General features: G+C 41.3%; 1 protein-coding gene across 2 annotated transcripts; it reads right to left on the reverse strand.

Moving 5' to 3' along the window:
- Positions 1-48451: 48451 nt before the first annotated feature.
- On the reverse strand, positions 48452-121584 carry PTN (pleiotrophin). Of its 2 annotated transcripts, XM_082308568.1 has the most exons (6): positions 121469-121584; positions 66728-66837; positions 65120-65293; positions 63912-64073; positions 48759-48830; positions 48452-48487 (listed from the first exon to the last, which is right to left on the reverse strand). In XM_082308568.1, exons 2-5 carry the CDS (start codon positions 66834-66836, stop codon positions 48778-48780), a joined length of 498 nt encoding a protein of 165 aa, XP_082164694.1. In that variant the 5' UTR covers position 66837; positions 121469-121584; the 3' UTR covers positions 48452-48487; positions 48759-48777. The 2 variants fall into 2 exon arrangements, with proteins under 2 accessions (XP_082164694.1, XP_082164693.1); XM_082308567.1 differs by having other exon boundaries at positions 48480-48830.
- Positions 121585-141613: the final 20029 nt, after the last annotated feature.

Genomic DNA, 141613 nt, shown 5'->3' on the forward strand with positions numbered 1-141613 from the left:
CCTCAAACAGCTTTTTTCAAGCTTTCACAGAAAACAGGGGGTGGCTTAGGGAGAAATGTGATGGATTTTTAGTAGGAATACGAGTACAGGTCTCCCTCCATTTAAAGCAACTCTTGGCTGCTGTTTCTAAGCATTATATAAATTACTGGGCAGACTGAGCTAAGAAGAGGGGTGGAATCCAGCATGGCAGTAGTTCATTTCCTCCAGCAATGCTCTCCTGATCACTAGAATATGTGGGACTAGATTAATATCAAACAGGAACTGCATTTTGAGAAAATACGTGAAGCTTTGCCACTATTTTCCTTCTGCATTGGATTAAAATCCAGACCTCTTTGAGATGTTTGGTTAAATCAGACATATTGTGCTCAAAGATCGAAGCAGGATGGAGAGTGCCCAAGTTCAAGTCCCTGCTGCTCTGGAATTTTCTTCATCCCAAGCACAAGCCCCCCACAGCATGCTATAACATTAGTCCCCATGGGGTTATCCATTTGGCAATGCTGCACATTCTTTGCACATGCAACAAATAATTTTTGATTAAAAGAGAACATGAACCAGACAGGTTCTGTCACTCTCACATGTTGACATTAGCTGAGAATCAAGAGAGTTCAAGCAACCCACCCCAAGCAACAGTAGGGATGAAAAGAATTTTTTGTTTGAAACTGTAATGCAATGACTAAATAAGTAAATAGTATTTCATACATATCCTGTCACACAGAGATATAAAGGATATGCAGCCAACAATTACACTTGTAAAGGAAAATGAAAACTGCATATGATATGAAGGACTATACAAATAAACTGTAAAGATTATTTCAAAATAAATTAACTTACAAAGTCAGGAAATCTTACCCAAGTTACCTAAATTCATTTGCTAAACTCACGGAGGTATTTTTAAAGTATCAATAGATGAGAACCTCTACACGAGCACAGGCTTAACAGAAGGAGAGCACCTTCTCCATGATGGTCTTTCTTTCCTTTTAGATATTGACATAACATGATCTCATTATATACCTTATATAAGGTGGGTAAATATTACAATACTGCTTTGTCTTAATCTAAGTAATTTATGAAATAAGTTTATCAGCTGCTTTGTGATGAGACCAAGCTCTTCTGACCTGTGTCTCTAAAGTTTCCCAGTTATCTAACTTCCTAATATACTAACTTAAGTTAAACTAGCATGAGCTGCCTCTGTTGTTACTGATTTATACAAAATTACTATTCCCATTTTTATCTTGTTCCACCCCTAATGGTTTCCATATACTATTTCCTACACTGTCTTATACAAAATCTTACACTTAGACCTACAAAAAGACTTAGGATTGAATGATAGCTCTACTAATGCACGTGTGCACTTTGACCAGAAGTCCATTCAGTCTGATGTGCCATCTTGGCAAATCTGCAGTATCCTACAAAAACGAAAAAAAAAATCTCTGTTATGGAAGGAATATCTTGAATAACATTTATTCCTAGAAATTTGTAAATGATTAAAATAACGTTCTCTGTTCTGCTCTAATCAGGCTTTGAATCTTTAAGTAAAAGAAAAACACAAAAAGAAATAGCACAAACTTTTTAAAACAAATTACTAACTTAATGAATGCTTCTAATCCAGCAGCTAGGCCATTTCACTTTGAATTAGTTAGCACAAAGGATCCAAGACGTGTCCCCTCTACGATCCCTCAGGGCTTTTATTGTCCTAAACACAATCAAAGAACAAAACTGGGTGCCTCCAAGTCATCTAAAAATCATTTCAGGGACAACCTGTGATTTTGCTTTTCATGCAGAGTGCACCGCTGCATTAATTGTGAATGGAAATTTATGCATATTTGAATCCCAAATAGCCGACAGGCTTTGGCTGGCTTTTCTTTGGTCTCTTCCATTAAGCAATCATGAAAATTTTAGCAGCTCAGTTTTGCATAAGAAGTCAGCTCTTTATTGATTAATGAACTGATAGTGAATCACCAAGGTACATATGTTAACCCCCTGAAGAGAACATGCCCTTACATCATCATGGGCTAGATCCCCAGTTAATTCAGTGCAAGGGCAGAGAAGGGTTTAACTTCCAGTTTCCTCCAGCACACAGAACAAGGACTCATTTCCCTGAAAGAAGGAGTTGCTCATCTCTGTGTTACACTCAACTTGCACTTAAGTCCGTATATTAGGTAGATGTAATTACTGCTGTGTCTAAGTAGGGTCATTTTTGCATCCCTTTTGAACTGCTGTAAACAAATGATGCTTCAAGACAAAAACATTAGCCCAAAGAGACAGATTTTACTTGCATGGGAGCATGGGACGATTAATCCCAGGGTCATGGGCCCTGTCCCACGCTGGGCACCACAAAGGACTGTTGTGTGATAACCCCGGTTGGCAGCTCAGCACCACACAGCTGCTCGCTCACTCCCCCAGTGAAAAAATGGGGAAGAAAATCAGAAGGGTAAAGGTGAGAAAATTTGTGGGTTGAGATAAAGAAAGACAGTTTAATAGGTAAAGCAAAAGTTGCACACACAAGCAGAGCAAAATAAGGAATACATTCACTTCTTCCCATCGGCAGGCAGATGTTTAGTCATTTCCAGGACAGCAGGGCTCCATCACGCATACCAGTTATTTGGGAAGACAAACACCATAAGTCCAAATGTCCCCCTTCCTCCTTCTTCCCCCAGCTTTTATGACTGAGCCCAACATCATACAGTATGGAATATGCCTTTGGTCCATTGGGGTCAGCTGTCCCAGCTGTGTCCTGTCTCAACTTCTTGTGCACTCCGAGCCTACTCGCTGGCGGAGCAGCATGAGAAACAGGAAAGGCTTTGACTCTGTCCCTGTGTTCTCAATACTGTTTTCATCGCAAATCCAAAACTTAGCATGGTACGAGCTACTATGAAGAAAATTACCTCTCTCTACATCTTTTCAAGCCTACTATCTCAGAGATTGAGAAACTGAGATTATAAACATGAACTATTTTCCATTGGAATTGCAGGCATGTCTTAGGAAAGCATCGTGAGCAGATAGCTTTCTGAAGCCAAGAATTATGCAAGTGTGAGCTGCTCAAACTACCCTCCACAATTCCTTCGTCTCGGTCCTCTCCATTTTCAGCTGCCCCAGTACAAGACAGAGACCATCGGATGGGCTGGGCTGGCTGATTACGCTTCAACTCATCTACTCTGTGAACACTGAGGCTGACGGAATTGATAATTCCTCTGCAGGTTTTAACGAGGAAGATTGGAACCACCACCACCACCTCCTCCCTACCTTTCTTTTTTCCTTTACCAGTGATATCAGGGAGAAACTGAATATTGCTCTTTACACATGGAGAGTCACTAATTAAATGCAGTCACCTCCCTTTATGTATGCCCACAGTCTTCTAATACTTTTACAAGATGTCACACAAAACAAATATTAGCCCTAGGCAATAGAAGACAGCAAAATAAAGTTTAGCAAAATAAATACACTTATGCTCATGGGTCTCAAAGAATTGGTCATAGCTTATTACAGGGTCCAGCAAAAATGAAACTTCAAGAGGATTTTAGAAAACAATCACCATGCTGTTACTCTGTGGATAGTCTCAAAAGTATGGGGCTAACAGAGAAAGCACTTGAAAAGAAAATAAGAGATCTCTTTTAAATTGAGTGTACTACATGTCACAAAGCTAGTAGGAGTACTTTATTCCCACCAAATGCAGGAAGGATGGGAAACAGATTTTTCCTGATAAACAACCCTGGTTCTCAAGCAAGTGAGATAATTACAGGTACACTTGTCTTGGGGATGGCATGTGCCACAGGGAAAAAGAAAGGCATTCAAAAGTCCCAGCTCGTTCCCACCTCTCTTCTACATTCCTGGAGATCATAAATTACAGGAACCTACTGGGAAAGGGCTTGCTAAGCTCTTCCTCACTTTCTCTCTCTCTTTAGGGAATTGCCAAGTCCATATAGTGCAATAACGCCCTTTTTAATCCTCTGTCAAGGTTAATAAGTTGCCCCTAATACTGACGTGATAAATGTATGAGGCTAACACTTGGCTAATTGTTCTTCCCTGTGTGGATATTAAGTTCTGAAGGTGAGAAAGTAATAAGCTTTTGTACATTTATGGTTACAGTGGAACAGAAAAACCTTTGCTTCATCTTACATGCACTTGGGGGTATGTGCATGTGTGCCAATATATATTGTGTATGTATGCATAGATGTGGACACAAGCTGATGCCTGTGTAAGTGTGTGAGCGTGCATCTCTTTTTGTGGCTTACTTTTCCAGCAGAATATCTGGTGGCATCTGATAGTTTATGTATGTTTATTTGTTGTGCACTAAAACTTTCAGTCATACACAGTCCTTCAAAGGCTCCCATGGTCCTGTCCGGGGTGTTTTTGGCAGGCAAAGAGTTGCTGCCCATAGGAATGTTGCAAGGGAAAGGGAGAGCTTGTTTCCAATGTCAGTTTATCTGCAGTAAAACCACATTCACTGCCTCACCAGAGAAATAAATCAGGAACTCGTAGCTACTCTACAGGTTATTCTGAAATAGGTCAGTGAAACGTTGACAAATGAACTGTATCCATTCTTGCCCGCTGCTAGAGCTGCAGGGAACTTCAACTTCCTTGAGAGATGCATGAAATAATAAGGTGGAATTATTTGAATATTATCAGGTAAAAACATACAATGTGCCTGAAATTCATCTTCACCCTCACAGTCTCCTTGCATCACCTCTGAATTATGCCAATTCCCTGTCAGTTTAGAGAAGAATTTTCTCAGTGTGGAAACTAGAGATCAGCAGGTACCACTCTATCAGGATACAACGAGGATAACATTTGAGAAGCATCTTTGACTTGTTACAGTCTTTCCTCACCAGTGCTGTAGTATAGCTGTTTCAGGAAGTAGACTTCCAAAGACGGAGACAGACAGACGTCTTTTAAGATGTTGTGACACATCCCACAGTAACTCTAAGTGCACTTTCAGTGTAATGATATGACACAATGCCTTGTAAAAGATCACAATCAGTGAGTCCAACAATTGTGCCAAGACTAAGAGAATTTATGAAATCAGAAATGTGAAGTCAATGCAGAGATTAATTTAAACTAGAAGAATTCTAAAAAAAGCTAGACCGATATAGATCACGGATAGCTAGCTTTTGCTCTCTTTCTCTCTTATAGTTTCTTGCTCTTTCTTTCTCCTTCTGTGTCTTAGTGAAAGTCTAGTTCAAATCACTGAAAAGGGTGTTTGTTCAACAGAATCCTCAAAATATTCTCTTGAATTTCTTGGTAATTCAAATTTTTCACCTGTTGGGGGGGAGGAAAAAGTTGTAGGTGGGTGAGAAAAAAGAATGAATATACGTGGCCGCTAATTTATTGATGCAGCCCATCAGAGATAGAAATATTCACAGTGAATTTTTGCTTTCCTCCACAATATTGAAAATTTGAAAAACAAACAAAACACAAACCCAGCAATAATTTCTAGCAAAAGCAAATTTTCCAGCTCCCTGAGAAAGGTCATCTGGGGAGGCAAAAATAATGTAATGTGAATATGTGTCCTGCTTTCTTTTCACTAAAGGAGACATTACATAAAACAGCATCATCATTGGTTTAGTCATAGCATTTTTCACTTTGAGGTTTCAGAACATTGCCAGTATTTATTTTTCCACTGGGCTCATCCTCAAGCTCTTTCTGAATATGTATAAATAAATTCCTGCCATATATATTCACTTTTAACAGCAACAGTTTAATTGCTCTCGTCATAAGAGCCTATAAATTAACATTAACAAAGAAGCTCTGCTTTCATTGCGATCATTCCTCAAACAAAAATACTCGAAGCATTCAAGAGAACTGGCCCAGGCAAAACTTTGGGGTATAGGAAAGAACAGAAGGGTTTCACAGATCCATCTGAGTGGTCAAACATAAAAAGCCAAATTTTAGACCATCCTGGATGCACTTTGCAGTAATTTAAAAGCAAGAAACTTCTCTGCAGTCTACATAAGCATTCACGTATCAGCAAAGGGGTTGTGTGCTTCCTTGCTCACAGCCAGAGCAGGGAAGAGCTGGTTGCAGGGTACTGGCTCTTCTCCTCAAACTGCAGCAGGTGAGGGAGCAGGACCAACACTGTGGATTTTGCACCATTTCAGTTTGTTTCTGGTGTCAGGAAGAGAATTTGAAGCTACCTAACACTGCACTTTCCTTCCTAGCCCTTGCTCTGCTTGCAGCCTAGCCCTCGCTTCCCTCAGCAGTTGCTTTATTTGGAGAACAGAGGAACAAAGCACTTCCCCAAAGCTGAAAGAGCAGCAAAAGTATTCCCTTATCCTTTAAATAAGATGTGAGTGCTGCCGTTGTCTGTGCCTGTGATTTGCTCAGATGCCAAGGCTTCCAGCACAGTGAGCATCAAGAGGCACCCATTACCCAAAATACCTAACAGGCTGGGATAGCCCTTGCCTACAACTTTCTGGTTTTCTCCTCTACTCTTCCGGCTTGCAGCTCAACAGCTGCATGAAGAAATGAAGACAAATGTTTTCCCACTTTTCCCCCACAAATTGGTAATTATCATTTCTTTTTAGTGCACAGTTACTGAGAAAAAAATTGAGTTGAAACAAAGCCAGTAATCAATGAAAAATTCTTGAACAAAAATAAGTAAGTAAGTGACTGATTTTTCAGTAAGCAGTGCCTCAGAGATACACCCATAAATAATCCCAGGGTACCACTGTGACAGTGTAGTCTGGCCAACAGCAGAACATAGGTCATGTGACTTTCAAGAGTAAATTATTTCTGTTTGGACAAGTGTATCCTCTATGGAAGAATGACCATTTTTTAATGTCACAGTTTTCAAGAATGAAGAATCCATCACAATTCAATAGAAATTATTCCAGGCTTGACTACATCTACGGCTAAAACTGTGCTTCACATTTTAAGGAATTGTCTCTTGGGAACGTCATTTAAAATGTTCAGGTTCCTAGATGGCTTCAAGTTCAGAAAACATCCAAATAAGCTTTCTGCAGGACAGAAGATATTGCTTTCCTAGAATACTTTATTACTTTGGTTTTTAAGTGTTTGCAAAATATAACTCTCGAACCAACACATCTGCCTGACCTTCAGTCTATCTATTTGAGGTGGCTTGTAGAAGCATATGGGGCCTTTGCATTTCCTTTAGTCTTTGCACCACTTGGAACTGATAACGACATATGTATGCTGGCTAACACTCCTCTGAAGGAACCTGGAGTGATGGGAATGTTTACCTCACTGGACAAGCTTCCTGTAAAAGCTTATTCTTCTTGCAATAAGGCACCTACCCTTGTTTGACCCTGCATTTGATGTCAAGATAATATGTTTCTATGGATGTCACAAGCTCAGCATAATTTTCCTTCAGTAGAAGCTCAAATGCAGTCAAAGGAGGAGATGGGTTCAGAGAAGGCAAGATCCAATTTAATTGCAAATATCTATAAAATTAGTGAGAGATAAATTGGTTTATGACTTATGAATAAAAAGGAGCTAAGATTTCAATTTCTAGTGTGGCCCTTGATCCTACGGTCTGGCACAGACATACACTTTTGCACTCCTTATGTGTGTAATAAGTTAATGTAACAACACAACACCAGCCCTATCCATCTATTTTAGAAGGAACTAGCATACTTACATGTCCTACATTCGTATACTCTGGAACAAGTACACTAGATTTAATCAGTGGCAATACTTCTGTTGAATTTTCTATTCACTGAAAAATGTGAATCAACAGCTACGACACTTTTTATGTATTTCAGGTAAAATTCAAAGAAAAAAAAGACAATTATTATTTTCATATTTTACTTTCCAAACTAAGGAGAAAATCCCACATTTTTTCCATTGCAAGTTGTTTCTCTTCCAGTTTAAGGCTTATGCCTTCAAAAGTCCCTTTAATGGGAAGTTTTGGCATGTTTCTTCACCAACTACAAAAAATCATTTTTTTTCCAATATGAAAAAAATGTGGAAAATAATTTTTTTGTAAATATTTTAAGTACAAAAGAAATAGCTTCAGCTGTGGCAATGCTAAATAGCTTTAGCATTTGCAAGACAATTGCACTAATTAGACTTACCTTTCCCAACACCTTCTAATACTAAAAAATTGACCCATGCCAGTGATCCAAACCCTAAGGTATTGACACCATGTAACTTCAAAGAGATAAGAGAACTAACTGGTTGTTGCTGAGCTCTGGTTCAGCGGAGGATCCTGTGAGAAAGTGTCTCCAACTCAAGTGTAACTGAGTGCTGAGATTTTTGCCTGGGCAGTGTCATGCAGGATCCAGAGCAATTAATTTCCTTTGAGCAAAATGACAAATTCATTACAGAAGAAGAAAAATATAAAGTACTAGTAATTGTTTGGAAACCCTTCAGACAGGAGATAGGAATTTTTTGCAAGCAGAGTGAATTTGGTGTAAATCAAACTGATGCTTTTCCTCTGCCACCTCCCACTGTCATTGACAATTGTTATTAATGACAATGAAATCATCCATCACAGATGCTCTATTGCTTTAAACCCTCAGAGCTAAAATGCTACCCCATGTACTTAGAACATTTTTACATCACTGACATCATTTACAACACTCTTAATGGCACAGCACAGGGCATTTCTCCATATGCGCACAAGTCAGACAGGAAGCTCACAGGTGTATTTGCTCACTGTCACCCTTTATGTAAAGTAAGTGTAAAATGTCAGCAAATGGTAGAGTGGTGACTACCAATGACTACAAATAGCCTTAGATCAGACCAAAACATGCACTAGAAGCCTTCACCAGGGATCATGTTAAAGACAATTCTAAGAGAAAATATAGCATACTTTTAAGATAGTTTCCAAAGATGCTGTGCTAAAGCCCAATGTTGCCCAAATCATGCCTCATTTTCTGAACCGTCCTCTTATACTCTTCCATGGTCTTTAGGTAAACTGTCAAAGCTCCTTGTACAGTTGAATGTCATGAGAAGATTACCCTTACATAAAGGAATCCTCCAAAGGATAAAATAGTCACAGAAGAACTCAAGACTGGACTAAAGTTTTATTTCACCTCCTAAGAGACTGCTTCTTTCATCATTTTTTCTCAGTATATATAATTGGCTCTTCTTCTTCCCTAAATGAGATATTTTCTCTGCATCGTGCCTTTTGCTACTATGAAAGTTAATCTCTGTTCTTCTTTCCTGCCTTTGTTCATTCATTTCTTCAAATCATAGGCCACCTGCAGTGTTGATTAAGTCTAGAGGATTTTAGGACAATACAGAACAAGGATACCACTTTGAAGGTATGAAAGGTTTATCACTTAAGTCCGTGTGCCATGAGATGCTAAAAGGGCACAAATGCCTAAGACTGCGACAGTTTACATGGCACGTAAGACAATTCATAACAAATTATAGCCTGTTTCTAAGGATGAACTCATTTAGCTCAGATGGCTGTGACTTTCAAAACAATTATAAATAAAAAATAAACTGACATATTGTACAGCCAAAACAGAAATTGAGTAGGGAACAAAGTAGGACCACATTGCCTGCAATTCCAGCAACTTTCTGAATTGCCTTGAGGTTACTTTTTTCTAACGGACACCAATTCACTTCTTTTTTCCTTTTGGAAGTGAAATCAGTTCTCTTTGCCTGAAGTTTCTTGTCTTCCCTCCTTACTTTTCCCTAGTCTTGTAACAGCATGGAAATGCATTGCTACTAGACAGCCATGCAAAAACTGTGCTGAAGAGCATAGGCCAAGAAGCAGACGAGGTATTTCCCTGTATTGGGAGTGCTGTGCCGGAGCCAGGTACACAGGCAGGAAGAGTCAGCACTGCTGACCGATGAGGTGAATGGGCAGAGCTGGGACAGACAGACAGCACTTCTGGCAGCATGGGAATGTAGCTGGAAGGTCTCTGACTCTCTGTCAAAAAAAGTGGACCAGCCTACGGGCCTGCACCAGCTCTGGCTCCAGCTCTGTTTTTTCCATGTCATATTCTTTTACATTGCAAAAGATTTATCCCCCTTCTAAATAGACTAAATCAAACCCTGAAAGAGAGAAATTATCTTAAAAAAAGTGAATCCTGCTCTGTCCCCTAAAAGCAAGACTTAGTAAAACCAACAAGACTTATAAAACCAAACCAAGCCACTACACAAAATTCCGTAATGTTGTATTAATAAATTATATTTATATTGATTTAGCCAAAGTCTACATTAGTAGCTACAAATTGTCGAAAGCAGCTTCATAAATTTTCTGTTGGCCTTGGTTTAGCAAGCTTGCCTGTCAGTTCTGATGCGTTTGCTCTTTGGATGTATAAGCATCAAGCATCTGTTATCTATAGGTAAAAGTGTCAGGCACCTTTGCTGCACTGATGCAAGCCAGGTAGAAGAGCATACAGTTATTATGTGACCAGTGTCGGACAGCAAAGGACTTCTTTTAGAATATTCTAGTATGCCAGAGGGTTTTCCAGGGTTGCCACACCTCTAGGAATGAAACGACCAGTGACAAATCAAATTACTCAGCCTGTTTTATCACTTCATTTGAATGACGACAAGATATTTCTCTTAAAGCATGGCTGTAATAAAATGGAAATGTTAACAAATATAAAACAACAGAACAATCTATTGCAATGCTACTTTGCAATATATGTGCTTCTTCAGCATCTCAGTTAACTTTCACCTCAGTCTCTCCTATTCTCTTGTGCTAAACTAGAATATCTCCATCTGTTAAAATGCAGTATCTCTTGTTTTGTGGTCTTTGCTGCCTCCTTCTCTCTTGCCCTCAGAAGAAGGGGAGAGCTCCTCTTCATTAATACTAAGTTCATAGTTTTCTTACTAGAGTCATTCCTCCTTCTCTTTCTGTAAGTATCACATAAAGGCCAACACCAAAAAGGTAAAATTGGGAAAGAGGACTCCAGTCCACATCTATACTGTTGATTTCTGAGTGGTTACTCTCCCAGGCACGATCATTTCCTAACATACAGTTCTTATATTTTTCCGAAGCTTCCATTAATTGGACTTTCTTATTCTGGTGCACATGTAAAAATAGATTCTGACAGCTTTACTGCATAAGTAACTCCATCACTGACACTGGCTCCTCTCCGAGTAAGTTACCTTTTAGTGTGAGTAGGAGTACCACAGGTGTAATTATTGCTGGTAGAAAAGGTAAAATATAGATCTTTGGATAAGAATTTTTTGAATGAAGGTGGAGCGATAGAGACACCACACTGGAAAGCAAGGAGAGAGCATATTGTGCAGGGAAATGTTGGCTTAAGAAAGGTGTGCCATTACAGCACTTCTGCAAATAGCAGAGAGACCCAAGGAGGGTAAGTCCACAGATATCCCCTCTGGAGGAGTATCTCCTTCCCTACTGTTGTCTTTGGAGACAGCGCTTCTCAGGCAAAGGTTGGTCTGGAATATTTCCTTGAAACTTCCAGTTTGACCCTGCAAAGTCATGTTCAGGTGGGGATTACTTTCCTGTTTTGGCTGGATAAGACATCACAGTCATCAGACCAGCAATTCAGATTTCAGAGATTTCAGGTCATGATAAAGAAGAAGAACATACAACAAACCTCTTTCTTTAAAGCCTTAGTGCGTCCTGAAATGCTGATACCTCAGGGATCATGGACCCCACTAGGATATGGCCTCATGGTTTCAAAACAATAGAATTTCCAGTTTGGAAAGCCCCTATGTGTCTGCACAGTACCTCAATGGATCGCTGCAGGTATTTATTCTGCCCCAGCGGTGACGCAAGCCCTTCTATGTTTGCCAAGCCTCTAATGTCAACGATGGCTTCCATTAGCTATGGAAAGGTTGCTATCACTAATCCTACTAATAACAGCAACTTGCCAGGCCTCAGTTGCTTAATGGACTTGCAAAATGCATACAGCTACTGATTTCCTTCATTTGCTGTCAAAGCTGAGGTCAAAAATAATCTCAAGAGACTCCAAACTTGGCCTTTTCAAAATTTTATGCTTGTCAAATTTTAGTGAAGAAGATGAATTATCAATGCAAGTGCTAGGAGAGCAGCAGTTTGATGTGTGCAATGCCTCAGACTGATTCAGATATATGGACGTTTGTGTGTCAGCAGAATCAGAAACAGGATGATCCGTCAGTGGTGCTCACGATAGACGCGTCTAGCTCCTGTCCAAAATGGACCCATTACCATTAGCATATCCCTGAATTCATTCTTCACTTTCTATGTGCAAGAGCAATCAGGCAAACAGTAAAGTAATGCCATCCGTATTGCCTCCCACTCCTCTACAATTAGCTTTCCTTTTAAAAGCCTACTACAGGCTATATTCACTGTGGGAAAGAATTGCGAATTGTGCAGGAAACCTATTTCCCCTCAGGGAAGGAGTGGGCCATAATTTTATTCCTTAACATTATAAATCATGCTTTTCTTTGCTTTAAAGGTTAGAAAATGCAGTGAAGATTAATAACATGACTGTTATTAATTATGACCCACCAAAATACAAGTTTCCACAATAAGGAGGGAGTATTCTCAGTGGGAGACTATTCTGCTGGTGAAGAGAAATGACTTAGGAAATAGCCATGCCTGAGTCAATTGACAGAAAGCAATTAGAGCTTCTCTCCAGCACTTAGAAAACAGGCAATAGTATAATTGACTCATTGTACGTTTTGAAATAAACCAGTCAGACAATGCACAGAAAACATAACCATGATACCTTGTGTCAAGCTGGAGTCACAAATCCTGTGGAACAAAATGGTAGCAAAGAAATATAGCAAGACTGAGGGCAGTAAGAAGACCCTGACATACGTAGCAGATTAGATAGCTAGACTGGCAGACCACTTGTAAATAATGATGCAACTGTACTTAATATAGCATATGAAAGTATTTCACTTTATGAACCTCCCCTCAGGTGTTACATATCCCTTTTACTCTGTGCACGTACATGGATGAGGGAAGGGACAAAGATAATTTATGAACAGGCTGTACGCACAGTCCATGTGATAGAAGCAACAAGCCTGCAGAAGAGATGATAGAATATAATTTCCAAAAAGAGTTAGCTGCTGGATCTAAAAAGAAGCTTACATCCTAGAGCACTGAGCATCATAGACATCTATAGGGAGAAGCTGTCGGGTGCTGAGGATCTTTGTACAGTTCACAGACAGTCTGGAACCCACAATGCATATTTTGAGTGTACATTCATAGAGCTAGCCAAATAGGGAATGCAAATTAAGGGATTATGACACCAGTTTTTGTCGGCAGGCCAGTGGGATCTGCCCTGGAAAGTCAGAAGGTGAGTACAGGCTTTAATCTGGAAATGGTGGTGGTCAAACCAGCATCCCTTCCCTTACTACAACCAGAAAGGAATTTCTGCCTATGCTCAACCAGAAAGGAAAAAAAAAAAAAAGTAAAAGGAAAAAAAAAAAAGGTAAAGGAAAAAAAAAGTGTGACTCAGTTTACAGCCACTGCAGTAACAACTAAGTGTATCCTTTGTGGTTTGTAGCATTTAATTATGTTTCTAGGGCTTTGATGGTCATTTTTTTCAACAATAATGTAATTAAATTAAATTTTATAGCTCTACTGACTGATCTGTGCTTCTTGTATTTTAGGTTTCCTGCAAAGTTTTTGGGTCAAAATAAAAGTGCATTTGTTGTCACTAGTTGAAATAAGTGACATTAAATACTATCTGGAGCTGGAGACCAGTGATTTTCAATTAACATTAAATAGGAAACTGATTAATACCAATTGTTATTAAATTGGCACATTAGCATTAAATTAATGCTAAATAGCATAGACAAACTTTTCCATTAAGCAAGCCAGTATTAAGTGTATTCAATCTTTTGCAGTATGCACTATTCAGTCTCAGGTTTCCTGAGCTGAAAGATGCTTCTTGATAAATGGGCATTTATCCCATTTATGTCCCTTTAGCTACCAGCTCCATCTGATCTCCATTATAAATGTGTAAGACATTCTTGTAAATTTTGCTGTGCATTAATTCTATGGCTCCTGCCAACTAATTGTCCTTTTCTTTGAACCTTTTCTTTGAGCTTCATCTCACATGTACCGTTAACTATTTTTTGCTGTTCCACAGGATGAATTCATAGTGTTTGATGCTTCTCCAATTTAAATGAGGGCCAACTCCTGATATCAATAAAACAGTACTGCATAGGGAAGACAGAAAAAGGCTTGATATTATTAAAAAGACAACCAGTCCCTTAACATACTCCTCACTTATAGGAACTGGCAGATTCTAAGATTCAGGAATCATTTTTAAAAATGAGCACTGTGTGAATCAAAAAATGGTCATATCAGGATTTTTGTTCACTGGAAAACCTTGCTACTGGCTGAATGATAAATAGATGTTGAGTTGAATGGGGTGGGGAGGGTACCTGCGATGAGTTTTACTCAAACGGAAAACCTAAGAAGACTATATGTATTGGATCATATCTGAAACCTATGTGTTCGGAGAGTCTTGATGAGAGAGTACCAGACTCCTCTGTACCTCTGAGATCCTGAAGCTGCTCTGAAACCTTGTTTGTTGGGTATGTTAGGATACAGCTTGAAATCTGAATTATTCATAATCAAAGAAGCCTTGTTTTTTTTAGTCACCAGATGGGCCTAAAGCCATAGAGTGGACAACACTTCTTGGATCTCTGAGTCCCATCTCATGTTCTCACAGAGATCATGTTCTTAAACTATTTGAACAAATTTATCAAACTAACTTAAAAGTTAGCATGGGAGTCTCTCAAAACAGGCAGCTATGTCTGGCATCTTGAGTTTGGAATTGAAATATCTTCCCAGAAGGGAACCAAAGACATAGGTAGTGTATTGACGAAATCACAGTATAAATGTACTTATATTTTAAAAGGAACTTTTCATTTTTCTCATCTAAAGATGGGGAGTTCAATAGCCTAAAAATGTATTTTTCAGTGAGTTTGTGAAAGCCTCAGCCTGCATGTTCTCATATAGATGACCTGTTTCAGTTGGAATAAGAAGCAATTCTTGCAGTCTGCAAACATTTAGTCTTACTGAATTGTCTTCAGAGAGAAAACAAAATAGCATTATACAGGAATTCTGTGCAAAATGGCTTGTCCTCTGTTTCTGAAGTGGCAGCATGTTAGAAAACTGGTGCGACAGTTTGATGGGTTTCCATGGAAACTGCTAGACTTGAATGCATGGGTGCACAAGCAAACTTGCCAGGTGCCGTTATTGGTTTGGAGGAAGGAAAAAAATACATTTTCATGACAGGTATAGATTAGCTGAGCAAGTCTCTTTCCAAAGTGATATACTTGCAAAAATAGATAAGCACCGACCAGACTAAAATTTGCGCTTTCTACAGCAAGCTGCGTAATTTGATCTCCCCTTGAAAATGTCCAGATTGCAGTTTCTCCCCATTGACTGTTTCACCCAAGATACTAAGGTCTTCTGCTGCAAGGTGATTTTTGGAAAAATCTCATAACGCAGCAGGTCGGATGAAGAAACCAAAATTGAAATGGGAGAGATTCCCTCAAAGAGAACCACACAAGCATTTTGGACACCAGTGAGAGATGTAATAGAATGAACCACAAATATGGCTTATTTGACAATCCTTTACATTCACTACACTTGTCTGCTGGGCTATTTTTAAAAATCTGAACATAGCCAGGTCCTCAGCTAGTGTAAATAGCCATTGCTTTGATGAAATCAGTGTGGTACTGAAAGCTTCTCTAAACTGGAGATTTAGCACAGTATTCTTCAATGGGCAGATATAAGATTAGGAACAAGGGACAGGCTGAATTGTACCTAGTGCCTCATGTATGCTTTCTCAGTGTGAGTCTGTTGTCTTCTTCATTAACTCTTTGAGTACCACTGACATTTGAATAAGCAATGCAAATACCAGAATGACACAGTCACACCAAGTGAGAAAGGGAGTGAACAGTTCAGGAGGTAATGACAAGGAGGTTTAGACCTCTGAAAAACTGTATAGGAATATGATTAGGGTAACTGCTTCTTATTGGAGACTTATTTACTTTGGGATCCAACAGATAAGAAGTCTTTTCAGAGGCCACTTTAAAAATGCTAGGGGTACGTGAACAAAATTTCACATAAGTCAATTCACCAGTTTGACAAGGAATTTGGTTTTATACACTGGGGAATACTCAAGGAGGAGAAAAATGGGCTGTACAGAAGACATGCATAGGAGGAATTATAGAGATCCTGAAGCACCTGGCCTAAGTCCAAAGAACACAGTGCAAGGGTAGAAACTCATATGTTTCATTGTTTTGTCTAGGTCCATGAGTCTTTCCCACAGTTGGAAATTAAAACTTTGTCAGTATGTAAGACTATTCTAATAGTCAGAGTTTCTGGGAAAACCAACTTTTAAACAGATTGCCTACAAGTATTATGCTCTGGGAAACAGCAAACAACTGGTGAACCTTGTGTGTTCACATCCGTGTAGGACGTAATTGCATCCCATGAGCTTAGCTTGCTTGTCTGAAGGGAGTCTACACCCAGGGCATTTACAAGAGACATCAAAGAAGAGAACGCTGTAACTTACCGAGACCAAAGAAACCTCATAAGTACTTAGGCTTATTCCTATACAAGCCAGAACAGCCTAGTAAGTCACCAAATATGAGAGGTCCATTAAGGAGTCACTGAACAAGAGCTGAGGACTTTCGTGAACGGACCCTCTGAGCTCTGTCATTGCCCAGAAGGGCTATTCTTGCACAACTGTTAGCCCAGATGGTGAGCTCAGATTTTGGATCACTCTGACTATTAATTAAAGCCTCACTATAACAAGTCCAACAATTCAGGAACAATTTTTTTATGGATCTTTAGACATATATTTAAAATGGCTTTGTACCCCCCCTCAACTTCAGTGAAGACTATTCACTTAGATTATTTATTCCACTCAAATTCAGAAATCTGGAGCACTACCTGTATGTATTTACGTGTGGCCTAGATGTCTGAACTCCTAACATAGTCGCTGGAGATCTAGGGCTCATTCATTTGTTTGCATATAGGTCCTTAGTGTTGTTTCAGTTATCTTATGGTATCTTTCACGACTTTCATTTATGTGCAGAAGAGAACAGGATTCCCTTGTGTCCTGTGTCATATTTGCCAGTGCAAATATGATATGTCAGGTACCTTAAAGGAATTTCTGTTGGTTAGATATTTACAAAAAGACAGCTAAATAAAACACTGATTCTCCTCTGATTAGAATGGGTACTTATGCACCCAGCTCGCAGGGAGATACCTCTTTCAGATTCCTAATGTAGGTGTCTACAATGTGGAGCTGAATATCACCCTCACTCCCAGCCTCTCTTTCTAAACCATGCATACTTGCTTATGGGTCTCTATGCTTAGCCATACACCAAATGGTATCTCTAGCATCAAGTATTCATGTCAATAACAAGTGATTATTTAAAAAAAGCTGTATTTCACATAGCAGTCTCCTAATTATATATGCATATGGCTTTATATTAATTCAATGATACCCTTTTAAGAAGACCAGCAGCTCCGCAGAGATTAACAGCAATACTCAATGGAAGCCTAGGCCCAAACAGTTTTTTACTTTCTTGCTGTTTCACGAATGATTCCTTTTCAAAACACACATTGTGTCTCTCTTAAAGACGTGGGTTACTGCATCTACTTTAAATGTTGATCTAAATCTTTCTGAAGGGTCCAGCTATGAGTCCTTCTGAGGGGTAGCTACTGAGACACACAACTGTTGCAGATGTTATTTCTTTTCCTACTACTTCTGTTGCAGATGGGCAACTTGTGTTATAACAGTAGAGGAGGCGGGAATGAGCATTATCACTGCACAGAGGGCAGCTGGCAGAGGTACAAAACAGTCTCTGAGCCCCATACATTGTCCACTGGGCTGAAAACAGGACAATGTAACAGCTTTGGAAAAGGCGCAAATGAGTGTTTTGTACACACATCCATTATAGCATGCGGTACTTTTCCATTCTTTCGTTTGACTAAATCACAGCTTCAGGATAAAATGATGAGACAAAAAGAACCTTGTACAAATGTATTTAGTATAATGGCTGAATGAGCTGACTCTGGAGAATCTTGCATGTTCGAGCAATTTTTTCTTTCTGTTTTTTCTTGACACTAATTCTGTCTCTGGCTTCCTATAATACATAATTGATATGGAAATTAAAGCATGAGTGAAGATCAAACAAAAAGTCACAGTCCTCGAACTTTGTTATTCTTCCTTTCCTGGACAAAGTAATTTGTATTACAGTAATGCAAACTCAGTTACACTAAGCAAATATCAATGTCTGAAACCAAAGACTGGACAACAAGATGCTGGCTGAAGGATTTGCAGAAGATTTTTGGGTTAATAAAACATATCACTTTACATATTTCTGAAGCCAAAGTTCAAATCAAGAAGCCCTTTAACCTCAAAGTACTGTATTTTGAAAGCAGATAAAAGGCAAGAGCTGTCAGCAGAATCCCATAACTTCCCTTTGTGTTACATGCAGGTAACGTTTATTATAGTTCTTATCTCTCTACTGATAAGAAGCCTTTATCAAATGGGAGATTCACTAACTTACCTATTCTTAGCTGCAAATGACATCTTGCAACCCTTTCAAGCCTATCAGAAAGCATTGGTCATATAATGGGGCTTGAATGCAGCAAAGGGTTGTTCTACACTGGATATAACCACCATCTCCATGGAATAAGAGTACCAGAAAAGTACATGAAAAAAAAAATTATGAAAACAAGAAGAGAAACACAAAACAATTCTGAAAAAATACATTGAACTTTCCAATGGGCATCTGAGTTTTAAGAGGTTTAAACTCACATAGCCATACACTCTTACAGATATGCATATCTTCCAAATGTTGCAGTGAAATGAGAATGTCTCAACATATAATGCCTTCCCCTCGAGCTTTGTACAGGGTTACTCAAAAAAGAGCCTTAGCGAAGGTTTCCACAGGCCTGAAACACACTTTGAATTCAGGCTCTACCGTTTTCACTCATACTGACACAAGGTACTGTGAAAAAAATATCTTTGGCTGTGTGACAGCAAATTAATCAGTTCTATGAATAATGAATTGACCAGAGTGATAACATTCTTGTCTTCAGTGCAACAAGGCAAGAATCTGATGAAACACTAAAGAATGTCATGGACTTCTTGCAAGTCCTACTTTACTTTTAAAAATGCCCCTCAGCTGTCTTGGGTGGATTTTGCAAGGGACAGCAAACACTCTTGCTGAAATAGTTATTGCTTCTGCAGATGTTGAGGGGGTTTCCTTCTGGGAAGGACTGCGCTCATGAGGACATGGGAGCAGCTTGTGTTTTCATGGAAGTTTCACTTGGAAGGCAGATATGCTATTTTGTGAATGAGTAACCTGAATATGGGACACAGATGTGCACAATGTAAAATGTACATTCAGTTTGTCTGACTTAATTCTTCAGAGTTAGCCACAGCTGAGGTACCTCAGGAACAGAACAACCACCAGGAGCCAGCTAAGGACTTGCAAATGCTTTGATTCATCAAAGAATTATGCACGTACTTTTGGACTTTAACCAAACAACAGATAGATGCAAAGGCTTAAAACAAAGTCCATACTTAAACGTTGGCATGTACTACAAGTCTTCCAGCACTGGGGCACAAGCCAGTAAGGAAAGTTGCCCTATGTTAAACTCATCTGGGAGTCATGTACTCTGTTGCAGCTTTATAACACATGAAGCACGATTTGGGAGAATACTTTCCCCATTGTACATGAAGATACAGTTCACTTCTCAGTAACACTTCATAACTATAGGCTGTTCAATTAAAGTTTGACTGCACCAGGATTCTTCTAGATTGGCTTACTGCATCCCTCAAATTCATACAATCATTGGAGTGTTGGCTGGAAGGGATCTCTGGATGCCTCTGGTCCTGCCTCCCGTAAGAAGCAGGGCTGTTGCCAATACTAGATCAGATCAACAGTTGCTTTGCCTGGGCCTCAGAACTTCCAAGGACAGAGTGTCCCTGACCTCTCTGGGTAACCTGTTCCAGTGCTGCACCACCCTCTCAGTGAAGAAGTTTTTCCTAATGTCTAACCTGAACCTCCAAAGCTGCAACATATGACTGGTGCTCCTTGTTATACCATCTGCCACTGTTAAGAAGAGTTTGTCTCAGGCATCTCTGTAGCTCCCCACCAAGTAGCTGTACGCTACTGTTAGTTTGACCAATAGTCTCTTTACCAAGCTAGGCTAGCCCAGTTCCCCAACCTCTCCTTGTAGGTCTGTGCTCCAAGCCCCTGATCATCCTATTAGTCCTCTACTTGACCCTCTCCAGTCTCTCCCCTTCTCTCTTGGGCTGCAGAGTCCATGAACCTGAGACTATTTGAAGTGCAGCTTCACCAGTGTCAAATTACCACCTCCCCTCGGACTGCTGACCACACTGGTCCTGACATTGCCCGCTATGCAGTTTGTGTTGTTTGCAACGCAAGTGCACTGCTAACTCACAGTTTGGCGTCCACTGTAACTCCCAGGCCCTTTTCAGCCAGTCTGTTCCCAGCCTGCGCTGATGCCGGTGTTATTCCTCCCCAGGTGCAGAGCTTTGCACTCCCCTTCCTGCACTTCATGACGTTCCTTTTGGCCCAATACTCAAGTTTCTTTGGATTATAACTCTGCTATTCAGCATGTTAAGCATTCCCCCAACTTGGCATCATCTGCAAATTTGTTAAGGGTATGTTCCGTCCCCAAAGTTGAGTAATTAATGTTAATACAAGCTACAGGAATTAGTACTGATTAGATGTTATTCTGTGGTGCTCCCAAAGCTCATGTGAGAAAAATGAAACATCCCAGTCAGGATTTCTAGTTGTCAAGAAACAACCAAGTGTGGAATGCCAGAGTCCACAAAGCAGAAACATCTGCTGAATAGTTCTTGCTTGTTGCAGCACAGTGTACTCAGGATGAGTGCAAAATGAAGAGAGAAAAAGACATGCTTAAAAAGAATTAATGAGAGCAGAACAGATAAACTGGCTAATAAAATGTGGATGAGAACTGGCAGGGTGCACAGTATTTGCCATTTTTATTTTGTCTATAGCATTTGTATTCAACTGAGTTCTTCACTGTGAATTTATCCTCCCCAATGAACAACATACCTTTGAGGTGCCTCAGGAGTAGAAATTGAAAACAAAACTTTGCAGACTCTACTGTTTTAGCCATAGGTTCCTCCATACATGTGAGGAATCAGTTTTTCTCTACCAGGAGAATATTTCCCCAGGTGAGTGAGAGCTGATGACATCATATGGGAGAAAGTGTATTTTTCCATGAGCCAGGCTCTATCTGCATGCAGAAGAAAAAGAAAGCAAACCACCTCTTTTGCTGCACACTGACCAATGTTTTCTTAAAGCAGCTTTCCTGATTCACTCTTCTCTTCTTCTCCAGAAAAGGTATCAAGCAGGCTATTTTCACTTAGCACAAGGCATTGCATTTCATTAGGTTAGAAGAGATCTCCATTTTGCTTGACTCTACCTTTCACATATCATCTTTCCTCGGGGCAAGAAAGCTTCAGCATCCAGTATCACATCATATATTTGTTGCAGATTGGTCATGGCAAGGGAAAGGAACATTTGAGACCCACAGAAGGGCAGTTTCTTTTGATGGAGTTGAGAACTTACATCTGTCCCAAAACAAACTCATACATTTTTCTCGTGAAAGAGGGAAGAAAAACTTATGAAACAGGTGCTTCAAGCCTGAATGAGAACTACGTGAGCGACCAGTTTTTTCAGGGAACATGTTGATCCTGACTCCATTTTAGACACAGCAAGCCTATTCTGTGCCAGAGTAACTGTCAGAAGATACACTTACACGGTTTTACCACCAAGAGGCTCCCATGCATCCCTTAACAACTCCTACGACTTGAAAATCATTTTGCTTCATACTACATGTTAGCCCATATCTCTGAAGGACCACTGAGGAAGGACTGTCTGTTCCTCTGGTGACACGACACTGCACCTTTTCCAACGTTTTACTGTTTGCATGGGGCCATCAACATCTACACTGCATTTGCATGCTCAAAGCAGTGGCATAGTCAGCCCTCCCTGCACTAATAAACAGTTAATCCACAAAAGTGGAGCAGCTACAGCCAGTTTTCTTGAGACTGTATCTCTATTCAAATGATCTGATGCATGCAGAAAAACAGTTCAATCTCTGCTCTCAATCAAGCTGATTTAGGCTCACACATATTAGTGTTATAAATCACCTGGCAATGATTTGCAGAGAAAAGCACTTTTTTTCCTTACAACTGTTTTTGGTTGATTACCGGAGAAAAACCTGAGACACATTTTGTGAAGCATCTCACTCGGACTGTGCTAAAAGGTCCAGTGAGCACTTGGAGAGACAAGAAGCATGAAGTGATCAAGACTCCTTTTCATTTGAAGTTTAATGCAGACTGAGGCATGACAGTAACTTAGCCTTTTATGGTAAAATACAAAGCATTGACTAGCCTAGGGCCTTACACATCCTCCATCAGAAACAGAACTGCAAAAGCATTTTACCACAAAGAGCAACCCCAGCAAGAAGTAGCTCTCCTCAAGATGATGTTTTGCCCTGAAATGCTGAGTCAAGGAGAATCTGAGAAACTCTCCTTTGGCCCCAGGAATACACTGCTACTTGCTTTCACCACATACAGTATCTTCCCTCATTTTTCTTCACCTCCTCCCTCAACCTGGTGCTAAACTGTTCAATCCTTCCTCGCAGTGAAGAACATTTACTCAGAAGGGAATCACACATGCAAGGGAGACCTCACTACCAAAAGCAGCTGTTGCAAAGGGTTGGCTTACATTTGGTTTGGATCTAGTCTCAGCTGGAAGAGCAGGGCACCTTGTGGACTCTGACTGAAGTGCATGGGGAAGTCACCTACCTCCTCTAGGCCTGTCCCTCACTAGCTGCTGTCATAGGAGGCTTCTTTTGTTTGATTTGGCTTTTGCCATGCAATTTGTACAAATTATTCCTAAGCTAAGTCTATACAATACATTAGCTCAGGGGTTCATTTCCTTGCAGGTGTGTGCTCAGCAGAGATCTATCTATAAAAGCTGCCATCAGCTATTGTCAAATCAGAAATAAGAAATGTTATTAGTAAGAATTGTGATTCTTTTTTCCACTGGCTATGAATCAGTGCTCTACTGCTTGTTTATTGAGTTACAGAATATTGGCAAAATGATGCCATTATGCCCAAGGAAAGTTCTTTTAAATTTTTTATAATGACACTGCACCCACTGTAATTGTGTAACTGCACTTCCTCTGGATTGAGACAACCAGCACTGTGGGACATCTCACAATTTAAGAACTAAAGTGGTGAGAGTGTTTCAATTGAAGACAATGGCCAGGCAGAAGGCAGCAAGAAGACATAAATTGCCTAGAGCTATTTGCTCTAGTGTGCTCTTCCTTGGCGTTCCCATCCTCATCGTAGTGTATGCCTGGCCCAAAACGCCTCCTCAAAGCACCAGCTGCCCTCCCTGCCCTTGCAGTTTCTCCTGGCAGGCTCCTTTTAGCCACTGCTCCCACCAAGCTCAGGCTCCTTCCCTGAAGAGCAGCAGCCCTGGTCAGCCAGGCTCAGCTCTCTCTGCCTCCGCTCAGTGCTCCCCCAGGGAGGTACCAGGAGCAGGGAGCCACTTTGCTGCAGCTCAGCATAAGGCAGCGGTTAGCGCAATCTTCTCTGAACACACGCTTACATTTCTCCCAACCTATGAGGTTAACACAGGAGGTTATGACTATGATCTTGAATAAAGATTAACGATGACTGTATGAAATGCAGGGCTAGCACTGAAGAATATACTATAGATATATTCAATCCCTTAAAACCAGTATCTAGACTAGAAGAGAGGCTGACTTTCTCTCACCTAATTGCAACTGTCTACAACATGCATATCTGGAGATGAGCTAGGTACGTCAGGCTCACTCTGCAGCCAATCGAGAAAGCATAGGCACTTCCAGAGTAGCAGTCTTCTGAACCATTTCAGTGCCTCCTTTTGGATGAGGTACAGTGTACTCAAAGCCTCCCACTGCTCCTCAGTTTGCAAACGGGACCCAGGGTGACGCTGCTGCAGATCACTATATGTCAAATTGTTCTTTCAGCTAAGAGCTCTGTTATTCAAAGGTGAATGGTGCAAATGGAAAGAGAGGAAAGGCTTTCTGAAGAGCCTGAAATGATGATCTTTCTGGCATATTCAGCTTGCAGGAGCTGGATGGCTGCCAGGAGTAATGTTCCTTGCTCTGGGAAACTGATGGAAGAAGTGTTTCTTCCGCACATCCTGCCCTGCCACCAGCAGCTCCAGAAGCTCTGAGCTCCTGGCAAATGAAAACCAGAGCTCAGGACCTGGGGACAAGCATACTGAATGTAAAACAAAGGGAAGGTGGTGTCCATCTGGGAAGACAAACCTGGAGGAGAAGAACCTGTAGCTGATGAAGAGTCATAACCAATGCCCCTGATGGCTGCTCATCCAGTGACATAAAGGTTGGGTACATATTTGTCAGAAAAATGCAAAGGATCTCTGGACCAAGATGGTTCCTGAGTAAATTCCTGCCTCCTGAAAGACAGTGAGTCCGGTATAACTTAGGAGAAAGAGGAGCTCCTAGAGCAGCTTCTGATTAAGAAATAAGTCTTGATGACTACTGAAGAGAAACTTCGCTCCTATCTGCCATCTGGAAAGGTAACAACTGAGAAAAAAGACAAGGAGAGAGATATTTTTCCAGCTGTAAACTCAATTGGTGTTCCAGATGGCGGCAGAAGAAAGTCACAATATAATCACAGAGTGTTTGCATCCCTGTGTATTCTGATGATTAAATACTACTTACAAATTTCTTCCTTCTGCAAAAACAAAAGGTGTCACAATCAAAGAGGCAAATAAGCTGAAACTTTGCTGTTACAAAAGCAGATTGCTTTCTGCAGAACTCACTTTTCATCATGTCTCTGCTTCCCACCCCGCTCATGTAACCCATAAAATATTCTCTTTCTTCCTAAATATGCCAACAATTACAATTGCACCTGGCAAGAAACTAGAGACCTGCACTAGAAAGTAACAAATCAGGAATGCCTCTCCAATTCTCTTCAATAAGAGTTGTCTAAACAATATGAAAGGGTAAAGTAAGAAGAAGGCACTGTCCTGGCCTAGTGCTGTCATCATGCAGTGAATGCCAGAATGACGCCACTGGTTTAAAGAGGTCCTGATCTGTTGCTGAACACTGACCTACCAGACTTTCCAGCTACCAGGGTTTTGCATATTGCATGGCAGAAGAGAGAAGCTCCCTTCACTTCACTAACTCCGCAATGCGAGTTTTTAGACTCAAAACAATATTTTTGTCTTAGGAATATAGCAGTCTTTTCCACTGCTTGTTTACCAGGCAGATCCAAGCAGACAATGTAGAGGAGCAGGCTAACTGGAGCCATGGTATTAATAGCTGTGAAGAAAAGAACATTATCATGTCTAATACAGTTATGGACAGATGGCCTGCTTGTAGCACAGTAATCCTTCAATCCAGTTTCAGTCTGTAAAATAAGTCCTCTGCCTCAAAATAAAACATACCAAATAATGACTCAGGACCCTCTGCTTCCTTTCCAGGGGCAAGTCTCATTACAGAATTAAATTTCTACTTTTTCTGGCTGTTTAAATCAGCAGCTTTTCTTATGTTGAAGCAGAAGATTTATCATCATATTTTTCTATTCCTGCATCCATTGCTTTCCTGTTGAATCTGACTCCCTCTGCTCCATTTTAGCTGCCCTCCTTCAATCCCAAGGTGTCTGCAAGAGCCCCTGCAGAATGCAGTAGCTTGCAGCAAAGCCCTTATAGGAACAATTCCCCCATTCCCTCCCACGACCATTCCCCCAGTGTCTGTGAAATCTCAGCAGTTAGGACTTGTCAGGCTGCACTAGAGCTTTGCATAGCTCAGTTTGAAAGAAGCCAGACAAGGTGAAAAGGCGAGGAATTTTTTCCAGCTCCTCTCGTTTTTGACAAGTTGACGGTTTTATATGGGAAAAGATGAGAACATGATGATTTAAAAAAAAAGAAGTAATAATTAGAGGGAATGAATGAGAGGGGGGTTAATCATGTGAGAGCTGAGAGGCAGTGAATCACTGCTGGCCTGTGTCATGACAGCATCTTTGGACTGTGCTAAAATGTCTTGCATTAAGAAGCCCTGTGTAACCCCCCCTCCCCGCGTTGCTTGGTGATGTGCTGGGCACACTGGACATTCTGAGGCAGGGATGAGGGCAGCTTGAATGTTTTTATTCTGCCTTTAAATCTCATTGGCTTCCCAGCAAGTGTTTACATCCACTAGAGTTTTAAATATGACCTTGAAAGGGCAAAGTGTAAGGCACACTGTGGCAGGGTGCCCTCCTAGACTGTCACAGCTCCAAGTTCCTCCATGAGCTCAAATCTAACAAGCCAGATCCTGAGTTCCCTGTCTTCCCTGCTCCATCTCTATGATGATTAATAATAGCACAAGCTTCTGTGCTGTCATCTCTTTTCTCACTCCTACAGTCTTTTATTTAGATTGTTGCTAACAGCTGTGGCTGCTGTTTCTCCAGCATCATAGAAATCTTTGCAGTATCCAAAACTCACATTGTCCTTTCTGTTCCTACTACCAAATCCCTTTATTACTGCTTTTCTTGGCTGATACTGCACTGTGATTCAGTCATCTACCATTTAGGACACACCTACACTAGTATGGACTATAACATATCTCAGATGACCTCTAAACCATCTAGCCCAGGTACTGGCAGCAGTCTAGCTATTATAAACTGAGACACATGGTAAATTAATCCATGCAGGTGTGCAGATGAAAAACTGTATGATTCTGTGGCCAGTCCATGAGATACAATGATTAAAAATGCCTCAGATATATCCATATAATATTTGCAAAGTGCAAAGTGAACCTGCTGGAGCGAGTCCAGAGGAGGGTCATGAAGATGATCAGTAGGCTGGAGCACCTCTCCTATGAGGTCAGGCTGAGAGAGTTGGGATTGTTCAGCCTGGAGAAGAGAAGGCTCCAGGGAGACCTTATAGCAGCCTTCCAGTACCAGAAGGGGGCCCACAAGAAAGCTAGAGACGGACTTTTTACAAGGTCATGCAGGACAAGGGGTAATGGCTTTAAACTGAAAGAGGGTACATTTAGATTAGCTATAAGGAAGAAATTCTTTACTGTGAGGGTGGTGAGGCACTGGAACAGGTTGCTCAGAGAAGTTGTGGATGCCCCATCCCTGGAAGTGTTCAAGGCCAAGTTGGATGGAGCCTTGAGCAACCTGGTCTAGTGGAAGGTGTCCCTGCCCATGGCAGGGGGGTTGGAACCAGATGATCTTTAAGATCCCTTCCAACCCAAACCATTCTATGATCCTATGATGATAACCATAGTTTACTGAGGAGCACCACACACATACACACACACACACACACTCACTCCTTCCTATGCACCTTACGTGGAAATAAAACAACAATTCAGTACAATGTTAGAGATGAAGAGCTAAAAGTGTTAAACTGGAAACAGAAGATACTCATCCCTCAGCAAGTTGTGTTTGTCTATAAAGCAAAATATAGATTTTTTTGTCATGAAAAATATATGGGACTAAACTCTGTGGTAAAGGGACTCTCATTTTCCTCTTCCCACCACTTCCTGCCATGTTTTGAAGTTGTGGTTAACTTCACACTAGTGTGGGGATTGTAATTTCAATGTCTTAATTTTGTGACTTCCACTCATTTAAATTCTCATCTGTGAAGTTGCATGCAACTTCACCACAAAAAGGTCCTCAAGTTGAAAACACAGCCCTTGCACACTGCCACTCAAAGCAGCCAAACAGCAGAATGACAGCAGCTTGAATGAAAAGCAATAGCAAAACAATAAGGATCAGCCTAGCCCTGTCAAACTGCCATGCTCAGCCAGGCTGCTGCTAACAGGGCTCTGAAAGGGCTCACTGGAGCTGTGACTAGAAGGCAGTTCTGTCTCCTGATAAAGAAAGCGGACGTGCTGCATTTCCTTGTAATCTGTGATGCTGGATTTCCCATCTTTCATGATTCAATCAATTTTTTGTTGTAGAGAATAGAGGGTGGAGAACAGGAGGGAAGAGCCCAGATAAAAAACTCTTTCGTTCTTCCCTTCTTCGGACAGTCTGGTTTGGTTTATTTTATCTTGACTGTTGGAAGGATAAAATAGCCTGCCTTAGGACTTGTGTAAACATTATTAGCAGAAAAGGTTTTGTTTGCTCTTCCCTTCATGATTGAAAGCTACAAGCTATTAACATCAGCTGTCATTTTTAAAAAGGCAGAGTATCAACTAATCTCTTGACTGTGCATTTTAGATACAGCTGTACCTAACAGTTGTCACTGTTCAAAAAGCCAGGCACCAACATCAGCCTGGCAAAAGAAGTGTGGAAGCCTAACACTAAGCAGCAAATAAAATATTGCTGCAGTAACAGCACCCACACCACCCTCTTTCCTCCCTCCTCTCAGTCCATGGAATTCATAGTATTGCTGTCAAAACACAGACTTCCTAGTTTTGTTACTTTTAAAGTATTTTCAAAATTCACTTCTTAATGACACACAGCTTTATAATAGAAAAGTCCTACAGTATTTGCTGACCCAAATACGCTCAGCTCCTGCAAGCCTGCTCAGTTCTCTTGACTCTCATGAAGTGATGCCAGCATAAAACACCACAAAACTGGCCCACACTGCAGCTTTCCACAGCTCTGCTATCCTCCTCTCCCTTAACACGGCTCAGCGAGCGAGCTCTGACAGCGTTGGAGCTGGACGCTTTGCTGGTCCTGCACAGAGAGCTCCTCTTCAAACCAAGTTCATTCACGTACCCACGGCACCATGCGGCCTTCAGAGCTCATCTGCTGTGATGGGAGCCACCACCCCTTCTGCTCTGTTTGTCCCAGCTGGACCCAGGCTCATTTCTGTGCTCTCCGTGGTAGCACTGAGTATCCCTTCCTCCCTAACAGATCCCCAATTCCTCTCCCTGCTGGGACCTCTGAGCTTCACTTTTAATTGCCACTGTGTGCTCTTTTCCAGCAAGTGGGACACAGATCTGCTTGATGCTGCTCATGATTGCTTGGCTATGAATGCTGCAAGCTCTGTTTCTGCCCCCATCTAAAAATTACATGAACAGAGCTGGAAACAGAGATAGAGCATTAGAATTATTCCAGAATAATTCCACTGATTGATAGAGTATTTCTGGAGCATCACTTTGATCCCAGAATATTTACTCTTTGACCCAAGGAGATTTTTCTGAAATTGGTTTGTGCATATGTAAACCTCTTCTCTATTCTGGAATAGTTATTGCGCAAATGCTTTTTGCTCAATAGCTAGTCTTTCAATCACCCCACACTACCATGAGATAGAAGAAAGAGAAGAAAATTCACAGCATGAGGGAACTGTGGTCAGACCATTCCTAAGGGAAGCTGGATTAATGAAGAGAGCCTGCTCCAGTTTATTTTTTCTTTGCTATCCTTCAGAGAAAACTTCCAAATCAGAAAGTGTTTGCTGGATGGCTTTCATTGCCTTGCTGCCAAGCTAGTAACTGATTCTACCACCTCATTAGCTAATCCACTCCCAAATTAAATATGGACTGGATTCAGCAGGCACATACACAGGAAGGGGTAAAGTAGACGAGTGTAATGGAAGTGTAATTGGTTTTGATGTGATGTAATGTCACTAAATGCTCTGCATTAATTAGCGTTCCAGGGCAATCTGTCTGGTCTCCTACCTAACTGCCCATAGACGATGTTAGCTTATGGAAGCATATATACAGAGAAAGCTTTTTGGTTATTCCCCCGGGTGTAAATGTCAGAATCAAATGACATTGGGATGGGAAAAGGATGTTGAATAAACCAAAGTGCCTAGGATGGTAGTGTGCTTTCTCTACTTAGACTATAAGGTAAATTTGCCCCTCACTTACCTAAGGTTTTATAAGCACAATACAATGACTTGCAGTCATGTTTTTTGCCTAACACTGTTTCAGTCCTCACTTGATATTCCAGTAAAGATGGTAAGGGACAAGACTGTGTCAGGAGCAAAAATGGGTTGGGAGGATCCACATTACCTGATGGCAAGTCCTACTGGGAATTCCTGGAGGTGGCCAAGCAGCAAGAGATTGGCCACAAATGCTGACAGATCAGGGAGCACTGGAAGGGACAAAAGCAAGCATGTAGGGGTACCAGCCAGAGATTGTCTTGAGCAGTGACCCTGCAAAGCACTGCACCATGTGCCAGAGCCCCTTTGGAAAAAAAAATAAAGGTCTTGTGCCTGCACAACCGGCACAGCCTGGCTGGCACCAAAATATCTTATCTAGCCCACCTAGCAGATGATGTTTTTTTAATCTATTCCTTGTGGGGAGGAGATGATGGTTTTACTGAGAGAGCTCATCAGCCCTTGGGCTCCCTGCTGGAAGCCTAGGAAATCACAGCAGACTGACTTGGTGTCAGTGTGTTTGCAGAAGGAGGCCATCTCAAATGGCAGAGATGGCTAAATGCTGAAAAGGGGTTTTCACAGCTATGACAGTGAGAGGAGATAGATTCATGGAGTGCACTCTGCCTTGAAAATTACATGACACTGTAAAGAAAGGGAGTAATGAAAAAAAAAAATCAGTAATAATGTATTCAAGGCAGAAATAGGTGCAGACCAAATAATTTCACTATAAGCTAATGATGTGTCTTTCAATCAAATTCACTTGCATGATAGGCTAGCTATATTTTTTTAGCAATGACTGAAGAGAAATGCTTCAAGTTATTACTAGTCCCACCGAACCTCCTGGATTTTTCCACTTTCCCGGAAAGCTCATGTTCTTTTCAGCAATATATGAACACAGTAGTAAAATTTTATTGTTTGCTCATGGGGTCACAGAACATGCCAGGCCCTGTCAGCAATGCCTGGTTTGCATTCAGAGTATACGCCACTACTTTATAAAATCAGCACAAGTTCAAATTGTAACTATGTTACAGGAAAAAAAAAATAGAAAAGCACATTCCCTAGGCAGAAGGACAACCTTCCAGTTTATATTTCAGAGTAGGCAAAATAATTAACTATACAGGGGTGTCCACCTGTTACTGAAACTTCCCAGCTTACTAGAACTGAAATAAAGCATTTCATAACTGATGAAAATGAGGGCATGATGGTTCAATTCTTCTGCTTGTCAGGCTCCCGTGTAGCTCGGTGGAAATTTAGCCAAAAGCAAAAAGTCAGGGAGCCACAGATAAAACCAAAAACTCTCAGTAAATCAAGTGTAAAATGTCTTCCACTAATACTAATTCAGATTATAAATGGGTTCACTCTGAATGCACAGATGCCCTTTTTCTGTTTGCTTTCTGGAAAGAATCCAGCTGTGTGGTTTGCTGGCAAAAAATAGCTCATTTATGTCAATTTTTGAATCTGAAAGTGTTATAATTCCTGCCAGTGAGGCAATTCTAATAGTTTTGCAGACTCACTTAGGGACAGAGACACGGCCCATGCCATACTGCGTGTGTTCAGCTAAAAAACAACCAATGCAGCACAAGATTTCACATAGAAAATCCCTGCAGGAAGATGCTTGCAATTAACTTCCAATAATGAACCCTTCCCATGTAGAAGAGCGTGTAGGAGCTGTTCAAGGACAACAGAGGTACAGAAGAGTGGAACCAAAAGAAAAAATTAAGTGAGAATTATTTGCTCATTTTAAAAATATTAGTGAATGTGGGATAAATATGACAGCTTAAGAACACTAACATAGGGCTGATATGTGACATCTTGGGCTTTACCCAAGCCTGTGGCAAGGCTCTCCCTCATGCCGAGAGGAGAGGAGGGCAGAAGATGTGAAAGGGTAGCAGCAGCCCTCACCTTTGTGCTCTGCAGCAGCAGGACATACTGGCAGGCTCCCCAGGCATGTCTCCGGGCACAGGTCCCTCTGGGCTTTCTGCTCTCTTTCCTCTCCTTGAGCTCTGTTTCACTGTGCTCACTGACACCAGATTGCTGTGGCAGGGAAAAAGGAGGAAAGCTTGTTTAATAAAGGTTGCAGTAAGGGACTCAATGGGCTTATAGTTAAACATTGGAAACATTACAGAAAGCATGAGGAGAGACAACCACATAAGAACTAAATTCCAGCTAGCTCTGTGTGCTGCCTCCACTTGGCCAAAATGCTTTGTGCTCTCTTCCCTTTCTCTTCTTTTGGTTATTGCTCCTTGATACATTTGGTTTATCTGCTATTTTTTGCTTTTTATTTGCCCAGTGGGGATGGTACTGTAAAGTACTTTCAGAGGTCAAGCATCAGCCCAGCCCTAAGAGTTGTCAATACGGACAGTGGCCAGTGGCAGCAGGGGATAGAATAAGGTCAGGGCAAGTAAGACAATCTCTCAACTCCTCATTCATGTCTACTGCCAACTCAACAGCTGCATCTTGGAGACTTCCTAAATTATAGGTAACTTTCCATTTAGCAGTCCTGAATGGATTTTTTTGTCCTATGAAGTTGTCCAATCACTCTTTGAACCTGTTTAAATTTCTAGCTATCCTAACAACCCACCAGAAACAGTTCCACAACTTAGGCACACACTAAGTTTTCAAGAGAGAACCCACAAAATGCACATATAGGCTATGTAAAAATATATTTAGATATAGGCTATATATCAAAATCTATATATGTATATATGCCTTCTATATATACATATTTATATGTTTACACATATACGTACATAACCAAGTTGGTCTTAGACCATTTCAGTATGTCTTGTACAGTACAAGTCTTAGCATGTTGGCTAGGTTGTAGGACAGAAGACTCAGCTGTTCTATGACACTCCTACTACTCAGACATTAACCTCTGTCCTGGGTAAACCCGCTTGTCGCTGTTCCCCTTCTCACTTAGATTTTTGTCTCCTGCTTCTATGTACACAAAAGCAGCACCGATGATTCATGTTGCACTCCTCTACTGTGTTCTAGGTTTTTCCCGTACGTGTACCGCACAGCTTCCTTGGCTGGAGCTACTAAGGTATGTTTCCAGCTGGTCTAGGTGGCAGTTGCATGTACTGGGCATTTTTGGAAACTAATAATAGTATTCTACATTTTGTATATTATGAAAAATATATGGCCTGCATAAACATTACATAAAAGTCATCTCCAGTGCATTCTCCACCTGTGCCAGATAGCAAATGGACTCTGCAGGATATCATTAACATAAACAGCTGATAAAGAAATAAAGCAGGCTGAAAACATCAGCTGTATTTCTCTTCACCATGTCAATTCATTTCTTTACAATCCACTCTTGGAGAGAAATGGAGAGAAAAGCTGTGCCAAATGATACTTGTAAACACAATGTCCCTTGCAGAGTGTCCTGCCTCTGGGATGCTGCAGTTAGGTAAAGGAATACCCAGGATTAGGCCGAACTCAGGCATTTCCTAGATGGCCAAGAATCATTATGAGGAAAGTTATCTGAAGTAGGGCTCAGGGCTCTTCCAGACCAGCTTTTTGAAAAAGCAAATGGTGTTAGCTCTTCATTCAGGGGCCATGTTTTCTTTCAGTTGCATGGGAAAAAATGCAGAATTCCTTCTAAAATTTTTCAACATGCAAGCAGTTAAAAGGGAGTATGGAAGGTTTTAACGTAACAAGTCACACAGAGAGAGCCATTGAGTAGAGAAAAGCCTTTAGCTCCATCCCATGACTATTGCATATGTTTCATGGAGCGGTCGCTTCTGACAAGGTGAAGACTAGAAAGCAAGTAGCCCGAAGAGGCATAACGTGTTATGACAGAGAGCAGAGTATCTGAGCAGAGGTATCTCACCAAAGAACAGCGAGTTAAACTCCCTAAGCTCTTGGTCTGCTATGAGCCTGGCATGCTCAAGTCTTGCTGGATGTTTACAGGGATAAATGATGCTAAGGAAGCAGAGTTTATTTCAGATTTTCGTTCCAAGCCAAAAGGTACCTGTAATCCATTCTCTTCCCCATTAAAATCTCTTGATGCAGAGGTGTTAACTGTTTTAAGCAGTAGTCTGTCTAATTTTATGAGTGCTGTTTTGCAAGCGTACCTGGCAAACTATGAAAACAAACTTCGCAGGAAAAGATGCTTTCTCTGGCAGAAGGCCAGGGTGTGCACTGCAAGCACTAGATACATGTAGGAAGAAAACATATCCTGTCATCTCTACAACTTGCCAGGTGAAACCTCCTCGAAACTGTGGACCAAGCTTGCAAGTTTAGTTTTCTTTTGGCTCATTTTCTTTGTGCTCTTCACTGTGAATCTGTCACCTTTCTCATCCAATGTTTATTCAGAATTTCTCATTTTGTCCTTTCCTCACACAATTCAAGCTGACTTTCTGGTGTAGATGGTTATCCCTTCTGTCACTGGGGTGGAATGACTGCAAATGACCAACCACATCTACAAATTGCCCAACTCTATTACCACAACATGGCTGCGGTACAATGCCTTTTTTTTGCAAATAGAAAGCTGTGACTTCTAGGAATGTCTGTTTAGCATTTCCAAAATTACATGGTTGGCATTATAAAAATTCAGATTCTTACACACATTCTTTTTCCTTGTATATGTATAAAGTGTATCTTCAGGTTTAAAGGCAGTGTTATCTTCTGCTGTACCCGTTTCTGGTGGGAATTCGTGCGTGTTGTCTTTTTCCTACCCCTTTTTCCATCTCCCACCTCCCTGAAAATCTGGACCATCTGGTCCTGTCAAGAGATCCGCAGGACCTGTTGATTTCATAGGTCAGAGTCCAGGCCAGTTTTGCACAGCTGAGGAGGAGAAGGCTCAAATTCAGATATCTCAGAGGAATGAAAGCCAAAGCCAAAATGGATGACATTTTTCTTGCACTGTGTACAAAAATATTAGCACCAAGACTAGAATGGCAGGAATACAAGAGACTGCAGGAATGTTATATAGGGTATAAAGTATAAGAAGCTTATTAACAGCCTTGATTTGTTGTTGTTGCTTTCCAGGTGGAAATCCCTCACTGAGGGAACAGTGACCTTATAAAAGTACGTTTATTTGGTGGGCTAGTTGTCAGGCCTGTAGCCTCTGAGGAGAACAGCTCTGAAAGCCAATGACCATGTTACTATGGTGCTCAGGAGCATTCGGATTGTGATGACAAAATTGCTTGAATAAATCTGTGTATGTAATTTGGTTTCCACTTTCCTGCTCACATGTACATAAAGTAAGCTCTACGCCTACCACTCCTGCTACTGCCTTTAAGGACGCAGCGTGTTCTTGTTTTCCTCAGTTCTTTCCCACCACAGTTTGAAGGCTTCAGCTATGCTCACTAACAAACTTATTCCATCGCTGATTGAGCCAGACCAACTTACATATGCTGAAAATTGGGTGCTTTTTCCAAAACACATTACTGTGATGGAAGACGTGTTTGCTTTATGATTTCCCATTTCCTTTTGGCTTAACCTCTGCATCTCACCTCTCATGTTTTATATTTCAATGAGGCATTTGCTTGCAGAATCTCCATTTCACAGTTTCTGGAAAGTCTCATCTGATTTCACTCAGAAAATCTCTCCACAGGTGAAAGTGCTGTATCAGAAAAGCAAAAGCTGCACCAGCAGAGATTATAGGACTGCATGAGAATTAGTGATAGCAGGACTAGTAATTCACACTGGAGAACTGAAACATTTTCCCCTTAGCCCATTTCAAAGTGAGCTACCTTTAAAGGCACAAAGGAAGAAAAATGAAGGGCGTGCTTATCAGAAGGTTTGCCAAATGCACAGACCTCCCCACTTCTGCCAATAGGTCACATCCTTTGGAAACTACTGCCTGAGGTGGCCTGCTCTTGTCCCAGTCACCATAATCATTACATCAAATACCATATCACGCTCAATCAACTGACTACAGAACTTTAAATTCATACTATTGGAAAGATCATCTCTCTTCAGCTTCTTGACCACCACATCTCAGAAGTTTCAAGCACTTTTTGCACTAGCTGACAATGATCTTGGCAGCCAAATGGTCTGATTCTCTCTAGCTCAGTTCTCAAATACCTGCAAAGCAAAACGCTGGAGAAGTTTCTTTAACTGGGAAGGGAGAGTTTTGTATCGTCAGGTGCATCTGATCCATAAAAAAAACCAAGTCTGTTCTGATTTCCAAGTTTTGGCTTAGATCCTCAAAGGTACTTTTAGTAATCTAATTAAAGTCTTGCAATGTTTCAGCAGGTGATTCAGGAAAAAAAAATACAGTGACTAGTAACCTCACATCATCCTCAGCAGAAGTTAGATCTAGGAAACAGTAAGCCCAGAAGTTTATCATCTGAGCTTCTCCCCACTCTGAAGGTGCAGGCTGCTCAGGACTTTGTATTAAGGGTCCGTCTCATCTGGACTAGTTCCTTCTTAAGGTCCCAAACCCCATATTCCCGTCAGTTTGCTCTACACCTCCAGAAGAGGCCAGCCAGTAGGGAACAGTGATCTCGGGGACACAGGGAGAGTTAAGGCTATCCGGACATAGTCCTGGGTGCTTTAACACACCTGGGGGACAGGTGCCTTAACACAGCACATACTTTAGCTCCAATGGCTGGAGGTTCAGTCCCTAGAGGCAGTAATTATCACAGCCCAGCCTACTGTATCTGCTGCAGAAAATAGTAGAGGATAGGGTTTTTATTTTCCTAGATTGCTAAAACCATACTCAAAACCTTAAATTTCAAAGCCTTTCTTTTCAGAGATGACATGATTTGGCTTTGGGGCAAAACCAGCACCAACTTGAAATGTGTCAGGCAGTATGGGGTGAATTCAGCACCCCAACTCATCAGCTCTAACTCATGTGCTTAATTCTGTTTTTCTGAAGCTCCCTGACAGTGGCTGGCCCGCTGGATCAACAGCACAGCCTGCCAGCCACAGCTTCAGGCCTCCTTTCTTTGACGTTCACATCTCCCACCTGGCACTGAAAGCATAGATCTAAATATGTGGTTTTGTCCTGGCAGAGGCTCCCGCGTGCCAGGCATTTGGCTTAGAGCTCTTGTCATTGCAGCCGCTGATATGGATGCAGGGGAAAGAGCGTCAGGCTGGTGAGAACTCGCCTGTGCCAAAGAGAGAGCAAGCAAGGAACTGGGATGTGAATAAGAGGGGCCTGTGGGTACTATGATAATTTTTTTTAAGTTTATGTAGCCCCTTTCAATGGAAAAATTCAGAGATATTTTTTTGCCAGGCCAGCTTTTGACAGAGAAAAGTAGTTAAGATACCAGTTTTAGGTCTCTCAGGAGATGCTGAACGCCTCGTGGGATGAAGCCCTAAATCTGTCAACAGGCAATGCTAGATAAGGAGTGGTCCTGCAGAGCTATTCCCAAACTATCCCCATTCTTGCTCTGCGGCCCCTTCCTGCGCTCGCTTGTTTCCAGGAATTACTGGCCTGCTGTTGAGAAATGCGGCTTCGCTCTGGTTCCCAGCACGGCCATGAAAGAAGCGGGGCCATCCGCATCCACATGCGCATTCATCCGGGGAGAGGAGCTTCCCCTCACACCTGCTGTGTGGCACAAAGGACCCGGAGCCTGGCGGGGGCCATAGCCCCTCGCCCGGCCTCCCTCCCGCCCTCGGCTGAGGCAAACAAGCGAACAAAAGCAAGGACTTTCTCTCCCCTCTGCCTCAATACCGATGTAAGGGCCAAGGAGGAGGCAGCAAGTTCTCCTTTCACCTCTCTCCCGCTCTCTGGTCCCGCTCTCTGGTCCCGCTCGGAGCTATGCTATGTGGGCAGTCCTCCCTCCCCTCTGACAAGAAAGATTTGTGCTGGGACTACTGCCACAATCTAGGGCCTTAGCCCACTTGCCTTTTACTTTTATGGCCCCTGTCATCAAAGCTGTTAAGACCCCTTACTTTTAAAATTCCTAAATACCTTTGAAGTGCTGGCCTTCAGTGTTGCAGCTTGCTATCTTAATGGGAGGGCAAAATACCAGGCGAAACTCAGGTCAGCCTAATACACTTCACTTCCCTAAGCTCCCTCCACAGCTAGCGAGGAGAGAGGCCCTTCATGACATCTTTCAGATTTGCTAAATTAGCCCTCTACTCTGAATCACCTTCTGAATAGACTTGTCATGCTCCATTGACTACAGAGGGAGCCTAAGGACAACCTCTGAGATTAACCTTCCACCTCACATACAGGGATGGTGGGTACTTAGCACTGACAAACTGCATAGAAGTTTTTGAATCAAAGGTGTTAACTGAGAGTGTATTACTAAACTACAGTACAAAGCAGCTAATGGCTGTTAAATTGGTGCTGTCATTGCTACTAATAACAATAGCAAATAAAGTATATTTATGGGTTTAAGATTAGAGTGTTTTTCATCTCCCTTGATGCAATCCATCTACTCCAGGGACCCATGGCATAAATGCTGCAAAGTAGGAAGGTGGCTACCTTTTCCATTGTTTTTTCTTCCTCTAAGAGCTTGTCGTTCTGCCTTTATTGTACCACTTTATTGTTACCCTTAAGTTAAGGTTACAGAGCACTTACTTACTCTTTTGCGTACACACTGCACTGAAAGAAAATTTACTGGCCTTTTTTTCTTCCCATGCTGGTAGATAGAGCAGTGGCTTATTTAGGGAGCTTTCCTGATAAGACAGCAAGTAGCAGTGATGATACACAGGCCCAGTTCAAATTCAGCTACTTACAAAACAGTCTTTATCACAGGGAGCATATGTTTTGTCTTTGTGACACTCAGTTGTGCAGGAGGCTTGATAGACCTCTGTCATCAAAGAAGGACAACAGCAAAGAGAACTAATGTTGTACTTCACTCCCAGCTAAGGATAAATGGAGACCTGGTCCTGCCGCTCCTTGGGATTTTGCACTGGGAAGTGTCCTGTTGAATCAGTAGGGCTATCTGCAGGACATAAAGCGCAGCACTAGTGTAAATTGTTACAGGACTGAGATATTATATTTTTTAGGATCTTTATACATTATATCATGAGTCTCAAGACATTTCTCCAGGCTGAAAACGGGCCACTTCACATTCAGCATATATCCAAAATCAGGTCCTGAATTCAACATAAATCTTTTTTAGCCTATATCTTGTCAGAAGACAAGAGGAGAAATCTCTGGCTTTCCTTGCAGCCAGTTCCATCAACTCCCAGGTAATCTTGTTTTTAGGATGGGACCCTTCAGCACCTCAGCCTGGGCCCTTTTTTATGTCTTTCCCTGACATGGGTACCTAGTCTTTTGTTGTGTTGATCTTTATATCAGGGATTCTATTCCCACCTTCCAAAATCACCTCTCCTCCTCAATATTTCTTCCCAAAACTCCCAGCCCCATAGAAGGTTGAAGACTATTTACAACAGTGACTCCATGCAATTGCAGACATCATGGACACGTCCCTTCCCAGGTAATCACTTACCTCCCAAGTTGCAGGTCAGCAGTATGTGGCCTAAGTCCAAGCAGAGAGTGGAAGAAAGGAAGAAAGCAAGCAAGCAAGGAAGAAAGAGAGGGAGAAAGGCCAATAGGGATGATATTGCCCTGTGTGACTTCTCTTTGACCACTACCTCCACCATAAATGCTTTGAGGAGAAAGTGGAAGGCAGTCCATTCTTGCAGCTGGAGATTCCCTTTGCATCAAGCACTACCCCAGGCAGCCACTTCGTCAGACTGAGGCCCACTGTGCACCCTGGAGCGACACCAATTGCCCTTGATGGACGCCAAGTATCTAGGTCCCATGAGCATCTGTAGTGCTATGTAATGAATAATAGAAATACAAGAATTAATGTAATAAAAAAGCTAAAGTTTTTCAGACAGAAAAAAAAATATAATTACTTGGGTGCAGAATTCTTTTATTATGAACAGTAGGTTTTCGAAGTTGTGTATCAGGGTAAAAAACAAAACAAAACAACAGCCCATATTTCAAAATGCAATGGTATGCAAATTAATTATCATTGTTATGGAAAGCTCTTCTCCTTTCCTCCATCCCCAGCATACTACATTTTTCTTTTACTCTGCCTCCAGAACCTCCAGTAACAAACACTTAGTAACTGCTAAATAGCTAACAATTAACTGAAAACATTTATCATTTTATATATATATATATATATAATTTTTTTTTAAAAAAGAAAGATTCTTTCTAGTGTTCTGGCCTTGAGAGGCTTTATCTACTGAACAGGACAAAAAATAGTGACTGACCTTTTCAGATCCAAGCTCTCATCTTTTGGTCCTTGCGTAGAAATGGAGGGAAGCAGCAAATTAAAAGGATTACAGTATAACTAAGAAAGCAGAGCCTGAATAAATACAAATAAAAAATATCCTTTGCCAATGGAGACAATTGTTTCAATGGTGATTGTGTAGCAATGGAGCCTTCTATAACTCTGGGTACCTGGAAAGGATGAAGGTATTTTTCTGTAAAAGACACTCTGTGTGCGTACACACGTTTGTGTGTGTGCATGTGTATTTATATTTAATGTCAAATCTCATTTGACCACAAGTCAAATGTAATGGTCTTTCTCTAAGAAATGCTCTCAGTAAAGTGAAGAATTTATAAGAGGCTCGTGTTTTACTGTAAGATTACAGGGTTTTGTCTTCCATTTGGGTTTATCTAGAGACGATTAGTACAGGTTAAGTAAGATAAACCAAGAGAGGACCTCTGTGTAGGTGACTTCCCACATCACCATACAAGATGACAATGGACAAAGACTTGTATTATTACTTTGTGGGAATGCTTCATCTTGAACATGAACAGTTGATTGTGCAAATTCTCTGTTCTCAGTGAAAATCAGGTGTTCTTCTGTCATCTACAAGGCAAGGGATGAAGTGAGTGTGTCTCTGTGTGCATCTGCGACTATCACGCATTTGAGTATTAATTACAATTCTACCCTGTGCAAGGCCAGAGGGATGAAGTACAAACAGGTTTTTAACTTCAGCTGTAGTACTGCATAGGTTGAGCTCTGGGGTTTTACAGTTCTCAAAGTGGCCTTCACACTGCTAGCGGTTACTTTTGCATGGACATCTCGTCCCACTCACCACTGGCGGTCCTCCTTGCATCCATGGACACACTTACTTAGTGAACCACCACTCCCAGAAGTTTGGAGCACAGAGTGGTAGCAGAACTTGGGTCTCTTCTCCACGAAGTCCTCTCCATTCATATACTCCATATATAACAAAAAGAGGCTACGTAAAGACAGAGATGGCCTTCTAAAACCCTATTCCATGAAGGCAACCCACCAGAAAAGAACTGATCTAAAAGCTCTTTACCAGGCCTGTTTATAGCTTAGTCAGCATTTGGGGACAGAGGTGGGAAGGTCAGGAGAAATGAGACCTGTGTGCCCTGCATGATGGAGCTTTGGGAAGCTAAGCATGACTTGAGACAATCTTAAAGCAGTTCAGGCTTACTGATGAGATCAGATATCTCCCATGGAAGAACAAGAGCATCTTAAAACTCTCATTACTTGGTAACCTAAAAATGTGAGTAACTGCTAAGCAACATATTAAAAAGGAATTCAAATTTTTCTTTTGTAATTAAACAATAGTGAGTAGTTGGTCTCCTTTCCAATTACAGAATTTAGGTTGCCTGAGTCCATCAGTGGTGTGAAGAATGCACTGTCAGTTTTCATACCTTATAATACTTCACTTTCTTCCAAACAATTTCAGAAACCTCTATAAATCTCCTAGTCCAGCAAACAGTGTGAAGCATCTCCCTCTTTTGGCAGTGAGTGATGGAATGGCTTGTATGGAATTATTAATTATTCTAACATTTTAACTAATAGTTGGACACAGAAACAAAACCAGGAAAAGTATTTGGAAAAGAACGTAGAATTAGGGAAAAAGGATAATGAAAGAACAAAAAGAAAGGAGAAGAAATTAATATACAGTGAGGATTACCTGAATTTCTGCATAATTCTATTTAGTCCATTAATGTAATTTAACTTCTTTGCTCTACTCTTGAGGCTTAATCATCTCTCACCAAACACACACACTCATTAAAGTCACCGTTAAAGTAAAACAGCTGAGCATGATAGGGCTTGGAATAAGGTTTTCCCACTGCTTAGCTGATAGCTTAATTTAACAAAAAAAAAGAAATTAAACTCCTCATCTGTAACCCATCATTGTGTCAATATTATACAGGTAGCAATAACTGTATACTGAAAGAAGCTGCTTTACAGAACTGGTAAGTGTCAGGAATTTGGGGCAGACAGGCTTCTGTATGCACAAAGCAAAGAGCTGTTTTCTGCTAGAATAATTTTCTGGCAGATTTCTTTCTACAGACTAGAACTTTTTCTGAATTTACAAAGAAGTGTTTCTGTGACAAGCAACACCTATAGCTGATGGGAAATTAGTACAATAAAGAAAGACCACTAAGAATACTTATAATTAATTTAAGAAACAGTTTCCACAACCAAATGAGAACACCACACTTCTGTGTATTAGTTTATTTAATTCTTTATCGCCACTAAGAGCAAGTAAATTATGTTGATACAATTGGTAAACATATACATTCGCTAGAGCCTCCCACAATCCCACAGAGCTAAGGGAAACATTAAGGGATGTTACAGGATTAATGCTTTCATTCTACAATATGGATATATGGCTTTCATACAAGTTTAAAAAAATCGAAAACGTAACACACTGCTAGCTTACAAAATCAATATACAAACTGAAAAAAAAAGGAAACGGAACAGGAAAAAGAGTAACCCATGAGAAGATATCATATAGCACTGGTTTAATAGATATATACAGAATTAGAAATCCATTGAACACGATATTCAGGCTTTAATTTGTTATTTTGACTCATTCCTTCTTTCTGTTTAACACTCAAACTACAAATATCAAGATGATTTCTGTTTTGTTTTTCCCATCTTTTTTCCCATTTTCCTCACTTTTTATTGGCAGAGAAAAAGCCTTTTTCTGCCTGGGTTTCTACGTTCACACCTAACTGAAGCAGTTTGTCCACTTTGAAGCTTTAAACAAAGCCCTTCCATGTACTTGGTGTGACAGAAGAGAACATCACTCTGATACTGAGTTCTATCGGCCATTTCATTGGCATGTGTTTTGCATTTTCCTTGGACACAGCTATCCTTAAATTGATATGCTGGGGAGTAAAAAGAAACCTAGCTCTTCATCCTATATACTACTCTTGTATCCTTGTGTAAGTAACAACACAGAACAAAAAGCTCTCTCACTTCTACTTCAGCTTGAAAACATGGCAGCACTAGTTACGAGACACATTTTGAGTTATGGATGCCCTTTTTTATAGTTTTGCTTCCCCATATATGGGGATATATGCAGTATGTATACATGTATATTTAGAGATCTGCTGTGTCTGATGCTGGCATCCTCATTAGGTCGTTTCTAGCTCCAAGCTGCAGCAGTACTAAACTGCCTCTGCTTCAGGTCCCCTCAGCAACCACAACACACTCTGGATTATCAGAGCCATTTCCTTCAGCTGTAAAAATCTAGATGAACTACATCATTATAATATGGGAAGTGTAATGAATGACCTAATGAGAAAAGTTAAATAATGCCTTGTTGCCAGGCAGATTAGGGTGAGGGCATTCAAACAGTGCAATTAATTGAATGAAAGTGGGTACAGGTAAGCCAGCCCTGCAGAGGTTATCCATTTTCCTAGCTTTACATCACAGAATTCAGGGCTAAAGTTTTTTTACAGCCTTTAACTTTGAATGACCTTCTGAAATGGGAATACTTGGGAGCCTCTGTTTTATCTCATCAGTACATTCATACATTGGACACATGCTTTCAGTTTTGTTGTGGGTTTTGTTTGTTATTGTGTTTTTTTTTTTTAAGAAAGGAATAAGAACAGTAGGTACAGTTCTTTCATAGAGGACTCACTCAAAGCTGAGCGATTCAAAGGCCAGGAGACACTAGGCTCTCTCCATGCTCTACTTTGCTCAGGCAAGTCTTCCACTATCTCTGAAGCTCTATGTGCCATGTCTCTTCCCTTTAATTTGATGATAAAAGAGGACAGAATGGGAAAGTATGCAGCTTCTTGCCACTGTTTATCCAGCTAAGGTGTTTTTCTGTCTGAGGGCAGACACTCTTTCATCATTGTCTCTAATTTTCCATCAAATATGATGCATTTCTCTCCCCTAGGAAGCTTCACCCAGGTTGAGCTATGACAAAGGTTTTACCAGCAAGCCACCCTCCCAATGAATCCAGGGAATCTCTTTGCTCATTCTCATACGTCCTTGTTCATTGTCATCTTCTGATTAACAAGTTGCTACTGTGTCTTTAAATCTTAGAAGGACACAGTGACAGGTACCTGATGGTAGGGGTTTGCTGGGGCTGTTTTGCAACAATCCAGCAAGAAATGGAGAATGCAGCCTCAAGCATGAGGAAGGATCAACAACATCCAAAAACGTTTGGCTGAGAGGTAGAGTGCCTCAGCAGAATTGACAGAAAACCTACAAATACTATCAAAAGTAGGGATGAGTGGGGGAAGGCAGACAACAGGTATAATCTGTCCCTGCAAAGGAGATAACGCAGTCAGAAGTTCACAGAAGATGCTGTCCTAGAGAGTTTAAAAAGATTGAATATGAGATACCTACCCCCATTGACATACTGCTTTCCCTTCCTATAGGAATTTGGGAGATGTGAAAGACTACTGTGTCATGTCAAAATGGTGTACCTCACCAATATTTTGCATTAGGGAAGTGGCAGGTTTTCACTGTTAACGTTGTTGCAGTTCCTAGACTGAGGGAAAGTCAGGCTGGCTTTTGTCCCACTTTCATTATTGACATTAGACTAAGAAAGCTCAGATAAAGTTCATCATGTGTTAAGGGATTTCATTAAATAAATGGGAATGCTACACAATGTTTATCTTCAGACACTCCCTGCTAGCAGCATGGTTAGTTTCAGGGGTTTTATAGGCCTGTTTCCATAAACAGTCTCTGTAAGTATTCACTTCCCCTTAGTTCATCCTAATGCTCCATTGTTTTACTTGAATTGTCCATTGCCACGTGACAGGTGGTGAAGGATATACACCAAAGTTAAAGAAATATGTTTTCTCCTATCAACATCATAACTTGCACTCCTAAACCAGAAAAGACAGACATACTATTGTCTCCTTTTGACACTGCCTCCTGTTGGACACGTTTTTTTGAGGCTGGAGTGGGACTTTACTTCTCTGTAACATTCTACATTTGATTAGTTTTCATTAAGGCACAAATCAAGCAAAGCATAAAAACAAATGTGAGCCAGTAATCCTGCCTTCCCTACTCAAGGAGCATGCAAAAGAAGTGTGTATAAAATGCTCCTGACTTCACACCTGTCTCTTCTTGACAAAGTCCCCAATACTGTCTGTTGATATGTTTTATAATTATTATTCTTTCATTTCTTCTAATTTTTCTCCTTTGAAAACCAGTACAGTCCACAATGTCATTACAGAATTAGAAGATGAGAATCAGTAAGCTACAACTTTGTATCTACCTGCATGTACAACAAATGTTTTCCCTTCCTGGAGCCTTGCCCTATAGTTTTGCTTAATGGTCTGTTAAATATGCCAGGCTGACAAGTAACGATTCTCTTTCAATATGGGCACTTCGGTCGGGAGACATGTCAAAGTCAGAAAATGCCCGAATGCTCAAATATTGTTTTGAATCAAGACAGGCCTAATTGCTTAGAAGCATGGCTCAGGCTACTTAGAGGAAGGGAAGAGAGCTATACTCAAATTCCCCTAATTTAAAACTTGCTAGAATCCAGAGTCTGGATGCAGATTCATTCTTAGCATGTTCAGTAACTCACCCCTCTCTTCTCTAAGAGATCTGAGTGCTCAGAAAAAGGCTGTCATTTGGGGGATTTCTATCATCTCCCCATACCATATTACAGCTGTAGCAAATGAAGATGGAAACCACACCTCAAGAGGGCCACTTGTCAAACAATCTTTAGTCGGTTAAAGTAGCTAAGCAAGACATTTATGCTATGTCATTTTCCATTGTAACAGGACAGCACCAAGAAGGTAAAACATATATCATCTGAAGTAGCCGCCCCCACAGCATGGTCAGACAAGCCTGCCCTCCCAAAGGAGGGAGGGTAGAAGATCAGAAAGCAAATAAGGAGAAATTTCAGAATGATTCAAGTGGAAACTGAGCAAGATAAGATGGGAAGAGGTTTTGTTCAGATACTTGCCGCTTGCTTTCTTGATAATATCACCAGTGAAGCAACTGCTCCTGTTAGGTACCAGGTACCTCCTTTCAGAGCTGACCTGACTGACCTATTCTATTCAGTCTTCCTCTGTGTTCTGCCATGAATTACTTCTATCATCTCCTTCATAGCCAGAATTTCCACAGAGTGTTTTCTGCTGGTTTCTCGGACATTTTCTTCATTATTTACAAACTATGACAGATACAACTCCAATTACTGTCAACAATAAGATACCACCATAGATCCAAACATATGCGGCTGAGTAGTACAGAGGAAGTGTTCTCCTATTTCACACCCTTTGCTACCGGGACTGCTGCCTTCCTTCTGGTCCTAACATTGTATTTTTTTGTTTGTTTCTTTGTTTTCTGTAAACTTTCTCCATGGAGGCCCTACACCACCATAGGAACTTGACTGGCCTCCTTCAAAAAGCATTCAAAAATGATTAGGAATGTTCCTTTAACAAGCCAGATAGGCAGTTAATCATAAGGGCCATAAGGTGTCAGAGGAAACACAGGGGAATTTTTCTTCTTACTCACAGAGGTGGAAATCAGAAGTCACATTTAAGGTTTACTAAAGGATACTCAAACTGTTGGTCTCAACATCATTCCCAACTCCTGCCAGCTCCCTATGAGACATGGACTAGATTAACCAGTGTAAGACAATGGTGCAACAGTGTTTGCACTCAAAGCTGAACCACTTTAAGTGAACTGATGCAGCATTTAGACAGACAAACCTTTGGTGAGTGAAAAAGCTTCTTTCTCCCTTTGCTTTCAATCAGACCTACCAATCCGTTAGTTTAAGTCTGAGGCACAAGCACAGGTAGACCTGATTAGACCATGAACAAACCAAATAGCACCCAGAACCACCCAAATATGAGCCTTTATGATTTTGGATTTGGTCATTGCACATCCACCACATGTTGGGGGCATTTTAAACTATACCACTGGCTCAGGTATGTCTAACAGCATAGTCAAAATAACAAGGACATCGACACAGACTGCAAAACACACCCAAGGAATCTGGGAAATAACTGTGTGGCTAAGTCTATCTTGAGCTATGTGCAGCCTTCGCTAGCTGGCTTCAAAAGGGTTTGGGAACGTCTACAGAAGGACTTGCCTCACTGTGAGTTCAGATCAGCCATACCCTCCATGTGAGAAAAAAGAGGGCAAGCTCTGCAATTGTTATAAATTTTTTTACATAAAAAAGGGGAGTGATGTTAGTCTGGAAAAAGACTCTCTGCTCGTCTACCAGCTAACCCCAAGAGAGCAACGTGATTTACTCAGATGAACACACCCTGCTACAGCTTCGCTGAAGTCAGTGGGTACCCGCAGCAGTACAAGGGAGACTATTGCTCTTGACTAGCAGGCAAGCCTGAAGCCTACACAAATGGCAAAGCTTGTTTCTTGCTGTTGAATTTTAAGATTTAGAATTTAAAAGCAATGATTTTGAAATTAATTTGGGCACTGAAATCCCTTATGTTTCCTCTAAAAAGTCTGGTCTGCTCGTTGGTTAGTTTGTTAAACAACCCTTTACCTGGCGACAGACCAGCCCTTTGTCAGATCTTTTTTCTACTTTGTGACTTTTCTCAGGACTCATTATCATTTAAAATAGGTAAAATTGAAAAAATTGAAAACCAGCTGGTTATAATTTTTCTTTTTTTTTCCCTGTAGACCATTTAAAAAAAAACAAAAATCACAGAACTATTTTTATTTTGACTGAGATTTTCCAAGGTCTTTTTGCTTATATAAAAATGGAAGAAAGCAAAAGGTACTGGTTTTATATTTCCCTTCTGCTTTACTAACAGAGAGACAAAAATTAATTTCATTCCTATTGGTTTCAAGTCCCACAAATTGTCCCTTTTTTGGTCAAAAATATGAACTATTTCAGGCAGTTTCCAAACAGATTTTTTCTGTTTACTTCCCACCAGACATGCTATTTTTCAACCAGCTATAATTAAAATCAACAGGAAGATTCCCACTGATACAAAAGGGAGTTGGGTCAGGCAGAATCGCAACAATTTCAACTAGATTTTTGTGAAAAGGATATTCTCCCTTCTGGCAAAATACACAAATAAAAGAAAGCATTTTTCAGCTTTTGTTGTTAAAACAGAGGACACTACCATCCACCAGCACTGATATGCTAAAAAATGGAAAGTTTTGCTACCAATCCACTTGAAAAAATCATTGCTAGAAAATCGTGAAAAATTAGCACTCTTCTATGTCCAACTGTTGAAAGATTTCGGAATTTTTACTGCTGACATCCCAAATATGGCCAAGGATACGAGTACTAATGGTTTTTACCTGGAGATGGTGGCATTTTGGAATGAACATTCACCACACATCCAAAAAAATTCTATCCCTGTAAATACTCTACAAAATGCCCCCATCCTTTCCTTAAACAAATAATTTCATACAGTTGTCCAGATATAGTAAGAACTTAAGAAACAAGTCTGGGTTTTTTCAGATATAAGGTCCCAATCTTAAATATAATTGCATCCAGCCAGACTCCTATGTTCACACAGGGCACCACTGGCTTCAGCAGAGCTCCACACAGGTTCAGGTTCTGCTTGCATGGAGAAATTACCAGATTGAGACCTATGGCAAGACTTGAGAAAAAAAATATTTTTAAAACCTCTACATTGATCAATATACAATAGACATAATTTTCTAAATGAGTTGAGTCCTTTATTACAGGCCTCTAAAAATTGTTGTTAGGGTTATACATTAAAAATACTAAAGTAATAAAAAAAGGATTTTTTTTCTGTGTTTGTTTGTTTCTTTCTATGGTACCATTAAGCTATAAATAATTTTAGGATAAAATGCCTAGGTATAAATGAAACTGTTAACTGATCATGTTTGCTGATGTCCCTTTCTCACATTGCCCAAGTTGGCTCCATTAATCCAGCATCTTCTCTTGTTTCTTGCCTTCCTTTTTCTTCTTCTTGGATTCTGTCAAGATAACAATAACAATAAAAAATCAGCATCTAGCAGTCACTGCAATAAATTTCATCCAGTACCCCTGAAAGTTCCCCTTGTTTTCTGTATGCACGTAAGAACTAACTTTGCTTCCTCATTCTGAACAAGGAAAGGGAAAACAGAAGGAAAAGAAGAAAAAAAAGGAGCAGTCGAGGCGCTAGAGAAGATGGAAAGGGAGCTGCATGTCCAGTTCAGAACCCTTACTATCTGAGCGGCTGACCCTGTTTGGCATGCAAAGCATTGTCTCAGGAACTTGCTTTGAAAATAAGAAAACAGCAGGCAGCTCCTGGAGAAACCGGGTCATGGCTCAGTGGAGAGCTAGAAGAAAGCTTTGCACACACTACCCACATATACACCCCTCCCTTGCTTCCTTTCTATTTCATTGTTAGTCTTTGGCTTTCTCTGAATACGAGAGCAACTCCAGAGCGTGGTGAGAAAGCTCACTTGTTTCTTTAGCCCCTCCATTGCCAACCTTTCCCCCTTTGTCTGGGACAAACACCTACGTACACTTGAGAGGCAGCTGAAGTTTGGCCTGGAGTCATTAGAGCACGCTCTGTCCAGCCAGCTAGTACTGATAGGACAGAGAAGGGGGTAGGGAGCATCTACTGCTCTGATTAATTTGCGATAAATAAGGGAACGATCTGCAGGTACAAGTGAGAGTTTATACATTATACTACCATCTGCAGTAACTTTCATTGTGCTATAGGGTAGTATGGTCTTCTACAGGCAGTGGAAATTCACAGAGCGGCCTAAAAAATGAATATGAATTAAGGGGATTAGGTACTCTTGTATCACATGTCACTTTGTAATGGGGCAAATAACAGCTCTCGCTGGGAACACGAATCAATCCTTGTGGATAACACCACAAAACACAGCACAAAAGGCACTACAGAGAGACAGAAACTGAGTTTCTGTGAAGCATCTTTTCTGGAACCAAAACAGCGAGTAAATAGGCTCCTGTTTGCCTTAACCCAGATTTCACTTTCCTTCTTTAAATCCTGCCTTTGTTTCTTCCTTCTCAAAACGTACGGCCCCCCCCCCTACCCCCTAAAAAAAACCCAAACCACCACAATGAAACAAAACCCCAAAACCAAACAAACCAACAAAACCCATCTCAGGTTAAATAACAAATATCACAGTGAATGAGAAGACAAGCACTTGGCCCTTAAGGGGGTACTCTTCTTTGGGAATATGATTCTTCTCTCTCTGACCAGTTTGAGTAACATAGACAGTCAAGCAACCCCCAGCTCTGGTAAAACCAGCTTACTTGCATTAAAGCCAAGGGAGCCTCACTGACATCTTTCAGCTATGGACAGGGCCAGGGTACCTCCAGCAGCAGGCAGACTTAGGTTATCACATTTCTCGGATGGCTGTTTTTCCTGTTTGTCAGTGTTTCAAAACAATGTTTTTTTCCTCATCTTCTTCAACAAGACAAAAATAATTTCCAATAATCCTTTAGTCAAATCAAAATCAAATACCTATTTCATGTTTTGTCACATAATCTGCTCTAAAATCTCTTTCCCTTAAAAACTTTGCTTAACATTTAAAGGGCTAATTTAATAATAAGTAATTTGTTTTAGTCTGAAAATGTGAACATGATTTATTATTTTACTTTTATTTCCCCACCTTTGTATGTATGTATGTGTTTGTGTGTGCATGCATGTGTGTATGCATGTCTGTAGTCCAGAGCCATTCTCAGAATCTGGCACTATTTTACAAACTGTCATTCCAAAATGTCATTTTTTCATTAAGTTAATAGCAAATTTGCTTTCAGCTAAAAGCTTTTTCCTCTCCTACAAATTTGCTGTCTCCCCTCCTATCCTCTTTTACCCACGTCCCCCTCTTCCTCTAATTTTCCTTTTGTATCACTGACCCTCCTGGATTCTGTACTGATTGTGCTCTCTCTCTCGCACTCTCTCTTCCTCCCACTACTCCGCTTTCTCTGAAAGAAACACAGCATTTTGTCAATCAGACCAGCACTGGAATCTGTAAAATCTATTTTGATCCAGCACAAGCAGAAAGGCACTCTGCAGACTTCAACTAAATTTACTGAAAGCAAAGGAGACATATGAATGTGGGCAGACCACCAACAGGACTCTGAAGAGTACTGAAGAGTACGTGCAGTTCACAGTAGGGCTGAAGTCACCACCAGGAAAAGGTTTATGGTCTGGAGTTGTGTGATTGCATCAGGTCCCCATTCTCACTTGACTTGAGGTGCCAGACAACCCACTGTTTATTCATTTGCACTTGGTCCCTGTAGGTCTATATCTTGTCTTGTTAGCAAAAGCTCAGTCCTCCCTGTTGTCTACCTTGTGATAATCTGCATATCACCCAAACTGCCAAACCCGTCTACCTACACAGACAAGTGATTCTGCTTCGTGCCTCAGCAGAGTAAAATCCTCATGTGTGGGATGTAATTCCTCTCACGGTAAAGGTACTCACACCACCACAGCCGAATCTTTCAGACAGGTAAGCTATATTGATGCAAAGCACATTTGCTCCATGAAATGACATGCACCCCCAGAGTTGTGGCAATATAAAAAAAGAAAAAAAAGAAAAAAAAAGAAAACTGCTCAAATATTTCCCAGTCCTTAGGCTCTTTTAAAAATCCTGCCACAGACACCAGGTAGTGACCCATGAAAATGTTGCTGTTCATACTCTCATGCACAAGTGTGTTCACAGCTACACTCCACCTGTTTTGACTATGGTCAGGCTACAGACTACGGTATACCCATGGCTAACAAAGTATAAAGCTGCTTTAAGATGTACTTGGTTCACGTTTTTTCATTGCTCAGACCTACTCTTTGCATCTCTGTCATTCAGGCTTTCATTGTCCTCATCTCTGTTCACCCTACACTACTCTTTCAACTTTTATGACGTGCTGTCTAGTCAGCTCACACAGCCACGCTGGGATCCATGTCACCCTGATCACTTGGTCTGCCAATGCTTCCCGTCCCAGGGTAGCCAGGCTTGACTGAAAGGATCACCATGCCAGCAGTGCCAGCAATGACACCATGCTCAAAAGCCCTGACCAATTGAGAGTACAATGCCAGTTACCTGAAAGCTCAGCAGTCCCATTCCCCAGCACCAGCTGTAGGCATCTACCGGTTAAGCGAGGGAAGATCCCCTAGATACACTGTCTCCGATAATCCCATTCAGATTGCTATTCCATACAGGAAAATTATCAAAATTCAATTCATCTTGGCACAGATTGGATGCAAGACCTTCGGTTCAGCCATTTCCTACCAGGCCTGCCATCAGAAATTATAGTAACCCATCAAGCTGTGCCCATTGAAACAGCCTTTACGATGGGGAAGCCACTATGCTGCTCTCCACATCTCACTGGCCCTGCAAAGCAGCTTGATCTTGGCAACGCTCAGCGTTGAGCCAGAAGGAAGTAAGAAAAGCAACACAGTGAACGGGGACTACCCTAAGCAGAATGCTGCCATCTGCAAACACTTGGGGTCAACAGCAGCCTCTTTCACCTCACCTGCCTGATTAATGCAGGTATTTGCTAAGACAGAGCCGTGGGTCTGTGCATCAGCTGTTTGTTGGCTACAGGGAATGTGTTTGCTGCAGACAAGTGCTACCAATAATATCAAGAGCCACTATGACGAGATGACCAGACCAGATGAAATCCAGGTTCACACCAGCCCACGCAGAATCTTAATCTGAATCTATTGACTGCACCATTTGCTTTAAAGCTAGGTAGTCCAGTCCTTTCAGTGCTGAGCCAGATAGCAGTCGGAGGTATCTTTATGAGCTACCTATGGTGCAGTTCAGGATCCAGAGAGGAAGAAGCGAAGCAAAAAGCAGGATGAGAACCCTGGATTTCAGGAGAGCAGACTTTGGCCAGTTCAGGGACCTGCTCAGGCGGGCTAAGTGCCTAACTGCGATGGAATTATCTGACAGGCCACATCTAGCTTGCGGGCTGCAAACTGGAACATCTCAATACAAAACGCTATGAAAGGTATGTAAATACATTTGATACTTAAATACATTAATTCTAATACATCATGTGCCTTATCAAAGGTATTTATCCTACCAAAACCAGGGTCAGCACTGAGGTGGGATTGGGTGCTATCTCTCACTGCCTCTCAACACTTGAGGTGAGCAGGCTGTGCAGCAGAGGGAACAGGCAAGGGTAGCTGTGTGCCTACTGCTCCAAGTGCACTGCGTCTTAGTGCCCCAGCCAAACTGCCCTTCCCACCTCCGGCATGGCTCAGCACACAGCCACACTGAGGAAAGCAGCAGCAGGAGCTATGCTTTCTCCACTCTGGACCGGGCTTCCTTCACCTCAAGGAAATACTTAGCTTTATCATCCCTGTGAAACCTTGCAGCAAAACAACAGTACCAGAAGAGTGAGCTACCTATGCTCCAGAATATTAATGAGAATGACAAATCAGTCCTTAATTTTTGTGTCTGTTTTACAACATACACTTTCCTCCTTCCCTCTTATCCCACAGTGAGAGGCTGCCTAGTAGCGTTCTTGCTCAGATGGAGGCCAGAATCCTGGACCAGGGCACACGCAAGGAGCAAATTCAGAATACCTGGCAGTCCCTGCAGGGTGCAGCAACCAAGCACTGCACAGCCATCCCGCTTCCCCCTGGAACCCAGAGCACTTCCAGCGAGATAAAAAAACACCCACGTAGCATTGTACAAACAGTCAAGCAAGAGCAAACTGTGTCGATGCACACACACTGGATTATCTAATCATTCGTCACCTCAATAATCCTATGAATAGTTGTATGCCTAAGAATTATTCACAGGATTAAAAGCTGTATGATCATGGATTCGCAGTGGACCCACTTCTGTGGGTCCATGATGACTGGTAACAAAAATTCCAGTGAGGATCTTACCGAGTAAACAAATTAATTTGATATGCAGAACTTTCTCTGTGCAATTTGGAATTGCAGCAGCCCTCTTTAAATAGTCTTCTTTATTCTGGAGCCTCATTCTTACTATGCAAGCAGGAAAGGAAAGTAATTATGTCAAACAGGAGCCACATACCATTTGAAGCCACTCTTAATGTATAAAGCACAAAAGGGCGAAAATTACATTTTAATGGAAGCTAAGCTTTGTAAGCCAAGATTTGCAGGTATTTATTTTCATTTGTTGAGACGAAGGTTAACAATTCACTCATGGCACTGCTGAACTCCTATATATAGAATTCAAGCAGTATCCTCAAAAGCAACACAAATCATTTGAAATAGCAAAAGCTATGCTGATGGAAGGTTAGAGCAAAGAGTTTCAACACCAGGTGTTCAGGACACAGTTTTCTCAGGAACTAGCACTCAGTTCCACTGAGTACAGAGGAAGGCAAGTTTTCTAAAGGGCTCTCAACCTCTCATTGGGGCAAATTTTCCAAAGCACCTGGTTGCTATGGTGGTGCAAGGCAATGGTGCCATTGGGTGCAAGGCACTTCTGAACTTTGGGGATGAAATGCCAACCCATGTGGAAGGGAGCAGTTTTGACTTTGATGAAGCCAAGGATTTTATTCCTTGCTGAAAAAAATCTCACCCTAAAGGGCTTCACCCTGCTCCAAGGAACAGAAATTGTACTATCTTGTGATTTCTATGATTGTAGAAAGAAATCCCTTGATTTCTGAAATACCCTTTAAATACGGTATTTTCTTCTGCTTCTAGAGAAAGAGAACCTCTCATGGCCATCTAATTCCTTTTCCTCATGTTTTCCTGCCTTATATAAAGCATTTATGTATTCCAAATGAGTTAAGAATGAAAAACTATATTACGATAGCAATTTTGTTCCAAAATGAATTCTTCTGAAAAGCCTCTTTGAGCAACACACAGTTGTACTGGATAGAAAAGAAGCAATACTCCACTAGCTGAACAGCAGTAGAAGGCAACTCTCCAATGAATCAATGACCTTGATGTGACTTTTACTTCGTTAATATATTACAATTGATTATATCTCCTATACTTTAGCTCTGTGTTGTTTAATGACACTCTCTAGTTGTCTGTAAGAGTTTCTCAGTTTCTCCACTCTTCCAGTCACTCCTCTCCAGCATGTTTTGTTCTGCTTCTCACTTTGCTAAGTTTCTATTTCGGATAGACACGGATTTGCTCCCAGTTGAACACAAGATGTACTCAAAGGGGTACCCTAAAGGGTGGAGCTGCACCATATAAGCCAGGAAGGCACTCTGCAAGGCATGTTATGAATGGGGAACAGGTAGATTCATGCCTCTAACAAACACTAACATATCTGACAAAGAAATAAACCAAAGAGCCACTCATGGAAAATTTCACTCGTTTGCTTTCTCATTGGAATTGCAAGAAGACATAAATGCAGGGAAAAACTTAACCCAATTTATTCTAAAACCATCCACAAAGCTCTGAAATGATCTTAGACATCATAAGCCATTGCTTGAACCTGACATTTGGATGTAAGACCTAAAAAACATGCACTTATAACATCCTTCTATAAGACATATCAGGGATTACAGGAAGCTTTTTTTTTTAAGAGGTAATTTGTTGAAGCCAAAGATTTTAATCAGAAAGGTTTAATTTTTATGATTTCCTTCATTCAAAAATTTAGGAGAAAAAGTTTCAAAATTGCCTACACAGGGACACACTCATTTTCTGATTTTGCTGGATAGCCTAATTGCCCAAAGACAAAGATGAGGAAAGTTTCATCTCATTTTCCTTAAGTCTGGGTCACATGTATCTTAGACGTTAGAGCCTTAACGAGTATGTGGAAGATTGCAATGGATAAACTTTTCAAGTGAAGTTTGTTTTGCAACTGGAGACTGCTGAAGGGGTCTAGCTAACTGGAAAGTGATTTCCAGAAGTAGCTCACTTTGCTCTTCTATTAAACAATTCTCTTACATTAAACAATGCTGCTTCTTCTCATCTGGCTCTGGTACATTTGTACTGCTGCTTCTGAAGGGTATGGACTTTCTTACTGTTCTTTGTCATGTTCTATGCTCAGCACAAGAGGGACCCAGTCCCAGCTGGCTCTTCAGCCCTCTGTCTATGCTGTACACAAGATCCCTCTTAATGCCAGTGAGACAGGTGCAGGCACAGACTGACAGATTCAGAGTTTACTCTCTGCATTCATATGTCTGCAGGAGACTGCTGAAAACAAAAAGCATTAATAATCCACTTGGAGTTTGGCATTTACCTGTATCACAGAGAAGCAAAAAGATCACACACTGAAGCAGTTTATATGTCAAATTGAGATCAGTAAATAGCTATTTAGCAGAAAGTTATCTGCTGTTTACTGTGAATAGAGACTCCATTTTATTTAGTTAATTTTTGAAAGCCAGGCACACGCATTTCTCAGTTGTACCTTCTGCACCTGCCCCAGACAGGATCTACGCTCAGGGGAAAGGACACAGGCTTTGCTTTGATCTGTGCTCCACACTCTGAAAAGTTGCCTGCAAAACTTTCGCTGTAAGCACAGATAGAAGAAAAGATAGAGAGATGGTGCTTGGAAAATGAGATGGAGGGATAAAGAAGGAGGAGGGAAAGCTTGAAAGGAAAGGAAGTGAAGAAGTAGAAAAGGAAAGGAAAGGACAGAAAGGAAGGAACAGAGCTTTCTCTCTGTTTCATTGCTGGGAACAGTAGCGAGTGTAAACATTTGCTGATGGCGTATCTTTTATCACAGCAAGTCCCACAGCTTCAGGCATTTTCACGGCTCAAGGGCACTCACTAATGCCAAGGAGGCTGCCCTCCTCTTGCAAGCCAGGAAAGTGAGACAATGAGCATGTAACAGAATTGGCACACACAGGGCTATTTAAACTTTCACCCACAGAGGTCTCTATTAAACCCTAAAAGAAACTCCTGCAGGCACAAGAGGGTTAAACAAGAACATTTGTCACATCCAGTTTTTCATCTTTTGGGGCAGCACAGAAAAAAAAAATATCTGAAATACAAACCAGGGGGTGAGAAAATATGGAGGTCTAGGTCTCCCATGAAAATTCCCAACCTTTTCTTTTCAAAAACACCTGTAAAAGATGCAGAACAACTAAAAATTTAAAAATATTTCTTTTAAAAAAAATATTTCTCTTTCTCCCTCTCCTACGAGCATTTCCTGCTCCATGGAATCAGGGCTGTGTCAATCAGATTGATATTATGTTATGATCTGACGATGCATTCAAATTATTTATCCAAAGAGCATAATTTTTCAAAGGTACAAAAGCAGTCTCAAGGCAGACTACAGTGCAAAGTCTCCAAGAAACATAAGGAAATGGAAGCAGAAAAAACACAATTAAAAGGCATCCAAAATTTTTTAGTTATGGGCTGCACCAACAGCTTACTAGCAGCTTTAGGCTTGTCCATACTGTAACCATCATTGTGTTTCTTTTTCTTATATGGCTTACTCTTGTTCCCACTTAAATTGAGAAAAATCTTATTTCCTCATGTTATGGCAGCAGGAGCCAAATCACAGAGATGTGTCTCAGAGCCTAAAATTTCCAGTGAGTTTTACTTCATCTTGAAATAACAGGCCTTGTCCTCAGACTACCAAGGGGCACAGGGAAACACAACCAAGCATTTAGTACCCAGTCTCACCCCTCTGGACCACTGTTTCTTCTCTTGGTTTTCACATTTCTCAGCTCCATAAGGCATAAATTATTCATGGCAAAACTGCCTCTCACAATGTTTATGCAGTGCTTAGTACAATGGCACCCTTTTTCAGCTGGGGCCTCTGGGCACTCATGCAATACAAATAATCATGATGATAGCAACAATAATAACAGCCAGCTATGCTGTTCCCACTGGGCATCCACTGCCAGTGTCTGCCCCGCAGAGCTCAGATCACTGTATTTCACTGCAGGCTCCTGGTCAGTGCCAGAGGCCATTTTTCAATAAACCTGCCTCATCCTTTAGAGCAAGAGAAAAACCTCCCAATTTTGCCTTTCAGGTTTTTGTTTAACTATCACAGCTGTTTCCTAATATGAGAGAATCCCTCATTTTTATATCTAATTAGTTTGAGCAGATCCTATTATTCTGCCTCCTGTAATACTAATTATTACGCTAGCTGCATGCCTGCACGACTAATGAGTTACATTAAAGATGGGGAATTCTGAAACCTACAGAGGGAGATACAGCACGAGTGTGATGCCAAAACAGGAGACACCAGCATCTTTCAAACAGAAGAAAACCACAGTCCTAACAAGTCATTTCTTCTCCCCCTATGTCCCCTCCAGTTACTCTTTAGAAGCAGACATTTTGTGGCTGCACAAAAGCAAAGTTGAGGGAGGGCACCCCAGAAAAAGCAGATTGCCCAACATGCAAAATGGACTGGGCCACAGGTGGTCATTCTCGTCAGTGCAGCACCCAGTTTGTCTGAGCAATGAAGAGCTGCTTATCAGGGGAGCAATTCACTCAGACATCCCTGTCAGCTCCTTGCAACAGCCAGCAGCCGAGTCACCCTGCCAAAGTGCAGTCAGTCTGCCCTGGCAGTGCACTGTGAGTAAGATGTCCTCTCTGCAGGTAGAAATCCAGGCTGCCACTGTAGTGCCCAAAAGCCACATGTTGTTTTCTGCTCCTGGCACCAAAGTAAGGATGGGGATATAGCTGCTCGTTAACAGAAGTCCAGCTCTGTGTTTTGACACCAAGCTCCCTAAGAAGACACAAGGTACATCAGTGTAAAACACTGTCTTAAGTCCACTGAGATTACTAATGTCAAAACCAAACACCCTAGTTAAAGACTGTAGCTCAGACACTCACCTTGAAGTAAATTGTCACATTCTGATAATTGTAATTGCAGACTAGGAAAAAAGGGAGCAGCAGCTACTAGTCAGAGCATGGAGCTAAGAGTCAACAGCTCCTAGCTGAGTGCCTGGAACCGCCACTGATGCTGTGTAAACCTGGAAAATCATTTAGCCTTTCTGACTTGCAATTATTACTTTTCTTTAAATTTTACTTCCTCAGCCCCAAGGAGTGATAGGAGGATTAGCTAATTGGTACCTGTAAAGATTGCTAGATAAAAGAAACAATGTAGTGCAGATTATGTTGCATTAAACTCTTAAGTAAAGCTCTTCAAACAATATGAAATTATTAAAAACACAGGGAGTCTAGGCTTTCCTCCACTGCAGTAGCATGCACACCATGCCAAACACATGGAACTGCACTGACACCTTGCTAGACCCTCAACGCTACACCTGATCTGCATTACAGGAAAGAGATTACAGCCATTAACAACTCAGGTAGGTCTTGCCTTCACATGAGAAACCTTTCCAAACACTGAGTGTTGGAGGATGTGATCTCTGGATGCCACCCCCATTATTAAAGACAACAGTGGCATAAGCAGTGTTAATGTCTGACAACCTTAGTTGAAATTATTTTCTTATGGGCAAGGATTGAGCTGAGCCAGGATAAAGTAACGCATAGATCAGATATACTGTAAATTGATAAAAAGTTGGGAAGGGAGATTTATTAAAAAGAACTAAATACAGCTGGGTGAAAAAGTTATCAGAGAAAAAAGGAACATAATTCAAAAAATGAAGGGTACATTGCAGAAAGAGCAGGCAGACTGCTTATTCTATTTAATTTTATCTTAATCAGGAGAATAAATAGCTAAAAGTACAAGAGATATGGGGAGAGAGAGAGGAAGAATGAGAGTGATGGAAAGAGTGAAAAAAGAAATAAAGCCTATCAGGCAACCCAGCTCAATAAAAATAAATTCCTCCTCTCTCAGCGGTTAAAGCAAAGTGTTTCCTGAATCCTGACAATACCCCATTCTTCTACTTTCTGGCTGGCTGGAACCCAAACAACCATCAATCAAGTTTGGGTGGCCATGAAGTAGGCCAGATGGAGTATGTCGGAAGTATTTTCTGCTCTTCAGTGCAAGTTGGCCATTAGAGCAGCCAGTCGACAGAAGTGCTTGAGTCTTTCACATCTGTCAAGATAGTTTAGGGAGACCTTGAACATCCCCGGCCTCGCAGATACTGATTAGAATGTGCAATTGTGTGTGCTAGAGGAGAGGTGGCTGCCTCCGCTGAGATTTTGTGATAAAAATTATCCTTTCATCCTTTCCAGCCTTTGTGACAGGCTTTCTCATGACCTCATTTGTGTACTAAATACACAAACCATGGTGTCTGGGTATCACTGTCACATTGCTGACAATCTCTCTGTCCAAATGCACGATATTCAAGAACGGACGACAGTGTTCATCCTCGGTTAACTATACTTTAGCACAGCAGCCCAAGACCAAGCTGTTGTCTTCCAATCTGAGAACACCTCAGCAAAGCTATGGAGAAAAGAGCTCGTCAGAAATCCAGATAAAATTCAAATTCCGGACTCATCATTTGCTCTCCCCCTTAATATATACAGAAGAGTTTCTATAATAATTTTCCTCTTGCAAGCAGCGAGCTCCAACATGTCCAAGGTCGCAGACTACAATCCATACGTAGAGTCAGCTGCTCAGAAGAAAAATACTGAGACAGAACAATTGCTAATAAGGAAAAAAAATTTTTTTTTTTTTTTAGTTTCCAAACTAATGAGAATGCTTCAAAAAGATTTTAAGGCTTTTCCATGAATGCTGACTAGTGATAAAACAAAGAGACACAGGATTCATCCTACCAGCAAAGTTGCTGCATGTTCATGAGCTGGAAAGGTGGATAAGCAACAGGACAGCAGCAGTTACAGATGATATCAATTTATTCTCATTTTTCTCAAAGAACAGAGAAGGTGAGGAGGAACTTCAGATACCAAGCCACACTAAGGAAATATGTCAGGTGAAATCTGATACACAATACTGCATTGGGCAAGCCTAGATGAAATAATCTGCCTTACCCATGGACCTTCTTGGGTTCTTAACTAACCACATTAATTAACTTAAAAAAAAAAAAAAATCTAAGAGTTAAGGAGAATTGTGAAAGTCTCAGATAAAGATATCTGCTCCACATGCAAGCAGCAATCAAAAGAAAAACATATTTAGGTTATTTAGTGGGTGTAATGAAAAATAAGGGAAGTATTACAATGATACTTTCTTTTTCAACACAAATCTGTAGAGGACATGCTTGGAATACTGTGTACAGTCCAGTGTCTTCATCTCAGAAATGATTTAGCAATAATAGAAGGAATTTAGGTAAGTCCAGTAGAGAGTATTCTCATCATGGGTAAATTGTTATACAATGAAATACTTAAGTCAGAGGTTTTAGCTTTAAAAGATGGCAAGTGACAGAAAATAACAGAAGATATATAAAATTACAATTGATTGGAGAAGCTAAACAGGGGCTTTTACTCACCCCATTTACAATATAAAAACAAAAGGAAAAGTGATGTAATGGAGAGGTTACAAACATGACCTAACAGAAGGAAAATTTCAGGGCACAGGAAAGGGGCTAGTCAGGAAAATAATGAAAACAACCCTTTTTCTGAATATACTAGTATTTTTCAGTGCAATATTCTCAGTCAGTTCACATCTGCTTTCGGCATTTCCAACCTATTGCTGTCAGAGATGTATACAGTGATGCAGCTCTTGAAGCACACCAGTCAGAAAGGTAACCGTTTAGCGGTGGAACAGGTTCCTGTAATTAATAAGCCCCTCACTTAACTATTCTGCTGCCAGAGCTCCCAAATGCCAGAGAGCCACGGCCCTGCTACTCCAGGCAATCACAGCAGGAACATACGGCACTTGATCAGCATTTACAGGTCTAGCTGCATATCAGTACAGACCTTATGCAACAGTATGCCTCAGAAAAAAATTGCTGCTTCCAAATAGTGTATCATATGCTTTTTCTCTTGTAGTCTTGAGCCATTGATGCAAAGCTATGGGTGAAAACGGAGCCTAAGTATGTACCTGCAAGTGCTCAGACAATAATCTAGATCTTACTTCTTGTCTCCAAAGAATTAAATTGGATCCTATTCTAACTATAGATTGAATACAGTTTAATTTTTCTTTTATCCAGATATGGGTGCGGACTTACCTCCAACCTGTAATTTCCTTTACCTCTGGAGGAAAACAAATACTCTTATTCCAGCTAACATGTCAGCACTCAGATTTTTAATTCAGAAATAAAATTCAGTAGGGCACAACATTTTCCACAGTACTAATCTGCTTGACCTAATTTCTTACTCTAGTTCCTCCTACTGCTGCCAACATACTGTCCGGTGTAGCTCCTATGTAGTTATGCCCACAGATCTGCAATATGGATTTCTTATCTTTAGCTCAGGGCCCAGGCAGGCTGCAAGTGTGTGAATTCCATGCGTGCTGCTCCTACTAATGCCAACAGCAGATGAATGAGCAGGTGGCATGCAGGAAGATGCCATGAGATTTCTAACGCAAATCAGGAGAGCAGAATTTCTGCCCACAGTTATTATGATCACAAACCTACCTATTTCTCCTTTTGCCTTTCTTCAAATCAAATGAAGTCAAGTTTCTTAATTAAGTCAAACCACATAACTATGTTTGCTGCAGTCAGTCCCAATCCAAGTTTCAGTCTCAGCTATAACTCACTCATATCCACAATCAGTTCAAGCTAACCCCAATCCAGCGATTTCACAAGCTCTGCCTTTAAAAGTATAACTTGAAAACGACCCTGTACCACCCAACAGCACTGCTCTCACAAAATGATGTTGCATCAACCCTCTGCTTTGTCTCCCTCTCCCCTCTTCTGACAGCCATTGACAGAATACACCGACCCAGTGGGAGCAGAACAAGGCAGAAGGCTACTGGTGGCTCGAGCAGCAGAGGCCTTCTGGCAGCACAATAGGAAGCTTCATTCGATAAACTCCCAAATGCCACTTAGGCATGGAAACTTACTCAACCTCCCCCCCCCAGTCCTTCCCTCCAAACTAATAAACAAGAAAAATCACACAGTTCAAAGCCTTTCCTGCATTCCTACCCAGTCACTTCCCTCTCCAAATAAAGATGTTTATTGCTGCCAACTCAACCAAGCCAGCTGGTCTCTCAAAATCTGGTTGTATCCTTTCTGCTTCACAGCTTGTCATTATCTACACAGGTTCTAGACTTAGTGCTTATCTGATAACTCCATGGATGGTGTGTGACGAAGACCAGTTACAGCTGTACTGACTGCAAAGCAGACAGATGCATTACACACACAGAAAGCATCTGCAGCCTCATCAGATATGTCTCTGGTTGCAGAAGCAGAGCAGGCCACCTGCAGGTACCCCTCAGATCAATGGTGCACCATCATCCACAATTTGAAAATTGCTGGTCCAAGTTGCACCTGTGACTCCTAATCACATTTATTTTTATAATTATCCAAGTATTCAGAGCCTGGAATGTGTTAAACCTAGCTGGTTTTAAGCAAACAAATGCCAGGGTAGCATAGCTTGTAATATCCACTTAAAACACATTACCTTCTGTATCTCAAACAAGATCTCACAGTTTTAGCTCCCACTATAAATCATCTGACAAACGTAACACCTGCAACTCCAACAAAAGAGTACATTAAAAGGCTTTAATGATTAGAAAGAAAATAAGCTTGTCGAAGGAACACCTGGAAACACAAATGCAGGGCATATGCCTTTCTGTGTACTAGGAATTACACTGTCACTCACATTTACATAAGACACATACATTCCGTACTCTCCTTCCTGCTATCTTTGAATAAAGAACATACAACCCCAAGAATACAAAACATCCACATACTCTCTTTTCAACATGTAGTGAGCAGAACATCCCTTCTGTCCAGAAGGAAAGCAGTCCCTTTTTCAACTAGTCATTATTTGATACAAAACAAAACCTGTACAAAAGGCATATTTATTGAGAGATGGTTTTGTGTGCTATTATTGGTCTGTTCCCATCAACAGGTGAGTTATGAAAAGCATCTGTACCCTGGAGGTCTAGTGAGCATAGGCAAACTGCTAGCAGTACAGGTGGTCTAAGGTTAAAACTGGAGCTCTAATCTACAGCTCACCTCTTGTGTGTGAGACTGCCTTGACTACACAACCCAGGAATATTGTCTGCCTGACTGCTGGGAGGTAGGAGCAGTGCAGAACTGAGGAAAGGCCATGAAAGTACAATCTCCTGTACTACTGAGTTCCCACTGAAGCATGCAGGACATCACAAATACAGTGATTTAAATGAACTAATGTGCAGCTTTCAGCAAATGGAATTTACCTTGAGGTTTGGGTTTGGTAAGCTTCCCACAGGGCTTTGAGATTGTGACAGTCTTCTGGCAGTCAGCATTATGAAGGGCTCTCTTTAGGTTCCCGGTTCGAGTCTTCAAGGCAGTATTCAAGTCACATTCTCCCCAGGCCTGGAACTGGTATTTGCACTCCGCTGCAACAAGTAAATAAATAGCCATTTTTAAAACAGAATGACTGAGTGTGAAAACAAAAATGCTGTGAGTCTAATAGGATATAACAGACAGCCAGTGCTTGTAGACAAAAAGATCATGCAACTGAAGAAAGGAATCCCAAGAAAAATTTAAAGATTATTTGCAGTGATAATTGCAGTCCACCCCCTCTAATGCTTTAAAATGGAATTCTCTTGCTTTTGCGTGGATATTTTATTATTGTCATATAAAGGAAAATACATTCAACTATGAAGATACACAATAAATAAATTAAAAAAAGAAAGAAAAAACAGCAGTGGGAAATGTCATTCACATTCTATATGGCTGTTCCTCCATTTGTGTGATGCCAAAGGTTACTAAATAAGGATTGAATAGTTTTAAGAATGTAAGTGCAACTATGAACTTGTCAAGTCTGTAACTGCTGCACCAATTGCCTTGGTAAGGTCACAATGATGTCAAAGCCATACAAGCTGTTTACTAGGGGGAAAAAAAAACCCAAAATTTGCAAGAGTAACCAGATCTGAGTCCCGGACAGACATCTTGTCCGGGACAGATCTGACATATCTTTCTGAACTGTTATAGATGAACCTTCTGAGCTGAATAATATAGCTGAAATACACTGGTCTTCATTCACTCCTTTCAATGCACACACTGGTAGCCACCCATGCTCCATGCTGCAAATCACACATCCCGAGGTCACGTAAAGCCTGTGGTAACCATTGCAGAGATTCACAGCTATGACAGAACACACGACGCTTACATTGCTGCCTTATATAGGGTTGTACAATACAGGAGAGCAGATTTAAACATGCTGCTGGAAGACTGAGTTTACAGTAAGTAGGATATATGGACTCTCTGCAGAGGAGCTGCTTTGCTCTGAAGAAGTTGCCTTCTGATGCCTTACGTGTTCCAGCTGTGGTGAACTTGAATTACAGAAGTAACCCCTTCACCAAGGGGCTAAGCAGAAAATACAGGCTTCCTGCTCTACACTTAAAAACCAAAACAAATCCTTTGAGAGAGTGATGCTTACCTCCAAATTGCTTCTTCCAGTTGCAGGGAATCTTACACTTCTGAGTCTTGGTGGTTTGCTTGCACTCAGCCCCCGTGCGAGTGCCCTCGCGTGTCCCCAGGCCACAGTCACCACTGGTGGGCACACAGACGCTCCACTGCCATTCTCCACAGTCAGATTTCTTCGCCTTTTTCTCTGGGTGAAGACAAGGAACCAAACCCAAGCAAGAGAAGCAGTCAGTACCCAGAGCCTATGGAGAAGTTCCCCAAACATCACTAAACAGTAACAGCACCTGAAAGGGTGAACAAGGAAGACATTTGTAAAACAATTGCTTCAAAAGCAAAAGGTCTGGCATCCTCTTCACTGTTATGCAGTGACAGGTCAGCCCCTCACTCCAAAGTAGGGTGGATCATTCAAGTTCAGTCCCACTACCATGTCTACTAGTCCACTTAGATATTCTGGAGTGGATTCTCATCTTCAGAATGGGGAATCATCTAGAAACCCTCAGGGACCACTGACCAAAACATGCAGGAGGGCTCACTCAGAAAGGACACTCCTCTGTCTCCAGAAGCTGATGGCATGCAAATATTTTCAGCTCCAACTGAAGCACCACACACTACACAGATTAGAAATGTATGTGTTGACATTGTGTATCAGGATTTGAGCACCTCCAGGGACCAGCTGAGAGATACAAACTTTTCACTTGGTATACCATGTCACATTTTATGTCAGAATATGACCAAAAACTCCAAAGAAAAAACTACATGGAGAAGTGTACTCGAAATGCTGATGAGAAAAGACAGCAATGTTATCAAACCCAAGGGTTAACAGAAATAATTAGTTAGGACCCCAAAACATCACAAGTAACTTTAAAACAACCTTATATAAAATTATTCTCCTTCTATCTCTTGTATATTTACATTCACATTTTCTCATATTTCCATACAGGCACAATGGTTAGAAACACTTTTTTTTTTAATGGGAACACTAATTCTGATAAGACTCACAGGTCATATAAACTGGTGTGTAAGCAGCCTGTAAATATTAAGACCTTAAGAAAAATACAAAAAGATGTGTTCCTTAAAAAAAAATGTCAAAACTGGGTTTGATAGATGTGAATTTTCCACCCCAGGCCTGTCTCTCCTATAATGAGGTCTGAGTTCATCACTGACAGAAAGCAATTACCGCTGGATGTCTGGCTGTCTATCTGCAGCAGTGAGTTCAATTCTTTGTCGGAGAATTTCCACATCACACAGCATTGGCATAGCATTGTCATATACAACACTGAATGAGCGACATAGTAACTGCTCTTTCATCCCTCCTGTTTGGTTCTCCGTAAGTCAAGCATGAACCTATTCCCAGAGCAAATTTTAAGCTGCCCTGCAGTACCCACTCTGTGATAAACTGAGGACTCCAGTCTCTGGGGCTGTCAAGCTGCCAGCTTTCACAGAAACTACTTTCTGTTTTCCTATTTAACACAGAACAACATGTCACAGCCACAAATCCTTACCCTCTATGTCAAAAGGTTAACGAATGACCTGAATTTCATAACAAAACCAGAAGCATTTGACATTCTCCCACACATGCAATCTATCCCAGGGATTAACTCTGAATTACACTGGACCTTACCTGGTTTCTCTTTTTTGCCAGCCTCAGTGGTACTCACAGCTGCCAGAATGAAAACAAGTGCCAGGAAGGCAGCTGTGAACACTCGACGTTGCTGTTGTTGCTGTTGCATTCTGGGGATTAACAAGAGGGAGGGGAAAAAAGGTTGGTTAAACTGTAAAGAGTGGGACCCCATCTAAAGTGTTGCTACAACGTTTTTGGGAAGCTCTGTTTCACGGCCACAAGACACAAGCAGGTCAAACATAATTAGCCATTGGCAGAATGGGCAAGTATCTTCATTCCAGAAAGAATACAAAGATTTGTAACAATTTTTTCCAGCCTGCGTACCAAATCACTGATCTACATCACTGATGTTATGGATGAGTTTTGCAACAGGAAGTTCAGTAATTATTGCTCACCTTCTAGAAACCTGTCAGAGAATCAAGGCTCCTGATGGGCCTGGAACTCCTCTCTTTCCTGACCTCTGGCTGTGATTTATTGTGTAAAACTAAACAGAACATATACTTTGTGTTTCAGCTTACCCATTCATATGAAGCAGGGAATGCTACACTGCCTACCTTGCAAGGGCTCAAGCTCTTATTAGGCTTACTTGACACCTGAAAAGAGCTTCTTTCATGAAAACTTATATAGGTAATAGGTGATGTATTATCTTCATTGTCACTGGCATGTTGCTACCTACTTTTTCCTTCCCTTCCAATTAGTGTCTCTTCCTAATATAAATTAAGCTAATTACCTGAAATACAAAATGGGCACAGAGATAGGACTTGCGCACACAGCTAGAGGCTATCCATAGCATGCTAATGAACCCAAAATCTGGATTTGGGAAGCAAATATTCAAATATAAAAAGGTATTAAAAACCCTTGCTTGGTGGTGAAGCATCAGTTATTAGCCAATCACCAAAAGTCGTTCAGAGCTGGCTGACTTCAATGGCTTGCACATGTATTTCTCTTTCACTTTGCTGTAATTTGCATGGTCTCATTTTGGCATTGTTTATCTGAAAGCAGGACCACAACAAATACATATGTTAAAAATATGTATTTGTATGACCATAACAAATACATATGTTAAAAATAAAGAGGTGTCTCCCCATTTCCCAGAGACACCTCTTTAGCAGGCGGCTGGGTACCAAGACGGTGGACTAGATATTGCTCAGATGGAAGGTTGCTCCAGCCTTTTTCAAACCAGGGCCCATGATATTCATGCTATGCCAGCTCTTCGAGGTGGTGTCAACAGTGCTAGCCACTAAGCTGGCCTTAAAAACTATGTTATGGATGTTATGGAGAGTTTAGAGGCAACCTGAGTTCATTTTTCTGAGCAGAGCAACCTTAAGGAAGCAATAATTCTCACCATGAACAAAGAACAAAACATATTTGAAATTTAATTTGGCACTCCTCAGCATTCCCTGCTGGCAACCTCTTGTTCAAAAGCAACATAATTGTAACTGACGTGGAAAACAGGAGAGGAATCCCAAACACACAGACTTTTAAGTATCCATCTTTAATATCACGCTAGAAGCCAGATGAGAAAATTTAATAGTTTTGTTTAAATGAAGTTCATGTGAAGATTGCAAGAGACCTGGCATTCAAATGTCTGAAAGAGCCGTCATTAGTGCCAGTTTGTTTTACTTCAAAAGACAGAACCATTTCCCGTCATGAAGAAAGGACCACCAGAAATTCCAGTGAACTCAAAACAGCCCAGAGCTAGAGCATGAGTCCTGTTTGAGCTTGTGTTTGTTTTTCCCTTTCTTCTGCTACATGTTTCCACTTAGAGCCTCTCGTGTTTTACAGAAAATGAAATAAACAAATAAGTAATAAAAAAATTAAATACGCAACCTGCCTTCTTATTCAGCTTACCTCAAACTGGTTCTCCATAATCACAGTTGCACCACTGTTAAGACACCAAACTTCCCCCCTCAGCTCCTTTCGCTTGGAGAAACTTCACCACCAGTAGCACCACACCTCATCTCACCTCACCTCCCGTTTTCACAACAATTTATCTTCTCGCCTCCTCTCTTCTAAACAACTCACCAGACTCCCTCATTAAAGGAATATTAAGTGCTTGTGTGGAAACATACAGAAAGAGACAAATACTTCGACAACCTCAGGACGCCATCCCAGCACGCTGTCTGGGTATGTCAGGAGCTGAAGCACGGCAGCACCAGTGGGTTTGTTGCAGAGGATGTCACCACACGCAAGAGATGCCCGCTATGGGCTTGGGGCTCCCTCCTGCAGCCCTGTTGCCCACCCCATGGACCTGGGATGCAGTGACACGCACCCCCACGGGCTGAGGGCAGTCATTGGGAGCCGTGGATAACTGTCTCTAAGGAAGCTGCCTTATATTAAGTTGACAGAGACTCAAATTCAAATCTGATCAACATTATTTTCAGCAAAACAGGCAGGGAAAATAGCTGGGTTTTGGAGTCTGAAATGCTTCAGAAGCCCTATAAACAAAACTAAACGGAGCCTCGATATAGCATGTTTTCCTAAGACTCCAAGTCTCTCTACAGCCAAAATACTTGCCAAGTTGTCTAAGGCAAACACTAAACCTGCAGACAGACATACTTTTACATATATTATATCTATCTATCTATCTCCCTCTGGCAGAGTGCCAGGCTGCTTCCTGAAGTGCCTTTGCTATTAATTATCACCAAGTGAAAAGCCACGTTGTACAGAAGGAAGCCTTGCCTCTCACCACACCAACACCTCAAATTCGATGCAACTGGTGTGATTACAGAAAATTGCGTAACTGTTTTGCACATGATAGACCTGCAAGGGCAGGTGCTCCCACAAAATTACAAACATTACCCACAGGGTATATACAGTACCCATTAAATATTAGATGTCTTTTTCAGAAGGCCAGAAAATCCCACCTATCAGCAACCATTTGAGTTCAAGCTTCAGTTTTCCTTGCAAATATTTCAGCTGGCCATTAAGAAGATGGATGAGGAGAAAAACTTGTCAAACTGGACTTGGTTTTGAAAACAATATATTCCACTGGAAAAACAAAACAAAACAAAAACCAAAACACAACACCAAACAAACACCAAACTTTGTCTCCCTCCCCCTCAAATTTGAAGGTTACAATTTTTGCTTTTCATTAGATGCTGTGATAACATTTCCAGTTCAACCTTTGGTTTAAAGAACTGCCAAAAATGTTAATAGCAATGAAAAAACAAGTGTTTCACGATGTGCAAAATGGACTCCTCCTTGACTTTTTTTTTTGTAATGAACCTTCTATCTACTTCAATGGTAAGAAGTAAATTGTGTGTCATGAAGGAAAACCTAAAATCCTGTATGACAGCCCCTAAACCAAGCAAGGCAGCTGCATTTAAACAATGGCAGTGGCATTTATAATCAATAGGAAGAGACAAATAATAAAAGAGAAGGAAAGAAAAAGAGACATTTGGGGTGGGAAGAGCTCCAGGAAACTTCAGAAGAGAGAAAAGGTAAGAGAGAGAAAGAGCATTTAGAACAGTTTAAATGGTAAGCTGGAACAAGATCAGAAAAAGAGAGTGAGTAATCATGAAAAGAGCACCAAAACAGGAACAAGAGAAGTAGTTAATGATGGGTAAACACTAAAACAGTGAATGTTAGGAACATGAAGTGTGTAACGAGGTGAGAAGTGAACCATAGCAAGTGGCTTCTCCCAACAAAAATGAGGCATGGGAATTACTTCAGTCTTACAGTTGATTTCACAATCTCTGCTTGGGAGTAAAAAATGAAAGGAAAAATTAAAAAATGGGAGGCAATCAGAAAATTAATGAGTTCATCAACCATATATCCATGGGTTCAATTGCATGTTGAGCACCAGAAAGAGAGTAAAGAAGTCATCACAGTACAGCTGCAGTTTAAAGGACCTTCTGAACAGAGCTTGAGGCTCCCACTCCAAATCCTTCACTACCCTGACCTGATTTTACAATCGCGCTCATCTCTCCTGAACCTGATTCATTAAATCACTTTTTTCCTGGGATGAATACAGTCCACAACTAAGTATCCCAACTCTTTTAGGAAATACCTTTCCTGTGGACTGCAGCACACAAATTCCAGCTCTACCGGAGACCCAAACCGGCATCCACATAGCACAGCACATGCAGACACTTCCATTTGGATCCAGAAGCGCTACAGATGCTTTCATGCAGTGCCAGGCTTTGTCTAACAGCCCAAGAGAAAAATCTGACTCCCTCCAACCCAAGACCCTGCAAACGCAACTTGCTTCTTTCATACCCAAGTTGGCAGCCCAACGGCCCAGGTGTTTTCATGCTGTGCTCTGTAGACCTTTGGATCTCTGTTAGCACAAGTCAAGCTTGCTGGAGCAACTCTGTCTGCACTCATACAATTAACTCATACACAGGTTCTCCATTTCTCACATATGAACAAGTCTTTCTGGAACACAAGCATCCAACAAACCAATTTCAGATGAAGCTCCATCGGTGAGCAAGTGTTTATTTTTCATAGCCTTACTGAAACTAGCATATGCAGCACATCCTAGGATCACATATGCCTTTTGCAGGTGGCTTTTTTGCTGTTAATAACTATTACTCACAAGCCCTTCCCTTCATCTGTTCTTTCCAAAGCAACTGGCAAGGTCCCAGATTACAGAAGCAAGTATTTTATTATTAGTCCATATGAGTATCATCTCCCACTCTGAACTATCAGGTTTTCTCACATGATTTAACCCGTCCATATCCTCCAGCTCTTCCAGTGTAATACGCCAAACATCAGCTGTGTTGACTATGCTGTTACCCTGCAACCCTGCATGTATTGCAATACTGTATGCATTGCCATTGCTAATGACATGCCGCAGGCTTTGTAGTGAGTTTGCAAGGCCTCAAGACTGAGGCTTGTCGAGGCTTACTCTGTCTGAGTTTTCCTTGGCCTGTCCGCAGATTTGTGACATTTGGTTTAGCTGCAACAGCAATTTTTCTAACTAATCAGCTAGCTATGGGTAATTTGACTTACTTTTCTTTGTTGTTGTATGGAGCCACACAGGTTTTACAACTCTATTTCAATAATGTACTATAGAGAAATACAGGACTTTATCTTAGCAAAGGCCTTGAAAAGTGGAGACACAGAATGCAGTGTAGGGGAGTACAGGTATGGGACATACAAGATGGGGCACAGGCTTGACAATGGAGACCCCCCAGCTATAAACAACTCACCCATGGTCAGATAAAGAAATGCAGACCTGGAGCTGGACAAAACTGGATATAGGAATAAGAAAGAGAACACAGAAATAGTTTGCAACATACCTAAAAGGTGCCATATATAGTAAGTTTGGACATAACATGGAGCTGCAGACCAATGAAAAAAGCAAAAGGTATAAAAACATGTTAGCAAACACACAGAACCAACCCCAAGTTGATCCTAAAGTGAGGAAGAAGAAACCATCAACATGAACATCATATTCCTTCTGGCAAAGTACTCAAGACGCTGACTAGTCACCATAACCATCCCTACCACCAACACTATAACAAAACTACCAACCTTAGGGCTGAGAGGAGCTGGGGAAGGGTCAGCATAACATTAGGAAAAGCAGTTGAATCTAAGCGCATGTATAACAGTTTTAACTGTGGTGGTGTTCTTATTATTATAACATCTGCATAGACATATTCCTTCTCTGTAATAACTACATCTACACTAATAATGATTCTTGGATTAGACTGGTAACATTTGAATTACACTAACAACAAATTTTTTACTTTATATAAATATATATATAAAAGGTATGGTTCCTCTTTGCCCATAAACAATATTTTGAACATAACTATGGCTCCCAGCTTTGCCTTTTAGTACACTATCATTTTCATCCCATGATCATGAATAAATAAAATGCATCCCAAAAGCAGACTTAAATTCCTACAGCCCATTATTTCCCTTCACAACACTGCTCATTTTGAGACCTCTTTAAGCTCCTTACCCATGTTAGAACTACCTTTTGCATTAATCCCTCTTTTTTTCCTGCTTGAATGAATAATTTCTCATCAAGTCCCACAACAAATACTTTAATAAATTACAGTTTGATTAATCCCAGATTAGTCACGTCTACAAAATCAGTTTTTAAGTGAGCTAGTTTGGGAGATCAGTCTCCTTTCAGTAAACACATGCTGTGTTTAATGAAACTTAATATTTACCTCCACTTCTTAAATTATTCTCTTATTCAAAATGTGTCCTATTTTGCAGTCCATCGAGGGCAGATGAACGTGTCTGCAGTTACCTGGATCTGTTTCTTTCCCCCTTCTTAAATATAAATATTATATTTTCTATGCTCCAGTTGTAGAACAGCAGGAAGTATATGATGCATGTTTTAATGGTCTTAATGAATCTGAAACATCAAGTGCCGCTTTTGCAGTACTCGAAGATGGAAACATAAGAGTTTTCTCTGTACAAGAGAAGTTAAGAGCATTCGGCTCTTAGGAGCTTGACCTCTGTAATAGCTGCAGAAACTTCTGCTTCTCCAGCTCTCTTTCTCATTCACCATCTGGTACATGCCCCTATGTCCTACCTGATCTGCCATATTGAAAACCAAGGCAAATGCTCACACACTTTTGGAGCCAGACCTTTATGAACTGTAATCTCCCAACTGTAAAACACTCCCCCCCACCCCTTGCAGACATACACATTTCCTTTGTTGTCTTTATTTGCAGGACTAGGGCAGGGCAGGGGGAATATCTAGATTTGCTTTTCATTTCCCTTGCAAGATTTAAGTCAGCTTGGGTTTTGGTGAGTCTCAGTAATCTGCCACTTCTGGACTTCCAAGACATTAGTTTCTTGGATGATCAGTACCGTTTTCTTAAATTCCTGCAAGCTCCTGACAGCACTACAGTCAGCTGCTCCCCAGTTAGATTTGGAATTTCTCTCTACAGGCTTATTTCCCCCTCTTTTTACTTGAGGAAACAAGTTTCAATTTTTTTTTTGTTTGTTTGTTTTTGGTTTTTTTGTTTTTTGTTTTTTACTTTGATACAAAGAGATCTGAAATAATCCTTCATTAAAAATCTTGCATTGGTCCAACCCACATCACCAGTTTACTTAATTTCTTAAAAATCAACTTTTAAAATTGAAAACTTTAATTATATTATGTTCACAATCCTACGTAATATAAACTGAATCAGCTTGTTAACACTTGATACAAGCGGTTATTTTTAAGGATGAGCTTTAAGGATGAGCTGTAAGGGCATACTAAATTAAATTCTAAAATAGCATCAACTTTTTATAGTCCTATGGTAGGTAGTGAAGAAATCACATCCACAAGTAATTAGCCCTTATTATTATTAGCACCATTTACCTTCTAATCTAAATTTGGAAAGATAAACCCTTCTATAATGAGAGAACTACTTATTATATTTTCATCATGCATAACACTGCAAGGAGTTCTAACTAAATTCATATCCAACTTTGGGTCAACATGAAAACAGCAGATATTTTTCCATACTCCTCCAAAGTAGTTTTGAGTCACATGAATCTTATCTTATACATACCAGTAGTTCCTATTTGTTTACACAGTGTATCATTAACTTCTATTACAGTTACATCACTTTTACTCTGGTTTCTATCTTTTCTGGACCTTTTCTGGATCTTCAAGTCCTGCCTACCAGTCATGATTACCATTTCAGAGTGGGTGTGGGCTAACCCAATAATATCCATTTGCAGGTACTACACCTCTTTCCAGCTTCTCCAATTCATTGCCCAGGCCACCTGTACCTGATACTCCTCTCTGATCTCACCCAAATGTCTTCCAGGTACCAGCTTTTCATTAAGTATCTTTCCACCCCAACTACTGCAGCTTTCAACAGCAGTAATTTCTTTCTTTGTCTTGGCTACCCTGCCACTGTAATGTTGCTTCTTTATTTAATGCTAAATATTTATTCACCTTATTTTTCCTTCCTGAGTAGTAAAAGTAGACATGGAAGTCACATATATTTCTCTGTATGCTTCCTTATGTGTAAAGATCTCCAAACTCTCCTCACAGCACAAAGCCTTGAGCCAACTTGCTTATCTTCATCATTTAGTGGCACCTTCGTGGACCAAAGAAACGCTGTGTTCCTTTCAAACAGAACTGCTACTGTAGCCTTAGTAGTCAGCCTAAAAGTGAGCAAAGGTTTAAGGAAAAAAAGAACCTTTAATTATAACAACTGATTGCTCAACCAAATGATACTATCTCTGGCTGAAAAACCACGCCTTAATCTCATTTCTAACAATGGTTATGTTTCAGAACAATTTTATTAAAGAAAACCTAGTAGAATAATGATGAAACACCAAGTTTTCTTCTTTGGTCAAATTAAGTAATGAAATGATATTTTAATCTTTTACTTGGGGGGATTAGGGGGTGGGAGGGTTGGTCAGTGTACCAAAGCACTCCCCTCATATTAATTCAGAGACATGCAGCTACTGCAATCCTGCCCAAAGCAAAATTTGTGTGCTCATTTCCCTTACTCCTTTTACTTCCCTGTCTGGGATAGGTATTCTCTTGTGATACAGGCATGAAATTTTGGGACCTGCACCAGCAACACCAAACAGTGGACGCCAGTGGTCTGAGTCTGTGTGCTAACAAGTTAGTTCAAAGCTGTGTAGGAAACCCCAAATCTTACTGAAAAAAGCTCCCTGCATTTCAGCCGCAGGAGGATGGCTGGGTAGCAGCCTCCAGGTCCCCGTTCCAACATGCACGATGCTGTGCAGCCAGCAGGTTGCTCTGTCTGGCAAAATGATAGAGAATCAGGGAGTTTCAGCTAACAGGTGCTTCTCAGCTTCTCTTTCTTCTATTCTGTCCTTTGCTTCCATGTGTGGGGGGAGAGAAGGGCTGCCCCACATGGAGGCAGCTTCAGCAAAGCTCTGCCCTCCATGCAGGAGAGGGGAAGCTGGCAAGCAGCAGCTGGTAGCGAAGAGGCAATTGCTTCCAAGGTGAGCCAGTACTGGAAAGAGCTGAGTAGGCAGCAATTTATTCAGCACTACAGTGGCAAATTTAAAAAAGAATAAAATTGAGTATAACTATCTGTTTGTTGCTGCAGATCAGCCAGGGAGAAGTAAGAAAACTCTAGAAGGCTGAAATGATAGTTGACAAACTTTTTTTTTTTCCTTAAAATCAGCATTTATGCTCAGCTACAGCACAGGCTACCCGTAATAACAAGCCAGAATCAGTTAGCTAAAAAGGAAAAAAATCACAGCATGACCCTTCTGATAAGCCCAAGTCAAACACTTCACTTCAAAAATTGCAGTGTGCAGCTTGGGACTACATTTCTCAATATGTAATCAACTTCGTGTTCTCTTTTCAACATGGACATCATTGAGGGCCAGAAAAATGAGCACTGAGGCCAGTGAGTTATGCCAATGCCATAAAAATAAGCAGGGAACCAAGAGTTGCACGACTCAAGTAAATTATTAAAATGTAAACAACAAAGTCAAAACCAATGATCAATTAACAAGCCCCATCTAGCTTTGTTCAAGTAAATAAGCTAAAGTAATTACTTAAGTTGTGGATAACAGTTCCCCTAGCCTTTGATATTTGCATAGTTGATTGCATATTTGCCTCTCACATCAGGCTAAGGCAAACACACATGCTGTGGATATTTTATATTTCTAGCTCCCCAGACATAAATTAATAGTTCGAGTTGATAACAGATACCCCTAGGTACATGAATTCTGCCTTTTAGTGCTGAACATAATTTAGATTGACTCGAGACTCAAGAAAAGAACTGGTCCCAACAAATACTGACAGAACATCTCTTCCATTTTTCCAAAATGTTTTGCCAAAATTAAAATGTTTTATGGGAGAACATAAATTTCAACAAGATGGCAAGTTTTTGAAAGCATTTTTATGAATTAAAATAATTTTCTTTTTCTTTGTTTTCACTAGTATTAAACTGTATTTCCTGCCGTTAAAAATATAATTTTACACAAGCTAGACAAAGGATCCTACTGTTTCTCATAGGCAGAATCTCCAGATACTTCTGCAACATAACATCAGACCTAGAAATCTGAACCTCCATTTGGACTTCTCATTACCCAGCTCTATCTTTCATGGAGCACCAAGAGCTGTGCAATTCCTTCATAGCAAGTTTTAAGCAAAATTTTTCCAACCTAGGACACTATCAGATCACAGAAGAAGGAATCAATTATAAAAGGTGTAATTTTTTTTTTTTTTTTGAAAGTTTAGCATTCACACAGTAGTGTTGTGAACAAAAAATATCATGGTAACAAATAGTTTCTTCCTGAACAGAGAAGTGTAGTAAGTGGAAACACAGAGCTAAACAAACACAACAGGCAGTACAGATAGTTAAAAGGCCAGGGAACTAAAAATCTAATAGAGATGGACAAAACCCTCCAAAGAGGATTAAAATTTAAAAAATTTTGTGCTTCTCTCTTTCCAAATTTCCAACACGGGATTTTACAAAGGTGATTTTATTTTCAGAAAGCCTAGGGAACACACCTAATATTTTTAAAATGTCATAATTGCAAAAACAAACAAAGAAACACACACCATTCAGTATCATAAGCTGATGTTAAGAAATTAACCATATCAATAAAAGGGTGAAAAAACATGCTATCCTTTCAAGAGAAGCATTACATTTATTAAATGTAAAAGGGGCAGTTGCTATTTTCTGTGTTGGTCCCTAGCCAGCGTACAGAGATCATTTTTTTAGCCCTGGCCTTCAAAATCTCTCTTAGAAACTACATCATTGAAATGAACATCAATGTTGAAATCAGTTTTCTCTCCTTCTGCTCTCCCCGAGCTCTTATTTTGCTCTCATCCACAATGCACACATTTTCTTTCTCTCTTTTGCTCATGGCGGCTCTGAGCGAGTCAGGGCTCTCGAGCAATAACTAATACTGACTTCTGCAACTGCCTCTTCTCAACCTTCCCCTCCCACTGCTCTAACTGAGAGGCTGAAGAAAACAAAAAACCCAAACCACGGCTGATATTTCAGTTCGTTCTGCTGTATTTCTAGCTCCTAACTGAAAAAGACATTTTTAAGCCACTTCTGTTACCGTGATTTTCTTTTCCTCCCTGCTCTTCCCACAAACGGCTGCTATGTCGCTATCTACGAAGTCACACTAGGGTTCTTTAAACTTTCATTTTTCCAAGACTAAAGCTGAGTCCTGGATTTGACCAGCCATCAACCCACCAGGAAAACCACAGGAGACTCACCTCCATTTTCTCCAAGTACTTTCCTTGCAGTGACAGTGAGGCCAAGCTGCTGACTCAGCTCTCCTGTGCATTATCTGCATCAATGTGTCTCTCGTGGAGAATCCATGTGTTGTGGTCATGAGTTTCCCCAGCCACAACTACTGGTAAAACCTCTCTCCTCTCTATTCTCTTTTGACTCTATCCTCACTGCTCCCGCAATGTGCAAAAGATATAAATTACCCGATAATGGCAGAGAGACAAAGCATGCCTGTCTGGGGGAAAACAAGCTCTTACTACAGTTATTCTGTCTCCTTTCCCACCCCAAACTGGCTAGCGTCTTTGCTCTACCTAGTGTTCTTCTGGTTGCCTGAGATTATTATGACACAAAGTATTTTTTCATGGTTTTGCAATGCCTCTGACAAGTGTCCAGATCCCTGCTACTCAGGTACCATGACACCACAGGACCAGAAAAGGGCAAATGAACACTGTAATAGAGAGTCTTCTGGTATAAGGAGTACAGCTGACATCTGTTTGGCTAGCTAATGTGTTTTCATCTACCAGATATGAATGTGGATACTTTCTGAAAATGTTAAGAGTAAAGAGTGGCATATACCCATCCACTTGCTAAACAGAAGGCAGAAGAGAGTTTCTCATTGTCCCTGTCTGGCCAAGATAAAGTTTTCTTCACTATTATAGATTAATTTATTGAAACAGAATAAATTTATGAAGCCTTATTTTCCTGACAGCAGCAGTTGTAACAATGTCCTATGGGTATCACAGAAAAAACAGGAGCGACCAATGTATGTAACTATTTTTGTTATTAGGTCCACAGCCAAAGATTATTATTACTACTACTATGAGGAGAAAAACTATGTGCAGATATACACTGATGTCACCACAGCTCCAGTGGTCATACCGTTATTGTGAATGCATCATGATTTGAGAGCTGTTTAAGCTGTGACATGATTTTCATAATGAACAGCTGTACCACACAAGCCAGGCAGATGCCTCCACTGTATTCTCATTTTCTTTTTCTCCCTCTGCCCCAATGAGGACATTTTCAGCTCAATGGCAATAGGCAAATCACAGCATCTGTCACTGTCCTCACTTCTCCATCTATGAAATAGAGATAATAGCACTTGCCTCCTTCAAAAAAAAAAAAAAAAATCACCAACAAAAAAAACCCAAAAACAAATTAAAAACCCCACTGAGAAACCCATAATAAAAATGATTATGTAAAGGGGGGATAATTTTATTATTCAGCATCAGCTGCAGCTTGCTCTACTTTCCTGGTTCTCTTGCCTCCATGGTTCCAGGCTTTGAGCAGGGTGGCCAGACACCCCCAAGCAGCGAAAAGCAGCAGCAACACTGTGCAGCTCCCAATGGCTCAGCATGTTGTTGAAGGAAAGCTGCAAGACACAGCAGAACCCCTTTATCTTTGCTAACTACCTTTCCTTGAAAGTAATCAAATTTTGTCAAACACTTAAGCTTTGATTTGCCTGAGCTGATTGTCAGTTTGGAGACTTTTTTTCCCCCTCCAATCAGGCTCTGGGAAATACTCTATACTCCTAAAGAAAATAGCCCACTTTATTTCCTTTACTTATTATGACTCACTGTCTCCTTTGCTGTCTGTCTATTCAGACGGCACTCTACAATATGCAATGCAGTCAGAAACCTGTTTAAGCTGAAAGCACATGGCCTCTCACCTATGCCCTCTATTAATCTTTTTGAGGGACTGCATTTATATTTTTTTTTCCAGAAAAATTATCATCTTGCTTCAAGTGACAAATCTCAGGGCATTGGGACATCTATACAAAAATGAATGAGGAAAAAATTAATTCAACCAAAACAAATGTGACGTGCAAATGAAATTAGTGTTTCAGCCACGTTGCAACACAGGGCTAGAATGTGTTTTTAAATCATTCTCCTCCAAAAGCAGTTAGTAGCAGAGCACAGCAGTTCTGTAGCATGTTATCTGCTCTTTGCCAGTCTGAAAGCAAATAGCACCTCCGAGGCACATATGCCCTCCAGTATGATACTAGTCAGCAAAGAAAGAGAAGCACCTAGACCTCATCTTCTGCAATTGATATTCATAGAATCATTTAGGTTGGAACAGACCTTTAAGATCATCCAGTCCAACTGTTAACCTAACAGTGCCAAGTCCACCACTAAACCATGTACCTAAGCACCACATCTACCCATCTTTTAAATACCTCCAGGGATGGGCACTCAACCACTTCCCTGGGCAGCCTGTGCCAGTGCCTGACTACCCTTTCAGTGAATAATTTTTTCCTAATATCCAATCTAAGCCGCCCCTGGTGCAACTTGAGGCCGTTTCCTCTCATCCTATCGCTTGTTACTTGGCAGAAGAGACTGACCCCCACCTCGCTACAACCTCTTTTCAGGTACTTCACAGCCCTTCCTACTTAGGTAGGGCTTTAAGAACTGCCTCTCTTATTCCAGTGCAATTTAACAACCACTCAGGATGGACCCTACCTTGAATTCACAAAAGGACATTCACTGTGGCATTTAAGGTAGCAAACAATGAGTTGGGATGCAGCACCGCTCCCTTTTCAGGTATGGGAGCCTGGCCAATGTTCACCCGACCTGGCCAATGTTCACCCGACCATATTAGTGCTAGTAACGAGCAACACCTTTTGACACCTGCAGTGAAGCGCTGTCAGGCACTGATGGTGAACAGCTGCATTCTGTGACAGCACCTCAAAGCGGTGCCTGCATTCATAGGAGAATGTCCTAGAAACAAGCAAGCCTGGGGAAGAGAGGAAAGTACAATCACCTTCACGTGGCAGTACAGAAACTGAGGTTTAGAGACATAAATCAACTTGCTTGTAATTATCCAAAACAAGTGTGTGACAGAGAGAGACTTTTTTTTTTTTTAGAAAATTTTACTCTTGCACCTTAACGAGAAAAACATCCTAGACAGAAAATCCCACTTTCAAATATGGCCAGGAAGACGGAGTTGCCCCTTCTCCAGTTACTTACCTTATCTGCAATAAGTTTCCTATTTCTATCCAAGGTAAAAAATGTCAAAGGATATTGTAGCTATATCATTTGATGCAAATGGCAGAGGATGAAGTTATTCGGTGTGCAATATGTAAGGGGTGAGACTTCAGAGCAGCCTTTTCGGCTTTTAGACTGTTGAGCTCTTTTGCTACATTCCATAAAATCTATCCATTTTAGAAGTCAATACAGAGCTGCATACTTGCAGCAAAATTTTGGTAGCTAGAGAATAAGCTTACAAGCTGCTGTAGGAGTACTATTCAAAGGACACTGCGCTGCAGCAACCTTCCAGCCATGCAACAGGTCAAAATACATTCAATTTTTTAAATGCCTGTCTTCATCTATCCAGGGAGGGTGGTAATGTGTTTTCATGACTGATTAGCGTTCTCTGTTATCATCCTCATCTGCTGGAACATATTAGAAAAAAAATGAAGAAACTCCATTCAGATTAAAAATTCCTGTTATCCAACGTCCCGGCTGTAATTCGATGGTCACCATTTCACCCTGTTCTTTCAATTACCCTTCCAAGTCTCATCTTCTCTAATTCCGGATGATGTCTCCTCTCCTCTTCGTTCCTTTATCCTTGTACACACATTTTTAAAGAGAATCTCCTTATGAGTCATTCTGCACCTTATGGCTGCTTCAGGTCAGAGAGTTCTCTTAAGACCACTAAACCAACACTTTTTAAACAAAAAAATAAACAAAGTCTTCTCTCCAAACTGGAAGATAGCATTCATCAAGCCATCGGAAGGTGAGAGTTCCTAAGAGGAGCCATGTTCTTCCAAAACCAGACATATACCCTATTCCATCTATGTTTCTGTAACAAAGAATAACTTCTAGCACTGGGAGAAGGAAGAACACAAGGAAAAAAATTAAAAGGAGAAATTATTTATACTATTAAATATTTAACAGACTCATTGGATGAGAAGATCATACACACCAATAATGAGAGAACTGAAAATTCATTGAGTAACAGTAATGCAAAATTTGCAATGCAAAACTGAAACTCTTCTTAAAATGTGGGCAGACAAACACGTACTTCACACTGTTCCCATAGTCTTCATTTTCCATCTGCCAGAGATCTCTGTATTCACTATGCAAGCGACAGAAATTCTCAGGGAGACAACTGGAGATTTTGGCAGCTAACTGAGGGAGAACTGGACCCATTGTTATCCTGGGGGTCCAAACATAACTGGATACTCAAAGAGGGGAAAAAAAAAAAAAAAAAAAAAAAAAAAAGTATTAAACATGTTGGAATTTAAGACCATCAAATTTGGTGTAGAGAATTAATAGCCAGCTGAGAGCAAGAAAATGATCCAAGGACTATTCTTCAGTTTATTCAAGATTCAGATAAATAAAAATGCAACAAGTCACACATGAAAAGCTTTCCTCAGAATTGTCTTTCCAAACCACAATGGCTAAAGAGCCTTTCTTTTTTCCTTTTTGTATCTTTTTTTAAATAAAGTCCAGATTCTGCACAAACTTGTGTGACAAGAGTCATATTTACGACATACTGTATCATCACAGTATTACAGAACAAGCCAGCAGATGCCAGAAACATAAGACTGCATTTAGGAAGAAAGAAGTTGGCATTTTTAACCCCCAAAGGGAGGCTACAGCCCTGGAGAAGGTTGAACTAATGCTGGAAAGCAGGTTTTATTCAGATTGAGTTCTTATTAACATATAAATAAGGTAATTTTTAAAAGCTACATCTATGCCACATATCCAAATGTAGTAATAACTAGAAGTAAAACAAAAAAAAAAATGCAGGCTGAGAACAGCTCAGATTTGTTGTTGACCTACTGGTTGATTGTTTCCAGACAATATCCTTTCCCACTTCTCTCCAAACTAGACTGTTTGTCAGCTTTGGACCTTATATCACAGCAACGAGGCTCCTTCTGAAGCTCTTTGAGAATCACCCTGTTGGGACTTTGAACAATCAGTTAGTCACAAAAACCTAGTGCTAATACAGCAGCAGAAATTAAAAGAAAGAGAAAAATCATTTAAGGTTTTGCTTTTTTTTGTTGAATTTTGTATTGATTTCAAAAGAAAAAATTAAAGCTTGGAAGATCCGTCTTCAGAGCTTGTCTGTGATTGATAGCTGAGGTTTTGATTGCTGTTTCCTAATCCTCAAGAGAGCCTTAGCTACAACTCAGAGATTTCTCAGGCGGGTATTTCAATCACCCATATAGAGAATTTGTCTCATACTAAGGATATTTCTAATGCCCTCAAAGGCATTTTCCTGGAAGGTAGGATTATTATGCCTCAGTGAATATTTAAGTATTTTATACCACATGATTAGCTTCCACAGGAGATGTGGAGAGACTACCACTATAAAGTGCCTTGCAGGACAGTATTTACAGCATTCAGATATCTGAGTTTTTGGCTGAAAAGAAAAAAAACTTTTCCAATCCAACAGAGAGGGGATGTGAATCAGGACGCCCTCACTAAATATCCTACCCAAAAGACTACTAGATAAGGGCAAAGCAGTACGATATAGAGTAGCCTCACTGCTCTCTTCTGCCTTGCATAGGCTGCAGTTACTCCATAAACTTTTTAACTTAACCTGTAGTTATGCATCACATCTCATAACTGCATTTCTCAGTGAATAAAATATTTGCCAAGTGTGATTCAACAGAATTTTCTTGAGAATGTGTCTCAGCAGAGTTGCAAGACAGTCCTCTTTTTTCAAGTGTGAAAGAAACTGCTCGTAAGTACTTTAACCATCATAAAAAGCAGGACTTTTTTTAAAAGTTCCAAATTTTTCTGTTCCCTGCATGCTGCACTCCTGGATACTTAAGAGATTCAAGTGAGAGAACTCCATAGCCAAAACCATGTTTTTCAGACCATATTCCTAAGGCTGAAACCCAGGTGGTCTCTTTAGAGCCTGCTGATGAGTGGAGCTCTAGGGATCATATTGTTTACACCATTTGGGATGTACATTTTATTCCCTTCCTCATGCAAACTGCCACTTCTCCTCCTCCCATTCTTCTGCACTGCTATTACGTGCAGAAATTCAGTACTGTATCTCTCCATATGAAGAAATTGGCAAGGAAAGACTGCATGCTCTTGGCAGAAGTTTATCCTGGGATTATGCCAATAAACAATCATTTTCTGGTTGCCACAAGCATTCTATTATTTCAGTTTGGCCATTTAGTCCCCTCCAGTTCAGCTCCGTTAGTGCTTCCTTAATAAACCTTTATTATCAGGGGCTTAGGCCACAGTCATTTGAATTCATGCTCAGCTGGGACTTAGTATTCAGGGACCCAGTCCGAATGCCCTTAAAAAAAAAAAATATAGTTAAAACACTTACTTTGCCATAGAGCAGACACAATGGAATTTTGTTGGCTGCAAGTTATATTTGCACTCTCAAAGACTTAAGAAAAGCTGGATTTTGAGGCTTGTTTTATAAACACTTGGAGGCTTTGATTCTCGCTAGAAGAAAAATGTGACAGCAGTCTTTTGCCTTCTTCATTCTTCTTTGTATCTATATGCCTGTTGTTTACAGCACAACTAGATCTCATTTTCTCATCCATTTTTAATCACCTACTTTTGGGGCTGGATTTTTGGGGGGAAAACCCAAAACCCAAAAGCACCTTGAAGCTCCCACTGGGGTAGGTACTGAGCGGTGATAGCACCTGAGACAGCTCCTCCTCCCGTGGCACAACTCCCAGCTGCTCCACTGACTCGATGCCTACCGGAGAGGCAGCTCAAGCCGCTTATCTGTACAGCAAGGGCTTTACAGCTTCCATCCAGGCACGTCAGAAGGCAGCAGGCAGTCTCTATCACTAAGGGCACCACACACACACACTGAATTAGCAAGGTGACCGGCTCCAAACTTTGAATTTTAAGCAACTGAAGTCAACTTCATTGCTGCACAGATCAATTAAGAAAAACAGTTTGCCCAGAGATTAGTTCTAAATCACAGACTGTTGGGTTTACTACTGGAAAAGCTCACAGCTACCTCCCTCATGTACCCCACTGTCATAAACCCCTTAATATTTAACTTGTTCTTGATTTTCTATTCTTTACAATAAAAGTCTAAAAGCCATTAATAATAGCAATTTACTGGCCCCAGGCTGGATGTCTTTATGCAGTGCCTGTGCAGGGCAGGAGTAGTGGCATGCATACCTCAGACACAGCAAGGATTGCATCTGCCTGTTCTTCTGCAGCAAGTTCTCTTTGTACAAGTCGGATTCTACTGTAGTAACAGTGGCAGCCTCTAGAAACCAACATTTAAATGCAACAAGGTGTATCACCCATGGATCAAATTAGTAAGGCTCTACACTGCATTTATGTTCCGATATATAATCCATCAATATCACATCATTCTTACTGTGCTAGAAACAAGCACCAATGAAACACATTCTCATCCACTCCACCCTCTCCTCTCCTTTGCTCTCTGCAATTATAATCAAATATGCAAACCACAGAAAATGGAATCTCTGCCCTGCATCCTAATAAGGGTGGCTGGTCCCCTAGAACAAACTGGCTTGCAAGATGTGGAAGTCACTGCTGACTTGTTTTGGAAGTAGGAACAGGAGAAAACCAGAAAAGTGTGATAAAGACACATGTATTTTGGACTTCTAAAGTGAAGTCCTTCTCCATTTGCTACTGCTAGTCACTCTGCAGGTTGCTACAGAGAGTAGTCCAAACTGGGAGGACAGGGAAAGTACAGAAGGTTTCTCAAAGGGGTGCATCTACTCCAGACAGAATCCCTTGGGAACACTTTTTGTCTCTGTTCCCATAAACCCAACTGAAACCCTTTACTGTTATTGCTGGTTGAGGAATTTGGAGAACAGCATGGTAAAAACAGCTTTCCAGGGACTGCACTACTACTGTGAGCTGCCATAGTGGTAACAAAGGGGAGCTGGTGTGTGGCTGAAAGGCCAGTTTCACAGGCTCCTCTCTGGGCCTAGGGGCCCTTGTCAGAGTGAAGACGTCCTGAAGGCTCAGGATTCTTCAGTTACACCAGAATTACACACAAATGAGTCCCGAGACAAGAGTGCAATTGACCTCAAATGAAATCAGTCATATAACTGTGAGATTGCAGCTGTCTAAAAAGGAAACTAGAGCACCAGAACTTGTAAGATCTCCACTGCTTTTTATAATCTTCATGAGGGAGCAGAGAGCTGAATATATTTGTAACTCTAAATGGTACTTCCCATTGGTTCTTTGTTTTGAATTTCTTCCCAGATGTTTAATGGACAGAAAAGTATCGTGTCATGCATGGTTGTTACAATTTCTGTACAACAGGAATTCAGTTTCAATGAGTCTCCCAAGAACACAGTTAATTTTAACTACTGAGTTTTGTCATTTCCCGTTTTTGTGAATTTGCAAGAAACAATGATGGGGGGAAGCCTTAATAAAACTGCAATAGCTGAAGAAGTTAATAGGCAAGTACTGGGGAGGGGTGAGAGAAGGAATGAAGGAAAGGTGGGGGTTGTTAACTCTTGATAGTTGTGGTGGAAAGTTATGACAAGTCATGATTGCTTTACTTCTATGTAGCTCAAACATGTAATGCAATCAGTCCATTCTTGTATCAGCAACTCACCTACCACCAATAGGAGTGATTTCCCCAGAAAAACTCCAGGACTTTATTGCAAAACCACAACCACAAGGTTAGTATAATCTATCATGAATTAAATGCATGATTTCTCGTTAGGGAAGATAATTCAAAGGTCCTCGAGGTACTCATTTGCAGTATCTGTATAGGTGCAATACAGCATTGCCCTCTGCTGGATTTTAAGCTGCCTACTCGTGAAGAAGTTGCCTCTGGCTGAGCTATAAAGGATGATTTTTAAACAAGCACTGTACTAATTATCATAAGGGAATATCTTGCCACCAAGTAAGGAATGAAACAGTGAATTAATGCTTATTCCTAAGCCTTTCTTCTTTCACAGGACTAGCACTGCTTCAGACAGGGCCAGTGTTGACTCATTCAGCCCTTGCCTGGTCCAGCAACAGTCACAGACTATCATGCATTCCCCAGAGTCCAAACACTGAACAGCATCAGTGAACAATCAGATCCACAACATCTAAATAGGCAGAGGCTGAATTTTAGGTGAATTCTGGCTAAACCCATGCCACGGTTCTAGTACCTACAAGAGTGGTCCATCATGACATGACTGTCACATCCAACTGGGTGTTTCCCAGCACACAGCATTCCTGCTAGACAAAAAACTACCTCAGTGTGGACTGATGTATGATGAGTATGACAAGAACAAGGAAGGACAAAGTGGATGCAGCACTACAATGTAAGGCAAATCTTTTTGTCTGTTCTCGCTGTTCAGCATCTAGCATTTGCTGACTCTTCCCTGGCTTATTAACATTTGGTATTACTAATCAAATGCACACACATACAGGTATACCGATGTGTGTAAACACATATTTGAACACAGTTGTCTGTGATGGGTTAATTATAACCATGATCTAAAGACAACAAACCCCATTTCTGTACTTCTTCAGCTATTATTCTTGCTGATTGCGTAAAAGACACAGCAGGGCATTTTGCACCCTGTAGCTTGATGCTGTGCAAAATGGGACCACATCCAGAGCATCAGGACATCTGCTAATTCAGACTAATATATGGGAAACTGAGAGTTAGCAAAATAGTCTTTCAGAAAAAAAAGAAAGTGCAAAAAGAAAGCTCTTTTTGAATTTATACTAATTTCCAACCCAATCTACCCTTCTGCTTCTTAAACAGTCATTTGTTCTTTTAACTTTGCTTTTCCCAGCATTCTTTCTCTCTTTCAGTCTCTACTTATTCTCCCATTCCAGTTTAGTTTTAACACTTCAGTCATTTTCCCTCTTCCACCAAAAATACATGCTGTGTATTTTCTTCAGAACGACTACTCTGCAGAACCAGCTGCCTATATCCCTAGTCTCAGGATTCAAACTCTGTTATATATCTGTTCTGTGCTAGTTGCTGTGGGAGCAACTCACCCTTCTCCATGGGTGGTGTTGTTAATAATAAAAATAACAACAACAATAATAATAAACAAATCAATTTCTAAAGATACTTTATTGCATTGTTGCTTGATGAGAATATCTGTACACTCAAAAGCTCTCTCTAGTCTGCCTCTCCTTGCAAGGTATTCTGCAGTTCTCTGTGGGAGGCTTTTCCTGAAAATAAATGTCATGATTTGTTTTCTCTTATGTTACAGCTAATTAAATTTTGCCACCATAACATTTCATCACTGCATTATGCTGCATTTCCAAAGTATCACACGGAACTTTGCCCTTTTCCTGCTTCTTTTTTCTCCCTGTACTGTCAAGCCAAGAGCAATGGCTGGGTTTTAATATGAAAATTATCAACACTAGCCACGTGCAATGAAAATAAAAACAAACCCCACATTGTTTGATCTCTTGGAAGAAGTTAGCACCAGAAGTCAGGAAGATTCGATAATCTAGCAACTTCAGCTTACAAACTGTGGAAAGTAGGAAACTTAAATGTAATAAAAGGTCTGTGTCACTACATATGAAAGCACTCAGACATGAAAATGTGAAGAATGTACTAAATTGCTGACAGATAGAAGACAAGAATTATATACTTAGTAAAAAAAAAAAAGGTGGTAAGGTTCGTATTATCCAGAACTCAATTCTTAAATATAAAGTTTACCTAGATGCCAAAACAGTTTTATGGAGCAGGCAGGCATTCATGAACATGATTTACAGCATCAGCCCAATTTTTCACTGCCTTGTGCTGTATTTAGTTATGCATACTTGTGCAAATGAGCAGGCAAAATGACCATTAACATTTCATACTCACCTTGAACCAGCATCTGAACAACATGTAAAGCCATAAAATGGATCTTGTAATGATGTCAGAAACCTAAACATGCAGTAATTTCAAATAGTACCAATTATCAATTGTTTTGGAATTATCAGCAGTCACTATGTCCTGTTTTGAACCTATCTGCAGGTAAACATCCATAGGGGGAAAGGAGGAAAAAAAAAAAAAAAAAAAAAAAAAGACTTTGCAAGGCCATAGATGGCCACAAATAGAACAGTGACAATATATCCCTGATACTTCTTAATAGCAATGTCAGAAAGCCAACGCAAGAAAGCTACCAAACTGTCTTTTTCTCCCAGGGTGTGGGTGTCCCAAAGGTCATGGCACATTCCAAAGCAGTTTGCAGAGTCCCTGGAGGCCAGGACTGGAGTGGGAGGGCTCTGGCAACATGCAGCCTCCTTTCCAGTTAAATGTTGCCAATAGGGAAGGGGGAAATAAATAGTTTGTTCTCTTTATAGCTATACAATATAACCAAATTTGGAAGTTATTGCCAACAAGCAGGTAGAAAAAGTCTAACATGGATTTCAAAACGTCTTGCCTGAAAGAAGGTGGTATTTAAGCTTTCCTGAGACTGTCTTTTAGACCCTATCAGAGAAAATACCTATGAGGATTGAGTTCAAGTTTCCACTGCAGTACCACATGAGGTATGGTAGTACAGTCCAAGCTCAAACAGGAAAACCCTTTGACTGACTTACATACACTCAGATCTCTTGGCACCACAACTCTGAAGGAAACCTGAAAAATGGAAGAGCAATGCTGATAAAAAGGCAAGAAACAACCTTCCACTGTTGAAACTTTCTGAAAATTATGCAATTTGTTATTGCTCATTACATGTCAAGAGAAAGCAGAGCTGAAAGGTGCTTTGTTTGCAAACAAAGCCTGAAGTACTGGACAATTTCATGCACACATATTCCCTTCCCACCTCTTACTTCTGCAAAAACGAAAATAATAATAATAAACAACCCAAAACAAAACAAACCCCAAAACACTCAATGGACCTGGTGCTGGATCTTCTCTCCCATACACAACTACAGGTTCACATGTTCATTTCTGTAAGGCTGCATGCATTATAAAGTAAAAACCCACATTAAGTGAACTTGCTACCTTTAATGAATGACGGTGGAGATCCCACAGACTCCATGACTTTTTTCTGGTAACTTGCTGTGCTGATAGGGTTAAACAGGCAAGTGCTTGGATATTCAGTCCCAAGGGACTTAGGACCTTACTGGCATGTGAGATACTTAGATTCACAAAATGTGAATATTTTGTACCTCTGCTCAGTGCCCAGCTAGTGCTGATAATATCACAGATGGCGGTGCAGTTTAAATATAGCTAAATAGAAATGTAGCTCAGCTTTATCCTGCATTGCTAGAATACTGGAAATTGCTGGCTTCATAGGGTTCATTATAAGCGAATTTACCTCATTACCTTTTTTTATTACTGTAGCTACACAATCTTTAGCACCCAAACTACCACTCAGTCAGCAGGCCTTTATGGATTTCAGTCATATGCTCGTAATTCTCCCTGTACATCAATCTTAACGATTCTTGATTCCACTCCTAAACAATTACCTTAACAAGGCTGAATGCAACTTCTGCAATGTGTGCCAGCATGGGAGACAAGGGATCAAACCCCAAATCCAGCCTAGCCATGTTAATTTTTTCCTTCTGGATAGTTTAGGATACACAGGGTATACTGAAACCTGTTGACTCTTTTCCGTTTTTACGTTTTGCTAAGAAAAAAGAAGCTCAGCTTTAGGGTAAGACTGCCTCCCTGTCCAATAAAGAGCGGCTGGGACACGTGCATGCACGAAGGCAGGGTTAAATTCAGACTTACTTGAAGTTCCAGACTATTTCAATTAACTTCCTTCTCTACCACACCCTCCTTAGGTCACTGCATCACATTTACTTACAAAGAAATAAATGCACTGTACATCCGTTTGCCAGTTACTTTCAGTCTTTTCTTCACCAACAGCAAAACGTGCTGGCACAGAGCACACCTATATCTGTTCACATAATGGGTGTATGTTTATCAGATTGCTTCTAAGAATACTTCTGCCAGTCTTTGTTCTAGCAATAGGAGAAACAAAGCCACACAAAGCAGAACACAGAAAGAAGAAAAGTTGAGGAAAGAGGATATTTGATCCTGAAGCATTCCCCTGTCTCCCATTTCATTAATATTCGTATCTTCTTCTATGATGGAAAGAAGGAAGAACAGCTTATATTGCCAAGGATCATAACACCAGCTTTCTCATGTGTGGATTCAGGGAGGCAAGAGGGAGTATTCCTGCAGGTAATTAGCCTTGACTGCTAATCACATCAGCCAAAAGTGATGAGCAAATTAGAGCTTCAGTAGAGCAGCCAGTCTGATGCTCTTCCTAGATCCCTAAAGCAGCACTGCTCGTTACTGTGATGCTCTGATGCACAGAGACCTGCAATACATCCTCACTACCACACCAGGACTGGCCTTCACAGCAGTCTGCCCTTGGAACGGATGGGAATAAAGACAGCATGTCTTCTATCAGCATCTTGCTCCACCCCAAGGACCATGTTTCCTTACGGGTCAGGGCAGATATTCCACTTCTGATTTGCTCCATTGATCTGCCCTCATGCTGCAACAGTACAAACCAAAGAAGAGCAGAAATTATTTGCTTTATCTTCTCAGACTCAAGATTTGCCTGATTTGCAGTTTTCCAGAAAAAGAGAAAAGTCATGATCCAGTCACAACGAACACAGTGAGAAGTGGACAGGGAACTTGGATTCAAATTTGTCTGTATCCCTTGTCTACTAATCCTTTCAAATTAAAAAAAAAAAAAAAAAATGTTATAGCACTGCGTTTCTACACTACCTGTCACGTGAGGCCTTATTCCTTCCTGAAGATACAAGGTCAAGTCTCAGCACACACACTTCACCTGCAAAAAAGGCATTTCTATTCAAAAGCTGTAAATAGGAAGAAACCCAAGCATATAGACAGCATGGCACAGTTTACACTTACACCATCTATACCCGAGACCTGAAAGAAGTGAGCGTGCAAGCAGCCCCAGCAGCCTGTTTTTACAGACCTCTCCCAAGTGTCATACATGAAGCATTAGACTCAAGAGTTGATTCCCAAAAGCCCTCCCAGAGCCAGGGCAGAATCTCACAGAGGTCAACTATGATGCTTTGTAACGTTTTTTCCTCCTCCTTGAGCCCCCAGACTTGGACCCATTTCCCAGCGAATGCTGCCTTGCTGACCGACTGCACCTGGGTGCAAAGTAAGGCTCAGTTCATCCGGGCATCAGTCCGATCCTTTTCTCCCAGGGATACAATTCCAAGATGCAGCCTAGTGCCATGTCCCTTTCTTCATCTTACGCCCTATATTTGCATTATTGCAGACATCCGCAGCAGAGGAAGAGCAATAGGGCCCTTGCTTCTGTGGCATGCAGGGTCTATGCGACAGCCACCCCAAAGGGAGTGAGCCAGCCCTAACAGTGCAGAGAACACAGAACGGTGACTCTCTACTACAGCTAAGAGGTTCCCAAGGCAGGCGGGGAAAAAAAAAAAAGGCTCTACTTTTACAGATGTTGCATATACATGTTATGTAGACATCTTATGAGAAACAGTCTCCAAAAGCTGACAGGGATGGGACAAAATCTGTACGTTAGATACACTCAACAGAGAAACAATCAGTCCCAACTCTGTCACTCAAGGAAAAGACTCTGAAACCTTTCAGGGTAGAAGACTGTGTCACAGATGGCAAAGGCCTAAAACAGATGGGATGAGAAAGGACTTGGAAGAAGATGAAGATCAGGAATGGAACAGACCAGGAGACACAGCAACAAGCAGGCTATGCATTGAGGAGGAAGGCTGATACAGAAAGTATCTGAATATGAAGCTCAGCCCAGGCAACTGTGCTGAAGACACAGGGGCTGAGGTGGTTGTTCAAACACCCTGAGAGCAGGCGACTAGTTTCTGTGACCTGACGTTTTTAGAAACTCAGCCAAGGAAATGGAGAAAAATAAATCCTTCTGAAGATTCTCTTCTCAATCCGAGATGATGATAGCTTAATTATGCTGGAACTTATTAAGGGCTAGACTTTAAAGAAAAGCACCCCGTACGATTTCAAAGGATGGAAACACAGAATTTAATAGACATTACTACTAAACCCTACAGAATTTAACTAAAAACACTTACAGGTAGATGTCAGATTTCCAACCGCTAGAAGATCAGAGTAATTTGATTCCCTCTTGTATAAACATTTACATAAGTCAGAGGCTGCCAAGGGATTTAAAGATGGGAGTTCTACGTCAGAAGAGTGGGATTTCCAGCGCCTATTTCCAGATCTGTGATCCAGGCTACCCCACCCCATTTCTTCCCCCCCTCTCTCTGCCACAGGACAGCTTGTTGTAAGCAGCTTTCTGCCAGAAAAAAGTTGGATGATTAAGCTAACTACCTCACAAGGCTCACGGATTATATCTTTCTCGTTACTGACCCAGAAATAACCTTAGAAAGAAAAAGCAGAGCTCTTAATGACAGAGGCTGGAGACTGGGGGCACAAAGGAGTGAATCTATCTGAGCTCAAGCCATTCCAGTGCCCAGCTAGAAGCAGCCTGTTCCCAGGACCCTCCTACCAGTTCTTCTAGCAGCAATTCATCCTCATGCGGTTCAGGAAAGCTGTATTTAAACACTTCATGCAATCAGGACCTCTGCACACCACCCAGACTGCACAAAACATCTGAACGTGCCTCTGCGTATCTCGGAGGTTTGGCCTTTCCTCCAAAGCAAACACAATTCTGATTTAGGCAGCTTCTCTCCAAAGCTAGCCCCTGGCTACTTTGGCTTCTCTGCTCCGTGGCCAAAGATGACAAGCAGGATGCCTAGAAAGCATTCCAGTCTTAAGTGCTACATCAGCATAAACCACAGCACAGGACTAATTTCCCTGCAGCTCCAGGTTGTCTCACACTGCAATAAAGTCTCTTTGGAGGAGTAAGAACATTGTCCCTTCAGACACAATTCTTTATCAGGATGTCAGTCTGTGCATGTAGCTGGAAGAGTAGCTGAAATGGCAATGTTTCTACTAGCAGTTACTCCAAGTAAAATGGTAGTTTAGTATCATTTGTCCCCTTCTCTTTTAAACACAACACACAGTGCATACCCTTCTCCTCACCTCTACTAGCATACACTGCTATTCCATACCGTACAAATTGACCAACAGGAGGACAGAGATGGGGTACAAGCCTGAATGAGACAATTGCTCAAGAGTCACAGAATTAGCCAGCATACGAATCACAAAATGGTTGAGGTTGGAAGGGACCTCTGGAGGTCACATCGCCCAACCCCCCTGCTCAAGCAGGGCCACCTACAGCCAGTTGCCCAGGACCAGGTCCTTTTGAATATTTCTAAGGAAGGAGACTCTACAACACGCTCGGTCAGGAAGAGACCCACAGTCTCACTTATGCCTGACACCATAAGCAGGCCTGGTTTTTGTACAAGGCTGGACGCTCACAGACCTGATCGAACTCAATTAGTGTGGTATGGGATTCTGCTTCTCCCAACCCTGGAGCACCCACATCCCTGCATGGCATCCACACTAACATGTGCAAGTTTTACAGTCAAGACCCTACTGGCTAGGGACACAAAAGTCCTGTGATCTCATGTTTTGTCATGTCTGTTCTTCAGCAAGATACACCTTTAAATGGAAGGCATAATTGTTACAGCTTACGCAGTGCTGTATTTCTGCATTTTCATTCTCAAAATGGCTTGACAGAAGAAGGGGAACTGCTTGTGTTTTACCCAATTAATCCTATTACAGCCTCTGCAAGGCAAAGTACTCCCACTCCTCAGATAACACACAGATTAATGACAAGGTCAGCTTTGTGATTACTCCTGGTACTGGCTTTTTTAAGCAAAGTCAACATCAACAGGTGGGTTTGCTACAGAGAGGGGAAGAATGTGTTACAAGCAGGTATGAAAATACAAAGAAATGTAGGAAGGGTAAGCCAGGCAACACCCCTGAGGGTAAAACTACAGGATTGTCTCATGAAGGAAAGTCTTTGTGGAAAAGTAGGATCAAGCATAGCAGAACAGGTAAATCAAGTCTCTGAATTAAATTTATGCTTCCTCCCCATTGTCTTCATTTCTTGTTTATTCTGTCTCAGGTGAAAGGAAAAGAGGACTAAGAGCTGAAAGTCCTGCTGAAGCAGACTTGTTTCAAACAAGCATCTCACCAGCAAAAGCAGATGAAAAAAGGAGACAAATCTCTTAATGGGGGAAAAGAGAATGGCCCTAGTTCACCAGGCAGTACACTTGGTACAAGTGCTGCTCTTGGGGCAGTTCACAGCACCCTTGCATTGAGAATACGCCACAGTGAATGTCACCATCCTGCAGATACAGAGAGATGACTGATCAAATGCCATAATTACAAATATGACAGCAGCTCCCCTCCCATTTGGAGGCCGTCAGACTGAGAGTCTGAGTCTACTAAAGTAGGCCAGTATCTTCCTTATTAACAAAGAAACTCTCCACCCTCAGTCCCCACACTGCTTCCTTCTACCTCTCATGTAAAAAGACCTACGATGCTTTTATTCTCCATTCACTTTGTCTCTGCCCTATTTCTGAGGTCCCTTCGGCCCGAGTTTGCATACCCCGAATCAGTGGTTGCTGTTACAGTTTTGATCCTTTCCCTGGCTGGTTTAGTTGCCTTTATCAGCTGCAGCATGTCTCCAAATTTAGAGCTGTTTCTCTCAGCGGTCTCTCCTTTAGCATGGAATAATACATATTGCAGCTGATTCTCTCCCCAATTAGAGGACTTTTAACATCTCTAGAGTTACATATGACTGATAGAGCTCTCATTCATTCAGTAATGTAAGCATCTATTCCTCCTTTGCTTCTCAGTTTAGGGTATTTCTGGCATCTCAAACTATTTCTTGCCTATCTTCTCTACCCCCAAAAACCAGAATAAACCATCAACCAACAACAAAAAAAACCCCCATGCACAAGAATGTCAGACTTCTCTAATAAGTTTCATAATTCCTCATTTTTATATAGCCTTCATTTTTATACACAGCCCCACTGATTTTTTATATATGTATATACAAAATATATATATATAAAATATTCCTCATTTTTATATACAGCCCCAGTTCTTACTTACACTGCATCATAAAGATGCAGGATTTGTGCAAATTGGTCTGAAAAATCCAGTGTTTCTTTTGCTTTGACTCTCTCCTTGTTGCTTTTTAAACAAGTGAAGAAAGGCCAAAGAGAAAAAAAACAATACATTATCTTACTAGACCAATTACTGGCTACTACTATCTTATATATCATACATGGGGGGAAAACACCATGAAAATATGGACTTGGAAAATAAAAAAGAATCTATAAGATTGTTATTTTATAAAATTCTGGAAATATTTTTAGTATGAAGGAATAAATAATAAAAAACACAACAACAAAGCACAGGCAAGAGTCTGTCACAGTTTACTTTTGGCAAAGAACCCTAACAGCCTCCAGCAATAAAAGTCACAATTTTCTAGCCAAAGAAAAAAACCAGAATCCTCCTGCACCTCGAACATGTTAAGCCATTTGTTACAGCGCCCCAAGGAAGCTCAGGGATGCTACTGAATGGTAAAATAGGCAGAGGAACCATAATGATGAGAAAGACCTTGCTAAGAAGTGTCAAGTATCCTGAGAGAGGAGGAGTGAGTGTTTCCAGACATCCCAACTTGACCTGCATGCTGAAGGCTTCATATCAAGTGTGATTCAGAGTACAGAGAGACTTTTATAAATCTTGGTTGCTGAACACACAGCACAGTTTTTGATAGCGGCATACTCAGGACTGGCAGGAACAGTATTGTCCAGTTGGGGATCCAGACAGGTTTAGCAAGCTGAGAAATGTAATGCTGGGGGGAGGTTTCAAAGTGAGTTCCACAAGGAGTTTAGCACCAAACTTTTGCATTTTCATTTCATAGGGAAAACATATGAGACCAAGGATGAAAAAATTTATATACCATAAAATTAGCAGGCTTTCCTGCTAGTACACATTAGGATCAGGACATCATAAAAGAACTGGATAACCCCGGGGATGGAGGGATAACAAGTTCTGAAACTCAAGAGTACCAGAAGCAAGATCATGCACTCGGGGAACTAACAGAAAATTCTGCTTTGAACCACTGGCTCATCAGGTGGCATAAGTGAGAAAAGAGAGTTTTAACACAGACCCTGATTACCACCGTTATGAGACCATTCAAAGAGGGGACGTGAATTCAGAATATATGAGGTTCTGGTGCCTCCTTCCGATTCCCCAATAATTAACCTTCAGAGAAACATCTGCAAATGACAAAATTCAGCAGGTTTTCTTTTGGTTTTGTTTTTTTAATATAGGGATTGGCAAGTTTCCAAATTTAATGTTTTTAAAACACCTAAATTTTGGATGTTAGGAAACAGCTTGATAAACTTTGCTCTACTTCATGTGCTGTCTTCTGGGACACAGACTTTCTCTCAGTGACTGCTTGTACAATGCCAAGAAAACATCCCTCATCTTTGTTGGCAGAGTCCTCCTGGCACCTCAGTGAAAGAAATGAAAAAATAACCTAATGACATCCCAAAGTGGCCAGGATACTTATCTATACTCAATTCCCCCCTCCCATTTCTTGGAGGGGAAGGGTTGTTTATTTAATCAGAAGATTACATTTGTTGATCAAAGGATGAGGGGAATCCTCTCTACCTCACACGCCCATCCGCGTGCGGACTTCGGAGCACGGCCTCACTGAAGCACAATGTGTGGCAACACAAATGAACTACCCCTATATTAAGTCACCAGATGTAATCCTGACAGCAACTCCAAGCTCTTGGGTTCCTCCTCCTCTGATCTCTCTCTTTCTCCTGCCTCCCTCTCCCTTTGCTTTGATGACTTTGACAGCCAAGTTCTTGGAGAGTTACTCCAGGTTACAACATGTCACCTTTAATGGAATTCAAAGCTCTAATTCAGAAAGTGGCCACTCTTGACCTCTGGCCCCACTGCCACCCACTCTGCTGCCCCCCTCCTTTCTCCATTGCCATGGAAATGAATAGCTGAGCAAAAAAATGGGAGCAGGCAAAGTCTAAAGCTTTTCACAGAGCCCCCAAAAGAAAGATGAATGAAACTCATTCATCACTGAGCAAGGGACCCAGAGAGCAACGCTGACTGAAAAGCAAGCCAGAGGGAGAGCAAGCAAGGGAGAGAGACAGACTGAGATAGAAAAGGTTACCTCATGCAGGAAGTTATGTGATTTGAAAAAGAAAAGCACAGGAGGTGTGAGGGAACATAGTTCATTTGCAAAAACTGCAGATTCCACCAAGAAAGATGCTGTTATTTGGGGAGGAGGGGTTATTTCCTCAGCCCCTTCCCCAGATAGAATTTCTTGTCAGATTACCAGGAAAGGATGGAAATTTGAGGGGAGAAGGGAGAAATGCCTGAAAAGAAATTGCAGTGAAAGCCTAAAAAGGATGGGCAGCTCATTGCAAGGAAAAAATATAACTGGAAACAAAGCTATGTTTGTAGTGTTTAAATTCTCTTCATCAAATCTCCTACTTCAGAGGGATTTTGCCCCCAATGCCTACACCTGCCTTTCCTCCCCATCACCTCTGCATCACGTAGCTTGATTTGTCTTGATATGTGATATCAATCAAATATCAAGGCAATTTTTAGCACTAGGGAGCAAATGCACTGAAAAGGCAATAGCTTATTCACTCAGACATAGCACCGGTGTTCTGGTTCTCCAATCCCTCCGTTTCTCACAACCTCACTACAACTGCATTGGCAAAGAGCTCCTTCTTTCGCGGCATCTACAGATGCACAGTAAAAGGAAAAAAAAAATTAAATGACACCATGTATCCCAACGTCAGACGAAGGAAACAGTGCTATTGCATGCTGTCCTACAGAGCTGAGGAAGCTTGCTGATGCCAGTGACAGAAAGAAAGGGAAAAGGAGAGAAGGGAAAGTCTGAGATGCAGCAGCTCCAAAGAGCATATTTGCCTGCAGCACTTGAAAAAAGAGAGAAGCAGGACAGAAGGAAGGCAAGAAGCAGGGGCAAGTGATTCCCTAAACCCAGAATCTTTTGCGAAGGTATTAGATAAGAGTGTCATAGATTATACTATGATACTTCTACCATTAATCACTTCCCAGAATAACCAGTCAAAATTCATCTCAAGCATACCAAAAATTAGGCAGAAGCCAGTAGGGCACTTTGGGATGGTTATGGGAGAAAAGCTGTAATGGGCAGATCTCAGTAAGAGGCAAATTCTTACCTAAGATGGCCTTCTTGCCTTATCCTGACAGAGAAATGATAATGCAGTTCTCCTTTTCACTGAAGGCCAGTCCAAAGCTGATCCGTTAAGTCTGACTCAGAAGAAAGCCTACCTAGAGATTAAGTGATAACTCCAGGAGATAGTTGCCCCTTGCAGAACGATTACCATCTGAACCATGAGATTCTTTTTCCTCCTTCCGAAAGCTAATCAGGCATGATTCTCATTCATTCCCCCCAATCCCTTTGCTGCAATTTCATTCCTTTTTTAGCATTCTAGTGAAAAAGGTATCACCTGAGAGGCAGGAATCATTAAGCTTTATTCATTGCTAATTCAGTGACCAAGATGCCAAGCCTGGGAATGGCATTAGCACCTCTGCTGGCCAGTGAGCTGAGGCTCAGAGCTCTTACTTAAGCTTCAGCTTTTTGATAACCTGTATTACCCTCTGTGGTGGCTCATACTCTAGCTCTAGCCTGAGCCACCCCAGGCAATCCCCAGGGAAGGGAGTTCAGGCACACAAGGAGAAAGGCTCACTTCAGCTGTGCCTCTGCCAACAGTACAGGCATGACCTCCCGGAGCCCCTTGGCTCAAAGAACAGATCACTGCTACTGAAGGTAGTATATACAGCCTGTGAGTCACAGTGAGAGGGACCCAGTATATTCACAAAGCCTTTTGAAAAAAAGAAAAATAGAAGTGACAACTTGTATACAAATGAACTGAAACTAAAGCTGGCATTCTCCATTGCTCCCAAGTCTCTCTTCCACAGATATCAAAACGTGTCTATCAAAAATGGAAGCAGGCACAGATAATGCTCCTTTTCACCTGCTGAATGCCTGCTACTGAGGTGGGGTTTTTACCTTGTTGCTCATCTCCTGTTACAGGGGAATCATTCCCTCCAAATACCCAAAAGCTCACTAAGACCGCAGGTATCAGCTGTTAAAGCTAGTGAAGCACATTTCACCACATAAGGATGACAGCACTGAAGGCATGACGCAGAATCACTGCTACCTCGCTATGCCTTGTCCTTCATGAGAAGCAACTCTCCAGATGTAGAAGAGCCAGAAGTAATGCTACAAGCTCATAGACTTGAGGACAGAAGGGAAAGCACTGCAACACAGCAGAGGGGGAAAAGAAAGAGCCTGAGCAACCTTACAGTGCTGGCCCTCCCACTTTGCCTCATCTTCCCCATTCCTCTGGCCTGCAGACCTCTTCCTCTCTCCCCACCCCCATGGACCCGTGGCTTTGCCTCTTCAAAAGCTGGCTTGCAAACAGAAAGAAAGAGATCACTTAGGAAAGTTTTTGCTAGTTATCAAAAATGACTGTTTATTCAGGGCGTGGCAATAGTTAATAGGATGAGAGGAAACAGCCTCAAGCTGCACCAGGGGAAGTTTAGGTTGGATATTAGGAAAAACTTCACCGAAAGGGTAGTCAGGCATGGGAACAGGCTTCCCAGGGAAGTGGTTGAGTCTCCATCCCTGGAGGTATTTAAAAGATGGGTAGATGTGGTGTTTGAGGACATGGTGTAGTGGTGGACTTGGCAGTGATAGGTTAACGGTTGGACTCAATGATCTTAAGGGTCTTTTCCAACCTTAATGATTCTAATAGGATGATGCTATTCCACACAGGCAGAGCAACCACACAGCTCTGGTCTAAAACAACTTGTTTTAGTGCTAAGAACAGATAACAGTAATATCTTAGCGAGGAATTACCCTCTAAATGGTTCTTCTCTCTGGTGGCCTCAGGCTAAGACTTTGAATTGTCTTGAATGAAGATGTCTCTGGTTGATCCCTGCTTAATTCCCACTGTAGGGAAGTTCAGGTCAGCTCTGTGCTGCACATCTGTTTATGTTAAGTGGATAGATTTTGGTAGCAGTAAATTGTGCCACAAATGGCTCCACAGAGGTGGGAAGCCTCATTTGGTCTTCAAAGTAACCAACTTCCTACAGTAAATTTAAAAACTTCAGTGCTCCAAACCATGAAGGACACCTGCATGTCATTAAGTACTTAATGCTGAGCATACAGCTTTTCTGGGTCACCATCTGTTCAGCAAGAGCACCAGCTCCTGGCTGCTGTTCCCCAATTCAGTGTGCTCCAGGGTTTGAACTCTCAGCTTTGGCAGCTCACAACTACCTAAAAGGTAGCATGGATGGATCTTCTGAGTGAGCAATACAAATTGGAAAACGGTGTCCCAAGAGAGAACAATTCAACAAGGCAGAGTTCAGTAAAGTCTGCTTAAGGACTAGGAGCTAATCAGCATAGCTCATAAGGTATAAGCCTCTGTTTGTTGTATCTACTGCTGCCCTTCTAATCTCATCAAGATGCCTACTTACCTGCAATTATCTGGCTCCTGTAATACTTACTGTCTGTGTTGTTTAAACAAAAGTTCTCTCTTGGGCTAGAAGGTTTGCCATCTAGGCAACTACTCACAGAAGAAAGTTCAAAATTAACATGCCTTCACCTAAACAACAAAACATGTTGAAAACACTTATGTAGCAATAGGAGGAGCTACCTGCATAAAGCTAGAGAAGAAATATCTCATCAGCTCTAGAAATCCAAAATTACTTTCCCCCTACTCTACAGGAACCGGGTTGGCCCAGTGCTGGCAGTCCTATCCAAAGTTTTCAGCCTAGAGCTTCAGCCTTTTGAAGTTGAATCACCAGATGGTTCCACTACATCATCATCATCATTAAATTAGGCAACATTAATCACAGAGATAAAACAAAAGGTAATGCATCCTAATGGTCACTGGGGAAGCATGACCTTTGCATAAAACAAAGCAGGAGAAAGAGAGAACAGAGGCTGCTCTAAGATCTGGGGAACTGATGTGGGTTATAGCCACTTCCCACATCACAGGCTTACAACTTCTGCTTTTTGCCCCGTCCTCCCCACCCAAGTTGTATTACACATGAAAACCTAATTTAAGGAAATGTACTTTGTGGAACAGTTCCATATTCTCAGAGAGAGAAACAAACAAGTTTTTCCCATTTGCGAAAACCCTATTGGGAATTTGATCTTTCAGAATCTTCTTAAATAAAGCCAGCAATTTATTATAACTATAGCCAGTGCTCAAACTGAACTAGAGTTCAAAGCTGCTAAGCTCCATCATTCTTCTCAATGAGAGAAAAAATCAGCATTTCTCCTGATTCTGGAAACAGAACTAGCTTATCTGCATGACTAGAAAAGCATAAATAAAGGTCCCTCAATCCCATGAGCAAAGGAAGCCAATAAAGCTGACACCCTCCTCCTCTCTAATGCCTCTGTTTCCTCAGTCTTGTGAAATCCAGAAGACCTCCTTATCCCTGCACAGCTTGCACATTCTCCAACTAAAAGTAGGCAAGAAATAGCACACAATGGTGTGGACACTCTTCTTTGAATTGGCAACACCTTAGTTTGATCCAGCTTATTTCACTCTAAAGAGAATTGTCTACGTTAAAAAATTGACACAATCTGCCTATCTCACAAATGCATGTTTTTCTTCATTCAGATTCACTTTTCCAAGAGGCTTTATACAGCCAAGACCTAAAGACAGTAAGAAAATGCTTGGATGGAGACATTTTGTGCTAAAGGGCCGGGGTTTCAGGAATAAGGGCTGTGGTCTGCCTGTCTGCTATCAAGAAAATCACTCTTGATTGGAAAGGAAAGCACACACTTAGCTACCTTTCCACTAAGGCAAGGTAAGCAGGGGGGAAGAAAAAGAAAAAAAAAAAAAAAAAAAACACAAAAACAAAAATAAAAAATCCACACTTAGAAAGGAAGGAGTAAGCAACTCTGTACTTTAATGGTAAATGCCCTCCCAGCATGGCCGTTTTAGTTTCTATAATGCATGTTTCCCTGTTCACTCTGTTTTTCACGTGATGTTTGGCTCTATCCCACTAGGTTTACAGCAATTGAGTTACAAGTTGATATGATGAAGGGCAACACAAGTAGTGTGACTTGCAACATGTTACAGCCTTTGTAGGAAGCAAATTGGCACCTAAATTACAGGCTTTGTGTATGACAGTTAAAAAGAGAACTCCCTTACTTGTTAAAGCAGGACACATTTGCTATCTTTTAAAACACAGACTTCTGCTTCGCTGACCTGCCCACATTTCACCTCTGAGCAGCTGAGAAAAACTCTTCTGTCAAGACAAAATGGATGTCCCTATGCAAAAGCCCCAAGTTAGTTCCTTGTGCCAATCTTCTGGAATCCACAACTCCACATTTGCCATTTAGGCTTCGTAAGATGAGGGATCCACTGCCTCCTATGAAAGCTTCTGTGAAATTATCATCCTCCCTCCCACCATCAACACTGTAAAATAGTAAATTAGTTTGTAATTGAATTTTTCTTATCATGGCTTTCCCCAGTAAGTTATAGAGGCTTTCAGTACTTGTTATTTTTCTTCCCTAAAAGATATTTATATTGTGGTTATCTGTTCTTTTTGAGTCTGTCAGGCAGACTAAGCTCTTTAAGCCACAAAGCAAACTTTCTCCAGCCATTAGTTTGTTGGAGAGTTTTTCCTTTCCTTTTTCTTTTTTGCACCTTTTGAAAATGTTGACACAAAGACAGAATGTCTTATCCTGGTATCTCTCTCATCAGCACCATCGTCCTAGTCTGCCCCTCTCACTTATATGCCTAAGAATTGGTTTGAGACATTTCTTTTTATCCTGGTATCTCTCTCATCAGCACCATCGTCCTAGTCTGCCCCTCTCATTTATATGCCTAAGAATTGGTTTGAGACATTTCTCCACAGTACTACATTCAGAGCTCACGTGCCAATGCCTACTTCCTACGACCCCTAAAATCCTTTTTAGTCACTGCTTTCCAGATATTTCCCACTACATAAGCTTCATTCACACATATGGAACTAGAAAGGACTACAACATGCTGTGCTAAGACACCTGCACCTTTATTTTGCAGCCCTGAAAACACAACAGGGAAAATGCCACCCATCACTGAGACGCAGACATAGACAGGGGAAGGAACAGGTGGAAAGAGGCTCCCTGCCTTTTCCTGGCACCTTTCCCCATTTCCAAAAACGTAGATAGAGGCCCTCAGCAGCCTCAGGCTGTTAATAATGACGCCAATGCTCAGTTAGTAATGAGTTTTGCAGTATTTTCCTTAAAGCCTAAAGTGTAATTCTTCATTAATTTTTAAAACAAAAAATAAAAATGTATTTTCAGTCTTCAGCTTTAAAGGAAATACTTGAAAGTGTGACCAATGGGTTACATTAAAATAATAAAAACCTATGTAGAAGGCCAGAACAATGAATCCCATCATTGTTTTGGATTTTCTTCATCTAGTGATTTTTAGGCCAATATCCTGACAGGAAAGGGGGAGGAGTGGGGCTGTCAGTACTGTATTCAATGAGTATAATTACACTGAATTAGCGCTAAGGGGTTTAGAGAGAGGAAAAAAAATACTATTCCACAGAGTTAATATAAAGTGGGCTTTCATGTACATACAAACCCACAAGGAGCAAGCTACTGCCTGCTGAGACCTATTTGAGAGCCAAGGGATTGATCGGACTCAGCCAGCCCTTGCTTAAGAAAAAAGCTGCAGTTGTGAACTACTGTAAAGCAGTATTCACATGATTGATGGGTTTACCCCCACCACCACGTTTGTTTCAAAGATCCATTTTGTCTTCTGTGGTGATGGTGTGAATTAACCCCTCTCACAACGGCTGGCTTGATTTTGCAAGACCAGCCCAAGGTCTAGGAGCTTGATGAAGGTTTTATCTTATGCAGCTGTGTGACTGGGAAAATGGGAAAGAGACACTATTTAACACCCAGGCTTCTGAGAAGCACTATGACACCAACTTCCTCAAATAGTCTGCAAACTTTCTGCCATCCTCACCTGCCTGGAGAATCATCTTTGAAGGAGATCTGCCTCTGATCTCCCTTGCAGTCTCATACTCCACTCACTTGTCCTTACATCCAAGGAAGCTATAAGGTATATTTATTTCATCTCTTGCCTTTTTAACCCAATTTGCTGTCAGCAACAGATTTTTATTTTTTTTTTTTCCCCAATGAGAGCAAGAGAAAGCCTGAACTCTGTATGCAGTAAAGAATCTGGAGACTCCAGGTAGATTTGTGATGGGATTTCCCCTCAAGCCTCAGGTGCTGTAAATTAAAGAAGCGGTTAGAATAGCCAAGGGAATGAGGGAGACCAACCAGAAATGGGCCCAGATCATGACCAGCTTTTAAAAAGCTCCTGAAGCCTTTTGAATTGACAGTATGACACAGAAAGGCAGATTTCCATGGAAGCCCGATCACACGCCTGCTTAGGAATAGGCCCACAGCATCTCAGGAACAGCTTATTCAGCCAGGAATAAATGTGTTTGTGTCAACTGCAAACTGCAGTTCCTAGTGCCCAGAAAGGTACTACATACATGAATAAGATTTCTTTTTCCCTTATGAGGTAAATACATTGCTTAAAAAGGGGGGGGGGGGGGGGGGGGGGACAGGACACGGACACACAACCCAAACAAACAAACAAACAAACAACAGAGCATTAAATACTATTAGCTACACCAAGCTGGCTGCAGGCAAGTGAAATGTAGCCTTCCCACGCACAGCTCTGCAAATGCCTTTCACACTGTGTCTGCACCACTTTATTTCTCTTGGACTTTCATAAAACCATGTGTCTTATCCTACAGCACCTCCTCTGTATTCACAGTGCTGTTCTAGCCACAAGGGGAAAAAAAAAAAACAAAAAAACAAAAAAACAAAAAGATGCATTGCCACCCCAGTCATCTGTGTCACTGTACTCCCTACCACCACACTGCCAGCACCTCTTAATCGCTACCTGCAGCATCCACTGCCCCCGCAACATGAAAGCCCTTTATCCCAGCCGCTCCACCTGCCATCCCAGACCCGGCCCTGGGAAAGGGGCATAAGAGCACGGCAGCTTAGCTGGTTTTACAATGAACGTTAGGCAACGGGAAGTTCTTGGTGAGTCCTGCCTTGGTTTGTCATAGCACATTGTAAAATTTCTTTGTCCTCAGGTTTAGAGCACCTTGTCCTTCAGTCCCTTCTTGGACACCACCTTCATCTGTCTTGATAGCTCTGGCAGATGTCGCAGGAATCACAAATGCCGAACCCAAATGCTGTGAGAGATCTCCACCTAAAAAACCCAGCCTCTAAAGAGGCAGATGCTGAAGTAGCATCAAATGTGGTCAAACACGTTCCAGCTACTCCACTCAATTCTCACTTGGAGACACAAATTCTCAGGCCAAAATGCGTCATGACTGAAAGCATCCAGTAGCTACATTAGTCCCTGTGCATCAAAGTTATTAGCAACCCATACAAACCACGACTAGAGCTCAGCTGTCCTGGAGTGACTGGGTTAGCAGATGAACACTCAGCATCCTCTGCAGCATACAGAAACTGCTGTCAGACCTTCTCCTGCTATCCTACAACCATGTTTCCAAGTTCTATGTGTGCCTATTTTATTAACCCCAAAGGACAGCATGTTTCATTTTTCTGTGAAAAACTCTCTCAATTGCAGAGAAACCATCCAATTTGTCAGGATCATTTCAACTTTTACTGTGCTTGTGACCTCTGTTGCTGTGATTTGCAAGTTCTACATGCGTGCTTTCTGCTTCACCATGCAAACAGAGAAGGAGGAGAATGGGATCAATGGCAGGCTACGCTGGCACCTCACAAGCTGCCTGCAAACCACACGTACAGAAAAGCACACCATAAGACAACACCGTGAATCCTGTGTGAGCTGGCAGGGGGAACATGAGAGCAGCAGAGTACACTAGCATTATCGATGGGCTAATATGACACTGCTGTGTTAACAGAGCCATCAAATCTTACAGACCCACCATCCAAAGCTGAAGGCTCACTCCAGTCCCAAGAGGCTAGAGGTCTTTGTTTCTACCTGTCGTACAACAAAAACATTTCCATTGAGCTCTCATCAGTATATTAACTATGAGGTTCAGTCCAGCAGCAACAGCAGCTGGATGTGAAACACAGGTGTGCTATTAAGAAAGGTCAAGTTATTTCATTTCCAAAGCCTATGTGCAGTGGAGTACCATCAAAAACAGACACATTTGTCTTCTTCTTCCACCTAAACAATGGTTTACTTTAAACAAAAGCTACTTGTCACCCCTTCATTTGCCACACACAGAGGCATCGTACGCAGGTGATCTAAAAGCGGTATCGTTAGAAGCAGGAGGGTAACTGCAGCCTTGGTTGGCTTCTGTTACTGCTGATGCTGCGTGTGTCATGGCAAAAGCTGTAACACATTTAGTGACTCGCATCATGACAAGCCCTTGTGCCCACTCACAGCACCCTACATAAAAGCCACTTGAGCACATCAAGAATAGGAATGAGCTCTTTCTTAAGTCCAGCCCAATCCAGTTAACAAGCTTATGTGGAAATGCTGAGAGACAGGGCTTACAAGTGGCAATGTACCTACCTTGCGTGCACTAGTTTGCTAAAAATTAAGGCAGAACAATTGCATGCACCACCTAGCTGAGGTTCATAACTGCCTCTTTCTTCTCTATATATTCCTTTACAGATGCTTTTCTCTAAAGATATGAATTTAAGAAAGGGCTCAAGCGACCTCTATGATTAGTAATCATGACTATAAATCTTGTTCCACTAGCACAAAAAAAAAAAAAAAACTGTTAAATACAGAAGCCCATTTCTGTCTTCCTGATCAATTAGCCTTCCCCTCCTGCTCTTGGCATATGTTTGTGTAAAATGGTTTGCTTCTGATAAAGAGATGCCAGCTTGCATCAAAAAAAAAAAAAAAAAAGATGCACAGAGGTTTTGAGATTGTTGCGACATCAGTTGATGATAACACACTACTGTCCCGTCTCTCTCACTCCATCTGTGCACAGAGATGCAACCTAGGGAAGGGGCTGCTCCCGACCTGCTGAGGAGCAAGCACATAAGTGGGTCCTCAAACCCTGTCCTTCCCACCAACACTGAGCATGTAGGATAGCTCTGAAATAAAGGATGAAACAAAAGATTCCTCCCGTTCAAAAAAACAAAGATTTGCTTTGGGATTCATTACTTAAAAGGTAATTATCTTAAAGTACCTGTAACCACAACTTGCTAAGTCTTGATTTTCCATAACAGAAATTGAGGGAGGAGGCATCAATTTTGCCCAGAATATGAATAATTCTAGGAGTTAAATGAAAAACATTTTAGAAGCGTAAGTGTTACTACGAGAAGTTTAATATTAAAAACATTCTCTGTAGGATGCTAGGAGAGTAAATCAGCATCAGATTAACTGAACACAGCCAGACTTAAGGGAAAATGGGTAGTTTTCACAGGATATTCCAACTCTGAAAACATGCTTGTTTTCAAATAGTTGTCCATTTACCACAGCTGGAAAGCATCAGGGCATCAAATCAGATGTATGTGAGTGCAATCAGCTTGCATTTCTGGTATCACAAACAGCTTCCTGGAGCACAGTTTGCTCAAGTGTTAATCAAAAAAAAGGCAGTAACACAAGAAGTGTTAATGACAAATTATACAGCCAATCTAAATCACAATGAATCTATATATTTATATATGTATTTAGTTGCTTCGGTGGACTTTAGGTCAGGCCTTTAGCTAAAATGCTTAGAGGGGATTCTTCTAAAAGGAGAAGACATACAATCTTGAGCTATACTTGCACACACACCAGGTAAGAAAGAGGAAGAAGTCAGAAGTACAAATCTGACTTTTCAGGCTCCCTTCAGTGAGCGTTTCCTCACAGGGAGGTACTTTAGGAGAGTGTTTCCAACTACAAATTCTGAGCTACTGTCTCGAGGATGGTAGAATACAAGCCTCCAATTCAGACCAGAGATGACAGACTTAAAATACTTGGTGATCAAATTATGACAACATTACCATTTTCCTAGAAATGTGAAAAAGGAGATAATTTTTATAAGTGTTTTCTTCTCAGCATAACCAATTGATATGGTGGCAGCTGGTGTGAAGCTTGCAGAAGGAAAGGCTACAATAAGTTAGTCCCAAACAATGGAAAAGAATTTATTCAGGAATTAGACAGGGCTACATTTCCAGACTCATTTCCAAAGGGAAAATTGCCACAGTTCAGATGCATTTCTATAGGATGTAAATACAGAATTATCTCTCAATCCTTTGAAATCTTCTCCCCAAAGTTATTACATGATTATGGTGGATGCTATGACTGGGAGGTCGTCACCAGTCCTAAGAGAAGTAGGCTTCAAGAAGCACAGTATTTGGGAGTCACTTCGTTCCGTTCCCTGCGAGCCTTCCTTTAATAAGGCATGCAAGGAATGAGCACAGATATTCTGAAAGGATGCCAAAGTGTAATCACTGATCATACTCCTGGCCACTCAGAGAAAAGAAGGAAGAAAAAAAAAAAATAAAACAAACAAAAAAACTTCTCAAATGTATTTTAAGAACTTATTAACTCACAGAATATCCTTAAGAGAAAGAAAATGGAAATCCAGCCCGAGTGAAACTAATAGGAAAGAACAACTTTGGCAGGTGAGATGCAAAATGGAGATTAAGAGGTCCAAGAGCAAGGTTGAGGAACAAGGAGGCAAATACATAGTGACAAGTAATAAGGCACTCCTTAAGCACACGGGAAAATGGAACTCCATAAGAGCTGCTGGGTCCTGTAGACTATACGGCAGACTACCCTGATGCAAAGAAGTCAATGAGGGCAGAAAAAGATATTGCATAGAAGTTAAATGGCTCCTCTGCTTCAGTTTTCACTTCAAAGCAGGGGAGAGAGATGCATGCCTGAGGGCGATACAAGTAAAGAACTTGAGGTAGAACTGCCAGACAGAGTTACGAGAAATAAAATAAAGTAAATTAAAAAAAAAAGAAACAACTTGAGAAATTCAATTGCACTAAACTGCATTTCCAGAGCTGAGAAAAATGAGTTAAAGGCAAGTGTAAACCAGCTAGCCTGAAACAGAAGCCTCACAAACTAGCAAAGTCTATAAAAAGCACATTTTTCACAATGATAAATCACGCCTCGCTAATCTACAAGAAGCCTTTAAAAACTTAACCTGGCTATTTTGCACTAGATGTAAATTGCCTGGATTTTCAAAGACTTTGAAACAAACTATTAGGAGAGCCTGGTAATCTTGGGATAAGAGGTAAGGTCCTATCACTCTTTAAATATTAGTCAAGTGACTGAGAATCCCAGGGTAAGAACAATAACCAGTTCTTCCTACAGAAGGGGGTTGTAGCACACCAAGGATCAGCCTAGGATTAGTATTGTCAAGTGCATTTATGAAGTATCTGAAAGAAAGAATGAAAAACAAGGCAACAAAATGTGCTGCTTATATAAAACGGTATTAGTCAACAATATGGAGGTCCTTGTCCTCACAACTACCCAGGCAACCAAACAACAAAAATATCAGATAAAATCCACCACAAACACATTGAAGTCTAATGGAACAAGAATATATGTGCTTACATACTACTGTATACCAGTGATTACTGAATTAACTTCTAGACACCAAAAAAGTCCTGGAGACAAAAGATGTCATATCCCTGTGCTTAGCAGAAGAGTCTTTTCAGACTAGACAAAGATTTATAATAGAGCTTCTAAAATTTTAAACTATAATATGAAAGAAGTTTGACTGTGGAAACTACAATGCAAGTATAGAATGCCAGATTAAATTTCAGCTAGATGTGCTCACTAAAATAAGGGCATGAATTGTGAGCATGCTTAGAAATAAACAAGCTGAAAACATTTTGCTGATGTAGAACTAGGCGTGAGGCTGTAAAAGGCCACTGAAAACGAGATACAAGAGCGAACGTGTAATATTTATGAAGACTGTGCTACTACACTATTTAAATAGAAGAGAGGTTAAAGCAAAGGGAAGTTTGGGTTATGAAAATAAGGACATTAGAGAGACAGGAATTCAGAATTAAGATTAAGGAAACGTCAGCTATTCAGAGTTATGGAAATACATCTTCAAAAGCAAAATAGTTTGGGTGTGGTTTATATGTGCAGGGAAAAATCCATTTCAGATCTATGCACATTTAAAGCTAAGGAAGATGAAGGCTACTTGCAAAGAGTTTTAAGCAGTCCACATAACCCTGGTTTTACAGAACTCAACCCATGCTCTTCCATCGACTTTCATATCTTGTACAACTGGACTGCTATTCACAGGGCGAGATCCATGTCTTAGAAAAATCCAGACCTATTTCACAGGCTGATACAGCTTTTGATATAGAAACAGTAGCAGCCTTCAACGGTTTACCTTTGCATGGCAGCAAAACTGGGACCGGACAGGAATCTGCGCAAGGAAACTAGAGAGGTAGGAGAGGATGCACAATGCGAGCAGCTCACCTGGGATCAGCTGCCGCAGCTTGGAAGTTCTGCTACTCCAAAAAGTTTTTAGGCCTAGAATACTTTTTTAAACCTGAAGGAATAGAAGACGGATATAAATGAGATAAAAAAAAATCCCTTTCATTTCACACAAATCACACACTGCACCAGGCAGTGAAAACTACACTTATTCTAGGCTAAGGGTCTACTTAACACCAAACAAAGGCTAAAATGTTTTTTGCAACAGAAGCCATGATTATATAGGGAGAAACGAAAAAAAAAAAAAAAAAATCCCAAACAGCATGACCTGTGGAGCAACTGAAATGAACATGCACAAGTCTTTGGGAAAAAACAGAATCAAAATTCCATTTTTATTCAATTCTATAATTATAGTAGTAATAATTTTAAATAACAAATACAAATTATTAAAATTGTTTACCATTATTTTGTAAAGAAATTATTTTATAATACAAATATTTTCATAATAATTTACGAGTATTACAAATGTTTACAATTATTACAGTTATATTCTATTTTTCAAAGGTATACTTTGAAAAAAAAGTAAACTGATCAGGAAAGGATAAGTTTGGGAAAATCCTCCTCATCCCCCATTGCTGTATATTTTACCACTCTTTTTGTGAGACATCATGATCATAAAAATGCCATAATGAACAGCATCAGCCGGACATCACAGGGCATCAGTGAAAAGCTTACTGCAGCCAATGTATCTATTCTCATATGTAGGCTCAAGTTCTCATTTCCATTCCCTCAGTACCCACTAAGTGCTGCACGTGTTCAGATACGCACAAGAATTTCACTGACCTGGAAAAGAAATCTTGGATTCAGTAACTCACAAATTTCCATTTCAATAAGCTTTATGTGAAATATTTCAATCTCAATTTTTCTTGACTTAGATAATTTACACTTCTCCTGCTTCGGGTTTTTTGTTTATTTCAGAATTTCCTATTTAAATAAGACAAGAAATTCCCACCCACAATTACTTGAGAAATCTCAGTTGGTAAAATCCCAACTAGAATTAAAGCCTTATTGTACATGTTGAAAGTGTCAATACAGAAAGATGTGAACTTGTCATTTATAGTACATGTTGTGCAATTGGAAAGTCTGAAGTTAGATAACACATTTTTGCCACACATTCCTACAGTTTGGAAAGTTTCTCCAAACAGAGACTTGCTTTTGACATGTGTGTAAAGCACAACGTTGGGGAAAAGTGTCTACACATCTCTTTTTTTTCTTTATAGAACCGCACAGTCTCCATATCCACTCAACCTGTAGTTGTGGTTAGCACAAGAAAGGGGGGTTCTCATTTAAAGGACTACTTCCTTGTAGATATAGTCATAAATAATTTAAACCAGACTATAGTACATAGCAAATAAATGAACAAAGTACATGCTGTAGTGTACCACCTTTGTTTTTTAGTCCTTTCGTTGTACGGCAATATCCAATCTCCCGCCATTCTCAACAGCTCTCACCCTTTGTAAAAATTAGCACAGAGGTGCTGTATTTGGGCACAGAGAAGCAGCCAAAGAAAGGACAGGGCAATGTAGCACATTATGCTACCCAATAAGAAGAGGTGTTTGTAAATATTATCTCAGTTGCAAAATACTACAAGGATCTATAAATGTTTTTGAAAGCAGCCTCAAAATAACTTTTCTAGATCAAAATTATGAGTAAGAGCAGGGAGTTCACCAGCTTTTCTTCCCATTCCCATCCCTTTTTGAACTTCAGATTTTCTTCATCATGAAAATATGACCAGTTTTGCAGGTAGGTAGAGACAGGGAGAGAAAATGTTCCCCACTTTCCTACATTTCTGATTCCAGACAGCTTAACAAAACTATTTCAGATGTTAAGCCAGAAGTTTTCTCCCTTCAGAGGTAAAACCAAGGGCTGATCCCAGCAGGAAGACAGCAGCCTCCACCTTTCATTAGGATAAAGTCAGAACCTTCGCAGCAGACAGTCGTACAGGGACAGCTTTTGGCAAGGGATTATGCCCAGCCCACACCGTGCCTTGGACAGGTACAGTTATTAACATGGACCGACAGAAAAAGTTTACATCAGAAAGTGGAGGAGACAATAGTTTGACTTTCACACACACACACACACAAAAAAAAAAAGAACCAAAACAAACCCACAAAAAGAACCAAAACAAACCCACAAAACACAAGAGCAGCTCATGCTTAAACAGATGTCCAGAAAAACATCAAGTGAAGCTGCCAAAGGCCCCATAGTAAATGTATTGCTATAAAACTTTTCACAAGAGATTTCATCCCCACCCACTCCTAAAGGGCACACACCTGAACACATACTGCATCATCAGAGATTTTTATTTCCGCTAACTGTGTTAAACTTATAAATCAAGGCACTGATCAAGCAAAGGTTTCACATGCACTTTTACAGTTACATTGTCTAATTAAATCCCACTGTTCTCAGTGAGGTAACTCATAGCCCATAAAGCTGTTCCAATGCAGGAGACGTGCAAAGACTATAGCTCAAATTACAAATAACTGAAGAGAAGAGGCTGACACCTCTTAAAACACATACACCTATAATCCCAATGGCCACTCAATATTAACGAGTCCAAAACACAAACTAAACTCCATGTCCCATTTAAAGACAGGTTCCTGAGCTAACAAACACAAAGGGAGCGGAGCTTGCCTTTTCTTCTTTATCACCCCGTAAACACAGTTCCCACGCTATTTTGCGAGCACGGGGAAATTCCTGAAAACTAGATTCAATGTAGTTATCCCTGTTGAGGCAGCCCATAATCCCTGCAGCTCTTTATAAATCCTCTGCTGGTGGATGATCTATTTATGATCAGTAATAGAAGGAAAATGAGGGCAGCCTTTAGGCTCATGTGAACTCTGTAGGTCTTTGGTCAAACTGGCCCGAGGATCACCATACCATAACTGGCTCCCCCATGGCTTTCTGGTTTTTTTTTGTCCCCCTGCTGCATAAGTAAGCCTAGAAGAGGAGGAGGCCTGCAGCACAGAGCAAGTATGCTAATGCCATATCATACTAACTGCCATGCCAACGGCAATCACACACACACACGCTTCTGCCAAATATTAAGCAAACATCAACTACAGAGATTAGCAAAAGCATCTGACAATGTGCAAATCAGACAGGAAACATGGGCTAAAGGGACAGCTTAGGAAAGTGAGGATTTAATAAGTGAAATGACATGAAGTTCCTGAATCAAAGCTTGCAGTGTTTTCAGAAGATTGCTGAAAATCCTATCTGTTGGCCTTAGAGGGAAAGCCAGTAGATTTTTTCCATTCTTCGGTCCCTACTGCATATCAGCTGCACCCAGGCAGGCTTCTAATAAAAGCAAATGACTCTTGCGCAAACAAAAACATCTTTGTGACCTCTGGGAAGGCAGCAATCCAAGCAAACAACCAGGCAGTCAGGTGGCAGAAGCTATCAGGAAGCAATCAGAGCATCTCAGGGGCCTTTCGCCAGCACCAGAAGGAAAGCTAAGCCACCACCATAGAAGACTGGGTTTCCAGGAGAAACCACCCTAGGCAGAACACAAAGTTCAAACTATTTCTGTTCAATATGGTGGGGAGGCTACTTTTGAACACATAATTTTTATTGTTCAAACTAAAGGAACAAAATGTTTTCATACCAGAATTAAGGCAGAGTGTCAGAATAATCTCTTGATTTACCTTTAATTTACTAAAAGGTGCTTCACTCCAAAGGCACTTTGAATGAAAGTAGTAAGATTCTGCTGCAAGAAGAGTCACAACCATTTACTGGCATTACAACTCATTTGTGTCTTATTTTGAAGAATTTGTCACCAAAACAAAGGGGTGGGCACCTTTTCTAAATCTTATGAATTCTATAGTCCTTATTCTGATGAAGCTCTTGCTGAAGCATCAACTTTGGCTGAATAATGGTTGGAGGGTGTGTGTTTGGTTTACTATTAATCTCTGCTTGACAGGAAAAATATGATTCTTAGTGAGCTGAAAAAGATCTCAGTATGGAAATGGAAGAAGTCCAATTGTCCAAAAGCAAACTGTGACCTTGTAGTGCCATAACACTGCAGAGACAGCACCATATTAGAGGTGCCATCTTTCTACCAAGGCTATTTCTAAGGCACTTTCAAAGACAGTAGACCTTTCTTAAGGGATCCATCCATTACGTCTAACAAAGTGCCTAGAAGAGCATCACAGAAATGTTAAAATGGGCATTTTGAGCCAATGTCACTCTTCCCACTGTTGTTTGCATGCTGTAAACCTGTAAAAAAAAAAAAAAAAGATGAAACACCTGTAAAATAGTTATTTTTAAAAACAAAGTTTTTGATATGAGAACTACTTACACACAGTATTAAGCACATTTTGGATGCTCCTGTCACGGAGGCAAAGATGCTCCAGACTGTGAGCCTTCTGTTGCTGGCTACAGATGGGCGCATACATTTGCACTACACTACCAGGGTTCTTCTGCACTTTGAGATACATGATGTGTGAGAAGTACAGCTAAAGAAATAAATACATTAATAAATCTGTTGTACTAGTGATCCAGTTGAAACAAGGAAGCCTTAAATGCAATAGTCAAATCATCTTTAGTTGGTTATGAAACTAATGCCATTGTTCACATGGCTCTGAGAACCAAAACAGGTTTTGTGCCTGATATCCAATGGAACTGAATTTGAGAAGCCAGTTCAGCCATTTTTGTTGCTTGCAATCAGACAGGGACACTCTGACTTCCACAGATATATCTATATATTTATTGCTTGTGTCAATACACAGGGAATTCCTCCTTTCTTATATACCTAGAGAGCACAATTATCTGGTTTTTACCTTTCTAACCCTTAGGGACAACCTAAGGCAACAGGCAGATACAAGTAGCAAAGTCAGACGGTGAAGACAACAGCAGAGTGGTCTATCTTCCTTAACAATCTCAGAAGGTCAAGACCAACTTTGCACTCAAGACTGAGAAACAGGCTACCTCCACCTCATCGCTGGCATCACTAGTGTTGTGCCTGTCTGCAGTGCCAGCTGGACCAGCCCCACTAAGACAACACAGCATCAGCCCAGGTGTGTAGAAAGAGGCTTGCTGAAGGAAAGAAGAGCCCACCCAGCCTCCCCTTCCCTCCCAGTTGTTCTGTCTGGTTTTACTCCTAGGAGAACTTGTACAGATAGTGAGTTGCTCCAAAAACATTATTTAAAGAAGGCAAAAATTTATTTCATTTACGCTGCTAGCTAGCTGTGGACCAGTGTCAAAACAAGCATTTGGACTGAGGTATTAGAGAATTTCTCCTCTTTCTCTTCCCTCCCTTGATGATGGTATCATCTACAACTAAACAGGGGATGTTTACAACATCCAAGCTACACTGGAACTCTGTAGAAACTAATGAGGACAGAAAATTTTTATAACACTCTCATGAAACATTTAATGAGCTCTGAAATAGTGGTGGCAGGCCTCAGAGGAGAAAGGTTCAGTTTAAAATTGAACTTTGCAGTTTACTAAATGGCAGTGGGCTGGAGCCCCAAGCACTATTTATTTTCAGAGACTATTTTTATCAGAAAATCCCCAACTCATGTAATGCTCTTCTGCTCTAAAAGTCTTTAGCCCTCTGTTGCAGCTGCCATGCAATCAATGGCACTTGCCAAGCAACATGCTCCTAGGGCCCAAATTAACATATTAATATATTTTTCTTAATGTAACGAAACTGGATTTTGCCTCAGACATAGTCAGCTGTACTCCTCAGGTCCAGAGGTTATCCACATTGAAACCACAATCTGCTATTCTGGGAAGGCAAGGAAGGGCAGAGGCTTTTTGGAGTGGAGGGATGGAGGGGGTGGAAATCACCTGGCTGCATCAGTAATGTATCTAGTTCTTTATTTTATTCACATTCCCCCTTCTCATCTCCCATGAAACTGCCTACAGCTGTGTTCTCTCAACCTTCGGTCTGAAAGACATTAAAAAGCAGTCTGCAAGATGACTAGTTTTTAAAAACTCACTCCCACATATGTAAGCAAGTAAGGAAATGAGAAAAGTTTTAAAAAAAAAAAAAATATCATGATGCCACTGCAGGAGGTAGAGACAGATATTTTAAATAGTTCAGTGATTCTATTCCTTGGCCGATATGTCTCACCTTATTTTATTCCAAGTGAGTGTCTAGTTTGGTAAAGTCCCACTGGCCCTTTCTACCATGTTAAGGTAAGCCATTGCTAAAAACGTAAACTGAACTACTTGATTACCACTACGTCAAACACCACCTGCAACAGAGCCTTTTAAGTCTTAAAGGTCCTCGCTTTTTCACTAGTGAAAAGACTGTAGGAGCCTGAAGAGAGTCTGAAAAGTATTAATGAACTTGGCATCACAAAATCAGTTCTTCTGGCAACTCAGAGCAAACAAAATTTTAAGCGGCAAATTCCATACTGACTGCCAACTCTTATTTCATGGGCTGGATCAAGCTCATGTTAAAGGCAGTGAGATTAAAGAGTTTCTCCAGCTGATGACCACCTCTGCTTGAGACAAGATCAACGGTTTACAAAACATATTTTAATAATAATAATAATAATAAAAAAATCTACTTGTCTTTATCAGTGTCTATTACTGTTGGCACAAATAACAGATATTAGTCCCTTGGACGTTAATGACACACAGAAGATACGCCTTTTCTCATCTTGTTTAGTTGCTGCTGTGTCAATCCAGAGACACTGCCATACCGTTTGCCACACAACTACAGTGCTCTGTGAGTTATTGTAGTAAAACACAAACATCCACATTACAGAAGACATTGCTTGCTCCTTTAATTTCATTTTTCCACAGTGCTTCTGCTGAAGAAATTGATGTGAGACAACTGACTCAAATTTCCCCCAACTCTCCTCAAATGCACATTGAACACTTGACAATGCCCACTTTTCTGTTTTCCTCTCCGCAGCTCCATCGGAGAGGACCCTCTATGCATTCAGAGCAGCACAATGGAGAATGATTTCCAAAGCATTAACTTGGAGCCATTGAGACTTGGATGTTTTCAAAATGACTCTATTGTGCTCAAAGGATTCTAGACTACCCCAGCTACTCTAGAAGAGAGTCTTTTTCCCTTTCTCAAAACGTCCATCCCTTGAGCCATCCCTGGAGTGCTTTGTTGGGGCTGATTCCTCAGTGCAGCGAGTTCCATCAGTCAAAGCTCGACAGATACAAATAATATCAGGATATGGATATAAATTAGTGCGACAGACCCTAAATAGTTTTGACAGGTTTAGTAAGTATATATAGCGACACAGAACGCTATTCCTGCTGTCAGACATCAATATGTAGACAGAAGATTGGAGGCACCATGGAAACTCAGCGACATAAGAGTGGTATTGATTGGATAGAAAATGAGGCTGCAATTTAAGCTTAAGGCTGCCAGAGATGCCAAGAATGGAGAATGACCTCCAGCAGCGAATTTCCAGCATAAGCTCCCTGTGAACAAGCCAGTCCAAGAAGGATAAATCAGGGACAAGCTCACCAGGGATATGGGTCGACCGAATGCAGGCTACCCTAAGCAGATGAGAATCACTCTGTGTGCGCGCGTTACAGTGACCTAGTTCGTTCAAAGACAGCATTTTGAATGGTTTATTATAGAGGCTTGAAACAAAGAGATCTCCTCAATTAAAGTCCTGAAATGAATCCTCTAAACGAAAATGCTTTTGATACACTGATCAGCAAGAGGTTGTAAATATCGAAGCAAAGCATATATTGTCAAAGACCAGTTCCCACAGAAAACACCACAGTTGGGAGCGTAGGTAATGAAGGGGCCTGAACAGAGCAGGAGGTTTTGCAAGCAATGCCAGCTCCATCCCTAATGCCCTAGTGTTACACTAAAGCACTTGTTACACTCTAACACTTGATAAATCCTATCGTTGTTGCCACAAAAACACACTAAAATAAAACAGAGTACGAGTTAAATGAGTGCATTTTCAGAGCTCCTGATAAGGATTATTTTTAATTGTTATCTGAGGATTCAGGAACAACCATTCCCAGAATCATTGAGAAGAAATATAGTACATGTCAGGGAAGTACCTTGCTGGAGCCGTGACTGCTGGAGTAATAACATTCACATTAGCGACAGAAAGATGAATCTACACAAAACATCCATCAGTACAGCTGTGTCAGGAATAAGATAAGCCTCCAAAGTGCCCTCAGTGTCAGTATGGGCGTGGAGGAATACAAGCATATGGTGCTGGGATAGCAGCACTATGTTTTGTAATACTATATAGCAAGACTAACCTTCTGCTGGCAAGGATGTATCAGCCACAGACTGCGTCTCAAATAACTTGTGATAAACATCTGGATAATTGCAAAAAGTCTGTTTTTCTTAGGCCACTTCTACACTATAAACAAAGACTTACCATTTGTAGAAGATTTGTTGCTGGCTTCTCTTTTTTCCACCCAAGAGCTTGCTCTGGATCACACTAAAGTCAGTAAGTTTCTATCCTTCAATTTCATCCAAAGCTTTGTAAGTAGTAAGTCACCAAAGAGTTTAGCTTAGCCCAGAGACAGGAGTATATTAAACCCCCGCTCTCCTTCTCTTTAGGAAGAGTCACTAAATTATGCAGCAGGTTTTTTTGCTCCTGCGTTTTTTTTGTGCGTCCTCTCCAATGAAGTACCCTCCCCATACACTTCCAAATTTTCATTACTACAGAAAATCAACAAATTTTGTCACAAATATGCAGGTTTCTTTCCCCATTCAGACCATTTCTCTTGATCAAAAGTTCAGACTTTTTTTTTTCCTTTTTTTTTAATTCTTATTTCTTTGCAGGGAGGAAACAGAAACACATAGGGAAAAAACACATAGAATTTGCTTTGTAAATCAGCTCAAGCACACTGTCTAGAAAAGGTAAAAGGTAAGTATTTCTTTATAACAACTTTTCCTATATCCTTCCCTTCTCTCTCTTTCTCTCCATCCCTTCCCTCCTTCTCCCTAATACAAGCAGTTACACACTATTTCTTGTCCAAAAAGTTGAACTTTGCTGAAAGCTCAAAAAAATCAAGACCCAAAGGGAAAACAAGGAAAGGGCAGCAAGTTCAAGAGTTAATGAGCCACAGGTAAAGCATTCTTCCACTGTAATACAAGTCATTTAGGGCAAACAGGATCTACTTAAAACACCTACCACTATCCATAGCTGCATGGTTATCTCACAGGGAAGGATTTAATGCACGTTACAAACCTTTCCACAACGCTCCCAAGAACCAACCAGTCTCTGGGGTTCACATCCAGCTTCAGCATGTACCACTAATCTAATCCACGGCAGACATTCACTGCCAAGGCAAACCACTTGCAGCGTGGAAGAGAGGTGTGCGACATCCCGCCGCAACATGTAAGAGGAGCGGATGAGCTCTGAAGAATTAAGACTACTCTTTCCCTATAAAAAGCTCTACTTTTAAAAAGGAGAGGACGAAGGGAGTTAGAAACATCAATGTTGGAGACCGTAACACATTTGCAGAATAGTCTGTATGCTCAACAGGAGGAAAACTGTGTTTTCACTGTTGTTAACTCAGATCTTCTCCCAACCGACCCCTCCAGAGGAAATGAAAGACACAAACTAACGACGGCAGTTTTAAATAAATCTACCAGCACTTGCTAGATTCAGTTGTTCCACCAGAAGTAAACTATGGATGAGAAGGCAAAGTCCCAAGAAAAATATCAGTTAAAGCACTCGGTCTAAGGGTACAACTCAACCTCATTATCCCGACTCTCAGCCGGGACATTCCTGGCACAGGGCAACTGGGACCTGCAGGGGGTTTGCCGCTCCGGGGTCACTCCGCTGCCCTTTTGTCCTCTCGAAACGGACCAGCCCGAGGCCTCCCGCCTCCCTTCCCCGCTGGGCCACGTCCCCCGCCGCCACCTCGCTCCTTCGCACCCCGCCTCGGCTTCCCAGCGCTCCCCCGCACCGGCCCAGCGCCGGCACCCCGCGCGGGGCGGCCGTCAGGCGGCCGGGCGCGGCAGCGCTCCCGCCACCCCGTCCCTGCTCCCGGGCACCCCCGGCCCTCGCCCCCCGCCTGCCCCTCGGGCAGGTGCCTCCGGGGCCGCAGGTGCCCCCCACCACCCCGCCGGATCCGGGCTCCCGCCCAACCCCACGGCCCCTCTCCCCGGGCGGCGAGATGAGGCGAGGCGGGGCTGGGGCTGCAGAGCCCCGCCGGGGCAAGTCCCCTGGGGCAGGGGCAGGACGGGGGGAAGCGCTTCCTACCCTCCCCCGGGAGGGGGGGGGGGGCGAGCGCGGGGGGCACCATCCCTCGGGCGGACCCCAGGAGCCCCCGCCGCCCCTCGGACTTACTTCGGGCGGCGACAGGCTCTTCTCCCGCAGCTGAGAGGGGCGAGCCGCGGGCGTCCCCGGTGAGCAGCGGCTGCTGCTGCCGCCGCAGCGCGTCCCTTCGCTTCCCCACGGACGGGCTCGCTCGCCGCCGCCTCACTCCCCGCGCCCCGTCTCTCTCTCCCGCCGGAGATTCCTCGCCGAGATTTTTATACTGGAGGCAGGGAACCTGATCCGCGCGTTGACTCGGCAGAGCCCGGGCTGCAGCGAGGCGGCGAGAGGAGGGAGGCAGGCGGCAGGCGGGCGGCGGGGCAGAGCGAGCGGCCGCGCTGCCCCCTCATGTGATGCGGTGGGGCCGCGCCCGGCGGGCGGGTCACCCGCGGGGCAGCCTCGCCCCCGCCGCCGGGGGGAGGGACGGGGCGGGACGGGGGCGCTCCGCCGGCGGAGGGGGCTCGGCGGCGGTTCCCGGTGCGCCCGCCGCCGAGGGAGAGCCCGGCGGGGCGGCGCGGCCCCGGGCCGCCAACGGGCTTTTAAGCCCAGGCAACTTCCCCTCCTTCTCCTCACGGTACCCCGGGCGCTGAGGGTGGGGAGCCGAGGGCGGGGGGCACCTCGCCATACCCCCCGGCCGGTGCGGGGACTCGCCGGGGCCGCAGCTCCCTTTCCAGGTACAAACGTCCGCAGCTTTTGGCTGTCGGGTTATGGGGAGCTTTAACTTTAGCCTCGCTGACTTCCAGCTTGCCACTTAGGCCACGGCAGTGTTGGACTGGAAATACTGCTGGGGAGAGGGCAAGGAAAGAAAAACACCCAAATAAACAAAAATAAAAGGCACAAACACCCGGCTTTTAATTTCAACTTGGGCTGAAAATGCCACGGGAACAACTTTTGTCATGGTGTTTCACCACTTCTGGTTGTAGTGGTTGCTGGAGTTACATCAAAGCTTTCATTTAGGAGCAGGCTTTTCCAACTTTGAGGTTCATTACGTCCATTGAATAAGAGTGTTCCCCAATCCTCAGCTTAATTTAAAACTAAGTGGACTTGTTCCAAACTCCAGGCGATTTCTGTGTAATTCCCAATCCCCAAAGCAAGTCTCTGCCTCGATTTGAAAGACCGAGTCCATTGACTGCTTGGGTTTCAGCTGGGGTTGCAGTTTGCAGCTCCTGCTCCAGGTTTGCACAGAAATCCAGTTCAGATTCTTCTCCTGTTTCCAGAGGAATGAGCTAAAAAAGTAATTTGTCTGGCACCGTACACATTGCATCATCTAACACCTACCATCTGTGACAATGAAAAGCACTGTGCGGCTAGTCCCAGCGTGGGCAATTGCACCCACCTGGAGTCTTTCTTAGTAAAGTAAACTACTCTCTCCCATCCACACCTTGGCATCTTCTTTTCATCACACAGTTATGTGTTTAGTCCTGGCATGGCTGTTCAAGATTTGCACCACCGGCAGATTTAATGACAGTGATGTAATTTAAAACAACAACTTTGATTCGCAATGTAAAGTGGTGGCTTGAGATGGAGAGAATATTCTTTCTAGCAGCTGGACGAGTGGAAATGAGCACTCAATAGCAAACTTCGTCTTTGCGTTTCAGGCTACGCAAAGTTGAACGGATCCTTGATAGCTAGCTTGCACCTTCCTGCGGGCTTCTCAGTGAAATCCTGGCATCACGGTGCTAAGCACCACGAACATCTAGAGAAAGACACTTTCCATCAAAAAACACCTGGTACTGGTCGACACTTTAAGCCCTCAGAGTTTCTCCATACAACCACAATAGCGCATTTCAGATGGTCAATCATGTCTGAGTAACAAAAAGAAAGTTGGGAAGAGGACAAAGGCTGATCTGTAAGTTCACCTTGATTGAAACCAAAACAGATTGCATCGAAGTGGGTCAAGAGATCTCTTCTTTACTTTCCAGAAATCTGAATCTCAGCTAAAACACTGAAAACTTAATATTTTCACCTTTTCAGAAAACAATGGAAACTTTCTGCAGAACGCAACTGCTTTTCACAAAGATGCGCATGACATTAGAAGCCTCATTTGTCCACTGAATTTTAGAAGCAATGTCAATAGACAATCTTTGACCAAATGTGCTCACAGCTTTTCTCCATACCTAGTTTTCCATAGCTCAGAAATTAATTTCGTGAAGCTGAGTTTACAAGCATAGAAACTAGTTTTGTGTGATACGACTTGGGTTTTGATTCAGAAAGTCCAAAATAAAACTGCAGATGAGGTTAACACAGCTGCTCAGAGGACAGATTATGGTCTGAAGCCCCTATGACTGAAAAAGAAAGTATCTCAGTTTTCGACTGACAAGAAGTAAATGTGTTTTAATGTTAATATTATTTCTCTCAATGGCACCTTGAGGCTTAACTGAGGTTTCCATTGCAATAAGCACTGTACAAATACAGAAAGACATTCTTTGCCCCAAATTGCCCGCTGTGTTTGATGCCTTTGATATTAAGGGATTATAACACTTGAATTTCTTGACTGAACCTTTGCTATTGAGATAGAACTCGTAAAGACACAGAAGGTGAGAAGGTTGGTGAATACAGCAATCTTGGGAGGACCAATGTATCTTCTTTTGCTAAGAAAAAGTCATGAACTATGTGTTAATCACAGCCTCAAAGGTGTCTGTTGTTCTGGTTCCCAGTGGCAAAGAACAGGACAGCATGGAGAAAAGGGAGTGATGGAAGATAAGCTATGACCATTTACTTGCCACAGGGGTATGAGGAACTGTGGAGAGGCTTATTTCAAGAACTTCTCTGCTACTTTTTCTCTCCTGACTTTGTTTTCCAGCTAATGCTTCATTTCCTACATGGTGTCTGGAACTACAGCCTAATCTAGGTTTCTTGTGACATATAGACAAATCCATACTGAAAAAAATAGGTTTTGACTATTACCTTTCTAGTCTGGACACACAGCTAACCTAGAAAGGAGGATTTGCTTGCAGATTGCCAGTGATACTTATCTTTAAAATCCTTGACATTTGTTTACAGCTGCTGGTTCCACTCCAGTCAAAAAACAGAGGTGAGGAATGGACTCACAGCTGTAGCAGTCCAGTTTCTACTTTTGTGTATCTATCTTCTTTGCTACCCAAACAAAAATTAGCAACCTAATGAAAGAGAGAGGAGGCTGATTTTTTTTTAAAAAAAGGAAAAGTGAGGGTTAGGGCTATAGGAAGTTATAAAAGGACTTCTGATTGATGCCACATGCAAATGCTCTCATAAACAATCCAAGAGTATTAGATCCCAATTAGAATCCTAATTCAATCAGTAAATGTTCAAGGCAATTTTGGGGAAAGAAGCTCACAGCATTAGACGTGGTTTGTGCCAAAATGTAGAAAGCTGCCCATAATAAATTTCCTCTCACTGAGTTTTTTTACTCAAAAAGAACCAAATTTTCCCCTTGAGGCTGGGTTTTTCAGTGCTTTTAGGTAGTCATTTCACAAGCCACCTGAAGGAGATGATAGTTACTTGGATCTCATCGGCTTCCAACAGGAGTTTGCACTTTTTTCCAAAGATGCCCTTGAAAAATTCCGACTCGAGAGTTCAGACTACAAAGTCAAGGCTTTATGCAGTTTGCTCTCTAGAAGCGCTTCCCTGTTTTCGGTCCCTCTGCTGAGCAGAATGAGGCTGTACTTTTCAAAGAGCAAACACCACCCCGTGCGCACCAGTTAAAAGGTCAGCTCGAGCTGAGCTTGCCGTGTTTGTTTCAGAGACACTGTAAATATCAATTTCTTTCTCTCGCCCTCCCTAGCCATCAGCAACAGCAGCTCTGGGAAGATGTAATGTGATTCCAGGAAAGCAAAGAAGAGAACTCGACAATAGTTTAAAGATTTTTTCACCTTTTGCTCCATTGTTGTTCCCAAGCTATTGAGCTGCCAAACCCTGGCAACTGAGTGCCCTGCATCCCCACTCCTGTGCTAAGATCAGATTTCCATTAATGATACTGAATTATTTAGTGAATGCATTGAAGATTGAAATCAGCTACTTCGGAGCTGTGTACCTTCTCACTCTATCTATCTTTCATTTCAAGTCTGCACAACGGCAGGCATATTGTCACAGAGACCATCAATCCTATAATTAGAGTAGAAAAATCCATGGAGTTCAAAAATAATAATTCATGCCTCACTCTGTAGTATTAAAGTAATCCAGTATATAAAAAATCTGATTTCCCAGATGTATGCGGAAGAAGGCAAACAGAGAGCATGAACCCAGAAGAGTTATTCTTTCATGCACATATGCTAAAAACTTGAGATATTTGAAAACAAAGTCAGTGTCCCAGAACTTGGTCTTAAGCTTCAGTCACCAAACCGTGAATACATGTTGTAACTTTACACATTTGACTGATTCTATTTTCTACAAGGGGATTAAAGCTCTTTTGCTCAAAATTACTCATGTGCATACATCTGCATGTTGCAGTTTGAAATCCACAAATATAATGCGACACAGCAGGCCTTTCCAGATCCCCAGCATTTAAAAGACTGCCATTCGTATGTTGGTTTCTCTCGCTATTTTCTTCTTTTGTGCTGGCAGTCCTGGGAATGGAAGTCCTACATATCCAGGATTTGAAGTCTATTATATATATAAAAAAAATCTTAGCTATAGTAAAAAAATTGCTGCTTTGAGTACACTATCACTTTTTTTTCCTGTCTAAATAAACATGTTCATTTCACTCCAGTTTTACAGTTTGGGATGAAGTATAAATGAAAACAAAATGGCATTTTATTTTGAAGGGCTGAGTAAAAGCTACCATTTTTGTTCTATTTTCTGTTTTTTTGTCACTATGTATTTCTGGGTAAAAATCAAAGCAGAATGCAGAAACAAAATGTTCTTCCATTGAAACAGAACCAATAAAATTGACATTTTGATTTGGTTTCAAACTTCTGGTAGAAAATTACTGAACAAATAGAATGCAAATTTCCTTTTCAGTTTCTCTCGGGAAGAGCTTGATTTGCTAATACCTATTTTTTCTCAAGGCACTATACCCACATGACTCTATGAAAGGACTGGCTTTAGAGGTAGAGAAGGTAGTATTTATAATCCCACCAAATCAGTCTTTGATACTTCCCTAAGATAGTCAGCTAGTACCAGTCATATTACTAAATAGCTTTCCCCTAGGCACTGAACTGAAATGGTCAATTTTATTCTCAGTGACAAGCCAGTGATAGCAAATTTGAGGTGCTAACTACACAGCAAGCAAGTGATTGGAAAATGAAAAGCATTCTGATCACTTGCCTATGAGCTGAATCATAACACACAACCATTTTCCAGTTAAAAGTAAAACTAAGGTAACCACATTTTGAAATACATAATCAGTACCTTTCATTTTGATGATGCTTATATACTTAGAGAAATATTGCTTAATATATTCCCTTAAGAATGAATTACTACTACTGGGGGGGGGTGACCATTAGGACACTCTCTGCATCCACAGTATGATGCAACCAGCACAACTCAGAGCTGAATGTATGAACAAAGAAGAAATTCCACTTATCAAAATGTTCTCTTACCTCTTAAAATGATTTGTTTGTCAATTTTTAAAGGGTTCACCTGTGTGATTATAATGATGCTAAACTTCACATTTAAAGACAAATACAAGTGGTTTTGACAAGTTTTCCTTATGTGCAATCAAATGATGAGATGTTCTCCTTCAGTGTAAGTGCAGAACAGACAGCTAAATCCTTGATTATGAATTTTAGTGAAATCACAGCAATAAAAGGAACACTGAGAATATAATATTGACAAGTAATTATCAAACATGTTCAGAAATACCATTACCAAGACTTCTTTATAGCTGACTCTTCCAAGACTTCAGTGGCTTAGCCTCGGTCCACAGTTCAGCTCATCAGCTCACTATTTCAACGGTTATAGTACAAGCTTGCATATACTAACAGAGTTTTTTTTCTTCACTTTAGCTAGTAGCACTCGCTGTGGTAAAGTCAAGCCTGCGTCGAGACTGACAGTTGTTGAAGTAACAGCAACTCATCCATAAAGCAGGACATAATAAAATTCGGGCCCTAAAAACGGTCGCTCCCAAGGATGATAGGGTTGCAAAGCTCTTCAGGTGCTAGCTTGCTAGCTAGATATTTTCACAAGAGAATAAAATAAAAAGTGAAATTGTATTAAAAGTTACGTAGTAGCCTTTCGCTGCTACCATTTTTAGAAATAACTATGGCAAATGGGAAATTTAGGAGATATATAATGTATAGATATAGACACACACACACACACTTATAATGAGAAACCAACATAAAGGTCTGTTGTTAGAAACATAGGAACTGGAAGACAAACAGCTATAACCTGCACATGTGCAATGCTTCATTAGTTAATGTAATGGCCATGATTTTCCCCCATAAGAACAAAATTAGGTACATCTGTTCTTAACTTACTGGCAATTTCTTGCTGGAGATTTGAGCCAGTTGCATGGCCCTCATAAAGCACAATACATCTTTGATGGAAACTCCTGTGGGATGCTGTTGGCTTCAATGTCAGCTTGATTTAGGTTTTCATGCTCAGGAGTTTAACAAAACATGGCATCATCATTCACAGACCTAGACCTGGACTGGTTGTTATTAAAAAAAAATGAACACATTAAAACCCTTTAACATTCACATTAAAGATTTCATACTGATGTCTAAGTATGGGAACTACTGTGGGCAATGCGAGCACTCCTTTCTAAATGATATTGAGTTCTTCCCCAAAGCCCTAGTTCCCAGCATTACATGATTGCATTAGACACGCAGTTTTCAATAGCAGAAAGTGAACAAGCAAACAATGGGGAGAAAGTCCTGATTCTTCCACTCCCACTTTTTTATGGGAAAAGTTCAGAATATAAATGTTAAAAGGCTGTTAAAAAATTCAAAGTTAATAAAAACTTTCAGAATATGTGTTAAAGTCTGTAACATAAGCTTATATATTATAATATATAATACATATAAATGTTTAAAACTTGGAGCCTGTCTCATGAGGTCTTTTTTTCACATTTTTAACTGTTGGAACTGTCAATGTAGTGAGAAAGACTTAAGAAAATAGCCATACTTACATTGCATGTTGTTTTCTTTTGTCTTCTTCTCCAGCACATTCTTCACTTCAGTGGTTCCTTCTCCACATCAGGAATTTAAAGGGAGTAGAACACAGGGGAACGTATCTTCCCATGCAGAATAAATTCTCATGTCACTCAAGCAATCCTAATTTTAAGGCTCATTTTAAAAAAAAACACTATAGCTATTGCTGGTAATCATTTTGTCTATACCATTCATTTTTAGAGTGAAATTATGAAGATTTTAAAAGGAGGAGGGTCTGATCAAACATACTTGGTTCTACTTTGAGGAGCAATAACAATGAGGTTAACTCTGTACAATCTACAGCTCTTTTGGTCTTTGGGCTAAATATTTCTACTGAGAAATGGATAGGAAGCAGGGTTTCATCCTCCGTCTTCTGAAATCCATCAGGAACTTTATGCCTTTTGAAGATGCCATGATCCTTTAGTATTACATATGCAATGTTTAAAACAAAGGAACACAATCTTAGCTAAGGTCTGTAGTCCCTTTTGTCCTAATTTTAGTATTAATGCTAATTAGTGTACGCCATTATTGATGAAATTACATTGGCAGGCTTGCAGAACCTACGAAGATATAGATTAACTTGTACTTCAATAGCAATATTCTTGTTTTTTTCAATTTGCTTTTCAACACTACAAGAGAATGCATGTACTTCTACTTAAAGCTCTTCACAGTTGTTTTTGCCTCCCCAGGCTATTCCTTTTCCAATTATTCGGGCTAAACACTAAGATATTGCAAGGTAGAACTTTCCAAACAGTTAGATTGAGCTCCATCTCCCTCTCTGCATCTCCACCCTCTTCAGCATTCTGCCCACCCTCTTTAAATAACCTGTATCCTTCTCTTTGTCTAAATGATGCTAATATAAGGTCCTATTAGGACAGCATAAATAATGCATGTTTAGAAATTACACCATAGTCAAGGAGTTGAAAGCAGCAACAACACAAGATTTGTGTTAGGAACCACTGTTAACTGCCTAAAGGCAGTATGATATTTAATGAAATATTCACAATATTTAACAAAATGCTCATGCTCCCGGTATAATTTGCCTATTTACATTTCCTCCATCATATGTTTTCAGGAGGTAGAAAATGTGAGTCTTTAACAAGGAGTTTGTATGAGTCTATGACCCTGCATCACTGTTGTCTGAACTCTTTCTTTAGCGACATGTTTTAGATTTTGATTAACTTTTTTTTGTGACATCTGGTTTGTTTCAGCTGTCTGGGATAGGAAATGAGGAGCATTTTCATAGCTGGATTGCCTGTCTTTACTCTAGCATCTACAGGTACCATTCATTTTCAGCTGAAATATTGTTTTGGAATGTTGTAAAATGATATTCCCTTTATGTCTCAAATTATTCCTACAGTGTTGGTCAAAAAACTGAGAAACACCTAATTTTGAAGCATAGTCATAGGACCAGATCACAAGTGTAATTCAATGCTCTTTATATAATGTTTTTCCCCTGGTTGTTCTGATGATGAAAGAAGTGCTGGGAATTTATGAACTTGTTTAGCAAGTGTGTTTTTTGTGGGGTTTTTTATTCATGAAATTTAAAAGTGAAGATGGGAGAAGCCCCTGCAAACTGATACACTACCTGATCTGGCCAGGAAAAAGTCATCCTTCATGCAGTCCTGGTTTATTAACAGGGATAACATTTTTATTCAATACTATATGAACCCTCACAGCTGGATTTTTCCCCATAGCCTGTCTAATACTCAGATTCATTCTGTAAGGAATGTCCAGATCAGACTGTAGACAGACTATAGGCTGACATGCATTCCAACTCTCCTCACTGTGGCACCTATTCTCACTTATGATTTTCCCCAGTAACATAATAAGCCAGCTGCGTGAGCAAGTCAGAAAAATTACCTAGCACGTTGCTAGAAGAATTGATCTAGGAAGGGGGTTTAAGGCAAATTTTGCTGGGTTTACTGTTATTAAAGAAAAAAAACCACACACAACAGGTAAATCCATTGGAATTTACACCTTCTCAGGCTGCGATAACAATGTGTTCAGAAAACTTCAAGATCGCAGGTACTCAGATTCACTGAACATCAAGCTATCGCTCAAGATGTCACAAAACCGTTATTGATTCAAACTCTCCTCTGATTACATCTTTTCAAAATTCAAATCTCACCCACTAAGTTTATTGAACAGAATTTGAGAAAGGCCAACAATACCGTTTTAACATTCAGGTGCTTTGTTATTTGGGACAGTTGAGAAGAGGAGGAGCATTGAATCTGGAACCACTTCGGAATACAGACCACTGTTCAGCTCAGGCTGTCTAAAAAATGAAGACAAATTAAAGAAAATGGAAAGTGATTTCCTGTTCCCTGTGTGCAGAATTACTTGAGCACCATTGTGAACACTCTAACATTCATAACTGTAAAAGTCATTAACCAAATGTTCTCCAGCTTGAAGAGGTCTTGTTTCCTACATCTCATCAATACTTAAGACATGGGACAAGAGTGAATGGCTGTTTTTCACCACCATTCTTGAGCCAAATTTTGCATTATGACCTCAGAAAAGCATTTGCTTAATTAACTTATGAAGCGGATTAAATTAGTCACTTCTGCTCAAGGTTTGTTTCTTTGTAGTGGAGAGCAGTTTTTTGTGGCAGTTTTTTTTTTACTAATACTTCAGAGTGACATCTAAGAATGGGCATATTTATTTCAAGTAGATGAGTTTGAAAGGTTGAGGCAAATAAAAAAAGAAGGCTTAGAACAGAGCTCTACCTTAAGTATAACTAGTTTTATTCAATTGTTATTAATAACTGTAGCACATCTCATCTGAGAACCAAAAGCTTCATCAATATTATTGCCTGCTGTATACTGGTGGTAAAACTGATGCTTAAGAAAAGTTAAATCCAGCTTTTTTTTTTTTTTTTTTTTAATTAGTAAGTGAAATAAATGCTAAATCTAAGTTCAAGTCTCTGGATACTAGCTTGCCTCTGTGTGTGTGTGTTTGTATGTGTAGGGCACGAACTGGACACTTTCTGCCATCAGAGTTTCAGCCCGTGCATTATGCCCGCTCCCATCCCATGACAAACAGCAGTAGCACAGCTTGCTCTTTTGTCTTGTGGCTGCACCAGACCTCATAAGACTCCTTTATTTCATGGTTACGCAAGAAAACGATGACAAGAAAATGACTGAAAGACAGTGGTGGTTGAGGCCTGAGTCAGAGTGCTGAACTGTATCTACAGCATGACACCTGCATAGGAACCTACACCTAATACCCTTGTGGCAGGAAGATGAGGAATTACTTACCTGCTTGCCTGGAAATTGCATTTGCTTCTTCCAGTCAAGGACAATGCTTCTCCATGGCCACATTTAGGTAAGCATGAACACAGCTGTACTCTGGAGCAGATCATTTTTTAACTGTTACGCTTAGTTCACACTGAGATAAAACCATTTTGTGTTGTTGTTGGCCAGTACGCTGGTATTTGAACTTGTGGGGTAAGCAACTCTGTCTTATTCTATGGACTAACAGAGGACACAAGCCCTAGGCCAGGCTCTGTAGTGCTTTTCAACATTATGCTTCCTTTAAAAGGGACAGAAGAAAAACAAAACAAAAGGGAAAACATTTCCGTATCTATTGTTTTAGGGGCTCAGAATCAGACTTTTACATGGTGTCATGTGTATCAATGGAAAGAATGTGTCAGGGCTGCAGGCTGTCCCCTCCTTCTCCTCCCAGTTTCCATTTAAAGGCCCAACACATTGGAGACGAACAAATCTGTTTCCTATTTTCTGCACAATAGGGATGCAACTTTTAGCTTCAGGGGACAAAAAAACCCCAACAACTCAAAGCAAAGTGCATAAGTTCATGAAACAACCCTCAGCACAAGAGGGACTGCAGAAACTAGAAAATTCAATAGGAGACACATAGTGCAATAAAGTTTGCCAGATGTGAAGTTAATGATGTAGTGTGAGCCAGGGGACTTGCAGATCTGTTCTTTTTTCTAGCAGTTACTTCCTGGGTGCCTTTGAGTAAGTGAAAGAAACCTCTCTTTAGCTGGCTGTGTTGTGTTCAGTCCCTGACTCTACAAGTCACACACATTTTGCATTGCCTCAGATTACCAAAGTGGGGGCAGTAACAGTCCATTTGTCTATTCATGCTCCCACTTCCTCACAGCAAGTACTTTTTTCTTTCTTTCTGTTTTTATATAAACCCAAGGACTGCCTTGATAAGACCTAAATAATGGTCTTAATCTGACCCTGAGCACCCTGATCTGAGTTCAAGTTGACCCTGGTTTGAGTGTGGGGTGACACCAGATGTCCCCACCAACCTAAATTAGCCTATGTTTATGTTTCACAGCAATAGAAATTCAGTGTGTGTTTTAATAAGCAGATAGGTTTGTCATGACAGTCTGCACATTGCCAAACTGCAGATTTGGGATCCAGACAGCTTTCTACAGTTCCTAAAGCCTTCTTGTGGGAGGTTACTCATGGTGACTCCCGCATCCATCTTGAATTCAGCAGGCTCATAGATCTGTGTACAGTTGGTGAGCCATAACCCATCTCACATTAAACAGGAGGTGCAGTTAAGCCTATTTCTGATGTGAGATATCTAGGAAGAGCAAAGACAATTTGTGAAGGCAATCAGTCACTCAATAAGAGCTAGCCCTTTCCTCCCCTCCCCAGATAATTGTGGGTAGAGTAACTAGAGGTTCTCTGACTTGGAAAGGCTTTGTGCAAGTCTCCCAGTGGTGGCAGACCTGGAAACCTTGAGCAAAAACTTACCTCCTGCAATTAAGGAGCTCTGCTGTGTTTAGCAGAAGAGGATGTTGCATGCATTGCCTGTGAGCAAACAGCCACCAGAGAATATACTGAATTTGTAGCATCCATCTTCCCTCCCCATGAAACAATCCATCAAGTGTTGACTAAATGCTGTGGCTGCACAACCTAAGTGAGCTTTCTTTCCACATGAGTAGAAAAAACATCTCTTGCTGTGCAGCTGAAGGAAGCCCGTAGTCACCTGCTTTTGTTTGCTTGTGTTGTTTCTGTGATCTAGTGAGGATACATGGCAAAAAGCCACAAAAAACCCTCGTATTTGTTAGGAAAGAAGTGAAGCAGCAACAGGGAGGTTCAACATATCTAGGTAAGACAAAAGTGCAGATCTGAGATAATTACAACTAAGCATTGCAGTCTGGAAGCAGAAAGTTCGTTTCTGACATAAAAAAGTTTCATCTCCCCAAGAGACAGGTAGCAAGAAAGAATCTAAAGCAGAAAAACCCCCTCTGGCCAATTGCAGTGATGTTTCTGAATTATCCACCATTCCCAAGTCCTTGGATCCAAGGCCTTCATATACATATAGTAATTTTTACAGATCTCTTTTTTTTGGATGACTGAGTTGAGACACTGAAAAAGGCTGTAATTTAGAAGGATCTGTGGATCTATGTTCTGGAAAGATTAATATCAGTGTTTGCTAATTAAAAAAAAAAAAAAAAGGGTAATCCAAATACTGTATTGCTGGCTTTTCAAAATCAGCATACAGAAAATTATAGAAGCTTTTAAAAAAAATAAACATGAGAAGATTGGAGGGTATTAATATTCCAAATCAAACAGTGCCTGGTAATCCTAGTTAGCCCTTATTCTCTTTCCTCCACACATGCACACAAATGCTTAACTTCTGGCTACAGATCTGACCTCCTTCATTATTAAAGGGGGAAAAAAAATCCCAAATGATCTGCAGAGCACTGCAATACCCAACTAGGTCTCCCAGGAGGAGGTCACTTTTTAGAGATGGGTACTGCAAGTATGATTCAGCTTGACTGGAAATCCAGTGTAAGAGTTTCAGGGTCACTTGTGGAGTCATGCACTCATGCAGCTACAGATATACTGCTCACATGGTTATATATTAGGGGACATTTCAATCTACAAGCTTCAATCTACAAGCTATCCATTGGTTTACCATAACATTAATTCTGGTCACATCAGTAAATATATATCAAATTTTAGGCTCTCACTGAAACGTTAGGTGGCACATAACTGAAAATTAAAATGGAAAAGTGACTGAAAAGACTATGGAGAACTTTTAATAGCTGTGTTGCACTGAGAAACTGTTAGCTATCCAGTGACCTCTTATTCTGCAATCATCTCAGACACAACTGATTATATCTGCACTTCCATCTTACATTTGGTAAAAGGCAGAAGGGAGAAACAAGGAAAACGAATGAACAGCCAGAATAACGACCCCTTAAATTTATATGGTGCCTTGCATCCCTGTATTACCTTCTTCAGGGATGATACTGAGACCCATTAGCAAAATGCAGATGCTCCTGGAGCTAAGTATATATTCATAAACAGAGTGAGAAAGACCAGAGCTTGTTAGAATATCATCAGTTCTGTCAGCAAAGAAATTTATGTGATACATACATGCATTAACAGAAGCAGGAAGGTAATCACACCCTATTTCTAGCAAACACAATCCTCAGCCTGCTGGCTAATTATGTCAGCAACAAACCCCCAGATTCTAGACACCAAACACTAGTCTGAATCACGTAACAGCATTTTTTGACTCATGGTGGTTCAGGCTGGATGAGGCTTCGGGATCCAAAATACCACTCAGAGCTACCTTTTTAATCTCACTATTTCATTTTTAAATCTCTTCTTCATTCTGCTATTGCCCTTAAAAAAAAGAGACAAACAACTACAACGCCTCCGACTGCTATGTGCCCTCCATCTTTTGTCCAGCATAACAGAACATCCATTTGAACTGACCTACACCCACCCTTTGGTGAGAAGCTTCCTGCTTTCCTCTAACTTCTGTAGAATGCTGCATCCCAAAGCGAAACCTCTCAAATGAGGGTGAATTACCCTGTGCAGTTTCTTGCCAAGCCATTAGGTGCTTTGGTGGCAAATGTAGAACAGACTAGGCTGCAGTCAAAAGTTCTTCAGGCAGTCAGTGCTACTGATTTTTGTTAGCTCCCTGATTAGATAGCAAATTGATTACAGATATTACAGATATTAACCAGGCAGCGCTTCACCAGGCTTCCTATCATGCTACAGATTGTCCATCTGAGTTTAAGTCCCAGCAGGTAGCTCCCATTTCATATTGATGGGACACAAAATCTTTCTTTTTCTGGGTCTTGGGATTCACAGCTCACCTTCCTACCTGTGGGATTGCTTGTCTTACTGAATGAGAGCAGCAGGATCCGTGCAGTTGGCACACTCACTCTAACTCCATATTTGCGTAAAAACAGTTCCTGACAAACACACACACAGACTCACACATCCCTAGTGCCACTTAAGATTACAGACAGATGGGGCAGAAGAAGAGAGGGATCAGCTCTGAAGGTTTCCTTGTCTGGTGGTATGCCTGCTGTGAACTAATATGGCTGCAAATGTAATACTCATGTATCAATATCCACCCTTGAATGTGAAAATATGAGACCCAACACCTTGAAATTATGGGACCACTTCCAATATTTACCTATTTTTAAACTTAACAACCTTGGCAACATCTCTTACAAGCATTGCTACCTAGTTTAAAAGATCCCTTGTGAGAGAGAACCACATATTAACTGCAGGGAAATACTGAAGTCACTTGGCTGCAGTGAAACTGCAGGGGTTTGGGGTTTGTTTTGTTGTTTTGTTTTGTTTTTTTCCAAAGCAAATGGTTCCTGTCAGGATTCTTTTTTTTTCTCCCGAGAATGGATTTTTTTCATTGTAGTTACATTCCTACTATGAAAGGCTTAGCTTTTTAAAGAAACAGTTAAAAGTTATTAGGTTTCATATGTAAAGAAAGGTTGCATGAAAAAGGGAATTCCCCATTTAAGAAAGTGCATTCACCTGTGAGAAAGATATTTATATATATGTATGCATATGTATATATATATATGAATTTCACCAGCTTTATGAAAGGAAGATTTTTGTAGGGTAAGTTGGCTAGAAATCAGCCCTGAAGTAGCTAACATAGCTGAAATGCTGCGGAACAAGGGCAAATTACAATGGATGAGTGAAGCAACAGTTGGACTCTCTTCAGAACTACATACATGTGCCAGGCCACACACATTCAAGAATTTGGGGTGCCAAACCAGTAGGATGTAAAGTTGTATTCTCATTTTTTTTTAAATCCACCACCAAGCAGATCTGCCTGCAGGTGGTGGAACACCTCCAGATGCTATGAAGGCAGCTCTGAGCACATCAAAAAGTATCTCTTCTCCACGGACATTCCCAGAGAGCAGCTGGCAGCCGTTTGGTGCAGCTTGTTACTGCAAAGGACCCCAGGGAAGTTAGTGCTTTGTACCACAGTGCTTATGAACGTCAAAGCTGTGCTTGGTAGTGCTTTCTCGCTGTGCAGAAAGGCCCAGTGTAACTCACAACTGGACTACATCCTCATCCAGCTCCGGCCAGTCCCGCACAGGCAGAACACTTAGTCTTTTTAGCACTATTATTATTAATAATAATATTCCTAGGCTGTCTGAGACAGCAGGAAAAGGGGACTTAAGATATCCTTTAAAAGAGACAAGCACACAGCTGGCTGCTGGCAGCAGCGGTGAGCATCAAAGGGCTTGGATTGGAGGGGGGAGCCAGAACCGTGTGCGGGGGAGGTGTTTTTGTGGCAGGCACTGTCCCAGAGAGATGGGGCAAAGGAAACATCACAAAATGATGCCGAAATACGATTTCAGGGTGGGAGAGCAGGGGCAAGGGAACTATTAGAAAATATCAACTTGCACGGGAGAGAAAACTTGGTGTCAGAAACGGCACAGAAGCTCCTGAGTGGGGCAGGGAAGGCAGCTGCTGAAGAAAAGCAAGCAAGCAATGGCCATGACGGAAATTTCTTCAACCACGCACAGCTGGGCAGAAACAAACAGAGCCATTATATACTCATGGGTTAGCCTAAAACAGTGTTAAACTGAGAACCTAAGCTAAATTGGGGGGTGAATCAGAGAGTGCGCTGGAGAAACACTCCTGAGATGCTTAACTAAGACCCTGAGGTGACCTATATGCCTACGTTACAGTCCTGCTAATCTCTGCTGGATCTCTGCTGGATCTCTCCTGCACACACTGAATGCCATGCTGACAATCTGAGCTTACTGAGGGACTGAGAAGATTTCACTGGAAATATTAAGGGTATCATTAACCTTTTTTGTTACCATGAGCTTGAAGTTGGCTTATCCAAAGGCCTAACACTCCCTTCCCATCCACTCCCTGCCCCACCACACACACACACGTGCAGAATTTTGACCCTTGCATCCCTTTCCTCCACTCCCCCTGCCTCTTCACAGCTTTCGAGTCACACCAGTCTTACCGCTCTGCCAGAAGAAGCAACCCGGCTCCACTGGCAAATAACACAAGGAAACTCAGCCCAGCCAAGGCATGCGCTTCTTCACTTTTATTCTGTACATTTCCACACAAGTCACAATACAGAAAAAGTGTCCAAAAGGAACAGTAACCAGCTCTTTCACTGTATACAGATTTCCTCCTTCCCCCAGTTTAAAATCTCCTTGTTTAGCAACACAGTGATCAAGATACTTTGTATAAAGAGGAAATGCAAGAAACTCAGGGAAGAAAATACTTTCTCACTTTTTACAAAAAAACCCTCCCCCTTCCCATATCCCCCTTCACTGCTGATTACCTGGACCCTGATTCTCTGTTAAACATATAGCTTCATTTCATGGGTGCTGCTGCATGCCTCGGGTTCCTTTTGCCAGCTGGCAGCCTCATGATGCACAGCTCCGGGGCATTATGCATGGGGTCAGGCAGCATAAAAGAGCCCTTTGTGATGTTATTACAACTCCTGGAACAGATGTGGGTTCAGATAATAGGATATGTACAAATACTGGAACTCTGGATGCCCATGAAATGTTGGCTGAATATGCACGTTTGTTATTTGACCTTACTGCTCTACTAAGGGGACTAAACACATTACGGAGTGGTCCAGATTCTGACCCCTGTCACACCTTGGTTCACCTGGAGTGAATTCAGTGCAGAGGAGATCAGGATCTGTCCTTTATCCTTCCTCCATCATCTCCAGGAAGCAGCAAGTGAATATCCATTATATAGCCCAATGGAAACTCAGCCTTTCCATCAAGAACCTGGTTATTACCATTCCACGTGACAACTCCTTCTTAGCCTTGTTCCTTTTTGCAGGAGGCACCTCCAGTTGGCTAACTCTTCGCTAACTGTTGTCCTCGTTCTTTATCAGTTTTCATCTCTCGTTTGCCAAGTGGCCAGAGGAGATGCCAGTGTGAAGGCCAGAGAGTCTGCTCCCTCAGATGTTGGCTTCATTCCCCAGAAACCTTTTGCATCAGCAAACCCAAGTGGTGATTTCTGGGCTATTGGACAAGATACTGTGGTACCTCAATGACAGGACAGAGGTGACAAAAAGAGGTATTTCCGAGACTGGCTCTCCCAAATGAAACACTCTGTGCTCAGTGAACTCAATATGATGGAATACAGCTGCTCTAAAATTCAGCAAAATATTATCCTCTGGAGGAAGGGCAACCACCTGAATGCTTTAATTGGAAATATCACCTGAGTTAAAATTTTTAATACAAGATAGCTCAAACATGGAAATCGAGCATGAGAAGTGCAAACAAGCTTATTAGAAACTTGTCATCCTCCAGCACTCTTTACTATCTCAATTTAAGCCAGCTAAACTAAAAAGCATGGGACAGGGCTACTTCCACCATCCTTCAAAAAAATGGCTGCCAAAGAAGCAGGGTACTATATGAGAGCAACATTACAAGGCACAACAAAAAACTCATAAATAGTTATTATACAGCAGTTTTTGGCCTTGCAACACAAAGCACTTTACCTGTGTGTGTATGGGGAGGTGATATTATCCCCATTTTACAGGTAAGGAAACTGAGGCACAGAAAGGTTAAATGATTTACCCAAACTGACTCAATGGCAGTGGCAGGAATAAAACCTCAACCCCTTGATTTGCTACCTTCTGCTCTATCCCTTTGACCACAGTACCTCCAGAGAGATGTGCTGATGAATTATAACACACAGCATGTGCTTTCCCTATTCTGTGACACAACCGTGTGACACACAGTTAGACTTGTAAACTATCATAGGACAGACACATATTGTTAAACGTAGTGATTGTTTTTTGCATAACCTTTATGTTTTGCAATAAAACAACAGGTCAGTTCTTGCTCAGAATAAATCCCCACTGAGCTAGCAGTGACAGTCTCATAAACCAGGTTCAGTCCTTAAGTACACTGCATTTTCATTAGCACACACTTGCAGCTTGATGAGTATTTGTGTCCAAAGGAGAATCATGTTTCCCCACAATGCATCCTGGTTTTTCCCAGTGAAAGACTGCAAAGCCATCGCTGTTCTAAAAGCTGTGCAGAAGCAGAGCAGCAATAACAGTGGCACAAAGGAAGGCCTGTAGTTTGTAGAAAAATGTTCTGCTCACTGACTCACAGAGGACACTGAAACCTCCATGGACTGCCAGAAGGTTTGTGTGGGTGGCGCAGAACACGAGTCCTCAGCTATATCATTGGCTAGACTTTCCAAAATCTTTCAAGAGCCTCCTGCTTCCGAAAAACCAGCTGCATCCAAAATGACTGGCACAGGGTTTACAGCACAAAATAATACAGGCAGAAGAAAAATAACTTTCATTTCACACTGTGAAAGCACGTTACACCTTGCAGAGGTTTCTACAGAGAAATACTGGCAGTCGTATTCCACGTTCCCCTCTCCAATGCGCTTCACCCTGACAGGCCAGCAGTCAAGGCTGGTAGCTCCCAAGTCCATTTGGAAAAGGATTTTAATCCTTCACTATTTCATTTTCCAATAGAGTTACAGGACACAGAGCATATGCCACCCATGGTGTGAGGGCAGCTAGATGGCACCCATTACAAAGGCCAGTCCCATGCCGGCTACTCTCAGAGGAAGCAGGCAGGAATCCTCATCCTGGGGCTGCCCCCTGCCCCACCACCAGGAAGAGAAACAAAAAGAGCTTGGAAGAGCCCTTAAGAAAGGAAGGCAGCTCCTACAGGCTTACCGATGTCTGTACGTATTTTACACTCCGCCTGGCACATGGTGGAGTGTCTGGAATAGGTAGCCTCCAAAGAGATGTTACTTTTGCCAGTAAGGCAATAGTTGGATCTTTCTGCACGTAAGGCATCCCCCCCCTTTCCCTTTCCCCAGATCTGTGAGGTGCAGCAGTAAGCTAGAGAGAGACAAAGCTCCCAAGAGCTGCTCAGTGCTTTGAAGGCTCAGCCACTTATTTTCTTTTCTCCCAAAGCTGTTGCATGATCAAAGGAGGCAGATGGAGGAGAATCACTTTGGAGTGACATGTAAACAAAACAAAAAACCTGATAAGCCTCTGCCATCTCCCTGTGATTTTTCTGAGATACATGCTGAGCAGAAAGCCGTACGGTAGCAGGGCCAGCCGTTTTGCACGAGAGACCAGCGCACTTGCTCACCAGTTGGAAGCAGCTGCCACTTCTCGCAAGCACGTCATGGAGCAACACAATCATATTTGCCCAGGCAAAGCTTATTTAACAGGAAAATCTCAAAGGGAAGGAGCATGAAAGTAGACAAAAAAAAAAAAAAATTCCTATTGATATTAAAACTAAATCTGAAAAGGCTGAAATCAACCCCTCAGGTGTGAAATACCCAAGTGCATCATGCTTCCCATCTGCTTAATCCTGAGACATTATAGCTACCTTCAGAGGTGCCTTTAGTGCTGCACGTCCAACTCACCCCTAGTACAGCAGAATTTCAACATTCCCTAGCCATGGCTGGGCATGGTCAGAGGAGATCCAACCGTCTGTGAGTCTAGTCAAGCAGAAGTGTTCCAGAGGCAAGGACATGACCAGGATCTTGACCTTTCCCATCAAAAATGAAGGTAGCATGAGCTAGGGAAAAAATGAGGTCATTGAAGAGTAAAGACTTCAGTAAGGAAGGTCTGAAACGGACAGAGCAAAAAAAGGGAAGGAAAAGCAAAGAGCATTCAAGATTATTTTAAATCAAATTTAGGTAAAATTATGTTCCACTTCCTTCCTGCCATTAGCTTCCAGCAAGCTCACTTTTTTCGTAGCTTTGACATGAATGCACTGCTCCCACATGCCATGGAGATAAGGACACTATTACAACAGTGGCAAGACCACAGGAGAAAACAACTCACAACTGTGCTCATCTCCTAT

Source organism: Platalea leucorodia (genome assembly GCF_965183815.1).
Source record: "Platalea leucorodia genome assembly, chromosome: 4".
Lineage (NCBI taxonomy): Eukaryota > Metazoa > Chordata > Aves > Pelecaniformes > Threskiornithidae > Platalea > Platalea leucorodia.

Bases quoted from the DNA above. Each gene is read 5' to 3' on its own strand.
- PTN (XM_082308568.1), bottom strand. From the start codon at position 66,836: ATGCAACAGCAACAACAGCAACGTCGAGTGTTCACAGCTGCCTTCCTG. The intron at 65,294-66,727 runs GTAAGGTCCAGT...GTCTTCACCCAG, and splicing joins TGGCAAAAAAGAGAAACCAG to AGAAAAAGGCGAAGAAATCT. The intron at 64,074-65,119 runs GTAAGCATCACT...TACTTGTTGCAG, and splicing joins CTGGAAGAAGCAATTTGGAG to CGGAGTGCAAATACCAGTTC.